The sequence below is a fragment of the Cynocephalus volans genome, chromosome 1 (assembly GCF_027409185.1).
Source record: "Cynocephalus volans isolate mCynVol1 chromosome 1, mCynVol1.pri, whole genome shotgun sequence".
NCBI lineage: Eukaryota > Metazoa > Chordata > Mammalia > Dermoptera > Cynocephalidae > Cynocephalus > Cynocephalus volans.
In genome coordinates, this window is record NC_084460.1 from 44,874,360 (window position 1) to 45,017,027 (window position 142,668).

General features: G+C 50.7%; 1 protein-coding gene and 2 long non-coding RNA genes across 4 annotated transcripts; all 3 read left to right on the forward strand.

The window, feature by feature from the left end:
* Window positions 1–7,494: 7,494 nt before the first annotated feature.
* CEBPB (CCAAT enhancer binding protein beta) lies at window positions 7,495–9,363 on the forward strand. The gene has a single exon (XM_063115013.1). It carries the CDS (start codon window positions 7,719–7,721, stop codon window positions 8,748–8,750), a length of 1,032 nt encoding a protein of 343 aa, XP_062971083.1. The 5' UTR covers window positions 7,495–7,718; the 3' UTR covers window positions 8,751–9,363.
* Window positions 9,364–9,711: 348 nt separating this feature from the next.
* LOC134388018 (uncharacterized) lies at window positions 9,712–26,071 on the forward strand. The gene is made up of 2 exons (XR_010024612.1): window positions 9,712–9,853; window positions 24,575–26,071. It is a non-coding gene; the product is annotated as an uncharacterized LOC134388018 (long non-coding RNA).
* Window positions 26,072–27,262: 1,191 nt separating this feature from the next.
* On the forward strand, window positions 27,263–74,113 carry LOC134388022 (uncharacterized). Of its 2 annotated transcripts, none has more exons than XR_010024614.1 (3): window positions 27,263–27,392; window positions 38,466–38,596; window positions 73,667–74,113. It is a non-coding gene; the product is annotated as an uncharacterized LOC134388022 (long non-coding RNA). The 2 variants fall into 2 exon arrangements; XR_010024613.1 differs by lacking the exon at window positions 27,263–27,392 and adding an exon at window positions 38,084–38,192.
* Window positions 74,114–142,668: the final 68,555 nt, after the last annotated feature.

Genomic DNA, 142,668 nt, shown 5'->3' on the forward strand with positions numbered 1-142,668 from the left:
GAAGGGGAGAGCAATTTGACCTGGGCGTTCAGTAAGTTTCCCTGGGCATCTCTGCATCTGGAGGTGGAAAGGAAGGGTGTGAGAGGCAGGGGGAACAGCATGAGCGAGGTGTGGAGGCAGCACCACACAACCTGTGGCTTTCCAGACTCTACAAGTCATGCCTATCCATGATGAACATTTATTTTTTTCAGTGGCTGGCTGGTACAGGGATCGAACCCTGGACCTTGGTTTTATCAGCATCACGCTCTAACCAAAAGAGCTAACTGGCCAGCCCCCTGGTGAACATTTTAAAGTCACAAAAGGGTGTAGGTCTTCTCCCACTTCAACCTTCAGCTCCCCAGTCCCCCTTCTGTGGCAGAGTTACTTTAGTGGCTCCCGAGGAACCAGCCTCCTGGGGGGCATGCTCTGTGTGGTCCCTTCCCTTGAACCTGGGCTGACCACCAGGGTGTGAGAAAGTGCTGCTATGCCAGTTTCCGGCTTACGCTTCCACTTCTGTGCTCTGGGGGGAGCCGGCTGCTACACAAGCATGCACTGGGAGACCATGTGGAAAGGCACATGGAGAGTCCACTTGGAGAGATGACTTGGGCCATGTGCAGAGGTCATGTGGAAAGACTATGTGAAGAGCCCACCTGTGCAGAGGCCATGTGGGGAGTAAGAAACTGCCTGAGGGAGAACCAAGGAGCTGAGAACTAAGGTTGTAGATGTATGATCCAGCTGACCATCAGCCACTCAGGCCATCCTAGCTGAAGCCGCACATGGGAATAAAGAAGCCACCCTGGACGGTCCACCAGCAGCCAGCTCTGGAGCAGACAAGCCGTCCCCTCGTGCCCTGTCCAAATTCCTGACCCACACAATCGTGAGCAAACAAAATGGTGGTTATTTTAAGCCACTAAGTTTTGGGGGTTCGTTGTTATAGAACAACATCCAGAGCCCCCTGGCCACCGTTGCCAGTTTCTTATGTCCCATCCAAGGGAGTCTCTACATCCTCAAATACAGATGTCAATTCCCACATCTTCTCTCCTTCGCACACCACACACTGGCCTGCATTTGGCTTTTTTCAATTAACCATAGATCTTGGAAATCGTTCTAGATGTGTGCTGTTCAATACAGGAGTCACTAGCCATAGGAGGCAATTTAAATTTAATTAAAATTCAGTAAAATAGGGTCTGGTGCTGATAACACCAAGGTCAAGGGTTCAGATCCCCATACCAGCCAGCTGCCAAAAAAAAAAAAAAAAAAAAAAAAATTCAATAAAATAAAATAATTCAGTTCCTTAATTGCACTAGCCACATTTCAAGTGCCCAATAGCCACAGGTAGCTGGTAGCACAGATAAAGAATAATTCCATCATTCCAGAAAGTTCTACTGGACAGCACTGGTCTAGATCCTCTCCCATAGCCCATTCTTTTTCGCTGCTGTGTAGTGTTCTCTGGTAACGACAGCCACCAGTGTTATCTCACAAGCATTTGCTCTTGTCCATTTGTCTCCGGGCAGGCGTGAGTGTCTTTGTCAGATCAATGCCTAGAATTTCTGGGCCCAGTGATATTTCCCATTTTGACAGCAACGGCCAAGTCACAGTGGGATGCTGTACCACTTTGCACAGCCAATAGAAGTGTAAGAGTGCCTGTCTTCCCACACCTCCATCAAGACTGTGTGTTATGCATATTTTTAAAAAGTTTTAACTAATGGCAAAGGTTTTCTGGACAAACGTGACTCTACCAGGATCCTGCTCTGCCACACCCTCCTTTCACATCGCAATGCCACTGGGCATCTTTCTATGTTGACATATGAAGATGCACCTTGTTCGTTTTTTAAAAATTGTGGTAAGATACCTAGAACGTAAAATTGACCATATTAGCTATTTTAAGCATACAGTTCAGTGGCATTACATACATTCATATTACTGTGCAACCATCATCCCGTCCACCTCCATAACTCTTTGTCTTCCCAAACTGAAACTCTGTGCCCACTGAACAACAGCTCCCTATTTCCCTCTCCTCCCAGCCCCTGGCAACCTCCATTCTACTTTCTGTCTGATTTTGACTCTTCCAGGTACCTCATATAAGTGGAATCATAAAGTAATTGGCCTTTTGTGATTAGCTTATTTCACTTAGTATGATGTCTTCAAGGTTCAACGGTGTTGTAGCAAGTGTCCAAATTTCCTTCCCTTTTAGGCTTGAATAATATTCCGTTGCATGTATATACCACATTGTGTTTATCCATTCATCCATCAATAGATCCTTGGGTTGCTTCCACCTTTTGGCTATTGTGAATAATGCTGCTATGAGAAAAAAAAAATCAAATATCTGTTTAAGACCCTCCTATAATTCTTTCGCTACATACTCAGAAGTGGAATTGCTGGGTAATTCTTCTTTTAATTTTTTGAGGAATCACTATACAGTTTCCTACAGCAGCTGCACAAAAGTTCCATTTTTTCCACATTCGCACCAACACTTGTTATTTTCTGCTTTGTTTGTTTGACAGTAGCCATCCTAATGGGTACGAGGTGATCTCACTATGGTTTTCATCTGCATTTCCCTAATGATTGTAGTGCTGAACATCTTTGCACATGCTCATTGGCCATTCATATACCTTCTTTGGAGAAGTGTTTATTCAAGTACTTTGCCCATTTTTAACAGCGTTGTTTATTTATTTATTTATTTTGCTATTGGGTTGTACAAGTTCTTCATATATTCTGGATATTAACCCCTTATCAGATATACAACTTGCAAATATTTTCTCCCATTTCATGGTTTTCCTTTTCACTCTCTTTGATGCACAGAACTTTTAAATTTTGATGTAGTCCAATTTATCTGTTTCTTCACCTATGCTTTTGGTGTCATATACCTTGTCCTTTTAAGTGCCTGTTGAGTGATCCATTGTGTAGCTGTTCTATAATCTGATCCATCAGCAAATCCTGGTTTCCGCCTTCAAAACAGATTCAGGTTCTGACCACTTCTTACCACCTCCCTGGCCAACACCCTGCTCTAGTCTACCATCATGTTTGGCCTGCACAGCTACAGTTTCCTCCTCACGGGTCTCCCTGCTCCTGACCTTCCCTTCACTACGGTCCATCCCTCCATGTGGCCAGAGGGATCCTGGTAGAATTGAAGTCAGATCCTTCCCCTCCTCTGCCCAGAACTCTCCATGGTACCTACTTACGCAGAGAAAAGGCCAAAGCCTTTACAATGGCCCACAAAGCCTGGTGTGCGATGGCCCCCACTCTTTCTATGACATAATTTCCTGCTATTTTCCTTTACTCCACCCACAATAACTAGGTGGGCCAGGCATGCTCCTGCCTCAGGCCCTTTGTACTTGCTGTTCCCCCACCTGGTGGTGCACTCTTCCCATGGATATCTGCATGGCCCCTCCCTCCCTGCACTCAGGTTTTTGCTCAAATATCACCTCAGTGAGGCCTTCCCTGACCACTCTAAAGTTAAAATCAAACCCCCAGCACCCTCTATCCACTTTCCCTGCCGTATTTTTCTCCATAGTACTTACCAGAAGCTAACACAACACGTACTTTACTCACTTATCTTGCTGATTGTTTGTCTTCCCCCGGGAGAATTTCAACTCCATCAGAACAGGAATCCCTCCTGTCTTGTTCATTAGTATGTCTCTGAGATCTGAACCACAGTAGGTGCCAAAAATATTTGATGAATGATTACATTTACCAAATAGGTTGAGCACCTTTTGTCTGTTTGCTGGCCATTTTTGTTCCTTTCAGCGGCCTGCTTACGTCCTGTGAGCATCTATCATATCCACAGTGCTGGCCTCTCTGTATCCCAGAGCAAGGTGCCCAGTCGGTCCTCAATCCAGAGGATTCATTTAAACTACTTCTACCGTTCCAGAGTTGGCCACGTGGTGGCAGCATATGCTCAGGCAAGTTTCACTAGCCAGCCTGACCATCTCTGAGGATTCCAAAATCCCAGATCCCAGAGTATCCAGGAGAGGCTGTCCTCAGGGATCTAATCTCCACCAGCCCCATTTGGCAGATAGGGAAACTGAGGCCTCAGAGAGGAGGTGTGGTGGGGAAAATTTTGGACATCTGAATCAGGCTTCTTAAGTCTAGCTGTTTGAACAATTCACTATGATCTTGGGGGAAGTTCTGACCCTTTCTAGGCCTCAGTTTCCCCATGTGTCTGCTTTATGAGGTTTTCATGGCTTGCCTAAGTCAAGCCCTTTCTGGGGTTAAAGGGAACTCTGATTCACTCCACGGTTCAGGAAGGGGCAGCTGTGAGGGGAACAGCAGGCCCAGAACCCCTGAGGGAGAGGGGTTATTGTCACCCCAACTCTACAGACCAGGGACTGAGGTCCAGAGGGGACATCAGAAGTGGCCGGAGTGCCACAGCAAGGAGGGTACAGAGCAGGGATGAAAGTCCAACGCCTGCACCCTCCCGTCCCACATTTACTAGAGACAACCCCATTAATGGTCTGCTGGCTCGCCTTTCCACTTATTTTCCCATCTGCTGGCTGATTTCCAAGCCCCTCTCCATCAAAGAAGCAACAACAGGTCTCCCCTGGGGCAAGTCGCCTCAGTTTTCTCCTCCTGAAAATGGGGCTAAGGCAAAGCTGCACAAAGCGGGAGGAGGAATTCTGAGAAGCAGTTTGGGAGCAGAGGAAGATGTGTGTCCCAGGTAGGACAGTGCCTGTCCCCTCCATAGCCCCCGCCTGGCTCCTACCCACCACCGTGTGACCACATGGGCCCAGCTCATGGCTTCAGGTATTAAAAGAGAAGCCAGAAATTTAAATTTTGATGTGAAGTGTCTTGATTTTTAAATGTAGGCAATAAATTTACTTAAAAAACAAACAAAAAACCAGGCAAAACACTATGGGGTCAGACTGAACAGTCTGTGGGTTGGATTTGGCCATTGCCTGCCAGTCCGAGATCCACCCCAGCCCTAAGTTCCGAAGGTCTGTAACTGAGACAGGTGATGCCAGGTGGATCCTGGTTTCCTGGGCCTTCACTGTCTGTCGGGCAGAAGTGGCTGGGCCTGCACACCCCCTCAGCCATGCTCTGGGCCTCTGGGTTCGAGCTCCCATCACCCCCCCTTCTTGGGGAAAGGCTGAGCGTTACTGGTGGGGCAGCAGGCACGGCCTGTTGAGCAATAAGTCTTGTAAAAACAAGAGCTTACATCACCCCAATGGTGCTAGCCACCTCCCTGCAGGACACCTGGGTTGCTACTGGGTTGGGAACTGCTACTGATTTCACCACAGGGGTGGGTGATCCCTGGCAGGGGACAGGAGAGTGTGGGAAGGAAGCAAGTTCCAACCCAGAGGGCAGAGAGCCAGGACCCCTAATGGGGCTGAGTCTGGTCCTTGGAGGCTGGTCCTCAAGGACTGAGTAACCCCTTGACTCACTGTGAGCCCAGGTCACCCTTCACTGGGACTCAGTTTTTCTATCCAGAAAATGGGGCTTACATTGGTGGAGGAAGTAACCTTTGGGTAGAATCCTGAAGAGCTGCTTTGGGCAGAGCTGGGGGACAGTGTCCTCGGTTAGGAGGGAACAGCAAATGCATTCATTCGCTGGTAAATTTTGAGCATGTTGGGCCCAGGAGTTCCAGTACTCAAGGGCCAGCCCTCAAGGAGGGGACAGTCTCATGGGGAGACCAAGGCAGACAAGACAGCTGGGATAATGGTGGCTGGAGATAGGGCTGGGAAGGAAGTTCACCAGTGGGAGGGACAGGGAGGGCCTCTTGGAGGCCATGGTTCTCCAGTTCAGCCCTGAGTGTCCCACTTTGCAGCTGGGAAGGAAGGCCTGGCTGGGTGGCCCTGGGGAAGTTGCCACACCCCTCTGGGCCTCCATCCCTCCCCAGCAAGCTAGTAGGCTGGGCCAGTGTGTTATCCCGTCCCTACATGCCCCCACCCCCCAAGGGCGCATGGAGATGTCATTTCTCCAGCTCTTGGGGGCGGAGGTCACCCCAGCTCAGCAGATAACCCAAAGGTTGAGCAATGCCTGCCCGCCCACTGGGGCCAGGGCTGGGGTCAGTGGGCCGGGGGTCAGGCTTAGGCAGGCTGTGAGCTCCTGCCTGGGCGGCCTGGGCTGGGAGCAGCAGAGGGGTGGGCCTAGGGAGCTGCCCCAGTTGCCTAGGAATGGGGCTGGAGAAGGCACAGGGCCGTCTGATCTGAGCCCACTCAGTAGAGGAGGGCAGTGGTCAGAGGGCCTCAGATCAGAGGCCCAGGGGAGGCTGGTGCCTGTTTTCCCATCTGTGAAACAGAGACAGCAAAAGCATCTTCCTGGCAGGGTGGAAAAAGTGAACCCGAGGGCCCGGCCCACCCTGAGCACGGAGTAAGGACTAGGTAAAAATGGGGAGAATCCCTTCTCTTTCCTGCATGGCCCTCTGTGGCGTTTGGCTTGACAGCTGCCTCAGCAGCCTCAGAAACAGGCTTTTTGGCCTCTGGGGTTGGCAAATAGGTCTTAGGGTACCCAGACAATGGCTTTCTTTGGATGAATGGGGGGACACGAGGCCATGTGACCTTGGGTGTGCCCCGCCCTCTCTGGGCCTCCATTTGTATCCTGTGTGGTCGTCCTTTTCTCTCTGATGTACGGCCCACAGTGGTCTTAAAATTTAAGCCTTAGGTATGGGAGTCAGTGGCGAGGACAATATTACTACTACCACCAATGAGGACACCCTTCATGGACCGGAGCTAGGAGAGCTGAAGTGACTCACCCAAGGTCACAAAGTGTAGCAGAACCCAGCAGCTCCCACCCCTTCCACCACACCAGGGGCCCGGGTCAGGGCGGAGTGGGGAGGGAGAAAGCCTGGGTGTGGTCTAAATAGGGCAGGTACAATGGGCGGGGCCAGGGGAGGGGCGCGGTCGATCTGGCGAAGCCCCGGTGGAGTGCGCCCCTGTCCTGACCCCAGCTCCCGAGGGTCCTCATATTTGCAGCGGCTTTAAGAGGGGAGACGCCCCAGGAATGGAGTCCCCTCTTTCCAAGAGGTGGCAATGGGGTGGGTGAGAGCTTAGGGGCTGGTATGCGTCAGAGGAAGGGCCACGGAGATGGATCATTTCTCCAGGAGCCAGAGCTGGGAGACTGGGTCTCCAGGGTCCAGCCTGGAGAGCTCCCCGCTCTGTAGGACGTCGGGTCTGGGCTCGGGCATCCTGAAACCACCTCCTCCTCCAGCAGGGGGCGGGCCGCGGCCGTGTTTGGGGTGGGGAAGGCGATCACGTCGCCCCCTCCCCGGAGTCCCCCCCTTCCAGTGCAGCCTCCAGTCCAGAGGGGGCGGTCCAGGGGCGGGGTCGCACCTCCCCTTCTCGCTCCCAATCCCGGAGCCTCCGGGTGGGGGTGGGCAGGGGGCGCGAGGCCGCCCCCAGCGGCCCGGGGAACCCCTCCGAGGGCGCGCTCCTGGTCCTCGGTCTGGCCGTCGCATCCCGCCGCTGCCCACCCGGGGGTCTTGGGCGGTCGCGGCCGTGTCCTCCGTGTCCCGGCGGCGGCGGCGGGAGGGGCCGGGGCGGCCGCCAGGCGTGACGCACCGTTGCCATGGGCCGCTTATAAATAACCGGGCTCAGGAGAAACTTTAGCGAGTCAGAGCCGCGCACGGGACCGGGAAGGGGACCCACTCCAGGGTCCAGCAACCAGCCCCCGCACTAATAGCGGCCACCCCGGCAGCGGCAGCAACAGCGACACAGCGGCGACAGCTCGGAGCAGGAGGCCGCGCCACCTGCGGGCCGGCCGGAGCGGGCAGTCCCAGGCCCCCTCCCCGGGCACCCGCGTTCATGCAACGCCTGGTGGCCTGGGACCCAGCATGTCTCCCCCTGCCGCCGCCGCCGCCTGCCTTTAAATCCATGGAAGTGGCCAACTTCTACTACGAGGCGGACTGCTTGGCTGCTGCGTACGGCGGCAAGGCGGCCCCCGCGGCCAGAGCCGGGCCGCGCCCCCCCGCCGGCGAGCTGGGTAGCATCGGCGACCACGAGCGCGCCATCGACTTCAGCCCGTACCTGGAGCCGCTGGGCGCGCCGCAGGCCCCGGCGCCGGCCACGGCTACGGACACCTTCGAGGCGGCTCCGCCCGCGCCCGCCCCCGCGCCCGCCTCCTCCGGGCAGCACCACGACTTCCTCTCCGACCTCTTCTCCGACGACTACGGGGGCAAGAACTGCAAGAAGGCGGCCGAGTACGGCTACGTGAGCCTGGGGCGCCTGGGGGCCGCCAAGGGCGCGCTGCACCCCGGCTGCTTCGCGCCCCTGCACCCGCCGCCCCCGCCGCCGCCGCCGCCCGCCGAGCTCAAGGCGGAGCCGGGCTTCGAGCCCGCGGACTGCAAGCGGAAGGAGGAGGCCGGAGCTTCGGGCGGCGGTGCCGCCGCAGGCATGGCGGCGGGCTTCCCGTACGCGCTGCGCGCCTACCTCGGCTACCAGGCGGTGCCGAGCGGCAGCAGCGGGAGCCTCTCCACGTCCTCGTCGTCCAGCCCGCCCGGCACGCCGAGCCCCGCCGACGCCAAGGCGCCCGCGGCCGCCTGCTACGCGGGGGCCGCGCCGGCGCCCTCGCAGGTCAAGAGCAAGGCCAAGAAGACGGTGGACAAGCACAGCGACGAGTACAAGATCCGGCGCGAGCGCAACAACATCGCCGTGCGCAAGAGCCGCGACAAGGCCAAGATGCGCAACCTGGAAACGCAGCACAAGGTCCTGGAGCTCACGGCCGAGAACGAGCGGCTCCAGAAGAAGGTGGAGCAGCTGTCGCGCGAGCTCAGCACCCTGCGGAACTTGTTCAAGCAGCTGCCCGAGCCCCTGCTCGCCTCCTCCGGCCACTGCTAGCGCGGCCCCCGCGCGCGTCCCCCTGCCGGCCGGCTTCCGCGCTGCCGGGACTCCGGGGAGCGCCCGCGCCCCCGCCCCCGGTGGCGCCGGCAAAACTTTGGCACTGGGGCACTTGGCAGCGCGGGGAGCCCGTCGGTAATTTTAATATTTTGTTTTATATATATATATATATATATCTATATTTTTGTCCAAACCAGCGGCACATGCAAATGAGGCGCCCGCCCGTCGTGGTATTTAAAGAAGAACCGTTTGTGTGTACAGATGAATGATAAACGCTCTGCCTGTCCCCCTGTCCCCTCTCCAGGCGCCGGCGGGCGGGCCGGTTTCGAAGTTGATGCAATCGGTTTAAACATGGCTGAGCGCGTGTGTACACGGGACTGACGCAACCCACGTGTAACTGTCAGCCGGGCCCTGAGTAATCGCTTAGAGATGTTCCTACGGGGTTGTTGCTGTTGATGTTTGTTTTTTTGGCCCCCCCACCCTTTTTTTTTGTATTATAAAAAAATAATCTATTTCTATGAGAAAAGAGGCGTCTGTATATTTTGGGAATCTTCCGTTTCAAGCATTAAGTAAGAACACTTTTAATAAACTTTTTTTTGAGAATGGTTAAAAAGCCTTTTGGGGGCAGTAGTTGGCTTTTGATTTTTTTCCTTTGTTTTGGATTTAGAAGATTTTGGGTTTTTTTTTTTTTTTTTTTTTTTTGCGTTTCTGGTGTGTAGGGGGATGTTGTGTGTGTGTGGGGGGCTGCTGTTATTTTTGGGTGTTTTGGTGGTTGGGTGGGGGAGTTGCAGCTGTTTTTTCTCCTCCTCTGCTACTCCCTCCAGGGTCTGCCGGGAGATGGGGGCGCCAGCCCTGGGGGAAAGGGGAGAAGAGTGCTGGGTCAGGCTTTCAGAGTGACTCAGCGCCCCTGGGTGCAGGGTGACGGGTGGCTGGGAACCCTGCTTAGGGAGGAGGTCCGGGGCCTCTGGCTTGTCCCTAGTGTCAGGCTTGGGATTGGAGGGTTTGCACTGTGTTCGGGGACCAGGCAGTAGGCCTTTGATTCTGTACAAAGAGAGAGTTCAGATCTTGGTCCTGCTGAGCCAAAGTCAGGGCAGATTCTTATGGTAAGTGTGGTGGGGTGGGCTGTTTAAAAAATACTTTGTGTGTATGTATATATTTTAAGAGGGGAGCCTGGGTGTGTGGGCGAATGAGTCTGTGTTTGTGTGTCTCTGGCCAGCAGGAGGAGGGGAGAAGCCGGGCCAGGTCGAGGAGGTGGGGGAAGGGTTCCTGCACTTTGACTCCCTTTCCTTGGAATGGGAGACTTACCACTTGCCTTCTTTGCTCAGGTGTGGACACTGAGGTCCAGCCTCACCTACTTGCTCAAGGTGACTGAGCCCAGGCTTGAACGTGGGTAGGCATCCCTGATTCCCAGGGACAGGCTCCTCTTCCCTGATTCCCCTGCCCCCTCCTTCCCCTCCTCACTGCAACCCCCACCTCTGTTCCAGCCCCGGACGGCATTCCTGAGAGTTGAGGCTGTGGTGGATGGAGGGGTTAGTGGATACACATACGGCGTCCCACGGTGCCTGGCACGCAGGAGGTGTTATATAAGCATGTGCTCTTGTTATTATTCGCTGGGAGGCTCCTGGCATCTGGCACCCCAGTCTCCAGTGCAGCGCGATTGTGGCCAGCGCTTGCCAGAGGCCAGAGGCCTGCGTCCGGTAAACCCTGGACCTGTCCCATCTCATTTAAACCTCATGGCAACCTTTGGGAATGTGGGTACTAGTGTGAGGCCTGTGTTTAGAGCTGTGGAGCAGCTTTTGGCTGTCAGATCCCTATGGGCAAGAAACTGGTTTGGGTCACCCTGCCCTGAGAAATTCCAGGGCAGTGGGATTCAGAGATTGGCTTGCCAAGAGCCTGGGGTAGCCTGGTATCTTGGGTGCAGCCACTGATATTGTGCTTTGAGAATGGGGACTGCTTTTCCTCTCCTTTTCCCTTTGGGGGCCTGGATGTGCTTTCCCTGTGGGAGCCCAAGGTGTGTGGGGGACAGAGACGGTGACTCTTGGCCCCCACCATTAGGGAGCTGAGGATCTAGGCAAACGCCACCTCCTCAATGCTAGTGTCTCCCGTTGGTGGCTGTGCAGACTACTGGACATATAACCTCACTTGTGCCTCAAAGTCCGTCCAGTCCCATGTCCCATCAGTTTCGATGGCTCCATCAGTACTGGCAACAGCACACTGGCTCTCAGATTTACTTGCTGAAGGGCAAAGCCTGGGGGGCTGGACCTAGGGCTGAAGGTGGCTCAGTCCCCAGGGGCGGTGAAGAGGGTTGCAATTTAGAAACTAGTCTTGCTGATCCCCACTCTCCCCTTTGTCACTGAGAGTTGGCTGGTGGCTGCTGCTTACGCAAAGGAGGTGAGAGGGGAGCAGCCTGGCCAAACAGTGACCCCCCCATCTTCCTGACGCTGTCTTGGAGCCAGCATTGAACGCAGCTTTTTACACACTGACTTCTTGCTTTAATCTACATAAGCAACCCACACAAGGTATTACACTCATTTCTAAAAACGCAGATCGAGGCCCACAGTAGTGAGGTTAGTGCTCAAGGTGGGATGGGTAGAGCCGTTTATAAAACTCCATCTAACTCCCAATCTCGGGAAAGTTTGGGGCCAAGATCTTGACTTGTAATCCTAGTCCCTACCCTGAATCCTGGGTCCTTCTTGGAGGGCTCCTTGCCCAGTTTCAAGTTCAGGCCCCCCAAGACCCAAAGTTAACTGACTTGCATGTAGTTTCACAGTTTGGAAGCAACAGAAAGGGAAGTTGGACCAAGACTATCTGACTGCCTCTGAAGAGGGCTGGGAAAAATAGTAGGCTGAGGGCTTTGATGGTGGTGTGGGTGGCCAGTTGTGGGAACACTACCCAAACGACCTGAGGAGGTGTTATAGGTGGGGTGACATCCATGCCATGGATCACCAGCTACAAGGCTAGGGGCTTGCAAGGAGGAACCAGTCCATTTACAAGTCTGGACATGAGAAAGAGAGTGGGATGGGGCGAGGGGCCCGGGAGGCCAGGGACAAGCCTCCAGGAATAACAGTGGAGGTAAGTCAAGTGCAGATGGCGTGCAGAGCACCATTCCAAGTCCTTGGCTCAGATGTAGTCACTGGATGCTTCACCGCCGGAGAAGGACAGTCATGGTAACTACAGGCCCATTTAGTGGGTTTGACCACTGAGGATAGCTAGGAGCCTGGCACTCCACTCAGGATAGGAGGGTTGACAAAATTCACTCACACTTATAATCTCAGGCAGTTGTCCCCCCAGCCTGGTGATCTTACCAAGGTGAAAAGTGAGTGTCGGAAATGAAAGCTGGAGACAAAGCCTGGTGCTGGGCCTCACGTTGAGGCTGTACTCACCAGTTTAACAGGCTCGCTCATCAGCTGCTTGGAGCCCACAGGTTTTTTTTTTTTTTTTTTGGCAGCTGGTTGGCACAGGGATCGAACCCTGGACCTTGTTATCAGCACCACACTCCAACCAACTGAGCTAATCGGCCAGTCCCTTAGGGCACAACTTTTGGTATCAGTGTTTTCCTGCCAACCAAACAGTCTCAGAGAGGGGAAGGGACCTGTCCAAGGTTACACATCTAAAAATGGCAGAAGTAGGAACAAGGAGAATTCTTCCTTCTAGACACCTAAAGAATGTTCCTCCAGCCTCCAAGTCCTGTCTAGACCTCCCTGAGTCTTTTGTCCTTATGTCTGAGATGTTTATTTGCCCAGTTATTTTTTTAATTTATGCGACATTTATTGAGCGCCTGCTGTGTGCCAAATCCTTTGCTTGGGTGCTGGGGACATGTGGTGACCAAGATGGAGGTGACAATTTACAGGGAGAGACAGACACTAAGTATCCAGTAACTGGAACAAGGTAATGACTGGGGGCAAGAACTCTGAAGAGACAGAAAGGGGGGCTGGGAGGGAGTAAGGAGGTCCCTGCAGGCTCCTCCTAGGAGGTGGCAGCTGAACAGACACCCGAGCCAGGTGAGGCAGCAGTGGGGACAAGCCGCAGTTTATTGAGCACTCACTCTGCTATTCCGTGTGTGTTATGTTCCTTTTATCCTTACAAAACCCCAATAATGTAGGTGTTATTTATCAGTCCCCTTCTGGAGATGGGGAAACTGAGGCACCAAGAGGTGAAGTCACTGGCCTAAGAGCTGGTGAGTGGCTAATGCAAGATTTGAGTTCCTGCCTCACATTTGAACCTGATGGGCACTCCCCACCTGCCCATGGCCCCAAACCTCTCATTTGTTCTGTTTCCCTGTCCTGTCCTCCCACCCTGACCCCGAGTTCTTTTTTGACCTGGCTGATCTCTTGGATGACCCACATGGTGTCCCAGTGGCACCAGCTGGCCAGCCACTCCTCCCTGTGGGATTTTTGACCATACATTGGTTGTTGCCACATGCAGGGTAATGAGGATAAGGGCTGGGAAACCCAGGGGAGGCCAGAGTGGGATGGGGAAGTGAGCCCTGGACTGTCAGTGTTTGAGCCCCTTTTGGGTGTCCCCAAGACCAAAATGTAGGAGTACCATTTTACAGAGGGGAGGTCTGAGGCTCTGAGAGGGAACATCCCTTGCCCTGAGAGAAGCAATGTTGGGATAAGAATCCAGGTGTGCCACACCCCAAGCTCAGCTACTTGCTGTCCTGCCTGCTGTGGGGCAAACAGATGGCAAACCATGATTTTACATCCTCTGATGGGTAAGATGCCAGGGCAAAAAAAAAAAATTAAAAAGCTCTGAGCTTTGTTCCTTGTTTGCTGAGTGACCTTGGGCAAGGCACTCGGCCTCTCTGGGCCCGAGCTTCTCACTTATGAACAAAAAGTACATACATTCAACCAGTATCAAGTGAGTACCCACTGTGGGCCCAAGGTGGTCTCCACCCTCTGGAGGTGACATTCTGGTCAGGGAGACAGCCAATGTGCAGCTAGCAAATTGGCCAGTGCATTCCACACTGTGACAAAGGCCTCAAAGAAAAGCAGGTGGGGGAAGCGGTAGGCAGAGGGTGCCTGGGGAGGTGTGCTGAGAGGGCATTCCAGGCAGAAGGGACAGCAGGTGCAAAGGCCCTGAGACAGGCCTGAACTTGGTTGTGAGGGGAAGAGCCAGGAGCCAGTGTGGCTGCAAGAGAGGGGTGGAGTGGGAAGAGGACAGGGGAGTGGCAGGGTCCTTCATGTAGGGCCTTGGTGGCTGGGATGAGGTTGTTATAAGGATGAGTGAGAGGGTGTCCCTGCCAGGTCCTGGCACCCAGAAAGCCCTTGACAGGTCTGTTGACAGAATGAAACAGGCCCCTTGGCCCTTGGGAAGAGGCAGAGTGCAGTGGGTGAAGGGCACAGGGAGACTGCCTCTGTGGGCCCGAGGGGCCTTGTGGGCGAGGAGCCTCTGACCCAGGGCCTGGAGCCACGGGGAGCTGTTCAGCAGGCAGGCACGAGGGGAAGGGCTCACCAGGAGAGGGTACTGGAGGAGCAAAGGCTGGCAGCCAAGGGAGGGAGAGTTCTTTGGGAAGCTGTGAGTGCAGGGGAGAGGGCACCAGCCCTGAGCAGGGGGAGAGGTGAGGCAGGGGAGAGGGGTGGGGCCAGGCCTCCTTGTTGCCTTCGGGATGGGGGTGGTGGGGGGTTGGGGACAGGGCCCTCGGAAGAGTGTTTTCTTTTTATTTGATTTCCCAAGTAATGTATGATTGTGGTGGGAAGGTAAAAGGAAATTAAAAACACTCGTAATTCCACTACAAAAGCAAGCCCGTTAACACTTTCTGTGCGGCCTTGGGCAAGTGACTTCACGTCTCTGTGCCTCAGTTTCTTTGTTTATTAAATGGGACAATAATACTACCTGCCTCATAAGATTGTTGTGAGGATTAAGTGAGTTAATCCACACAACGTGATCACAGCAGTGTCAGCACACAGTACATATTAGGCACCATCATTATTAACATCATTATTTTGGTGGATTAAGAGCTCAGATACTAGAATTAGGCTGCCTGAATTCTAGTTCTGTATCCACCATTCCCTGGCTATGTCATTTGGGGCAAGTGAATGCATCTTCCTGGGTCTTAGTTTCCCCATCTGCAACAAGATAATAAAATTCCTCATAGTGTTTTCGTAAAGATTTGGCAGGTTAATTCATACAGGGTGATTGCAGAGAGAACTCTGTATGAGTCTATGGCAGTTGCTAACTTCCCTCCAGAGTTTTCCTTCTATGTGTATTTTTTCCTTGTTGTAGCTAAAGTTGCCCATTCGATGTTTGCCCCCCTCCTTCCTCAGCACTGAGACTCCTCTGTTGTTGGGGGCAGGAGCCCTACAAAGAGACTACATTTCCCAGCTTCTCCTGCAGCTAGGGATGATCAGTGAGATATAAAAAGAAGTTGTAGGTGGGGCTTCCAGGAAAGCTCTTTAAAGGGGGCTGACTCAGCTGTGAGGCACATTTTCTTTTGCCTTCCTTTTCTGGCACCGTCCCCCATCCCCCGTTCCCTGCTTCTTCCTGCTCCTGCTGGAACTCAGATGTGATGGCCAGAGCTTCAGGGGCCATCATGAACCACGAGGCATACACTGAGTCATGGAAGCCACATGCTGAGGGGGATGGAACCAAAAGACAAAAAACATTTGGGTTCTTGATGGCAGTGGAGTAGCCACACCAGTCCTTGCCTGCCTTGCTCTGGGCTTGTTTACATAAGAGAAAAATAAATCTCTGCTTATTGAGGTCTCCGTCATTTTGGCTTCCTGTTCCTGGCAGCTGAATCTATTTCTAACTGATACATTCGCCAAAACGGAATCAACCTGTACGAGCTGTTTTGTGACCTGAATTTCTTAGTGATGCCGCAGAGTTTCCTTGTCTGAGAATGTTCTACTGACACTATGGCACCTGGGTCTAGAAATGAGCTCTTTGCTTAGGAAAAATGATTTCCATTGAATGTGGTGTAAAGATTTTTTAAAAATTCATTTTAATTGCTGAAGTAATGCACGAAGACATCCTGCCGTGAAAATATGCTGCTTGCCCTCAGGTGTCTCCCCCATGACTCTGAAATCTCAGTGTGCATCAGGTCAAGCCCTTGGAATGTACAGAAACTTCTTTGCTAACCTCAGTAAGCTCCGAATCCTGCCCCCCAGACCCAAGGGGGCCCTCAATTAGGAAACAGAGAGGGTCAGGCCCTGCTTCAGCTCACAGAGTGTGTTGGCAGCTGTGCTGGGACCAGATTCCGTGTGCCACCCTGAATAACCCCTCTGCCTCACGCTGCCACCGCCACCACCTGCTCCACTGAGGCCTTGGCCTGCCAGGACTCAGAGGCATCTTTGCCAGCCTGCCTGGGGCCAGCCCAGCTGAGATCTCTGGGAGGTGAGTCTGGAGGCCAGGCAACCTGGCCGGGTGAGCTTTTATTTTTATAGCTGTCACCAGATCCCTGCCCCAGCCCCTAGAGCTCTGGAGGGGACGGAGGAGGCCAGGGAGGAGGAAGACTCCTCAGAAAGCCTGGTGGGCGGGGGTCAGCAGGCTGTGGAGGAGAGAGAAGTGGGGCAGGGGTCAGGGCCTCCTGGATTGCCTGACTCAAGCTAGGGCTCAGTCCTCTTGCGCCAAATGGAGCCAGTCATTGACTTTGCCTGGCTGACCCTCTGGGGGTGGAGTGAGGGACAAATGGACAATAGGGACTCTTTCCTGCCTTTATTCTTAGTCTCAGGTGCAGAGCTAATCATCCTTTCCAGTTCTTAAGACAGGGTACGACTGTCATTGGCCCTTATCAGGCCCGCACCACATTTTATCTCCCCTCTTTGTCCTGGCTCCCACATCCGTCTCTCCTGTTTCTCATAGCCCCGCCCCAATGAGGGCAATATCTGTCCTTATGCATAGATCAAGTTGTTCTATGTCTCTTTCTTAGTGAAATACACACATGCACGGAAAGTGTACACAACATAGGCATCCACTCTGAATTTTCGTGGCACGGACACACTAGCATCCAGATCAAGAAGCAGATCGTTCCAGCACCCCAAAATTCCCTTGTGCCCCCCTCGTGCCCTCTTCTAGTCACACATCCTCCACACCCAGGGGTAATCATTATCCTTATTTCTAACAGCAAACATTAATATTGCCTGTTTCTGCACTTTATAGGAATGAAATCACACAATAAGAACTCTTGTGTCAGGCTTCTTTTATTCAATACAGTTACAGTGGTAATTGCAACATTCATCCAAGTTACGGTGCATATCAGTATTCCTTCCTTTTTATTACTGAGTAGATTTCCATTGCGTGAATAAACCTCAATTTGTTTACCCGTTTCATTGCTCTTGGACGTTTAGGTTGTTTCTGGTTTTCAGTTCTTTAGAACTGAGCTGAGATGAACACTCTAGGGGACATGTCTTTGATGAACATAGGCACATATCTCAGTTGGGTTTATACCTACGGGTGCCTTGTTGTGAGTAGGGGTTTTAATTTCTGTATCCAACCGTAGATCTCATCCTGTTTCTTACTTTTTTTCTGTGTGTGTGTTTTAAAAACTTTTTATTTTAAAAAAAGATCTCACATTGATAGGAAAGTTACAAATACAGTACAAAGAACATTTTTTTCTGAATTATTTGAGAATGAATTGCTGATCTATTGCCTTATCACACCTTAATGTTTTGATATATAGTTCCAACAAGTGAGGACATTTTTCTACATAACCACAATATAACCATCAAAATCAGGAAACTAACACGATACAGTATGACCATCTACTCAGACCCATTCAAGTTTTACCAGTTGCCTTAATATCGTCCAGTAAGAGGATCCAGTTTGGAATTGCATGTTGCATTTAGATGTACATCTCTTTAGTTTCCATTAAGCTGGAACAGTTCCTCAGTCTTCCCTTGAATTTCATGACTGTGACACTTTTGAGGATACAGGCCAACTATTTCGTAGCATGTCCCTCACTGTGGGTTTGTCTTGTGTTTCCTTGTGGTTAGACTTAGGTCTGTATCTCTGGCGGGAAAATCATAGAAGTGGTGCTGTGTTCTTCTCTCTGTCCTGTCGCTGATGGTGTCCACTTGGATCACTTGATCGAGGCGATATCTGCCAGGCTTCACATCTGTGAGGTTACTTTTTTCCTATTTGCAATTACTAAGTGTTTGAGGGGAGGTACTTTGAAACTATGTAAATATCTTGAACAGTCATCAAACTTTCAATTATTCATTTATTTTTATCATTGTTTTTATGGATTCATGGTTTTCTATTTTATTCAGTGGGTATATGATCATCATCATCATCATCATTACTGTTAATTTGTTTACAAGCTCAGATTGTCCCAGATTTGGCCACTGGGAGCCCCCTGACATGTCACCATCATTCTTTGAGTACTTCCTTACTTTCTGGCACGATGAGGTTCTCTAAGCTCATCAAGTGCTTTCTCTGCCCCAGCCCTGGAATCAGTCATTTCTCTTAGGAGCCTTACTCCTGTTAGTGGCGAGTGCTATTTAGAAACCAAGATCTCAGGAGCAATTGTGCTCATTGCTGCTGGGTTGTCTCTATTTCCAGGCCCTCTCAGCAGACAGAGCTAAGGACTGTATATGTGTATGTACACAGACACACATTTACATCTGTATTATTTCTATATCTATCATATATCAATCAATCAATTATCCTTTTAGAAAATTATGAGTTTATGCTAACTCCAGTTCTAATCCAGCACCATAGAGTTTATTTTAATTTTCTCTCTGTATTTGTAACTGTCTTCTAACAGTGACAAAATTGGCTTCTATTAATCTCAATATATTTACTTATTTGACCAGTCCCCTGTATGTAACCAATTAGCTGTTGCTCCGTCTTGCCTTCTTTTTCCCGATTGAACACCCTCCGCACCCTCTCAGGCTCTGGCCCACACAACATGCCTCTCTTCTTGTTGATAATAATCTCAGATCAACTCTGCCATGGCCTCTATATATTTTTCTTTTTCATTTTTCATTTAATTTGAATACCTAATATATGCTCAAAATTGTTCAAAATCCAAAAGGTATCAATGAATTTGCAATGAAAAGTCAGTCTCCTTCTCAATCCTGTCCTCAAACCCTCAGGTCCCTTCCCCAGAGGTCACTGCAGTTTTCAGCAGATTTTTCTTGTGTTAGATGGTCTGTGTGAGCACACACACACACACACACATGCACACACATATTATATTTATGTACACTGTGGCACACTTTCCACACTGGTGTGTACTTTGCTTTTTTTCTCACTCAACAACGTGTCTTGGAGCTTGTTTGTATCAGTACTGTAGAGCTGCCACATTCCCGTTAATGATCACATTCTATTGCATGGATGTACCATACTTATTTAACCAGTCCCTTTCTGATGGACATTTAGGTTGTTTTCAGTCTTTTCCTATTCCGAACAATGATACAATGGACAACTGTATCGAATAGGTCACGTCTAGCCTGAGTGCAGCATACGTTCCTGGAATACTACGCTATTGAGATGTCTCCATGCCTCTCTGTGTCCCTATAATCCACTGCTTTTTATGCTGATGCGTAATGTTCCTCTGTATGTATCTGCCACATTTTAATGAACTACTCCCCTTGTGATGGACACTGATGTTGCCTCCAAGTCCCCACAGCCACAAACACTGTTATGATAAACATCATTGAATGTGCCTCTGTCACATTTTACGTTGTGTGGACACAGAGATGGAGTTTGAGGTGCAAGATGTTTATTGGGGGTCAACACCTGTGAAATGGAGGGGGAGGAAGCAGGACTGGGCAGATGGAGAGATTCAACCATAATGCAGCCCTGCAGAGCCTCGGGCAGCCTGGTGGGAGCACTGAAGACAGACTCCCCTCTCAGGGTGTCCCCTGTTGGGCCGAATGGCCAGACCATTATACCCTACCTTGCTCTGTCCAGCTTACAAGATACCCTGGGAAGGATGACTGGGGGAGATGGCTCCCTGCAGCTGAGGCAGCTGCTGGCAGCTGGAGGCCGTCTGCTGACCGTGCTCCCCTGCAGCTGCTCCTCTCTTGTAGGGGTCCTGAGTGGCACATATTGTGTTTACCAGCTTCCTAATGGACTTCTCAGAGTTTCTCTTGGGAATTCACCCAGGAGCAGGATTGCAGGGTCTAAATGTCACCAATAGAGTCAGATCTCTCTGGTCTCAGCCACCCACAAAGATCAGAGCTTTGCACTTTTGAGGTGGGGAGATTGTAATTGAAGCATGAACTGAGGCTGACTCCCTAAGGTCCCCCTGCCTTTGCCAGACAGTTCCTCCTCCTTGTCCTTTGTTCTTTCACTGTCTCCTTGTAGGGTTCATGAGTCAGATGGATGTGGGTTCAAATCCCAGCTTTGTCACTTAGATGTTTGACCTGGAGTAAGTGACCTCCCTTTTCTGAGCCTCAGTTTCCTTATCTGTGCAATGGGTCATGTGACATTCCTGATTGTTGTGCAGTGTGGGGCTTGGTAGAAAATAAGCTCTTGATAAATGAAAGGGTCCTCAACACTTTAGGCTCCTCAGGTCTTTGCGTCATAAGGCTTTATCTTGGGCTCAGGTTTGGAGACACAGTACCCCTTAGGCAATGAGAGGAAGAGGGACTGACCTGGAGAGAACCAGAAAGTCAGAGGGCTTGGGCTGGAGTTTTTATTCCCCAAGAAGAGTTGTAACTGAATGTTTGATTCAGTAATACTTGAAGGAAAAATGCTAATTTAGATGGGGACTGGTATGAATTAATTAATTAATTAATTAATTAATTTATGTTCCTCTAAACAGCTTGTGACTTTGGGCAACTTCTCTGTGCCTCAGTTTCCTATTCTGTAAAATGGAAATGGTAATAATAATACCTATCTCATAAGATGTGGCGAGGATAAGTACTAAGAACAGTGACTGGCATATAGTAAAAGCTAAATAAATATCAGTTATTATCAGAACTCATTTATTCAGCAAAGCATTTACTAAGAATCTGCAATGTGCCAGGGTTAGTCAACTCTCTCTGCCTAGAACAAAAAACACCTGGAACTTCAGATTCTATAAAATTAGAGCCTAGAAAAGATGACAGGATCTTGGGGTGTAAGTGCCTTGCCTAGCAATCTGGCTGCCAAAAATGGTTTAAGATCCTCTGCCCCCTGCATTTCTAGGACAGGGCTCCTGACACCTCTGAAGTCCCCCACCCCTTAGTTCCCCACAGGTGGTGTCATGCTCAAATGGTATTTTCCAATGGTGCTGATTTAACCTCTTGTGACCTCAGAAAAGCACAGACTTGGGCAGCAAAACCCCGTTTGTACAATGTGGACTCCTCAAGTCCTGGATGCTGCTGAAGGGTCCTAATCTGCCTTTTCTTTGCAGCCAGTTGGGCTGTGGTAGGAAATGGGCAGCAGCAGATGGCCAGAGGGTTACCCTGTTGCCTGCTGCCATGAGTTCAGTGTGCACTGGGGCTTCTCAACCTTGGTACTAGTGGCATTTGGGGTAGGATCAGTCTTTGTCGTGGGGGCACTGATCTCCATCCACTAGATGTCAGTAGCAAACCCCACCCCCATAGCCAAGTTGTGACAACTAAAAATGTCTCCAGACATTGCCAAGTGTCCCCTGGGGGGCAAGATTGCTCTTGGTTGAAAAGCAGTGGTGTGGAGGTTGCCACAGCCTGGGCTGAGACCCCACAGGCTGAGTGGCTCATTGTGTGGCCTTGGGGAAGCCCCCTGCCCTCTCTAGGCCTCAGTTCCCTGTCACTCAATTAGGGAATCAGGCTGAACCAGCATCAGTCGGCCTCCACCTGGTCTGACTAGAATCCCAGGTTCCCGTGCATCTGTGTCTCTCATCACATGCTGGGTGTAAGTTCTAGGTCGCAGGGCGAGGACTGGGCCCAGGAGACAGGTCTGGGCGGGGGCAGCTCTGTGTTTGTTCTTCCTCCCTGTGCCTGGCCCTCCCTACAAGTACAGGGGAGATAATAATTACAAAAACAGGCCTTGGGCTGTGTCTCATCTAATCCTTGTAACAGCTCTATGAGGTGGGATCTTTTATTATCCCCATTTTCCAGCAATGGGAGAAATCAGTTTTGTGCCATCTGATTGCACACACAAGAAGAATGCAGTGTCACTTCTATGATATCCTTGCAAAGATACAGAATCTGAATCTAATCACAAGGAAACATCCGACAAACCCAGAGTAAGGGACATACTACAAAATAGCTGGCCTGTAATCCTCAAAAGTGGTAAGGTCTTGAAAGCCAAAGAGAGACTGAGGAAGGACTTTTTCAGGCCTAAATACAACAAAAGGAACCCACCTGTAATCCTGGATCAGAAAAAAATCATGAAGACCTTTATGGGGGCAACTGTGGAATGTTGAATATGGCATGCAGATTCAGTAACAGTACTGCGTCAATCAGTGATAAAAACCCTGAATTTGATAACAGTATTGTATGTGTGTAACGGAGGGTCAGGAGATACACGCTGGAGTGTTTAGGGACAAAGTGACATCATGCCTACAACTTACTCTCAAATAATTCAGGCAAAGGAAAAAATACAAATAGAAGGAAAATGGTGAAGAAAGTGGGGAAAATAAGAACAACTTGGCTGAAGGATTCCTGGAGTTTGTTGTAATTTTTCTGTAAATTCAAAATTATGCCAGAATAAGTACCTGACCTTCAATATACCCCCAAATAAATAAAAACATAGACTACAAAAGGACCTGTAGGCATATTCATAGCAGTTTTATTTATAATAGTCCCCAGCTGGAGACAACCCAAATGTCTTTTAGCAAGAGAGGAGATAAGTTGTGGTACATCTATGTGGTGGAATAGTATTCAGCAGTAACATGGAGTGAACCACTGATTTATGCACACTGTGGATGAATCCTAAAGGCATTTTGTGGGGTGAAAGAAGCCAGATGCAAAAGACCATTTGCTATGTGACCCCTCACATAGGAAGTTCCAGAATGGGCAAGGTGAATTTACAAGTCTGTGGGGTAGGAGAGTCACTGCCTGGAAAGGGAGACAAGGAAGGCTTCTGGGCTGCGGCAAACTTTCTACATCTTGCCCCAGGTGGTGGTCCCATGGGTTTGTATGTATATAAAATGTCCTTGAGCTGCATGCTTCAGATAAGCTGCCTTGTTGCACTTTACTGTGCACATGTTAAACCACAATATCAAAGTAAAAACATAAAGAAATTAGCTAACAATACACATCGCACACAGGAGAATGAGCTGGGCAGGGAGTAGAGAGGGGGGTTAAAGAGAATAAAGAAAACCAGAGAGGAGACTTGTGTAGACAATCATGATGACATGTTGTGAGTTGAGGAGTTGGATAACCCCATGCTTGGCATCTGAGGTTCAAAAGGAAAAGCCAAAAAGGACTCAGGAGTTCAGAGAGAGAGTGTACCTTGCCTGAGTTCACAGAGCTGGTGGGTGGCAGAGGTAGGATTTGAACCTGGGTCTGAGAAACCCAGAGTGTGCTCCTTACCCAGTGCTCTGGCCTGGACAGCCCCGTTGTGCACCCAGGGGCTCCGCAGGGCCTGGTGGGGGATGGTGAAACCACCAGTGGCAAAGACCATTGCAGCCCTGAGCTCGCAGCTCCCAGTGGGGAGGGGAGTCAGTGTGGCAGAGGGCAGCTTCAATTCCCGGAGTCACACTCTCTGCCCTGAGGCGGCCTTGCCAACCTCTGCCTGCCTCCCGCCTGGCCTTTGCCTTCCTTCCTGGGCCAGCATGTGGGCTCTGGAGCCCCACAGGCTTGAGTGCAAATCCCAGCTCTGCTTCTATCTGGCTGTACAACCTGGGGTGAGTGGCCTACTCTGTGCCTCAGTTTCCACTTCCAGAGCCTTCCCATGAGAGCATTGACCTCATAACCTTGGTGAGCAGAGTCGAGGAGTCAAATGTGTCTAAAACTCAACACAATGCCTGCACTTAATAAGTGTTTTATAATGGTAGCTCCTGTTGTTGTTATTATTTCTAGTAGTGGGAAGGGGGGAGCCCCTGTTGCCCTAAGGCCTCAATATACCAGCATGTTAAAACAGCTGGCATGGAATGGGAAGTTCTGGAGAAAGGAGCTTTCTGACTGCCTGAAGTTTATCAGAAAACTCTTACTTTCCACCCTGTTTTTTGTGAAAGTTCTTGCTAAGCAAAGGTGGGACTAGGTGGGCTTCAAGGGTGTACAACGTCAGTCCCACAGGGCCCCTTGCTCAGAAGGGCCCCCACTTGGTTTGAAACTCTGCTGTTGTCATCTTAATATTCTTAATGATTTTAGAATGAGGGGCCCTGCACCTTCATGTGTCCAGTCCTGGGCAGGACTGTGGCATCCAGCGAGGTCACGTAGCACTTTCACCTGAGTTGTCTCCTTTGATGTTCAGAAACACTCTTTGAGGGCAGGTGGCCCCATCACTAACCTCACCAACCTCAGTTTACTCACCTGGGAAGTGGGAAGAAGTGCCCTGTGCAAGGTGAACCCGGTCTTCTGGCCCCAGATTCCATCAGTGGCTGAACTAATGTGCGACTGGGGAAAATAAGGAGATGGTGGGTTTAGACCCGTGGCCTGGAGCACATAGTAGGTGCACAATTGATACAAGTTGCTCTTTGATTTCCCCGGCTGGCCTATCTTTTTGCCTTTTTACTATTAAATTTCTATTTAAAATGATGTTAGTAATACATGCTTCCAATCTCTTAAAACATGAACACATTTCTGGTTAACCGAAGTTGATCTTGGACAACCCACTCCTGGGCCAGCCCCTTCTTCACCTTCCCAGCATGGTTTTGTGATTTTCGGGTGCAAACTTCCAGATCTTCATCTACGCATTTCTTTTGTCTCTATGCAAATATGTCTTTTCCTTCCTTCATTTCTTTTTTTCCTGTTATACCTTTTAAAATGTAAACTTTTTTTTTTTTTTCTTTTTGAGAATAGTCAAGTGCAGTAGTGAGAAGAAGGGGGAAAGAGCAGAACAAGGTCGATCTGTCACTGACCGTGAACCATCAATCAATTTGACTCACTACCTTTGGACCAGCCAACATGGAAACTTTTTACGGAAGTATAACCTGAGTACAGAAGAGCTGGAGACATTTTCAACAACCGAACACATAGTGTAACTGGCACTTGGATCAAGAAACAGAAGCTTTCTAATCACTCAAAAATCTCTCCATCTAGTCTCTGGGACAACTGCTCTCCCGACTTCTAACAGATTCGATTATTTTGCCTGTTCTGCAACTTTGTATCAGGGGAATCCTTCAGGATATCTGCTTTTGCGTCCGGTTTCTTTTGCTCAGCAAAACTTTCGAGGTTCATCTGTGTTCTGTGCAGCTTCATTTTGAATACTGTGTTGTGTTCCATTGTGTGAATGTAACCCAATCTAGGTACTGTTGGTGGACATTCGGGTTACTTCCAGGTTTTGGTTGTTGTGAATAGAGCTGCCATGGACATTCTTGTTGGTGTCCTTTGGTGGACTCATCTTTGTTGGGTTTATACCTGAGGCATCATTGCTGGCCACGGAATTCGTGTGTGCCGAGCTTCTGTTGACACTACCAGTTTCCAAAGCATTTGTATACCTGGGGTGGTCAGTCTTTTGAATTTGAGCTGTTTGGGCACACAGGTAGTAGTAGCTCATTGTGGTTTTCATTTGCATTTCCAGACGAGTGTTCTTTTGAACACCTTTGGTGGCCTCACACCAGCCATCTCATTGGGACTTGTTTCTGAGTCCCTGTGTATCAGTCCTGTCTGGGGACTCCATGATATCAATGTGCTTGGTGCCTGGTAAATAAATGGCTGGTAAATGAACTCATGGAAGCAAAAGGGAAAAAACCCCCAAACCCACACACCCCCATCCAACCGAAACTCTGGTTCTGGTTAACTGAGAGTTCTGTTGAGGTGTGGTTTGGTCGATTGGAGTTTTTTTGTGAAACCTGTAAAGCATGGACCATCGGCCATATGGTATCAACAATCACTGAGCCCAGCACTTTCTGGTAAAGAATAATAATACTGTGGATGTAACAGGGACCTTGGAGGAGCCAGCAGGGTGGCCCTGGAAGAATGCTGGTCTACGGGATCAGCTACCCCTCAGGCCTCTGTCATTTTCCTGAAGTCCTACAACCGAGAAGAAGTTAAACAAAGTCCTAGATCCTGGGCCTCCAATGCCACTTGCCACAATGTTTTCCTTTTATTCTCTGTTGTATCTGCAACCCAGAGCATGCACATGTAAGACTCACACAGAAGACTCATTCCTATGCTCCAGGAATGGCTTAATTGAGCATTGCCATGTGCTGGGCACTGTGCTAAGCTTGGGGATACAGCAGAAAATAAGACAGCTCCAAACCCCTGTCTTCATGCAGTTTACTTGATTTTGGTGGGGGATATGGTTGGTCAGATGACGAATGCTATGGAGAAAAATAAAGAAGGGGAGGAAGAGGACTGCTGGTGTGTGTGTACATGCGTGTGTGTGTGTGTGTGTGTGTGTGTGTGTGTGTGTGAGAGAGAGAGAGAGAGAGAGAGAGAGAGAGAGAGAAAGACAGAGAGAGAGATGTTGCTTTTAACTACAGAGGTCAGGAAAGGCCTCGCTGAGAGAATGTGATATTTGGGCAAAAACCTGAGGGAGGTGAGGGGGAGAGCCACGAGGATATCTGGGGAGCGAGGGAACAGCAAGTGCAAAGGTCCTGGGGTGGGCTCATGCTTTCTATGTTCAAGGAGCAGCAAGAAGGCCAGTGTGGGGGGCCTGTTGCAGCTGAGCGGGGGAGAACTGGGAAAGGGAGTCTGGAAGGTAGTGTGTGGATGTGGTGGTGGGTGGATGAGGTTCTGAGCAGAGGAGGGATATGATCTGACTTCTTCCTCCCAGGTTTATGGGGTAGGTGGTGTTCGCTGGGGGCAGGACGTGAGGACAAAATGGGAGAATTGGTGGAAAGTAGTCAGCCCACAGTCTGGTACACAGGAGGCACTCAGTAAACAGCAGAGGGTACATGGGGGCTTTGGACAGAGTGACCCGGTAAGCTTTAATAGGTTTCCTGATGGGCTGATGATGGCAGAGGGGATCTATCTACCCTGGTCCCCGCCATGGAGAGCTTGGTTCTCCAGGATGAGCTGGGGGCAGGGAAGGGGAAGACCCCCCTGCAATGGGGCAGGAAGGGCAGGTGAGTGGGAGGAGGAGCTGGTGGGGGGCCAGGGAGACAGTGTTCTGACCAGGAGGGCAGGCCTGGGTGGGTTCTCCTAGGCAGCAGGGCAGGAGGTGGGACCTGGTCCCGAGTGGAGCTTCCCAGCCTCCAGCACCTCTCTCTTCCCTGGGGGAGTCTGATTCCTGGCCTGGTGGTCTCTTTGCTCTGTGGTTACCCCAGGCCCCTCTGATCCTCTATCTGTGGCAGCTGGGGCTCCAATCAGACCCTGTCCTTACTGTGGCCAGCATGTCACTGCATGATCGTCCCTGCTTACACCTATACTCAGTCTCCTCCTCACCTCCCAGCCCACCCTCCTCTCCAGGTGCAGTGACTTCCCCCATCCCTCCAACTTGCTATTCCTCTTCCCACCCTTAGGACTTTGCCCATGCTGTTCCCTCCTTGGTGAATGCCTTTCCTCTCCCTTTTTACTAGGTACCTGCGCACTCACTGCCTAGTCTCAGAGGAGAGGGCCTCACCCAAAGAGACCTTCCCTGGCTGCCCCCCAACTGACTCCCGTCCATTCCTGTGCATGGTCCAAGCCATGACCCCTGTTTGGGGGTCTATACGTGTGTGATCATCAATCTATGGTCAGTCTCTCCCGTAAGTGCTGAGCTCCTGGGGTGGAAACAGGTCTGCTGTGTTGATGGCTATGTCCCCAGCACTGAGAATGGGACCTAGCTCATAGCAGCTCAGTGAATACTGGAGGGAGGATGGGGGATGGGTTGTTGTGTCTGTGAACAGATGGATGGTTGGATGGCTGGGGGATGGCGTGAGCAGTGGGCAGGTAGAGGAGGGATGGGTGGGTGGGAAGGTAGGTGGATGGGTGGGTGGATGAGTGGACTGATAGCTGACAAGGGACTGGACCAGGGTGGGGTGGCATAGCCACAGGAAAGGCCTGCCCAAGAATCAGGAGATCCAGGGTCAAGTCCAGTCTTGCTACATATTAACACCAAGGCCTGTGGAGTCTTGGGCTGGACTGTTTGCATCACTTTGCCTCTGGTTCCCCATCTATTGGTTTTTCAACTTCATTATTTCTTTTATTTTAATGGGTAGATCCCATTTTACTTACCCCCAAGGTTTTCCAGAGCCTCACCACATGAATGGAGTGAAAGGGAGCTATGGAAGAGGTGTGGGGCAGGGGCCCAGCCCTGCGTGTCCCTGGGAGCCCTGTGGGCCAGGAACACAGCTTGAAAACCCAGACTGCCTGTTCACCATTTGCCACAGCCCCCCTCTCTAAGTCTCCTCATTCCCTGGTGCTTGCTAAAAATACAGATTCCAAGGTTCCTCACACAAAGATTGTGCTTCAGGTGGTTTGGAGCAGGTGCAGAAATCTGTATTTTTAACAAGTCTGCCCTGTGATTCTGAGCTCGTCTTGGTTAAGACTCACTGCCACCTTCCAGGACTATTTGATCCTACAGTTTGGCAGCCCCGTGTGAACATGTATGTGCGTGTTGCGGATACATGGCGATTGCTATGACATTTTCTGTAGCAAAGAAAAGACTGGAAACAACTGGGATGTCCATGAGCGGGGCTGGTTAAGTACATTAATGCTGGTCTCCTCCCTGGAGGACACAGCAAGGGGTTAAAAATAAGCAAGAAGGTTCTGATAAGACAAGATCTGCAAGATACAGTCAAGTGAAGAAGCAGGTGCAGAACAGTGCCTGTTGTTTCACCACGTGTGTAAAAAGATACAAACAGGAAGAGGGAGATGGGTCTGCATGGACGATTCTGGAAGGACACACAAGAAACACACCAGGGTGGCCCCTGGGGAAGGAAACTGGGGTCTGGGAGTGGGAGGGAGACCAACGCACTGAAGCCCTTGGTTATGTCTGAATCCTTGCCCAGTCCTGGGTTCGAATTCTGACCCTGATAACAGTGTGACCCTAAGTCTGTGGTGGGCACTGTCCGAGCCTCGGTTTCCCCATATGTAAATGGGGCCATAATGTTTCCAGCTTGGGGCTGGGCCAGTGTGGAGGGCCCAGGAAACCTGCTCCTTCGGCTTCCAGTTCCCAGGAGGTTCCTGGTCAAGCCTCACCTTCTAGCAACCCCACTTGGCCCAAGGAGGGTGGGGTCCTGGGGAGGGGGCTGCCCAGGTCAGGGTGGGACTGAGATGGAAAACCCAGCAGGTTTGGAACAGTTTGTGCAGGCACCATCCTCACTCCCTTGCCTGGAGGCTGCTCAGGGACACTTGCCATCACTTTATGCCCCTGAGGGGCTGGGAACAGAAAAGCATCCCCTGCCCCCTGCCCATGCTTCCAGTTGGGGATGAGGGGGAATGGCTGGGCATTGAGCCCAGGTGGGGGCATAGAGACAGAGAGATGGTGAGAGATAGACGGAGTCAGAGAGGGGGTAAGAGAGAGGAAGAGAGAGGGAGAGAGAGCTAGAGAGAGGCAGGAGGAGAAAGTGATAGAAAAAGACAGGAAAAGAGAGATACAGAAAAAGAGAGACAGAAAAGGAAAGGAGAGGGAAAGAGAGATAGAGACAGAGACACAAAGAGGCAGTCATTCGGGCTGAGAGAGAGAAAGAATCAGAGCAAGGAGGAAGGACATGGAGTGGGGTGAGGCTGTGGGCTGGGTCAACTCTGACCGGCTTCAGGAGTGTTGGGGGAGGAAAGTGAGGGTCTATGCACAGGGCAGGGTGCGGGTTCTAGAGGCATCCTGGCAGGACAAACTTCCACACCTCTGGATTCCAGCTGCAGGTCCTAGGAGTCCTAGGACCCAGTGCAGGGCCGCTCACTTCTGGCCCCTCCAGTCCTCCCTGGGGATGTGTACCTGGCAGCCGCCTCCCCAGGGGGCCCTCTCAGAGCAGACCCAGGAAGGCTTGAAGTGAAACCTAGCTAATTAGTGCTCAGAACTGAGATAATCGCAGCCTGGAATGTTCCCTAGGAGGTCCAGGTGAGGGCATGCAGCCAGGGGGCCATGAGAAGGGTTGAGATTACTCCAGTTAGGCCTGTTGGCTCTTGGAATCCTGCATATTGGAATGGGGGAGCCCCAGAGGCCTGGACCCTCAGGTCTTCAAACCTGCAGTACTTCCGGCCACTCTAGGCCATTTTGTGTAACAGCTGAAGTGAGCCACTGGACTCCGTCCTTATCATCCACCCCTATCACTGCCTAAAGCCCTCTGTGGCTCCCCATGGCCCCTTCAACTAAAATCTGACATTCTCACCTCAGCCGAGGGGAGTCTTGTTATCTGCTCCTGCTCCGGCCTCACATCACTCTGGCCCTTCCTTTCCCCCTTCCCACCTGTGGCTTATTTCTATTCCTTGAACACTTGACACGTGGCCCAACTCAGGACCTTTGCACATGTTGTGTCCCCTCCTAGCACGTTCTGCCTCCACCTCTTCCCAGTGCTCTCCCCTATGCATCTTCCAGGCTTTAGCTCAAAGTGACCTCATTGGGGAGGCCCCTGATTGCCTCCCTGGACATGCTGTGCAGTCCCCTGTCCCTCTCCGGGCCAGTGCTGGCCACTCTGTTCTCTTCATGGCACTCCTCATTAGATGCCTGCCTTCCCTGTGGGACTGTCGCTCCATGAGGGCAGGCACCCAGTCTGCTTGGTACTGCCATGTCCCTAGGACCTGACACACAGCAGGTGCTTCACCAACGAGCCAGTGGCCATCAAGGAAGCTTCTGGGACATTTTTCACAGTGTGGATTACTCTTAGGAAGGGACCCTGCTAAGCCCTGGGTTCACCCCCTTCACTGTCCCTCCCCCAGCCCCAGCCCCACAAAAGCCTGCTTCCCTGTCTTCAGACTCCACGGGGTGGCCCTGGCTGGGATGTTGTAATGAATCACTGGCCAGAATCGCGTTTATCTCCTGGCTGGGCATGGCCTGTCAGTCCTTGCAGGGGCTGGGACCACAGGTCACCGTATCAGGGAGTGCCAGGTGTCCCATTGTACTTTTCCCTCCAGCTGCAGATAATAGCTCAGGACAGAGGTGGCCTTCCCTCAGCTGTAGGCACCCGTGCCAGGGACGTGCTGACCTCAGGCAAGTCCCTGTCTCTCTCTGGGTCTCTGGGTCACACAGGATGGGGTCCCACCCTGCAAGAGAGAGCAAAACACTGGATAGAAATGGGGTCCTTGGCTGGGAGACCTTGGGGTAATAGTAACACCAACCTCTCAAGAAGAATGAAAGGAGAAAGTGGTTGGTGACCTGTGATGGGATTCCCATGAGTCCCCAGCTGGGGAGGGTTGGATCCAGGGTGACTGACCTCCTAGGTCCCTGAATGCCTGAGGTTTACAACCATCCTGGGGCCCACTGAGGTGGGGGTGGAGGTATTCTCTGAAGATGGCAGAAAGTGCTGGCAAGTGAGGGCTTCAGCTATTTCTAGGTTACCAATCTCATTGTGCCTCAGTTTCCTCATTATGAAGCAGGGATAATAAGGGTTTCCACTTCATGGGAATGTGCTTAAATGGGATGCTGTTGTGGGCTCATGGGAAGTGATTGATAACTACTACTATTATCACCCCCTAAAGCCTTGCCTTGCCCAGTATCCACCTCCCTGTGCATCCTGCCCCACAACCATCCAGGCTTGGGTGACTCACCTGAATGAGTACAATGACCTCTGGCCTGTCTCCTGCACCCAGTCTCAGCCCTACATCTATTCTCCACATGCTGCCAGACAGAGCCTTAAAAAACCCGAGCTTGACCGTAATCTAGGCTCCACAGCCTCCCATGATTCCTCCTGCCTTCAGAATAGAGTTTAACCTCATCATACCCTGCAGGTCTGGCATAACAGCCGACCCCTCCACCTCATCTCCTGCCACACACTCTCTCTCACTCACTCTGCTTCAGTGTCCCCTGCTTCTGCCTGCCTCAGGACCTTTGCATATGCTGCTTCCTCTACCAGAATGCTTTCCTTTCTTTTCTTCACTTAGTTACTGCCCGGATCTCAGGTCAGGGGAGCTCCTGTAGTGCATGCTGTGGTGACCCACCCAGATTCTCTTCTCTGGGTTCCGCTCTTGTCTCCCACTGCCATGCAATGCTGGCTGCTATGGGATCCCAGCTAGTGGCTATATCCAGAGAACGGCCTCACTGAGCAGGAGCTGCCTCATCTGGGAGGTCCTCCCATCTACATCAGAAGTAGATGCAATCGATGATGGAATCAGGGGTCCAAAATCTCAGCCCTCTTTCTTCAACATGAGATCAACTCTACAGTGCGATTCATGCTCCAAAGCTCTCCGTGAGATCAGATCAGCTGAGACAACATCTGAGCGTAGCCCTTCCTTGTCCTGTCCTGCTCAGTCCCCTGCTCCCAGAAGCATGTCTGTAATGAATCATGTGCATTCCAGTCCCGGTTTCAGGCTCTGCTTCTGGGCAACCTGACCTGAGACATGTCCCCAGGCACACCTTCCCTGACACCCCGCCGTGTCCCCCTTCCCCACTTCTGATCTAATCTCCATGGTCTCCCCTTGCAGTCCTCATTAGGGCCATAGTTTTACACTTGTTCAGATGATTGTTTGATTAAAGTCTATCTCCTACCCCAGAGTGTAAGGCAGAAATCATGTCAACTTTGCTCCCTACTATGTTCCCAGTACCCATCATAGGGTATGGCACACAGTAGGTGCTCAATAAATATTTGTTGAATGACTGAATGAATAGATAGCTGAGCAAGTTGGAGGTTGGGGGGCTGGATATCATCAAAGCCCCTAGTTCTTCCATCTCATGGTTCTGCCATCTCCACTCAGCCCAGCTCCTCATAGCTCTATGACAGCTGCCAAAGCTCCTGCCATTTTTTCCTGATACAGCCAAGGCAGGACAAGGCCCCCACATGTCCTATTAAGAATGAGGAAACCCTTCCTAGAGCTGGTTGGCAGACTTCCCCACCTCACCGGCCACAGATGCATCCCTCGTCCAGCCTCAGCCAATCACCGTAGGGAGGGAGAGGGCTGCACTTGACTCGGGCCAATCAGCAGCATTTGCCCCCAGGGCTGTGGGCAGAGCCCAGTGAAGGGGAACCCAGCTGCGGCCAGGTCTGGCCACGAGCAGTAAACCCCAGAACTGGGGGCATTTCCAGTGTCATGGGGCTGGGGGTCTCCCACCGGCCCTCCCTCCCTGGGGAGCGCTTGGGTGGTGGATGTAAGAGGGAGGTGGGGCTGGGTGAGGGTTTCAAGCAAATTAGGTGGCCAGACATCTTAACCTCTGTAAATATTTATAGAGCTGGGAATGAGGAGGAGGTGGGTGGGCCCAGAGGACGAGTGTGTGGGAAGAGGCAGCCTGGGCCAGAGATGCCGACGGTGATCCAAAGAGACACAAAGGGGAGAGGGAGAGATATTTGAAGGAGAGACAGAGAGACATGGAAGAGAGATGGAGGGACAAGACATGAAGGAGAGACAGGAAAACACGGGAGAGAGAGAGACAAGCAAGAGACAGAGACATGAGGGAGAGACAGAGACATAGAGGAGAGACAAAGAGATATAGGGAGAGACAGAGAGACATGGAAGAGAGATGGAGGGACAAGACATGAAGGAGAGACAGGAAAACACGGGAGAGAGACAGAGAGACAGGGAAGAGACAGAGACATGAGGGAGAGACAGACAGACATAGAGGAGAGACAAAGAGATATGGGGGAGAGACAGAGAGAGACACATGAGAGATCTGGTCTGAGAGATACAGAGGGAAATAGAGAGCTGGAGAGACACAGAGGGGGATAGAGACAGAAAAACAGACTTTGCCAGGAGGGCTTTCGTATCAGGGCCTCGAGCATTTGGAGGTCCCCTTCCAGTGGGAACTGCATCCCCACCCCATTTTCTTTGGCCAAATGTCCTGGGCGAGTCACTCTGCCAGCCTGGCCTTGGTGTCCTCTGCTCAAATGGGAGCTAATGAGCCACTTTCATGGGACCTTCCTGAGGTGCCTGATGCACTGGGATTATCATGGCCCCAGAGGCTTCCTCTGACCTGGAGGCAGTTTTGTCTGGTGGGTGGGAATTATTGCCCCCAGTGGACAGGGGACCCTGGGGTCACAGCAAGAAGGTGGAGGAGAGATATGGACAGAGGAATGTGTGATTCTAAAGCCTGTGTCCTGTCTGTGCCCCACAGGGCTGGGGACAGGGGCCGGGACCCCAAGGGGTGGTGGTGACCACAAACTCTGTGTGCCCTAAAAACAGTCCTGGTAATAATAATGGCCATTGGGTTCAAGGGCTCCCCCGGTGCCTGGCACCAATCCCATCAGGGAGGTGCTGCTTAATTCCCATTTCGCTTATAAATTCCCACTTTAAAGATGAGGAAACAGCCTCAGAGAGTGGCAGTGACTTCCTAACAACAGAGTGTAGGGCTTGGGGTTGGAAAGGCCTGGGTCTGAGTCCCTGCTCCACCCCGAAGGCTGGGTGACCTGGGCAGTCACTTCCTTTCCTGAGCCTCAGTTCCCCCATCTGTAAAATGGGAAAATAACAGTTTAAGCATTGAAATGGGGATTATGCGATGATGCCCAATGATGTACAAAGGGTACTCAGTACAGGGCCGGCCACACAGTAAGCACTCATTACATGTTAACGGTGCATCGGTTTTTTTTTTTTTTTTTTTTTTTTTTGGTGGCTGGCCACTGTGGGGATCTGAACCCTTGACCTTGGTGTTATCTCTAACCTAGTGAGCTAACCGGCCAGCCCCATTTAAATAATTCTTGTAGTTGCTCCCCTTTTTTTCAGAGAAAGAGCTGAGGTCCAGGGAGGGGAAGTGACTTGCCCAAGGTCACTAGCCAAGTGGGAGAGCTGAAATTTGAACCTGTGGGTCTGAAGCCCTCCATGCCACCCATGATGGCTCAGCCCTGGATGGCCTGTTTGGGACTCAATCCTCATGGGTCAAGAAGATCCCCTTGGCCTGGCCTGATATCCTCTGGCCTGGCATCAGCCACAATCACCCGTTGGGGCAGTTGCAAAATCCTTCTCCCTTTGCCTGTCGATAAAGGATGCCCATTGCAAAACTCAGCGGAGAAATTATTAAGTGTTGTGTCATCCTGTGGCTAGGCCCTGAGTGCCCCTTTCCTGCCCAGAGGCCTGGGTGGGGCCTGCTCCTTACTCTCCCTCCATGGCCTTGACCTGAGAGGCTGGGCTGGGGGGCAGCAGGGAGCTTTCAGGGGGTGGACAGAGGACAGGCCCTGGTGCTGGGGCTACCACAGCCCTCCGCTCTCAGAAAATGGCAGCTCCATCCTTCCAGGTGCTCAGGACCAAACCGTGGGTTGCCCTTTGATTCATCTCTTGCTCTACATCCAGTAATTGGTCAGGAAATCCTGCCAGTTCTACCTTTAAATTACAACCAGAATCAGCCAGATTCTCCGTGCGGCTCCTGCCCTCCCCCCCACTGCTTCTGCATCTGGATTCAAGGCCCACCATCCTCTCCTGCCTGGACTATTGCAGTAGTCTGCCTGCGGGCCTTGCTGTTTCCACCCTCACTCCCCGCTCTCCCCACACAGCCAAAGGCATCCTGTTAGAACTTCAGACTGATCCTGTCCTTCCTCTGTTTAGAACCTACCATGACTCCCACCTCAGATCAAAACCCAAAGTCTTCTCAGGGGCAACAGGACCCTGCCTGATCTGTTCCCCATGGCCTTTCTGACCTCACCCGCCATTCTTTCTTCCTCGCTCTTTGCTGCAGCCACACTGGGCTCCTTAATATTCATCCAATACTCCAGGCATGATCCTGCTGCCTGGAATGCTCTTCCCCCAGCCCTTTCACACAGCTGGATTTGTCTCTTTATTCAGATCTCATGTCAGTGTCACGTCCTCAGGAAAGCCTTCCCTGGCTACTGCTAAAGTGTCACCTCCACCTTTGATCTTTCTTTCCTATTTGCCCTCATATTATACACTTGTTCATCTATTTGCTTGATGTCTGTCCCCCTCCTTAGAATGTTGCTTCCTCAGTGCAGGGACTGTTGTCTGCTTTGTTCCTGATGCTCCCTGGGAACTCAGCAAAGATTTGTTGACTCAAAAATGGGTGGTCAGGAGTGGGGGCTGCTGGGCCCAGATCATTCCTCGGCAAACATCACGAGGCCCCTTTCTCCAGCTGATGGCTTGAGGATGGTGCCCAGAGCAGAATCCACTCTCCTTTGGTTTGTGTTTGGTCACGGCTTCCCTGACCGCCCTGTCCAGTGGCCCCTGACCGCCCAACCCCACCCATGTCCTCTACCCTGATCCTCCCTCACTTCCCAAATCTTGACTTGTTTTGTCTGTTTCCATATTTATTATGGGCCTCTCCTCCTCCAGACTGTGTGCTGTCTGGGGACAGAGCCGCCTTGGCTCCCCTGCTGTCCCCTCAAACCCCAACACAGGGCCCAGCACCCTGTGGGATGTGTTCAACAGCAGCTTGATCAAGGTATGCTTCGGATGCCCCATTGCAGGGCCAATCCTGGCCAGGAAGGAGTTAGGAGGAGACGCTGTGCCTAGACCTGCAAAGTCAGGGAGAGGAGGGGGCCCACTCAGGCCTTAATTATAACACGTCCCATAATGACATGGTGTTATAATAGGCACACAAAGTGTACTAATCTGATATCATATCTGGGCTTTTTACAATAGATACAATCAGCTGGCCACAGTTTGCTAACTCATTCTCGACCTATCTCCACACTCCACCTAGATTATCATCAGATCTTTAATTAAGGGAAGGCAGAGCTCTGCAGGCGACGCTCAGAGCCCCAGCACTGACGAGTCCGTCCCAGCCCTCCCATAAGCTGGGATAATAGCTACGCCCACATGGGGTGAGGCTGGTGCTGCCTTCTCCATCCAGGCCGCTGTCCCAGGCTTGGGCATGACGGGCCTGCTCCAAGGCCTGGTGAGCCACAAACACCAACCACCGAAGGCTCAAGCCAGTGGCCCGTGGGCTGGGCCAGCCTTGAGAAGCATTGGGTTTGGCCTGTATGGTGCTTTTGCTGAAAATTAAGATGAGTTACCAACACTTGAAAAATTAGGACATTGTGCACAAACATCCAGATTTCTGGCTTCTCTTGCGCATGGGCAAATGCAAGAACTCTGGGCTCGTAGTCCTGGGTGCTGGGGCTGAGGAGTGGCTGTCCCCACTAGACAGGACATGACCGCAGTTGCCTCCCACCCATTTCAATTTTATGTCCCTGCCTGGGGCCTGCAGGCAGTTGAGTTTGTAACCTCTGCTCTAGGGTTTAGAGAACAGTTGCCCAATTGCAAGATGGGACACTGAGGATCAGAAAAGGCAAGTGATATTGAAGAGTGAGCCTGGAACTCAGGTCACAGTCATCCAAGAAGTCTTATTGAGCACCCCCTGTAGGCTAAGCACTGGGAACACAGAGGGACCATGACAGACATAGTCCCTGCCCTCTGGGGGTGATAGTCTCTTGCTTCACAGCCATATTGTCACCTTTATTGCTGGGTAACAGTACCTGTTAGAGACAGGTCCTTTCTGATCCCCTTGAGGTAGCTAGAAGCAGGTTCCCCATAGCTGCTGGGCCCCATTAAAGTTGGAGAACAGGTTCTGAAAGGTCCAAGCAGCCATCTTGGAAGGAAGCTTCTGGAAAGAGTTCCCACGACAAGGATGCCCTTATTCCCCATTCTGAGGTCCCGAGAGCAGGAAGCGTGAGTGGATGGGCTGATGGGTGGAGGTGGCAGGGAAAGCAAGAGGCCTTTCTCATCCTGGATGAACCAAAGGTGAACCAACTAGGCTAAAGACAAGAAGTGGAAGGTCAAGACACTGAAATACATAAGCTGCCCACTTGCTAGTCTGGGAAAAGCCTTTGCTCAGCCAGCCTGGGAGAAATTGCTCCTCCTTTTGCCTCTCCACTCCACAGTGCTGCCCCTGGCCTGGAGGAGAAACTGCAGCCTAGGATCTCTAACCCTAGTCCCTCAGCTCTGGACCCACCTTGGGTCCCACTGATCCCAACGGGCCATTGCAGACCAGCTGGCCTCCCAGGAGCCACATCTGAAGAGCATAAAGCAGACTGCACACTCCATGGCCAGCTCCCCACTGATGTTGGGGGGGGGGAGGGAGATGAATAACAGTCCTAGCCATCATGTGCATTTGCTAAAAATAAACTTGACATACTTTTGCATTGGGAAACAATGTGGATTCCAAACATTCTCAAAGGGCAGAGAGGGGAAAAAAAGAAAGAATGGAAATCAAGTTTCTGAGCTTAGTAATTAATTAGTGCCTGTAAACAAATGACTCATGCTCTTTCCTGGCTATTTTTCTTTCCATTTTGCGTGGATTTTTGCAGGGACCAGGGAAAGAGGCCAAGTGAGCAAAGTTGATAGGCGAGACAGGACCCAGATGTGACTGTCTTGGGGAGGAGCTGACCAGTTGGAGAGTGAGAGGAAGAGCTTCAGGTGGAGGGAGCACCATGTGCCGTGGCCCCAAGAACAGAAAGATCTTGGCATGTCCAGGGAACAGTGAGGAGGCCCATGTGGCTGGAGCAGAATGCAGAGTGGGCAAAGGGTGAGGTCAGATAGGTCTGCAGGACCAGACCACACAGAGACTTAGTGGCTGTGTTAAGGCATTGTGATTTGATCCTGAAGACAGTGGGAGCCATAGATGGTTCTGAGATGGGAAGGAACATCATCTTGTTTATGCAATGGAGGATCAGAAAAATACATTCTAGATGTTCTCTATTATTTGGATGCCTCTGGTATTGGTTTCTCAAACAAATGATTGTCTAGTGGTTACATTTTTTAGGGGTTTACATGTTTAATGTCTGTTTCCTCTCCATAGAACATCAGCCCTATGATATCAAGGACCTTGTCGAATTGTTTACTTCTGTGTCCCCAGTGCCTAGACCACTATCTGGCACACAGTAGGAGCTCAGTAAATGTTTGTCAAGTGAAATGAACCATCTCCACAAGGTAAGCAGCCTCATTCCATTTTACAAAGCATGGAAGTCCAAGGCCAGCTGGATTCTCCCTGGGACAGACAGGTTTTATTTAGTTCAAAATAAAGAGATGTTTTATGGTTGGAAAATCTATTCTGCAAGGGACTTAGCTCCCTGCAGTGAGGGCCCTCAAGCAGGGCCCACACTGCAAGCCACACAATACCCCTTTCTGATTTGAGATAGTCTCTGTGCTGGCTCATAGACTCCACCCGACAATCTATGAGGTTGGCATGTTGTTATGCCCATTGTGCAGATAGCAAAACCGAGGCCCAGGGAGAAGTCACGTGCTCAAGGCCCATGTTTACAAGTGAGGGAACCAGGACTGGAATCCAGGTTTGACTATAAAGACTATAAAGTCTGTGGTTTTAACCCCTTCTCTGAGCCATAAACATTGGCTTGAATGCCAGCTCCACCACTTAGATCCTGTGTGACCAGGGGCAAGTCACTTTGCTTTTCTGAGCCTCAGTATCTTGTCCCATTAAGCGGGGATGTGGATTGCAGGGCTGCTGGTGGAGTCGAGGAGGTCTGAGCTGGTACACAGGTGTTCAAAATATGTGTATCCCTTCTTTCTCTGCTGAGGTCTTTTCTAGGTCCTTCTGCCATTGGCTCCCCTCCTGGGCTGTTGACCCCTCTCTTAGGTCAGCAGCTCCTAAGAGTCTACTTTGCAGGCCTCCTCCCATCCACTTGGTGTTGATTCACCCACACCATGAGCTTCTTGCCCTTTGCCTGTGTTTTCTTCCTCCTTTTCTTGGTAAAACCACTGCCTTCTCTGATTGCCAAATCTCCTCCCAGGGAGCAGGAGGGAAGTGTGTGTGTGTGTGTGTGGGGGGCTGTCCCATCATCCCACAGAACTGTCTCCACTGCTTCCCCATCCCTCCCACTCTCACCACAACAGGCTGAGGTCACCAGACACGAGGCCTGGACTGGGGACATGGTCATCATGGTGCATGCAGGGCTCTGGCTGATCCAGGGTCCTCTGTGGAGGGCTAGGCTGATGGGTGGACTAGGGGAGGTCAAAGTAAAAATCCTGGAAAAGATGGCATTGGCAGCCCACGGCAAATGAATGTGTGGACAAGCCCAAAGAGTGTTAAGGGGCTGTGCATAATAGGGGCAGAGGCATGAGTCTTGGGAGCTTCGTGGAGGAGGTGTGAATACAGCCAGGTATGCGGATGGGAGATGAAGGGCTGAATCTCAGCTTTGCCTCTTTCCCATTGTGTGAACTTGGTCAAGTTCACATACCTCTCTGAGTCTCAGTTTCCCCATCTGGAAAATGGAGATGGTGGTATTAGCACCCCCCTCACAGGGTGTAGTGAGGACTAAGTGAGATGATGCAGATCCAGTGTCTAGAGCAAGGCCAGGTGTACAGCCAGCCCTCAATACATGAGAGCTATTATTTTCATTCTTGCTGTCAACATAGTGGAAAGTACTGGAATTTTAGCTTTATATAGGCCTGGGTGCAAATTTCAGTTTTCCACATCTCTTGTCCTCAAGTGAGCCCCTCACCTCTCTGAGCCTTGGCCTCCTCACCTCGACATGGAGCTGGTTTTATTTCATGAAGTTAGTTTTGAGGATAAAGCAGGTTAAGTGCTCAGCACAATGCTTGGCATACAGTAGGTGCTCAATGAGTGGTGGCTGGCACTCACTGGCCTTATAGCCTAGTGGTTAAGAGCAGGGTTCAAGTGATAGGCAGATTGAAGTCCTTTCTCTCTTAGACTGAGTCCTTTCTCTGCCCCCTGGCTGCTATGGGTTTACACACGGCCCTACGTTATCATGTGCCCAGTTTGGTGCCTGACACATAGTAGGTACATGGTCAGCATGAGAAAAATCTGGATCTTTGTGTCCCTGATGACCAGCCTAAGGCCACCCTGATATCCTGGGTGGAAAGGTGACTTCTCTTGTGAGGTGGGGATGGTTCCACCCCTTTCATGGTGAGGAAACTGAGGCTCAGAGAAGTGACATCACTAGCCTGAGATGGGTGCCTGGGTCTGCTGGCTCTGGAACCTGTCTTTCTGAAAGGGTGGAATCTCTGGGTGCATGCATTGGGTTGGGAGTATCCCACGGGACCCCTTGAGAGCCACCATGGATGCTTCTGGAACAGCCTCTAATGGTTAAAGAAAGCGGGCAACACGTGCAGTGAAAACAGCAGCTCTTGGCAGGAGTTTCCAGAACCCAGCTGTGTGTTCAGGGCTCCCCATCCCACCTGGGGACTGGGGAGTGGCTTTGCATGTATGGGGGCTGGGTGGGAGTCTTGGGGTGAAGGCAGCCCCCATCAGACCCAGCCTGGGCCTTTCTCCCTTCACCCGCCAGCCCCCTAGCACTCTGCCTAATTTTCTGTTGTTGTTACTATTGGGCTCTTTGAGGCATTTTCTCCATCCATCCAGAATCTGAGCTCCTTCCTATGCATGGAGAACTCCCTGCTCTAGGTGGCAGATATTCTCTTAGAGACTCATGTTCTGCCTCCCTTGCAGCTAGAGCATGGACACATGACTTGGCTCAGTCAGTCAGATGCATCGTCCTGGACCTGTCCGTTCAGGCTCCATCCAAGGGCCTCCATCCATGCAGGTCTTGTCCCTCCCTTACTCAGAATCCTCCCATGGCTCCCCATTGCCCTTAGGATAAAGCTCAAACTCCTCCCACGTCCCACAAGTTCAACATGATGGTGCCCTGCTGACCTCACCTTCTCTTATCCCCCTTTTCCTCATTCCTCCAGCGAAACTCCACACACTGAGCTCGTACCCACTTCAGGGCCTGTGGGTTTGTTGTTCCTTCTGTTACTATATTTCATTTCACAGGTGGGGGCTGGCGCTGGGGGAGGGGCTGAAGGGACTGTTCATGGTGGAGGGAGAGTTTGAACTGAGGTTGGCCTGGCCTCTGCCTCAGCCTCTCTGTGGCCACAGTCCACGCTAGAGACCCCCTCCTCCAGGAAGACAAGATGGATCCCCTTCTCATAGGAGCAACTCTACTGGCCTCTGCTCAGCTTAGTTTATGAATTTTCAGTGGCAATCAGGGGATATTGCCCCCCATGGGGGTGGAAATTGATTCTTGTGGGGTGGAAAAAAAGGAATGTTTTTATGTCTAAAGCAAAGATATACATACCAAAGGTAAACAGATACACAGTGTATTTGTGGTACTAAAATTTCACAGGGTGGTGATTAGGGAAAAAATGTCTAAAGTTGCTCCGTAGGGAGGAATCAAAAAAAGTTGAGAAACACTGGTTTAAGTCAACTCAACTCAGCTTAACTTGATATAACTCGACTCTCCAACTCAACAAAACTCAACTCACTTATATTCAGTTTAACTCAACTCAGGTTAATTGATCTCGACTCAACTTACCTTGACTCCGTTTACAACTTAACTCATCTTGGCTCATTTTAAGTCCACTGATCTTGGACATTTTAAGTCCACTGACCTCAGTTCAACAGAACTCAATCAGCTGAAAAATCACCTCGACTTGATTGAACTCGACTCAGCCTGATTTGCCTCAGCTTAACTCCACCTAATCCCCTCAATTCACCTCATCTAAACTCCGTCGAACTCAACTCATCTCAGCTTGCCTCAAGTCAACCACTTCAACTACCTTAAATGCTTATTCCTCTTGGCAAACCTCCCTACTACCTTGAGGCCTTGCAGAAAACAGACGCTTCAGATCTGGCCTCAAGTGTTCCCAGTCTAGCTGGGGACTCTGACATGTCCTTCTGACAGGTGCTATAATTGGGGAAGCATGGGGCTCTGAGTGAGCAGCATATGGCAGCCCTGGGGAGCTCTAGATGATTCCACACAGAAGGAGGAGTGGGCTCAGGCAGAAGAGTGGGAGGAAGGGCATTCTGGGCAAAAGCACAGCATGTGCACAGGGGCCAAGGCGGGATGGACAGAGCACTCCGAGGCCCCAAAGTTGCTCAGGCTGGAGGGCGGAGTGGGAGAATGGGGCTGGCACCCAAGGTGGGTGGGGGACATACTCTGTCCTCTTTGAGGACTCTGGCCTGGAGACAGTGGGGACCCACTGCAGTGCTGAGCAGAGGAGAAATGTGATTTAAAACATCCCCCTGGCTGCCTGGTAGGTGAGAGCTGATAGGTGAGACTGGACTTGTTGGGTGGTAAGTGAGGAATCCAGCACTGGGGTGTTGGTGGGAGGCAGACAGGTGGGAGCTGAAGGAGAGAATTTAGAAAATTAATACTAAAAAATGACCAGAAATTGAGCACTTACTCTGGATCGGGTCTTGTTTACTTGCTGTACATGTATTAACTGAGTTAATCCTCACGACATCCTCTAGAGGTAGGATTATTATTGATCCTATTTTATATGTGAGGAAACTAAGGTCCAGAGAGGTCAAAGATATTTGCCCAAGGCACACAGCTTCTAAGGGATAGAGCTGGGATCTGAACCCAGGAACTGACGCTCCAAAGACCTTAGTTGCAGCTGGGTGTCCTTTTCAAAATCCCCATGGCAGGTGGGCAGGTGCTTCCTTCCTGTAGGCACCCCTCACCCCAAACATGCAGTAGGTGCCCAGGAAATTTTTTCTCTGTGAGTTTGTGGGGATTTAAGTCATCATCACCATATGGGTTGGGAATGCCCATCCCCTTTTCAAAGGAAGAATCTGTTATCGTTGTCATTTCATAGGAGAGGAAACTGAGGCCGAAGGTCATGCAGTGGTGAGTCCAGGATTTGAATCTCAAGTAGGAAAGTGTTCTACAAACAGGCAGCGTGGTCTTTATTAGGATTTTCAGCCACTGGAACTTTAATTCGGCCTGCATGTGTGCATTGAGCTGGCCCTGCACACTGTGCAGGGGAGAGGAGCCCCTCTTTCCCTACAATGCTCAAAATTCTCCCCTGGCTGCCCTCTTGTCCTGAGGATGCAGCCCAGGCTCTTCACTGCATCCCCAAAGACCTGCATGATCTGTTCCCCACCCCCCACCTATACGACCTCTCCTCCTACAACTCTCCCCTTCGTACCCTCTTCTCCAGCCACCTCCAACATACCAGTTTCCCACTCCAGGGCCCTTGCACATGCTATTCCCTCTGCCTGGGACACTCTTCTCACGCTGACTTCATCTCATCATTTGGTTGTCAGCCCTAATGTCACTCCCCCTCCTCAGAGTGGCCTTCCCTGAGCACGTGAGCTAAAGTCACCCCAGTTCTTCCCTATCTCATTGCCCATTTTTTGTTTTTTAATCTTCTGCTCCTTCTATTGATTTTTCATGTTTGTCTATTATCTGCCTCCTCCAGGAACTGAGTTCCTGTAGGCAGAAACCATGTCTGTCTTGCTCCCTGCTGTATCCTACTGCCTGGCACATAGTAGGTGCTCAATAAATGTTTGTGGAATGGATGAATGAATAAGTGAAGGAATGGATGGAAATAGTTTAAGAATTTAGGTGCTGAGAGGAGAAATAGAAGGCCCAGGGCCCAGGCTGGGCTCTGAGGCCTCCTCTCCCGGGTCTTCCTGCCCTGAGGAGGGGCCTCTGCCAGGGCAGGAGGGCGGGCATGGGGGGCAGTGGGCTGGGCGAGGCCTCCTTGTTCCTCACTGTTTTCATCCTCTCAGTAATTATGGGCTCAGGCACTCCTCGATGCCTTCCCAGAATAATAGCTGGGCCTGTTATCAGCGGCATCTCCAGGACCTTCTCACAAACAGTCATTAATCAAGTCTCATCGCCACCCGGCCCTCCCTCCCAGTGGAAACCAAGGCACAGAGAGGTGAGGCCACTTTCCCAGCGCCACACAGCTGATGTGGGGAGGATGGGTTGTTTTGCCTTGAATCTCTGGAGTGGGATGAGGGCCCCTTCTCCTCATCCCACAGGGGGGAAGCCTCTGCGCATGCCACGATGGGGGGGTCTACCCCCAATTTCAGGCCCCCAGCCCTCCTTGAAGCCCCGGGGGCCTTCCAAGGTGGCCTCTTAATCATAGCCGGTTAATTAAGGAGGTTAAACAACTCCATGGGGCCCAAGCAGACCTGCCCAGGGAGAGAGGTGGTGGGGCCTGTCCTGTGTCCCATGGCGAGGCCCCTGCTCCCCAGCCTGAGCCTGGCACTGGCACGGTGCCTCCTCGGTGCCCATCTTGGCCTCCGGGGGTCTCAGGGGATGGCGTGGGGCCTCGGATGGTGCCATAGGGCCCCATTGTTGGTGCGCATCCCCTCCCCTTCTTTGGGTGGTGTGTGGGAGGCTGGCATCACTTAATGAGGCCTCCACAGCTGCCAAGGGGAGCCGGAGGAGTTGAAACAGGTTCTGGGTGAGGTGAGTTTCGTGGGCTGGGCAGGATCTGTGGCTCTGTGCCATGTGGGCGCTCCCTGGGGCGGTGGGGGGTGGGTGTGGGACCCCTGCCTGCCCCCTGTGTCTGGTCCTCCACCCCATGAGGTTGGAGCAAAGGAAGTTTGGGAGGGGACAGCGGGAATGGCAGAGAATGACGGTCAGGAATGGAGGCTCACATCCCACCCTCCCATGCTCCCCACCACCAGCCTGTGGGAACCACACCAAATACGACCCCAATGGCAGAGTCTGGGGCTCCAGAGACATGGCTTGGGCCTTGGCCTTCCCACCTGAGAAATGAGCGTGGCTGGATGGGACCATCTCAGGCTGAGGCTTTGGTTTTAGAATGATCCATCCCAGAAGGGCTGCCTGACTTGCTGTGTGACCTCGGGCAAGCTGCTTTTCTCCTCTTGGCCTCTGTAGCTCTCTGGCTGTGACCTCGTGGTGATGGGGTGGACTGGGCGATGGCCAATGGCTCCTGCTGACCCTCTGTCTTTGCCAGAGTTGCCAGTGCCTCGTGAGGGGTGCCTAGACCTGCCTTCTCCAGCACACAGCAAGGAAGTCATTCAGTGCGTGTCTCTTGGCCCTGGGGAAACTTCGAGGCCCTGGATTTAGGCCAGGGAGGCTCAGGAGGAAGCTTCCCAAGGCCAGGCTGTGGGTCCCAGGACCTGGAGGGCAGCCCCGGTGTGTTGCTGAATCCCTGGGTCACTGTGGGACAGGCTCAGGGAAGGCTGGCTTGAGGCAGGGTCCCCATCTTCCCAGAGCCTGTGTGGTGTGCAGTGGGGTTCTACAAGGTCTTTGTCCTTATCTTTTTTGTTAAAGTCATCTTTATGGATATGCAATTTACACAAAGTAAAATTCACCTTTTTTTGGTGTACAGTTCCATGAATTTTGACAAACTTACGCAGTTGTGTAACCACCACCACGATCAAGATATGGAATATTTCCATCACTCCAGAAAGTTCCCCGGTGCCTCGCTGTAGTGAATCCTCCTCCCCACCTTCAGTCCCTGACAACCACCAATCTCCCCCAACTTTTTGTTTTGAAAAATTTCAAAGTTAGAGAAAAGTACAAAAACCTCACAACGAACCGCAGTAGCTCTCCTTCCCCCAGATCCCCGACTGCCAACACCAGCGTGCGTTCTTGCGCGCACTCTCTGCATGATTGCTGCTGAACTGTTTGAGAGTCATTTGCAGACATCCTTAACCTTCACCCTAAATGCTTCAGTGTGCATCTCTGAAGAACAACGGCGTCCTCAGCACAATTGCAAAGCCATTATCACACCTGAAAAGGTTAGCATTGATACAATGATGTTTCCTAATATTCAAATTACTGAGATTGCTCCAAAATGTCCTTTATAACTGTTTTTTTGTTGTTGTTGTTTGTTTTCTTTTCTTTACTTTTCTGATCTGGACTCCAATCAAGGACTGGGCCCTGCATTTGATGGCAAGTCTTTTTGGTGTCCTTTTATCTGGAACATTCTCCCTGTCCTTGCTTGACTATAGAACAAATCATTTTTAAAAAACCACCCTCATGGCTCTCTATATCAGCAGCTGCAAAGGGAAGCCCCAGGGGAATGTGAGCACCAGGGAAGGGGGCTCTGACTGGGGGGGCACGGGGTGTCATGAGGGTTTTTTTCTTAAAAGAGAGAAAAAGAAGGAGAGGGAAAGAAAGATTTTTTTTTTTTTTTTTGTCTTTTTGTGACCGGCGTACCCGGCTCAGCCAGTGAGCGCACTGGCCATCCTTATATAGGATCCGAACCTGCGGCGGGAGCACTGCTGCGCTCCCAGCACCACACTCTCCCAAGTGCGCCACGGGGTCGGCCCGGAAAGAAAGATTTGAGTTCATTGTTTCAACTTTCAATAATGCTGAAAATTTCAAAGCAAAAAGTAGAAATCACTCAATTTGCAATTGAGAGGGATCTCTAGCCTCGTGGTTGGAGTTCAAATCCCAGCTCTGCCTCCCCTGGCTGTGAGACCTTAGGCATTCAGTCCACCTATAGGGCCTCAGTTTCCCCTTCTGTGAAATGAGGATAATACCAGTCCTCCACCTTGCTCCATTATGTGAAGACTAAAAGAATTAATATATGTAAGTACATAAATAGTAGCAACTTCAGTTGTTAGCAATTTGGTAATATTTCCAGACATTTCTCTCTATACCTACATACATGGATATCTATGAATAATATATAAATTATGTCCTCCTTTTCCATCAATCATTTACCACAAGCATTTTCGCACATCCATAATGTAGCACTCATTCATCATGTAAAAATGTTAACTTTTATTAATTTGTGTCCATAGATAATATGTTCACATGGTACCAGACACCAAAGGTACAATGAGTGTTTGGTAAAAGGTCCGTCCCCTCCTGCCCTTGTCCTCACCCTTTCAGATCCTCAGAGACTGTTTCTTGCATTGCTCTCCAGAAGGGTTCTATGAACACATAATCAAAGACGTATATTTTCTTTCTTTTAGTGTTCTTACAGATGTGAGAAGACTACATACACTATTTAATACTGTGGCTTGTTATTTCCACTTAACAGTAGATCTGGGTGATATTCCACTTTGGTACATAGGGAGTGTTCTCCTCCCTTTTTAGGGCTATGTGTTACTCCGTTGTGGAAATGGGTCATAATTTAACAAACCAGTTCTTTACTGATGGACATTTAGGCGGCTTGTAGGCTTTTGCCACTACAAATTGCATCAGAGAGCGTTGCGTAAACATCTTTGTGGCCATGTGCAAGTACATCCATAGGATATATTCCTAGAAGTGGAATTTCTGGGTGAAAAGTCATGTTCATTTTGAATTTTGCTCTGCCATCATTTTTCATGGCTTTGCGGATCCCAGTGTATTTAATGTTCCTTTATTGGTAGACATTTAGGTGGTTCCAAAGTGTCTTTCCTATAAACAATGCCACAATGAACATCTTTGTGCGGCTGTCTTTGTGCAGGACAGTCACCTTACGGGGAATTCCCAGGATCATCAGGAAGTACTGAGAAGAGAAAACTGAACCAAAGGGGCCCACATGGCCCCAAGGCCTGTGGGTATGGATGATGGTTAGTTGGAGTGGCTGCTGGCTCTGAGCTCTCTCTGTCCCTTGTGTGGCCATAGGGTCCTCAGAGTGACAGACTCCTCTAGACCTGACTACTTAGAGTGTGGTCTGGGACCCACAGCATTGACCCCACCTGAGAGTCTATTGGAAATGCAGAGTCCTGCACCCCACCCCCCACTGCAGCCCAGCCCTGTCAAATCAGCTTTTAACAAGTCCTTATGAATTTATAGACACAGCCAAATTTGAGAAGAGCTGCCCTCAGACAAACCCAGAACCCCCAAGACTGGAGATTATGGTTCAACCTTGGGTGTAGGGCAAGCCTGAGGCCACTCCTGGCTTCCCTACCAGCTGGCTGTGTGACTGAGGGTGAGTTGGGTAACCTCTCTGTGCCTCAGCTTCCTCGTCTTTGAAACAAGAAGAGGAGCACTGACATCACAGGGTGGTTGTGAGAATCAAACATGATCATTCACATAAACGTGTTTAGCACGGTGCTCGCACATAGTAAAAGTGCTCAGTAAATACTGCTCTTATTATTGTTATTGAGGTTCATGTTATGTAAGGAGATGTGGGAGTCAGATCTCTCTGTCTTTTGGTTTCTTCTCTCTGTCTCTGTCAACATCATCACCTCTGTCTCTCTCTAATCCATCTGTCTCTCCACGTCCACCAGTTTCTCTCTGTTCTGTCTGTGTTGCTCCTTCTGTCTTGGTCTCTTGGTCTCTTTCTCTCTGACCCTGTCTGTTTTTATCTCTACCCTATGGGCCCATATGAGCTTTATAAGCGTCTGTGAAAATGCTACAAACCTGGAAAAAGGGAGCTAAAATACAAAGATAAAACTGCATACTAAAAAAAATAATAATGCAAGGTCATCATACAATATTGAAAATACTAACAGCAAAAATGTTATGTTTTCAGTGGAACCTGGGGCCCTTTCAACCTATCTGATGGGCTGCACAGTCTCGCCTAGTGTTGCCTATCTTTCCTGTTACTTTAGATCCAATGCAGCCTTGGACCTGGATAGAGCTGAGTGATTAGGAGCAAAGATCTGGCCCCAGCTGGTCACTGAATCCCTTCTCTGTCCTGTCCTCGCTGCATGGTCCTGAGCAGGCACAATCACTGATTTGTGTTCTTCCAGGTCATTTACTGAGCATCTGCTATGCTAGGCCCTAGGACATAGCAGTCAACAAGACAGACAGAATCCTTGCCTCATTGAGCTTATATTCTAGTGTGTGTTGTGTGTGTGTGTGTATGTGTGTGTGTGTGTGTGTGTGAGAGAGAGAGAGAGAGAGAGAGAGAGAGATAGAGAGAGAGAGAGAGATAGAGAGAGAGAGAGAGAGGGAGAGAGACTGATAATATAGAAGTGAATAAATTAACATGCAGGACAATTTTAAATAGTGCTAAGTTATGTGAACAGAATAAAATATGGTTATGTGATAGAGAAGACTGGTGTAGGGCTACTTTACACTGGGAGTGGGAGTAGGGGTCTGGGAAGTCTACTCTGACTTGAATTTAGAGACCAGAATGATCTGGGCTTGGGGGTATCCAGGAGAAGGGTATACCAGGCAGAAGGAATGGCAAGTGCAAAGGCCCTGAGGCAGAAACAAGCTTGGGGGCCAGTCACGACTGGAAGCTCTCAGAGAAGGAAAAGATCTTGGGAGCAACACAGTCTTTGCTGAGTGCCTCGAGCAAATGACTGGCCCTCTCTCAGCCTTAGTTTCCCCCTATGGAAAATGGGAACGATAAAGACCCAACCCCTAAGGATGAATAAGGGTTAAATCCAGTGGTGGGCCACAATTTCTAAACTGGAGGGGCTCAGGGGATGGTTGGGGTATGGGGAGATTTGTCTTAGAAAGTGTGGGTGCAGCAGTACCACTGTTTATACTTGGGTTGTTTGGGGTGGCTTTGGGTGATGATGGAGATTATTTAGGGCTGAAAGCAATGCCCCAGCTTCCCCATGCTGAGCCCTTGGTTTCAGGAGTTAATAGCCTAAAGCTCTCGGCATAGCGCCTGGCACAGAGCGGGTAGACAGGAATGGGGAAGGCATCCAGGTGGGAGGAAAGGCGTGGAGATGGGAATGTTTAAGGCGTGTTAGGGGAAGAGTGCGGAGACCAGCTTGGCTGGTGGGGAGGGGTGAGAGAAGAGGCTGGAAAGACAGGTTGAGGCCCAGGAGGAGACTCTGAATGGCACGCCAAAGGAGGGTGGGCCTTAGCTTGGAGGCAGTAGGGAGCCATTGTGCGCCGTGGAGTAGGAGAAGCTGTGGAAATGGTTTTTGTTTGGTTTTCAGTGAAATATTTTAGACATCACAAAAGTTTAAAGGATAATAAAATAAGCTTCCATGAAGCTATCACTCAGCTTAAGAAAGGAAACATCCAGTATAGGTGACACCCCTGTGTGCTCCTGCCCAACTATATCTCTCTTAGAAGTTACTGGAACCCTGGATAGGTGTTAGTGATTCCCATGTGTCTTCACCCTTCTATTCTTTGTTTGATGGAGGTATAAATTGCACACAGTAAAATGCACAAACCTTAATTGTACAGTTGGATGGCCGTGGGATCACCACCAAATCATGACATAGAACATTTCTAGCTTCCAGAAGCTCCCCTCAAAGGTAACCACTGTTCTGATTTCTATCACCCTAGATCTGTTTTGCCTGTTCTTGAATTTCATACAAATGAAATCATTCTGGCACACTCTTTTGTACCTGATGCTTTCGCTTACTATTATCCCTGGAGATCTATCCATGTTTTGTGTCCCTTCACTGTTCTATAGTATTCCACTGTTTCAACAGGCCGTGGTTTGTTTAATCACCTGATTGACCATGGAGATGTGGATTATTTCTGGTTTCCGCTATCTTGAATAGTGCCGCTATAAACATTCTCATGCATATCCTTTGGCAAGCATAAGAAGGCATTTTTTAGTACATATTCAGGAGTGAAATTGCTAGATGATGGGGTATGTACATGTTTAGTTTTTGTAGCTATGGCCAATTTCCCAAAGTGTTTGTGCCACATACATACTTTTATACGTACATGCACACGCACATGCACACATGCATCCTTGAAGAATTGGGCGCTGCTCTAGCTGTGGGTGGGACTGTGCCATGGCATCCCTGTACATTTCCTTCTGCAAGTCACTTTTTCCCACTCCGTGACCTGCTCTGGAGGTCTGTGCTTGCTGGCAGGGCAGCCGAATGCATTGATTTATTCTTACTGTGGGCTCTGTTGTGTGAACAGAACACAGTGCTCTCCTCCAAGCTCCTGCACGTGGACATTTAGCTGATTCCCAACTGGGATTCTCTTTCTGGCTTTTCATGAGTGTCAGACATGTGTTGGGTGAGGCCAGACAGGACAGTGGGGAGGCTGTCGGGTCTGTCCAGGTGGGAGATGGGGATGAAGGTCTTGGTGATGCAGATGGGTTCAAGGGACACTTAGGGAACTTGGTTGTGGTGGGGGAGAAAGGAAACAAGATTTGGGCTCTGGTGGTCAGAAGCCCACATGTGAATTCCTGCTCCCACTTTCTAGCTGTGTGACCATGGGCATGTGACTTTGCTGTTCAGAGCCTCAGTTTCCTCATCTGTAATTAGGGACATTAAAACTGCCTGGCAGGGCCAGCCCGTGGCTCTCTTGGGAGAGTGTAGTGCTGATAACACCAAGGCCATGGGTTTGGATCCCATATAGGGATGGCCGGTTAGCTCACTTGGGAAAGCGTGGTGCTGACAACACCAAGTCAAGGGTTAAGATCCCCTTACCGGTCATCTTAAAACAAAAAAAATAAATAAATAAAAACTGCCTGGCAAGGTGGTTGTGAGAGTTGAGTGAGCAGGGATATCCAGTGGACTGGGGCAGGATCTGAATCCACTTATTAGCTGGCTGACCTTGGGCAGGTGGCCTTGCTTGAGCCTCAGTTTCCTCATCTGTAAAATGGGATAATAACAGTACCTGCCTTCAGTGATTTTGTGACAATGAAATGAGATTCTGCACATAAAGCACTTATTCAGTGCTCAATAACTGGCAGCCTCTTATTATTATTACTATTGTTGTTGACGTCTCTGTCCCACCAGAGGGTGGGTAGCAGAAGGGTGGGGACTGGTCTTTTGCCCGTCTTCCTCCTGTGGCACACACACAGGATGGAGTTGAGAGTCATGAGAAATCTTTGGAATCCAACCACTCAGGACCCTGCTGCACCCCAGGTGGGTGACCCTGGGTGAGCTCCTCCCCCCTCTCCTGTAACTGGGGCTCATGGTAGCGCCTACCTGACCAGGTGGCTTCCTGGGGCGCACGATCTTGTTGGGGGGAAGAGCTCTAGAGCCCATTAGGTGGGGCCCTGTGAGGGGGCAACGTTTTCCGAGCATGTTGCAGAGGATGCAATCTGGAGAGTTGTCCCAGAGATGGGGGCCTTGGGCTGAGCCCCTGAGGAAGGGGGACGTGGGGTGAGGGAGGCAAGAAGAGAGAAGGAGGGGGATTCTGGCTCTGCTGACCTCCTGAGGGCAAGTTTTAGCTGCAGGGATGCCCAAGCCCCTTGCTGCAGGGTGGGGACACGCAGGCCACAGCGAGAGAGAGGCTGGCGTCCCAGGTTCCCGACCTGTCTCTGAGGCCTGTGTGCTGTGTGTCTCTGGGTTCCTGTTGCACCTTCTCTGTACCTTGGTTTCCTTCACTGTGAGAGTCTCAGGGAGACCTTGCTCCCTCGTCTGCTGGATTTCCCGGCTCCTGAGGCCCCCTGGCCCGGCCCCCTGCCCTCATGGAGGCCAAGGCCAGGGATCAGGGCCAGGGCTGCGCACCTTGACAACCCGCCCACGCTGGGCACAAAGGCCCATTGTTTGGGCCCACGTTGGCGGGGAAGCGGGCGGGGAGCAGCCGCCTTTCACCCAACCCGCTTGTGGTCGGCAGGGACTGAGGAGCAATTCACAGAGGCCCCCGCCCCCTGCCCGGGCACCCAGCCAGGCTGCCTCCCAGGCAGGCACCTTGGCCAAGCCAGGCTAGCTCCTACCCTGAGCTGGGCCTCAGTTTCTCTGGCTGAGAAAAGGGAAGTGGAGCAGCTCTGATGGGGAGGGCAGTGATTGCTGTTTGGTCTGGATGCTCCAACACCCACCTGGCTGTGGCTCCCCCTGGCACAGACCAGCTGCCCCTGCCATGCCAGAGGAGTCTGCAGAACCTGGGGCGTTGGGGCCTGCCTGGCCTGGGTTTGAGTCCCTGCTGGGTGATTTTGGGTGAGTCCATTCACTGCATGAGCCTTAGTTTCCCTATCTGAAAAAGGAGACTGGGAATCCAAGACCCTCAGGGTAAAATGAGAGAAATGGCACCACAGAGCAGCATTCATTCATTCACTCAGTCATTCCAAAATACATATTGGGTGTCATCTATGCAGAAGACTGGCTGTAGAATTTTTAGGGCTCTGTTCAAAATTAAGAATTTCAAGATGGTGACAGCATTGAGCCAAGCATGGGCCCTTCTGAGCATGGGGCCCTGTGTGAAGGCATGGGTTGTGTACCTGTGAAGCCCACCATGACTGGTGCTGGCCACTACTCCAGGCACCAGACACACACTAATGAAACAGAGAAAAACTTCTGCTCTTGTGGAGCAGGTAATCTGGCAGGGGGACCTTGGAGTTGAATGGCAGAGCTTCTCAGAGCCCGGTGCCCTTGGAGGCCGGCTCCTCCTGGGCCTGCTGAGCAGGCCTTGCAGGGGAGGCTGAAGCGCTCAAGCTCCCTTTGAGGCTCTGATGTCGGTGGCCTCCACATCCAGCTGGGCACCCAGTTATGATGACTGACATTTGCTGAGCGCAGACTTGGTGCCAGGGGCTGATCCAGATGCTTTACTTGGATGAAATTTGAGCATCTTCATAACAACCCTTGGAGGGGGTAGCATGGCTGCCCCTTTGTACAGATGGAGAAACAGAAGCTCATTCAGCCAGTGAATGGCAGAGACAGGATTTGAACCCAGGCTCTCCGGCGCCAGAGACTTAATTTCCCCATCCTGCTCTCTGCCAATGGGGACAGCAGTTCACAAGGTGGTTTGTGCCTGCAGCAGAGGCCCTGCTGGTGCTCGAGGCTGGGAAGGTTGCGGGTGTGCTGGTGGCCCGCCAGCTGCCACCTGGGATGGCCTTGCTGTGTGGCCCTGAGTCACAGCCCTGTGTCCTGGGAAGCTGGCTGTGCCCCGGGCACCCGTAGGGCCTGAGTCACAGCAGAGCACACCCTGCCACCCTTCCCACCTCCTGTCTGGGCCCAGAGACAGGCAGACCCTCTAAGCGGGTCCCTAGACAGGAACTCACACCTTTGCCCACTGTCACGGGCAAGAGAGAGGCACCTGTGTGTGGGCCCAGAACACACTTCTGCCACTCTCCCAAACCCACCCTTCTGAGCTACCCTAGGATGGGTTAGCTGGCTGGTAAAGTACTGAGCTCCCCGTCACAGGATCATTCAAGGTAGGATAGCCTGTCAGTGTTTCTGCATCAGGTGGGGCCTGGTGATGGGGTCTGTGACTTCCAAAGCCTTATTCATGTGCTGATTTTTGAATAGCTACTGTGAGAAAATGCTACAAAATCCAAAAGTAGAAAAGGGTATGGAGTGAAAAGCAAGTCCCCACCCTCTCCTGTCCCCCAGGCTCTGAATTCCCCTCCCCGGAGATAGCCACTGTTAACCCGATTTTCCTGCAAAGCAAATTTATGTACATACAAGTATGTATCTTGTCCTCCCTCCCCTTCTAATCTCCCTCCCTCCCTTCCACAGAAGTTGTGGCCAACACTGTGTATTTCATACCCTGTTCTACTCCTCGATTTTTTTACTTGACAACTTGTTCCAGATCAGCACACACAGAGCTGCCCCAGTCTTCCTACCTTGCCCCATGGAATTTCTTTCTTTTTTTTTTTTTTTAAATCTATAACTCATTTGATCTACTTTTTGGGATTGGCACTGTTCTTTGCTCTGCAGGTGGCCTGAGAAAATTTTTTAAATTTGGCTGGAGACTGTAAACTCTTCCTACATCTGTGGGAATTTTTGTGGTCATTTTCTTGGTTGAAATTATAAAAGAAATGAGAGTGAGGGCGAGAGGAAGAGAGAAAGAGACAAAGAGAAATAGAAAGAGAGAGAGAGCAAGAAAGAGAGAGAGAGGGGTGGGGTGAGGGAGAGGAAGGCTTCCACCCTCATCTCTCCACACCAGGCTTGATAACCCAATGGTGAATCCCACAGGCACCATCTCATCTACCTGTAGTGTGGCCAGACTTTGGGAGGAGGTGCCCATATGGGGTGCCAGGGAGCCCAGAAGAGAGGACTTCCTCTGTGTGTGTGTGTGTGTGTGTGTGTGTGTGTGTGTGTGTGTGTGTGTGTGTGTGTGTGTGTGTGTGTGTGTGTGTGTGTATGTGTAAGTAAGGGGTTAGAGATGACTCCTCAGAGGACGGGCTACTTGGGCTGGGCCTTAAAGAATGCACAGGAGTTCATATAAGGAGAAGCATGAAGATGGGCCTGCCAGACAGAGGGAAGAGCGTGAAGAAGAAAATTACCTGGTGGATGCAGAAACTACGACCAGCATCCATGTACTGAGCACCTGCAATGTGCCAGGAACTGTGCTAAGTACTTTACAGGTCATTGTTGCATTTAAACTCCTGATGTTTTTAGGCTATCACACCCATTTTACAGATGGGTAAACTGATTTGCAGAAAAGCAGAGTAACTTGCTCACGGCCACACTAGCTACAGGTATTGGAGCCTGGGTTTGAATCCAGGCAGCTTGAGCTCTTGGCCATTCTAATATTCCACGAGGGTAAAGGGATAACTGGTGAGGCCCTGGATGCCAGACCTTGACCTTTTCACCTTCCCAGCTCTGGTCCTTCCCCGGCTCAGGGGCTGTCAGTAGTTCCCCATGGCCCCAGGAACTTGAGCCACCCTTTGTTCCTCCAGTCAGAGCGGGTGCCTGGGGAGCACCAGGCCTTTCTGGGTCTGGCTGGGTGTGCTGCATGCTGCAGGACTCCCTAACTGTCAGGGAGGAGCCACACATGGTAATTATGGCACCCGGGACTAATGGGGGGCACGTACCCACCAACTGGTTTTGGGTGTGGTTGAAAATGGGACTGGACCTTTAGGTTTTGGCCCCTTGAGACCTTGAGGCTCTGTCTTGGTGTAGCTCCAGTTGGCACTTTGGTATTTTGGAACCCTCTGGGTTCCTGAGAGGAAGGGGTGTGAGCAAACCCTGGTCCCAGAGAACTATCCCCCTGTGTGCCCCTGTTGGGCACTGGGCCGGGGGCTTTTTACATCCCATTGACTCTGCAATGTGTGAATTCATCACCCCATTTTGCAGGTGGGAAAATGGAGGTTCAGAGAGGTGAAGTGACTTGTCTAAAGTCACACAGATCGTCATGGACAGAGCCAGGACATGAATCTAGACCTTGAGTTTGACTCACAACCACCCACGTTCCTGCCCCATTTAGGAGGGCTTCCCACCCTGTCGGCCCCTTGGCAGGGGCTAATCAATCTCTCTCTCTCTCTTTCCTGGTCTTCAGGAAAGGGGTGATGAGTCCACTGCCCAAGGGAGTGTGAATGCTGCACCCAGGAACTTGGATTGAAGGGGGGACCTGTAGGCGGCCTGTTCTCCCCACCCAGCACCGAGACATGGGCCCACATTCCCGCCACACTTCTCACCACGGGAGAGAGAGAATAATAGTCGGTTCAAATGTCAGGCCTGCTCTGCTGCTGGTGGGGAGACTGGTTGAACAGGTCTGGGGGAGGGAGGACAGAGGGAGGAAATTATTAATAATTGCAAAGCAACCAGCCCTGCTCCTGGCCTTGAGATGTGCCTGCATGTGTCTTCGGAGGTGTGGAGTTGGGGTGCTAATCCTAGGGGCCCAGCCCAGAGGTGGCGGGCAGTCTGGGGACCAGCTGCAGCTTCCGGAGGCCTGTGTGGGTGGGGGAGGTGATGCGAGCGCAGAGTCAGCCTCCCTGATCCAAGCCATGTGAACCCAGAGGAGGTCTGCCAACATCAGGAGGAAGGAAAGAGCCTACTATGTGCCTTCAGGAGGCATCTCACTATGTGTTGGACTTAATCTTCACAACGACCGGATGAAGTTGGCATTGCTATTTATCGCCAGTTGACAGTTGGGGAAACTGAGGCACAGGGGGATTCAGTTGAGGATTTGAACCCAGGAGATCTGAGTGCAGCTGGACTGTCCTTAACCACCAGCCACTGGTATCTCCACTTTGCTGGGGGGTGGAGAGATCCCTGTTCCCTGGGAGAGCCACTTCCTGCCAACATCAGCACAATCCCTGGAGGATGAGAATTGATCTGATGCTTCTCTGAGCCTCAGTTTCCTCATCTGTAGAATGAGAATGAGTTCCTTCCTCCAGGGTCAGAGGCAGCTGACAAGGGGCGGAGGTAAGCAGGTCAAGGGTCGGTTTGCTCCCTGCCGTCCTCCACCTCCCTTCCAGAACCAATGTTCTCGCTTCCCTCCCTTCTCCAGCACCCACTGCGAGGTCTGACTGGCAGCCACGCCACAAGCAGAGCTCCACCGGGCCTTCCTTGCTCGCTTGGGGCAGCTCACACAGAGCTGGTCCCCTCACTGGGCTTTGGAAAATTTACTCTGAAATGTCTTGTGAGTGATCAGTTTACCCTTGGATGGGAAAATGGCTTGAATGGTGGAACTTGAGGCAGGGTTTTGGGGAATGGATAGTGGGAGTTCCTATGGGCTTGGGGCTAGTAGCTGCCACCTATGGCTGAGGCATGCCTGGATCGCGTGCCACCAAACCCCAGGACCAGCTGCATCTGTGGGGTACCTCTGGGGCGTCCCCCTCCTTGGCCTGCCCCGATGGGCTGATAAGACCCAGCCTCAGAGGAGGAGGCACCGTAATTACAGGCCTCGGTGGTGGCGGGCAGGCGAGTCATGAGGCGGGGGTGACTCACATGATTGCTCCATGGGCAGGGCGGGGGTGGGGACCGCCTGTCTGCCCCTTACCCGGCTGGCCCAAGATGGGCCTGAGCACTCTGGGGAGCAGCCAGGCCAGGGTCTCACCCTTGGGCCCATGACCCAGGCCCCTGTGGCACTTGGCATCTGCAGGGCTTGGCATCACGTTGGGACCTGGAACAGGCTGGGTTTTCCCCTTTCTCAGTCCCAGACATTGGCTTCTGGGAAGTGGGAATAGGGCTTAGAGGCACCCATGGCGGAATCACAATGCCCGGACTGAGAGAGTGGCAGACTTGTGGCCTTATGTGGGATTTACTGAACCACAGGAGCTTCGGGAATCCCAGGTTATGGAAAGCTGGAACCTCAGACATGTGCGGACTCTGAGAACAAGCAGATGATGTTTTCTGGAACGAAGTGTTTCTAGATTCAAGAATTCAGGGATTAGTACATCTGTAGAATTACAGATTTGTAAGATCTTTGAACTGATTTCAATTGGTTTGGAGAATTCATACATCCACTGAGTCAGAGATTTTAGGGATTTAAAATCAGCTGAAAAGTTTAGGGGTAAATTATCTTAGTATCTTCAACTTGCTCCTACGTAGATCAGGAGGAAAAAAAGACAAGAAAACAAAAGTATAAATATTCATCTCTCTCATTCTATCTGGTTAAAGGGAAAACACACAGGGTGAAAAGTTAACAACCAGTGAATTGAGGCGTTCACTGTACTATTCTTTCAACTTTCTATGGGTTTAAAGTTTGCCAAAACAAAAAGTTGGGAGAAAATAAAATAGAAAATAAAATATGAACATCAGCCACAGCATTAAAAAGTATGCAATTTGTAGATCTGTAGTATTGTGACATTCTAAACTTATGCACCTGTAATTCTGTCCATTCATTCACTGTAGTTTCTACTTACACACTTAGTGCAGGCACCTATGTGTTCATGAGCCAGGAAACTGTTCTAAGGCTTTATGAATATTAACTTATTTAATTCTTACAAGTGTTGGCTGGTTAGTTTAGGGCACAGTCTTATAACCCCAAGGTCATGGGTTTGGATCCTTGTGCTGGCCAGCCCCAGCCCCCAAATAATAATTCTTACAACATTTCTAAGGGCTTTACATATAGTAGCTCATTGAATTTTTACAACAACCCTATGAGGTGGGTGCTGTTATGATGCTCATTTTACAGATGAGGAAACTGAGGCACAGAGAGGTGGAATGACTTGTTCAAATTGTGCTTTATGTGTTGTTAAGCCTCTACTGCATGCCAGGCACTGTGTTAGACTCTGGGGACAGAACAGTGATCAGGACAGACACTGTCCCTGCTCTGGGGGAATGTGGCAGGGGAGATAAGTAATAACCAAGTAAGATTTTCACAAGTTCAAGGAGGAAAATGAACCCACTGCTTTGATGGAGGGCAGGGAGAGGGGGAACCTTAGATTGAGAGAGCAGGGGGACCCTCTGAGGAGGTGGCATTTGGGCTGAGACCTGAAGGGTGAGGAGGACTCAAGAGACATGCATGTCATTTGCCCAGGCTGTGCCCTCTGCCTGGAGCTCCTTCCCCTCTGTTTCTCTATGCCAAACTCCCACTCGCTGGTCCAGGCCTGGCTAGGCAGGCACCTCCTCTGGAGGCAGGAGGTAGACTGGGGCTTCCCCAGCCTGAGGGGGGAATCTGTCCTCTCTCCTGCCTTCTCTCTCCTCCCTGTTCCCAGAGCAGACCTTGACTATGGGAAGCCTCCATTCAAATTGGCGGCACCACCCATGTGCCAGGCACTGCACAGGGATCTCACCCCACCCCAAGTGGGAGGCACAATTATCTTCTGGGAAGGAGATGGAGGCCCAGAGAGGTTAGGAGACTTGCCCGAGGACACATAGCTAGCAGGTGTTCAAGGAGGGACTGCATTCAGGACTTCCAGGATGTCTTTTGGTTGTTGGTTTACTTTCCCCTCTCCCTGCCCACCCTGGAGGCCTCTTGAGGGCAGGCACTGGGGCCTGGGTTGCTTGAAGAAGGCTTGTGGAATGATTTTATCTTTGCCAGACTGAGAGCATGAAATGGAGTGAGGGGCTAGGCCAGGGCCCTGGGGGTTAGCTGTACTCCAAGGGGAAGGTGGGCATGGACCTGAGCCCCTAGGCTCCCTGAGGGACTCTGTGCCTGCTCCCACCCCCTGTCCCCTTCCTTCCCTGGTCCAAGTTCGCATGGTGCCCTGCCTGGCTCACTTGGTATGCTCTGCCCAGACTGGGGCTGGGGGAAATGCAGGGCCCAGATTCCTTTCCCCAGCAGACACCAATCTTTGGGGCCACTGAGCAGATGGGGAAACTGAGTCTAAGTTGAGTCAGGCCTGACACAGTGGGGATGGGGATAGGGTCCAGGAATCTTATGTGTTTGTGAGCACAGGCATGGAGGTGGAAGGCACGTGTGTGTAGACGCTTGCTTGTGGACATGAGGCTGAAGTGAGCCCATGAGGGCACAGCCTTGGGCGGCACAGCTTTGGGAACACAGCCATCCACGCATGTGCCTGTGTACACACATGTGCATACACAAGCAAATGCACACATGAGTACCACTGTGGTTCAAATCCCACTCTGCTATTTTCAGCCTTGCTGAGCTACTGCACTTCTCTGGGCCTCAGTGTTCAGATCTAGGAAATGGAGGCATAGATTAAAGCCTGGGGAGACTTAAGGCCTGGTTTAGCCTCTGCATAGGGCCCAGGGACCTGCCCTGGAAGGTTGAAAGGGGGGCTCAGCATGGTGGGTTTCCCTGTGCCCCACTGAACATCAGGAGCCCACATGGGGCAAATGGGCTGTGTCACCCACCAAGGACTGGTCCAGAGTCTTCATTCTCTGAGCCAGTTCCTGGAACCAACTGGTACAAGGCCAGGCTGCCCACACACCTGGCTCCCCTGCCGGCCCGAGGGGCTCCACCAGGTGGTAGGACAGGGAGGTGCCCAGGAGGTTCTGCCTTAGATACGGGGTGCATATATGTGTGCGGGGACTGTCCTCCCCGTGTCTCTCTCACTGGGGGAACTTAGTGGGGTAGAAGGAGCTCATACACCATTGTTCCCGGGCTAGATTCAAGGCCAGCTCCACCCTCTGAGGCTCTGAGGCTTGGGAACCTGGATCTTCTCATGTGCAAAATGGAGAACATAAAACCACCTGCCCCGGGGATGAAACAACAGCATAGTGGCTGGCACACAGTAGGTGCTCAGTAAATGCCAGCTGTCTAGCTGCAGACTAGGCCACCGCTGAGGATTTCTTTGATTCCAGTTTCATTCATTCATTCACTCATTTATTTAACCAGGATTTATTGAGACCCTACTATGTGTCTGGCCCTGACACATGGGGTCAGAAATCACATCACAGAACAATGTAGACAAAATCCCTGCCATCATGGAGCTGAAAGTCTAGTGGGAGAGACTCACACTTAGCAAGCAGACAGCATCAGTTCAGATCATGGTAAAGGCTAAGAAGGAAATACGGCAGGGAGGTGTGATGGGGAGTGACTAGGGACTTCTTAAATAGGGCAGCCAGGGAGGGCCTCTTGAGAAGCAGCTGTGACCTAAGAGAGGGGTGTTGAAGGTGGAGGGAATAGCGAAGGCAAAGGTCCTGAGGCAGGAACACATTAGTGTGTTCAGAGAACAGTAGGGTGGCCACTGTGGCTGGAACAGAGTGAGTGAGAAGGAGAGGGTTGGACAGAGAGGGAGGGGGTGGATCCTGCAGGGCTCCGAAGGCAGGGGTGAGGAATTTGAATTTCATTCCAAGGGTAATTATTATAAACAATGACCAAAGTTAGGAGTGACTACAATATGCCTCGTACAAACTCATTGCAATTCACTTCCAGCCCAGAACTTGGGCACTTTGGATCGGGAAACTTAAAGAAAAGCACCTGTATGCACCTGCTTTCTATTTATAAAGAAACAGAAAGGTAACAGGTCTTTGCAATCTGTTAGATGTAAATTCAATGTGTTAGATGCAGATGTGAGTATGTTAGTGGCAAATGCAGCCACAGTCTCTGGACCCCAGTGCTCACTGGGAGAGTGTGGTGGGCTGGGGAGGGGGCATGATAGCACAGGCCCTGGTTTCAACAGCACAGTGTCACTTGGAGAAGGCTTGGGAAATCAGCCAGTCCAACCCCCTGACTCCCTGATGAGGAACCTGAGGTCCAGACAAGGGGAAGTAAGTGGCCAAAGGTGACAGTGTGAGTCAGAGGCAGATACGGGACTTGAACCCACGTCTCCTGACTCCTAACCCAGACTTTCTTAGAAATGGGTGTCCTGCCATGTGCTTCCCCTTTGCTCTTCCATCCCAGACAGGGGCAGCTATCCTTGGGGCCAGGAAGGAGACACAGGGTGGGGGCCTAGAGGTTTGGGGTTCACCTCTTACCCTACCACAGGGTTTCTCACCCGAGGCACTATCGGCACATTGAACCCAATAATTCTTGGTTGTGGAGGCTGTTCTGTGTGGAGCCTTCAGACCATCTCTCAGACAGGATCCCTGACCTGGAAACAGAGGCACAGGGATACTCGAGGTGGCAGAATTGGAAAAAATGGAGCGAAGAAGGAAATATAACCCAGATTTAGTAATGATTCCTGAGGGTTTAACCCCACAATGGCAATTGCTGGATGTTGAGGTAAACAACAGGCTTCTGCAGGATGAATTAACCAAATGACTACTCCAATTGGCTCAAGACAATTCCACCACAGAGTTTCACAAAGGGCCACTTTCAGTCGACTTAGAGATGAAACCACCGTGTTCTGGAAAGCTGAGGTCGGGACTCACAGCACAGATGACAGAATCGAAGAGACTTTAATGTTGAAGATGTGGCAGCCGGTGTGAAAAAGTTGTTCCATGAACTATGGGAGATAAAAGCATATTGGAACAAGAATCCAGTTTTTAAAATACACTCTATTTTTAAAAACAGTTTTAGACGTACAGAAAAATTGAAAAGATAGTATCTTACACCCACTTTCCTCTGTTATTAACATCTTACATTAGTATGGTGCATTTGTTACAATCAATGCAACAATGTCGATACATTATTATTAAGTCCATAGTGTATTCAGATTTCCTTAGCTTTTACCTAATGCCCTTTTCTGTTCCAGGATCCCATCCAGAATATCACATTACACTTCGCTGTCATGTCCCTGTAGGCTTCTCTTGTCCGTGACGGTTTCTCAGACTTTGTTTTCGATGACCTTGACAGTTTTGAGGAGTGCTTTTCAGGTATTTTGTAGGATGCCCTCTATTGGAATCTGTCCGATGGTTTTCTCATGATTAGACTGGAGTTCTGGGTTCTTGGGAGGAAGAACTCAGAGGTAAAGTGCCATTTTTATCACAACCTATCAAGGGTACATATGCCAATGTGACTCATGCCTATTGATGTTGACCTTGACCATCTGGCTCAGGTAGCGTGTGTCAGGTTTCTCCACTCTACAGCTACTCTTTTTCCTCTTTCCATATTGCACTCTTTGGAAAGAAGTCACTGTGTGCAGCCTACACCTAATGGGCGAGGAGTTATGCTCCCCCTGCTTTAGCATGGACTATCTACGTAAATTATTTGGAATTCTTCTGCCTGAGAGATTTGTCTATTCTTCCCTATTTATTTATTTATTTATTTATTTATTTATTTATTCATTCAATCTTTTATTTATATTTATCTGGACTTGTGGATATTTACTTTATTTATACTTTGGGTTATAATCCAATGCTACTTTCTTTCTTTTGTTGCTCAAATTGTCCCAACTTTGGCCATTGGGAGTTCTTTCAATTGGCTCCTGTGACCCTTGACAGCCCCTATCAATGCAGTTTTCTTTGAGCACTTTCTTTCTGGCAGTACAAGTTGCTCCAGGTTCATCTTGTGTATTTCCTGCTGCAGTCCTAGAATCAGCCATTTCTCCAAGGAGAACTGATTCCTTTTATTAAAGGATGGAGTTAGACACCAAGATTTGGGTGCCAGATATACTCTTTGCTACTGGATTGTCATTTCTTTCAGGCCTTTTCAGCTGACAGAGCAAAGAAGTATATATGTGTGTATACTAACCTGTGTATATACACATATCTACAAATATCTCTATGCATAACCATCTATATCTATATTTAGCTAACATGAGTTCATATTGATGTCTCCAGAATTAAGTTTTATAATGTGATTTGAAATAGTGGTGGGTCACTAAATTGATAACCTTTATTATCAAATGCTCATTGTGTGCCACATGCTTTCTAAGTGCTTACCATGCATTGTGTCCTTTAGGCTGCAGGTCAGCCCTGGACACTAGACTCTCCTCAGTCCTATTTTATAGATAAGAAGTGGAGGCACAGAGAAGTTGATTATCTTGCTTATAGTCTCACCCCTAGTAAGGGTGAAATAGTATTCTAACCCAGGCTCAATCATGTCAAGCATTAATGTATCTACATCTTGCATTAAATAGAATTTATATACAACTAAGGAAAACACAGTCGCCTGATTGTTGACTGGTTGATGCAGTATTATATTTCATTCAGCTTAAATGTTGTGATTTCCTTTGAAGCCAATAAATACAATTTGTGTTTTGATTCTCAAACATTTTCTGTTTGAGACTGTGTTGTCTCTAATAACCAATGGATAAAAGAGCTCAGGCATGTGCTGCTACCAGTTCAGCCAGCCACCATGCGGGGCCATTCTCAGTACCTCCCTCTAGCCAGGACAAAGAGTCTTCTAGAGAAAATGTCCCAGGCAGCTCAGATCTCAGAGAGCCAAGAAGTGTGGGTAAAGGGAGGGGGGTGGGGGGGCATTCTGACCCCCAGGTGTTTCTGGTGTGAATCTGGTCTGACCTGCTGGGCCTCTTCAGCCTGGGAGTCTCGGACTGGGCCTGTCTTGACCCCCAGCGTGGCCTGGGGGCAACCCAACCCAAGGCCACTCCTGCTTCTCCTCCTGGAAGGCCTTCTCCTCTTAGGCCTGTAGGCCCAACCTATTCTACCCCCTCCAGGAAGCCTTCTCTGTCTGCCCTTCCCTTAATGATGTCCTTGTTCCTCAAAATCCCAAGCCTAGACCAAGGATCTCAAACTAGTGACCCTCAGATGTGTTTTCTTTGGCCTGCAGAGTGTTTTCTAAAATTTGGTTTGATTGACAGCATTGAATAGCAAGAGATTTTATGTAAAAAAGTTTATAACAAACTTCTCTTAAATCAGTCAGCTCAGCCCTGTGCCAGGCACACAGTAGGTGCTCGGCCAGTGCTGGCGGTGTAAACAGCCTGGACACACTCAGCTTGGAGCACTGGCTTTGGAGGCAGACAGGACTGATTTGCCCCTTCCTGGCCATGGGACTGGGAAAAAATGCTTCTGGCTCAGCCTCAGTTTTCTCATCTGGAGAATGGGCTTAAAATAAAACCTCCTTCCTGGGGTTGTTGGAAGGATTAAATGAGTTAATCTGTGGGGGTGGGTTTAGGAAAGGCTGTGCGCTCAGGGATCCTGGATCTATAATATTTCCTTTTCTTTCTTGTTTTCCTCCTTTGTTTTCTTTATTTGGTAACTCTCATTTCCTAATGGCCCTACCCTTCCTCACGATGTCTGTCCATTGTTTATCCATCCAACCATCTGTCCTGTCCACAAATCCCTAGTGTGTGCCAGACACACATAAGACCCCAAGAATGCCTCTGCCTGGTCTAGCTGAGCAGAGAGACATCTCATTCATGTGTGTCTATTCACTTGTGCAGCAAGTTTCCTGAACACCAACAGTGTGCCAGGAGTTGTTCAGAACATTGAGGACACAGCAGTGAACGAAACAGACAAAAGTGACTGCCATCATGGGGCTGGCATCCTGTTGGCGGCAGACAGATAATCCACCGGTACAATGTTTGGTGGCACTAAGTGTGGCGAGAAAAAATCGCAGGTGCGACAGAGCGGGGGCTGCTGCTGGTCAGGAAGGCCCATCTGTGTTCAGGCAGGGAGGAGCCATGTGGCCTCTCTGGGGGGTGAACATTCCTCACAGACGAAATGACAAGTGCAAAGGCCCTGAGGCAGGCACGGTCCTGGAGTGTTTGAAGCAGTGTGACCAGAGGGAGCAGAGTGAGTGACCTACTTCTGTAATGTTAGAATCCCTCTCCTCCCCTTCATCTTCTCCTCCTCTTCCCCTCTCACTTGCTCTCTCTCTTTTTTTTTTTTTTAAAAAAAACAATAAGTCTCTTAATTTTGTAACCCAAATACACAATGGCAATTCATAAAAATAGAAATAATATCTGGGAAGCCCTTGGCACACTGTTGGCACACAGGAGCCGTGATTGCTATTATGACCATTTGTCCTCACTTCTGGTAGGAATGAATCACTTACTTCTAAGTTTCCTAAAGAGGCAATGGGCCCTTTCCTCCCTGAGGAGAGCCTTCCCTCTACCCTGTCCTTCTGAGAGTTTCTGGAAGGTGAGTGTGTGGTGTGGGCAGGTGTGTGTCTGTGGCTGGAGGAAGATGCCTCCCCCCTCCTCTTTCTTTCCATCTGCAAACCCTGCAGGGGAAGGGAGCACCCAGGCAGGGAGTCTTGTTTCAGGGGCCATGGAGAATGTGTGGGTTCTCTGGAGTTTGTGAATCAGAGAGGCTGGCGGGGGCGGCTCATACTATCAGCAAGAAGGTTCCTGGAATGCCTGAGAATGAGTCTTAGAAACAGGGACTGTCGTCCCACTGGAAGTCTTCTCACTGTTTCCACAGCTCCAGGCTTCTTCGGGTCTCCCCACCCCCCAGGATGCCCCCTGGCCCAGCCTCACCATCCTACCTGGGCCATCGAAGTCACCTGCTCCCTGGGCTCCAGCTTCCACCTTGGGCCCACAGTTCATTTTCCTCACACAGCCCAAGGATCACACCAGAGCAAGTCAGACCTCATCCCTCCCCTGCTCAGAGCCCTCCAGGGCTCCCACCTTACTCAGAGGCCCTACTGGCGGGGGCTCGAGGTCCCGCATGATCGGACCTCCCTCCCCTTTCTAAGCTTGCCTCTCCCCTCACCCCCTTGGCTCCGGCTGTACTGGCCTCGCTTCCCCTGCTGTACCCTTCCTTTCACAGGGTCAGCAGGGCCCCTAGCAGCCCGCCCTGCCCGCCCTTGTGGAGAGGGGTTCCCTGTCTCCACCCTCCAAGCCCTTTATCACACATCTATGGGGCTGGTCACTGGGCAAGTGTCCCTTGGAGGGTCAGCCCCAGGAGTGCGGGCTGGGTGTGGGGGCAACTCTGTGCCCCAGTGCCTGGAACAAGGTTGGTGTGTGGTATACAGTAAGTGCTTAATTCATGCTTGGCAAATGAGTGAACATTAGCTTTTCAAAATCAGACCTTGGAACCTTTGCAAGGTTCTTAGAATTCTGGCTGTGGGGAATTTGAGACTGGGAAGCTCTGAGGCTCAGAGGGCTATGGGCCCACCTGCCCCACCTGTCCCACCCAGGCCGGCTCTGTGCATGTGTCTCCTCATGTCTCTTTTGTTCCTGTCTCCTTTTTTATCTCTCTCCTCCTCTCCTTGTCCCCTCCTCTCCCCTTCTCTTCTGTCTCTCTCTCCCTTTCCTCTTGGTTTCTTTCTCTCCCCTGTCTTTTTCTCTTTCTCTTCTTGGTACCTGTCTGTGTGTCTGTCTCTCTCATTTCTCTGTCTTCTATCTCTTCCCCTCTCTGTCATCCCCATGCCCCTGCCTCTGTGGGCACCCAGCCAGCTCATGCTGTAGAGCACCTTTCTGCCTTTCTAGTCACCATCTGCCCCACCGAGGGGCCCCATCCAACTGTGACAAAGTCCAGCATGTGGCTGGTCCTGCGCAGAGCAGGGAGGAAGGCAGGGAGGCGGGCGCTGGGTGTGGCGACTCTCCACAACCTCTCGCTCATGCTCATGGCATGACTTGTGAAGTTGATAACCTCTTTGCTCTCCAAGGCCTGGTTTCTCTTCAAAGAGAATAATGACTTCGGGGACTGACTTTATTTCTATTCCAAATATGTTTAGTATTTCATTGACTTGTGGTGAAGCTCAGAGAAGGTTATGGGTAGGGGAACCTCACCGACAAAACCTCCATGGCAGCAGAAGCGGTCCCTGCCGGGAGATAGCCACATGCGGGGCTGGGCTGGGCGAGTTCCCCAGCCTGGACACAGCTGCTGTCTGTCCTGGGCTTGGCACAGTAGGTTTCTCCTGCCCAGCCAGACCTCCTTTCAGAAACCTGAACTCAACAGGCTGCCTCCAGTCACAGGGCCTTTGCAGGGGCTATTCCTTCTGTCTTTGGCCTAAACTCCTACTTTACTTATTATTCTGATTTGGGCTCAAGCATTGCCTCATCCAGGAAGCCTTCTCTATGATCCCTCCCACTAGTCAGGTTACCCTGTTAACCACTTTCTATCACTTACCGCAGTTGTACTTTATTTATTTGCTGTCAGACCCCACAGGCCTCCCCACCCTGTCATCTGAGCTTAGGTCTCTCCAGGAGGGAAGTTGGTAGGCCCAGGCCCATGAGTCAGCAGAGTTCTGCTTCCCCTCTTGGCACTTTCTCTGGGGCAGTTGGGAGCTGGCTTCCTCCAAGGGGAACTAAATTTAGGGGTGCCTAGATGGTGGGGAGGGGGCAAGTCCTCTGCCCATCCCCCATCCCAGCTGTCCAGCGTCAGACAGGTTTTCTCCATCTCTGGTCCAACCCCTGCCTGAGCCACCATTCACATGCTCTCCTGTCCCACGCCAACCCGTCCCCTCCTGGAGAAGCCAGAGGGAGCTTTTCAAAACCCAGACCTGCTTTGCTCCACACCCTTCCCTGGCTCCCTATTGCTCGCAGGATGAAGCCCAGCCCCTTGGCCAGGCTGCAAGCCCTCTGTGGCCTGGCCTTGCCTCTTTCCCTTCATGTCCCAGCGACACCCAGCTCCTGTGGCTCTCTGCCTCCAGGTCTTTGCATTTGCTGCTCTCTGCTTTGAACACTGTTTCCCCAAATGGATGAAAGCCACACGGCTGGCTTCCTCACCTCCTTTGCCCAAATGTCACCTTCCCAGTGAGGCCTTCACTGACTGCCCTACTTAAAACTTTATCCTCCCCACCACCCCTTCTCCTTCTCTCCTTTTTTTTCCCCCTATAACCCCAATTTCTGGGAATAGAGCACACGGTTGACTGATTCATCTTGTTTCTTGTTTCTCATCTCTCTCCCCACCTAGAATGCCAGGTCCCCAAGGGCAGGTGCCTTTGTCAGTCTTGTTCCCTGCTGTGTCCCCAGCAAGGAGTGAGCCCAGGCCTGTTGACTTTGGGGTCAGATGAACCTGAATTCACATTCTGGCTCGGTCAGTCCTGGCTTTCTCTTCTTTGAGCCTCAGCTTTCTCATCTGAAAAATGGGGGAAAACAAAGGGTTGGGGTGAGGGCTGCATAAAACTTTGTGTGTAAAGTGTCTAGTGCCTACATATGTCCAGAGGGAGAAAGAAAGAGCCAAAGTGAAAACTCATCATTCATCTTTCTGCAGAAATGGGCGACTCCATTCTGGTTTATTCACCCATGGGGTATTCCATGACCACGAAAAGAGTAGTTCAGTTTTCCCAGGTGATGATTCTTTTTTTTGTTTGTTTTTAAGTATTTGCCATGCAAGTATACTTTTCTGCTAGAATTTATTTTTAATTGAAAAATTCAAAGGAATTTACAGTGTATATGAATTATGTTTTATTTGTATTATTTGTATGTTTTAAAAAGGAGGCGGAATAAACATTTGTATGTTTTACATATTTTTAAATTGAGATAAAATTCATATAACCTTAAAGTAACCATTTTAATTGACCCTTAATTAATTTACCATTTTACAGTGTACAATTCAGCGGTGTTTGGTCCCCTCACTGTTGTGTAGCCACCACTTCCATCTAGTTCCAAAACATTTTCAATACCCCAGAGGAGACCTCATACCAACTAAACAGTCACTCCTTGTTGCCTCCCCAGCCCCTGGCAACCACTAATCTGCTTTCCGTCTCTCTGGGTTTATCTACAATGGATACTTCAGGTAAATGGGATCATATAATATATGACCTTTGGTGTCTGGCTTCTTTCAATTAATGTAAAATTTTCAAGGTTCTTCCAAATTGTAGCATGTATCAGTATTTCATTCCCTTTTATGACTAAATAATGTTCTATTGTACAGATAGACCACATTTTGTTTAACCTTTCCCCATTGATGAACATCTCGGTTGTTTTCATCTTTTGGCTACTGTGAATAGTGCTGCTACAAACACTTGCATACAAGTACTTGTTTTGTGTGGGTGTTCTCCGGTGAGAAACATGAGATGCAGAAAAGGGTACACAATGTGATCCTGACTTGTAAAAGAAATGACAATAAAGAAATCCCTAGTCTGGGCAGACATGGTCTGTATAAGATTTTTACTCTTACAGAAAAACATGTGAGAACCCATTCTCAATTGTCAACATGGGGAAAAAGGAGGCTTTTGCAGAAAAGGAAAAGTGAAAAAAAGGCCATATGCCAAACCAAAACAGTACGCACGAAATTCCATTTAGGCACATGTGACGAATTACAGGTTGAGTAATTGTGTGTGTAGATGTGGAAAATAAATAAATGAATAAAAAATAACCCCCCAAAACTAAGTTTGGAAGAGACAAAGGAACTCCCAGGGGTGAATGTTCTTCAAAGGGTGCCCCCCACTCCCCCCCACTCCCCTCACTCCCCCCCCACTTCCCCCCCACTCTCCTCCCCCATCATTTGCGAGATCCCGTTGGAGCCACATTTCCTTAGCGTTGCTGAGTCTCTGGCTTGGACCTGCAGTCAGGAGACAGATCCTTCCTTGCGGGGTGCAGTGGTCCCACTACCCCCTTTATGATCCCCACCCCCCGCCCCCTGCAAGGATCTCCCCCCAACCACGTGGCTCTCATTTTCTGTAGGGAGGTGCCGAGGCAAAGGGAAGGGTAGGGAAGGCTGAAGGAACCAGGAGGAGAGAGGAGTGAGTGAGTGTGGCCAGAGGCTGGGGGATGGACACTATGACCTCCACTGTCCTCAGAGCCCTTGCCTGACACCTGAATTGTCTGGTCCTCCCTGACTGCTGAGCTGCCTTTCTCTCTGCTGTCTTGTTCTTTATGAAATATTTCAACCATGCAGAGCATCATGGGAGAGGGTGTCATGAGCCCCCAGCTCTCCATTGCCTGGCTTTGTCAATCTAACATTTTGCCAGTAAGGATCTGGCAGGAAACAGACCCCTCTCAAATGGGGTGCCTTAAGAGAGTTTAATAAGAAGACTCTTTTCAAAGGCAGGAGCAGGGTTAAGGGAACGAGGAATGATGTAGAGTGGGGCTGGCATCAGTGGGGAGCTGACATGTGTAGGGGTGGGGTGCTTAGACAAGCCACCAGGTGGGAGCTCCAGCCGAGGGACCCAGCAGGGAGGGAGCTGTTCTCAGAGAAAGCAGGCTTGGTGGCATCCTCTGCACAGGTCAGACTCCTGGGCACAGAGCTGGTGAGGAGGGTGGAGATCTGGAGGGAACTGGTCAGGGGCTATCTAGCATCCAGTTGCTTTCCAAGTGGCTGGACCAATCCACAGCCTGCTGCAGCGGCTGAAAGCAGCCACCACGGCCTGTTTTCAACTCTAGCCCCTTGGAGTGGAATGACATCTCAGGGTTACCTTAGTTCCCTTTTCCCAGCTGTTATTTGCCTGTTCATAACATTTGCCATTTTCAAGCTTTGGTTTTTAAGCTCCTGTAGATCAAGCGTTTGCTGTCCATTAAGTGTTTAACACCCCTGATGGCCTGAGTCCTCTTGCAGCCTGTGAAGAAGGAGCTGTTGCTATATAAAACATTTTATAGTTCAGGAAAAGAAAGTTCAGAGAGGAGCAGGTCTTTGTGCGAGGCATGGGGCAGAGCTGGACTTGAACCCGGGACTGAATCCTTAGCCATACCACCCTTGCCCCATGGTTCAGGTTTCCTCCGTCTCTACTCCCCTAGAAGCTCCCCGATGCCTGGCTCCTGCTGAGGGTCCAGGGTACTCAGGCCTCCCCCTGGGGAAGGCTCCTGATTCAGCCTGACCTGAGCTCTGCCACTTCCACCTGCATGAACTTGAGTGAGGATTTGACTCCCCAGGCCTCAGTATCTCCATTTGGAAAGTGGATACAGCAGGAGCCCCTCTGCACGGTCAGTTTGTAAAGGTGTGATAAGACGACCTGCAAGAAGCCACGAAGTGCAAGCCTAGGAGCTGGTACATAGGAGGCCCTGCTTGGTTTTTGATTTCTTCTGAGATGCCTCCTGGGGGCCGGATCCCCAGCTGGAGGAAGGATAAGGCCCGGGGGGCTTGGTCTCGGGACAATGCAGAGCATTGAGTTCATGCCAGCCTGGTTTGGGGTTGGATAAATAGAGTAATCTGGGCAGGACTCAGACAAAGGCTTGGGGGCTAGTGGGGTGAGGGGCGTCAGGTTACCCCCCAAGGGCTGCAGCCGTGCAGTCGGCTGGTGGGGACATTTTCCTTTCCCCAAGATTATAATTAAATGAATGATCAGGGCCCCTCGCTGAGGCCTTGGCAGGCAGGTTTCTTACAGGAAGAACTGCAGGAGTAGGGGTGGGCAGGTCTGATGGGGTGTGTCATTGTGACCGTCATAATGATATCAGTGACACCAACAGCCAGCCTTCACAAGTGCTTCCCCAAGGCCAGGCCTCCAACGAACAAGTCTTGTCTTTTCTTGATTCTCCCCACATCCCTGGGAGACAGGCCCTGCATTACCCCTATTTCATAATGGGCAAACTGAGGCTTGGAGACACTTTACAGCCCCAGCTTGTTCCCTTCATTTCTTCAGCAGAGTGGGGTTGAGGAGGTGCAGGCTCTGGAATCACGCAGGCCTCTTTGTCTCTGTTTCTTCCTCTGGAAAATGGGATAGCTCCTGTGCAGACCTCATCGAGTTGTGAGAATCAAGTGAGTGCATGTGCAGTGGGGACTCAGCAAACATTCACTCCCCTCCTTCCTTTTCACCAGAATGAGTAAGAGCCAGGTGCTGCCACTAAAGAGTGCATACTGGTGTCACCCTGTCCCCACCCCCCACCTCTTCCTCAGGGAGGGCGAAGCCTTCAGGGGCCCTAGGTGTAGGTCAGGGGAGGCTTCAGGGGAGGCTGTATTTGGGGCGATCTCTGCCGGGTTAGATGGTGAGAGATTGGTCTGGGCAGAAGGAACAGCCAGGGCAAAGGCCTGGAGGCTGGAGAGCACTGTCGGGGTGGGGGGTGGGGGGTGGGGGAGGCAGAATTACACTACAGGTTTTGAGTTTCAGCTCCACCTCATCTTTGCTGTGTGACCACAGGCAGTCTACTGGACCACTCTGATCTTAGACTCTCACCTCTAGAATGTGTGTGTGAGAAGAAACCTTCTGTAGAAGGCTGTTGTGAAGAGAACAGTGCCTGGCACCTAATAATAATGCTTAATAGGTGTTATTTTTATTCATAACTTCTTCCTCTAGGAAGCCCACCCTGACCTTCTCTGACTCCTGAGGCCATCTGGGCTTCCCCATCACAGCACTTGACAAGTTTCTCACCCCCACCTGAACCCTCTGACTGGGACCCCCATGAGGGTTGCATCCCCAGAGCCCAGGAAGAGTCTGGCACAGAGCAGCCATGGGGTCCAGGTGTAAGTGTTATCACTGAGCACCTACTATGTGCCAAGCTCTTCACACACAAGTCCTTCGTTTAACGTCTCTCTTCACCTAGAATCTCAGCTTCGCCACAACCTGTGTGTAGTAGGTGCTCAAGAAATAAGTGGTGAAATTGTTGAGATGAACTATTACTCAGAGGAAAGAAGGCTTTCTGAGGATGGGGGCCTTAGCAGGTTGAGCTCATGGGACAATAATGATAATAAAAGAGTCAATAATAATAATTGTTATTATTTACTATGCTCCAGGCTCCATGCTGAATCTTTGCAGTTCATCTTCCCAGCAGGTTAGTACTATTATTGTTTCCCTTTCACAGATGGGAAAACCAAGGCACAGAGAGGTGAAATGTCTTCCCCCAAGTCACACAGCCAGTGAGTAGCAGAGACAAGATCAAACCGAAGCCTGTTTGACTGAGGAAACTGCCCTGAGACTGTAACAAGACACCTACCCCTCCCTAGAAGGAAAGCGCTGTTACTGTACCCATTTCGCAGATGAAAACTGAAGCTCTGAAAGGCGAAATGGCTCGCCCGTGTCTGGACACAGAGTCTGTGGCTGAGCAGGGGATGCCTGAGGTGGGGCCCCTGTCTCCCAGGCCAGCACACTGAAGAAGTGGCCAGAGGAGCCCCCCATTCCCAGCCGTCCCCTGCCTGTTGGTTTCTCTGGCCAATGCCCTGGCCTCTGTATACCCAGCCCAACAACACCCAAGATGCTGCCTTTTCCTCCTGCCTGGAGCAAAGTCTTGGCATCTTCACAGTAGGATTCTCTGTCTCTGCAGCTGGTTTCCATTCAAGCCCTTTGTACTCAAAATAAAAAAATGAAAAGAAAACTTGGCTCCACCCCTCCCCTTTGCATGCAGGGGAGGAAGGAAGATCCCAGTAGTTTCTTTTCCTTACTCTGGGGCCCAGAGATACCCCCAGCCTGCTTGAGGTCACACAGCGGGGTTCGAGCCAGGACCCTGGCCTTGGACTCACCATGCAGTGCTCTGCCCCCTCCTGCCCCTGCTCTTGCTGTTCCAGGCTCTGTCCTCTAGGCTTGTGGGGAGCAGAGGGATTGAGACTAATGTTCCCATAGCCTTACTGCATGCTGCGTCCTCTGCCATCTCCAAACTCACAGAATCCTCACTACAGCCCTGTAAGGTCCTGTCACCCCATTTAACAATCGAGAAAACAGGCTCAGAGAGGCAAAGTGCCCAAAGCTACACTTCTGGGAAGTGGCCCAGCTGGGATTCGAGCTCCTGTCCCCACTGCTGGGTTACTGCCACATCTGGCACCTTCTTTAGGGCCCTGTGGGGAGTCCTGAGTCCTGGGGGTGGCGGTAGATCCTAGAGGAAAGTGGGAGGCGGGGCAGGACCAGGACCCTGGAGCTGAGCCAGGAGGGAACAATGGGTCCTCAGAGATGGTGGTGGCCCGGGTGGAGTGCCAGTTGAGCCAGGGGCCACAGGGTGAGGCGAAGAGGCGGGGCCCAGGAGGCTCAGTGCTCCTCCTCCATCCTCCAGCTCCTGGGTCAGGACCTGGGGACGCTCCAGGCACGTCGGCTCCCAGACCTGGACAGACTCAGAACTCCAGCAGGAGGCAGGGCCAGCCCAGTGTATAACAATAACCATAAAGGCTAATAATCATACTTCACGCTTATCGAGCACTGACTGAAGGCCAGGCACCATGCCAACAGCCTTCCCTGGGTCTTCACAGCCAGCCTAGGAGGTGGGGCTAGGATGAGTGCCCTTGCACAGATGTGGGAACTCAGGCTCAGAGAGGCCCTAAGCACCTGCCACACAGGGACAAGGGACTTTGAGAAGTGAGACCCTCGGGTGGTGAGCTCCCTGTCCCTGGAGGCATACAAGCAGAGGGGGAGGGGACTCAGTAGGGTCTCAGTGGGGGGCATGGTAAGAGCTAGTGGTCACTGGGGGTGGTTGAGAAGGACCTGAGGGGGCCCTTCTGTTCCTTCAGAATCTGCTTCACTGAAGACAGGGCTGGGGAAGAAGCTGAGAGTTGCAGAGCAGATGAAGCCTCCTCTGGGTTGTTGTAAGGATTAAACGTGTTAATGTAGGCCCAGGGCTTGGAGAAGCACCTGGTATGGAGCAGGACCTCAGTGAACACGTGTGCCCTTCATGGAGCATCTACCATCTGCAGAAGCAGTAACTCAGGCTCACAGGGTCTGCTACACACCCAGGCCCTGAGCCTGGCTGTCTTGGACCCCTTTTCAGCCTTCTTGTTCCTCCCCCTCTCTCTTTTCTCCCTTGCCCCAGGGTTCATTCCTGTTTTCCTCTTGCCCCTGTTAGGCCATCTTCTATGACTGGAACAGTAACGACAATTAAATCTCATAACAAGAAGGATCGGTTACCTGGGCTCTAAGTTGGCTTCCCTGAGCTTCTCTTTTCCTCGTGGGCCCCAGTGACTGCTGTGGTGCCAGACATCACATCTCACATGATCACATCCTAACCAGGGAGGGAAGTGGGTGGGCAGAAAAGGGAACTTTCTCCTTCAGGATCTTGCTCTTTCATCATGCAGGAAAAATATTTCTTGGATATCCCAGCAGACTTCCTCTAGTGTCCCATGAGATGATGGAGTCACATGACCACCTTTAAACCAGAAATAAATTCTCATCGCTGATTTATATCAATCAGCATTCAGCTTCTGTGTTGGTCCCAAAGGAATGCGGGCTCCAAAGGTGGGAGCACCGTAGGATCAGCCACCAGGTCGAGTCTCACTGACATCCCATCCCTGGTTTGCACGGGTGGCCCCAGATTTGCTGCGTCTTCTCTGGTTTGTCCTCTTGGCAGTGTTTGGCCCCCTGGGAGACTCCTCCCTCCTCAAGCACCTGCTCCCCAGCCTCCTGATGGTGGCCCTGTGGTTTTCAACCAACCTCCTGGCCCATTCCTCCTCGGGTCTCTCCAATGTTCCCCTCTCCTGCCTTCTGGCCCCGTGTCTAGTGAGCTTAGTCATTTAGGGTCCCTTGTGCCTTATAAGCGCTCCCAGTTTCCCAGCCTCTTCCTCCAAGACTTGCTCCTCCCAGGTCTCTGTCTTGCTCAGTTGTTCAAATCAGAGATGTGGGTGTCACGCCCCCTGCTTCCCCCCACTATGTCTTCCCTGGCTCAGAAGATGGCAGTGCCACCCACCTGGGGGATCAGGTCTCAGATGCTGGAACTGTGCTCAACTCCTTCTCTAAACCCCTACATCTAGTCCCTCAGCAAATCCCATAGGCTCTGCCTTCCTCCTGTATCCAGAACCTGACACGTCTCCTGCCTCTGCTGCGGTCACCTGGTCCGGCCAATTCTGGCTCACTCGTCTAGGCAGAATCCTCCTTTCCTGTCTCCCTCCTTCCTCATTGCCAGCCACAGTCCTTCTCCACACTCGGCCAGAGGGATCTGTTAGAACCTAGGTCGGTTTGCACCACTACCCTGCTCAGAGCCTTGCCATGGCTCCCATCTCCCTCAGAGAAAAAGCCACTCCAGCCCCAAAGCCCTGCAGGACGGGCCCTGCACACCCCTGCCTCTCCTCCCCTCTCCCCTCTGGCCATGTTGACTTCCTCACTCCCCCTTAAATAATGCATCAAACTTCCCTCCCAGCCCCTTGGCCCCTGCCCTTGTTGTTCCCTCTGCCTGGAACACTGTTCTTCTAGATCTTTCCATGACTTGCCCCTCCCTTCACTTAAGCCTGTGCTCCTCAGAGAGGCCCCCAGACCACCCACTAAAGGAGCTCCTCCATCATTCCCTATCCCCGATCCTGATGTATTTTTCTGCTGAGCACTAGTCAACCTATGTATATATATGTATATATACTTGTCCAGTCATTCAGTGTCTCATACCCATGCTGTCCCCACCCTGAAGGTGAGCTCCAGCAAATGGGGACCGTGTCTTATTCAGCACGGGTCGGGCACATGGGAGGTGCACAAAACACCGTGGTTGGCATGGTCTCTGGCTTCTCTCACAGATGCAGCCCGTGGAGATGTTGTCTGGGTCCCCAGGTAACCCCTGGCTGGAGCTGCTGGCTCTCCCCTCCCAGGGCTGCTACCTGGACCATGGTGGGGTGTCCCAGGCAGTGGGCAGAGGAGCTCTGAGCCTTTGTGCTGCATCAGGGAAACTTCAGAAATCTGGAAGGGGACACCTGGGAGGAATAGAATTTAAGAATGTTCACTCCATCATCAACATTCCCTTCGGAAACATCTTGTCTGGTGGCTTTTGTTTTTTTCTTTTTTTCCCCTGAGCTCTGATACCCATTGTTCAAACAGAAAATCCTGGTGCGGTGGCCTACATTACACGAGTACAAGGCCCAAGCTGCACTGTAAGGTGGAAATTGACCATGGCCAAGTTCCCCTTGGGGATTCCACAGGAAGGACCCAGCCCTTCCCAACCGAGGCGGATGTACAGTGTCTCCATAAATTCAACCCATCTGATCCCGCAGCTTCACAGCAGATCACAGTTGCTTCAGCTGGGTCCCATCAGGGGCCACATTGTGGGAACAGGGCTGCGTTTAGTGTTGAAGTCATACCCAGTGGTCCCAGACTTGCAGGGGAACCACTAATCTACATCTCCCCTCCCGATGTAGCCACCAGGCACTGGTTCTTCTCTTTCTAAGACTGCATTTTTATTTTTTGCTGAGCATGGGTGGTTGAATTCCTGTCAGTTAAAGTGCCTGAGCTGAGATGGGGCCCCCCAGCCTCGACCTCTTCTCCAGGGTGACCTCACAGCCTGTCCTTAGAATACCAGGCTCAGGGGAACCCAGTTCGAAAGCCCGTGGTTAAGGTGCATCCCTTTAGTCTCCATCCATGAAAGTGAGGCCTTGAGAGGTGAGGAGGTGGTGCTTTGGGGACCAGGCGTAGGGAGGCTGAGGCAGCCACTCCAGAGGAGGCGGTCTGAGCAGGGCAGGGATGGGCAGGACCCCAGGCTCAGGTGGGATGTAGGAGAGGGTGTCTGGGGGCGTGACTTGCCCTTCCCTTCATTCATTTTTCATTCATCATTCATTCATTCAGGAAACATTAATGAAGCATCTACTCTGAGTCAGGGGCTGGGGACACAGTGATCCCTGCCCATAAGAAGCTCACAGCCCCAGTGCAGGAGACAAACAGTAACCCAATTACCCTCAGAAATGTCAATCTGTCTCTTTTTTTTTTTTTTGGTGGCTGGACCACATGGGGATCCAAACCCTTGACCTTGGTGTTACCAACACCACACTCTAACCAACTGAGCTAACCAGCCAGCCCAGAAATGTCAATTTGTGACTGTGACAAGTACAAGGTAATTTGAGGGCCTGTAATCGGGGGAGGAGGTTGACGTGGTTAGGGTGGTCAGGAAGGCTTCTGGATGAACCTGAACTGAGAACAAAAGGGTGAGCAGAAGTCAAATAGATGAGAAAGAGAGGTAATAATGTTCCAGCAAGTGAGCACAGCATGTGCAAAGGTCATGTGGTGAAATGGAGCAGAGTGTGTAGGACAGTCTAAAAGGCCACGTGGCTAGAGCTTCTGGGTGAGGAGTGAGCGGGGACTGAGGAAGGTGAGAGATAGGATGGACGGGCTACCCAGGGAGAGCAGCCTGGTCTCTATGCTGAGCACGGGGGAGTCTTAGGGGGGGTCTGAGCAGGGAGATGGGCTGCAAGGCCCCTCTACCCTCTTTTGCCTTCCCAGCCTGAGTATACCAATCGTTTTCCTAGATTTCGAGTGCTGACCCCCTGTCACACCCTGGCTCAGCATCTTTCATGAATGATCTCATTGAACTTTCACCACAGACCAACCCTTGGAGGTGCCAGGTGTTGAGCCCACTTGTCAGATGAGGAAACTGAGTCTCTGAGATCTTCCCATGGCCCCTCCCACTTCCTCCTGCCCAGAAAAAAGAGGAACGGGAAACTGACACCCCATGGTCAGCTGGAAAGAGCCTCGGCTGGGAATGGGGGGGTGAGGCCTGGGATGGGCAGGGGCCCTGCTTCCGTTTAACCACAGCCCTGTGACATGCCCCAAAAGGGAAGCAGAGGCCTCCTGTCCTCATCCCCCGTACCCTAGGGAGGGAATTGGGGATGTCCGGGGTGGGGGGCAGGAGCCTGGAGAGGCCTCACCCTCTCACCCCAGACTGCGAGACTGGGTTCTTGGAGAACTTTGGGGTCAGCTGAACCCAGCTGGGTGATCTCTATCAAGTCCCATGAAGACCTCAACTTCCTCCTCTGTAAATAAAGGATCAGAATCTTTCCTCTGGAGTATTCTCAGGACTAGCACACAGTAGGTCCTCATGAAATGGCTTGCTGGCAGTTGGTTGAATAATCTAAAGGTGTTTTTCTTCCTGAGAGGAGGAGCCAGTTACATAAAGAACCCATGTACTGACATTCAACAAATATTTATTGAGCACCTGCTAGGTTTCAGGCATTGCCCTGGGTGCTTATGGAGACAGCAATGAACAAACCAGACAAAAGTGCCTGTAGATGCCCTACTGCCTTACCTGGACTGTGGCAGACATCACTAATCAATCATCTTTCCCTCTGAAATCACAATTCTCCCCAGAGCTGTGTGCTGGTTGGGAACTGGCACATGAGGGGGAACACCCTGTCATCCCCAGGGAGGGACAGCAAATGGGGACTTGGAAGGTCCCAGTGAGAACCTTCTAGGTGATTTAAGCTGTTCCTCTCAGTCTCTTGCAAGAAACATTTATTGAGCATCTACTCTGTGCCAGGTTCTGGGTACACAGCAATGACCAGGGTGAATACAGCCTTTGCCCTGTGGAGCTGACTGAGATGCCACATGGGACAGTATGGGGAAGGCTGTTAAAGGTGGAGGGAACAGCAAGGGCAAAGGCCCAGAGGGAGGATGAGGCTGATATGTTTCAGGAACATAAAGATGCTGGTGTTCCCAGGGAGGAGTGAGTGCTGGGGAGACAAGCAGGAGGTGGAGGTGGGGTCAGAGGCCAGGCTTGGGCATCTGGATCTGGTCCTCAGTGTGATGTGTGGTCACTGGAGTGTTGAAGCAGGGCAGCACCTTGGGTGGGGTTACATTTTTGATCCCTCCAGCTGTGTGGAGGGGACAGAGGTGAAGCAGGGAGACCAGGTTGGAGATGACTGCAGATGTCCAGGCCTGGCAAGTGATGACAGTGGCTTGGACTGGAGTGACAGCAGTGAATACAGGGATGGGCAGTCAGGGCTGGCAGGAGGCCCAGGGCTCTGCATTCGGTTTCATTTTTCCTTTACATAATCCACCCCGAGGCGCTGGGTCACTGGACTTTCCCTGCACTGCTGGTGGAGCCCCCAGCATGCTGGCTCATGATCTGGCCTCTTCTGCCCTGCCCTGGACCCCTCCTCACTAAGGGCCAGCCCAGCTCCAGTTAGAGTAATTGTTACTGTCTTTTCCCAAACCCCCACCCCAGCCCTGCCGGGGGCCCCCAACTTCTGCTGTTCCGGCACCCCCTCCTGCAGTCCTACAGGCTGTTCATGGGCTGTCCTGCAATGTGCTGGGCAGACGCTTACTGCAGGGCTGCCTTCTGCAGATCAGGTTTGCCTGCAAGGGGGGCGTACTGAGAGTCCTAGCCGCAGGGGTAGTTGTGTTTGAGGGGAGGCCTTGATTACAGGGAAGTACCCAAAGATAACCTGCCAGAGGGCAGCCTCTCTCTTGGGAAACTTTTTCCTCTGATGCAGTTTGTTGCTGGGATGGAGCAGGCAGATGCACCTTCCTCACTCACTCAGGTCTCAGGTGCTTGATTGGCAGTGGCTGCAGAGCTGTGTTGAGCAAGACTCTGAGCCTGCATCTGGGCTCCTACGAAGGAGCATTCTCATTGATTAGTCATGCCTGCTGTGAGCCCAGGACAGAAGATAGGGGTCACATTGGCCTCATCTTTGTGTCTCCAACACCCAGTAGATCCTCAGGCCCGCACGCCCCTAAATCTTCAAGTATATCAGGTGCTGTTTGAAAGCACCCTATTGCCTTGGTTTCATGATCTGTGGAATGGGGATAGTGACAATGCCCCAGGGGGCCTGGGAGGCTTGGAGGAGAAGCTTTCCTGCTCCCAGCAGTGACTGGACACAGAGGCCCTGAGAGCTGCATTGTCCAAAGTCATGCAGCTGGTAGCTGGCAGAGCTGGGATTTGAACCCAGGGCCCCTGAGACAGGGTGGGCAGGTGGAACAGTTGAGTCAGGGAGGGGAAGGTGCTGCCCAGATCACCCTGTGACCTCGGACCCCACTTCTCCTTTCTCCCCAATGTGCTCGGCACACAGGAAGCCTGGCTGGGGCCTCCCTTGCCCATCCTGTCTGCAGCCGGGTGGACATGGGGTCCTGGCGTCACTCGCCGCTGCCCCAGGCCTCCCCCTTCCTGTGTTGTGCAAGACGAGGCGTCCCCTGTGTGAAATGGGCAGGCGGCTCTGGCGGATGGGTGGATGGGTGAATGGGGGCCTCTCAGGCGGGGTCACTGCCCACAGTTACCGCTAGCAGCCCTGGCCTAGACCGCTCCCCCCCCGTTTCCCCAAAATTCAGGAGGCCTTGAGCAAAAGAACCCAGGAAATTGGAGAGGCTGTCCAGCCTCCATCTCATCCTGACAAAGCAGGCCCGGGCGTGGGCGATCATGGAGAGGTCCTAAGCGACAGCTATAATAATGATGGCCACTGATGAGTGGCTTCAAGCACCGACTCTGTGTCACGTGCTGTTCTAAGCCCTTTATCTCTAATGTTCCGATTGAATCCACCCCAAATTTTGTGAGACAGTTTTTAAAAATGATCCCTTTCTTCAGATGAAGACACTGAGGCTTCAAGAGGTGGATTGTCTTACCCAAGGTCATGCAGCATCTTACCAACGGTCACTGCATGTGCCCCAGGATGAGAGCTGCTCTGGCAATTGGGAGACTCAGAAGAGAGGTGCCTCAGCCACACTTGGGCTGGCAGCCCACGGCACGTCGTGCCACCGCAGGGACTCAGTTTTCCCATCTGTACCAGCTCTGGCTTCTCGGGCTTGTATTTTTGGGTCAGAAGGCCTGGTGCAGTGCCAGGGTGGGCGGCGTGGGGAATGGAGAGTGACAGAAGATACCTCCGGCCAAGGTCACATGCAAAGTCAATGCCGCTGTCCTGCATCCCTTCTTGAGGGCTTCAAGTGAGAGCCCCTTACCCACAGAGGTGGGGGTTGGTGGGTGAGTACCATGCATCCTCCCCCTGGTGGGGACAGTTTGAGGACATGTTCTGCTCTTCTCCCAGAAGCTCTGAGGGGACTGAGGCTGGTTGCCCACAGAGGTGACCCACTCGTCCCCTTTCCTTGTGTCACTTTCTCACTCCCTATTGGTGTCTCTGGGATCACCTCCCAGGTAAACTGCTTGTACCCAATCCTTTCTTGGGCCAGCTTCTGGGGAACTGGCAGCTGCAACACTGGGGACTGAGAGCTGTGGAATCAGACCTGAGTTTGAGTCCTGACAGTGCCACTAACTTTGCGTGTGATCTTGGGGACCTACCCTATCTCTCAGAACCTCTGTTCCTCCAGCTACAAAAAAGGAACTTGCAACCGGATAACCAAGTGATGACAGGAGGAATGGCGGAGTGTGAGGTGACAGGGACCAGAGTGGAATTCCTAGCTGTGGGGCCCATCCTGAAGGCTTCTGGGGTGAGACAAGGAGCAGTGGAGTGGTGAGGTGGGCAGGGGGAGGTGAAAGGGAATGGACAAAGGCCTAGAGGAAGTCCCCTTGGCCCTGTTTGCCAGGCCAGGAAGGGGGATGGGTGGGAAAGATGCACAGGCTGGTTCCATCCCCCACTTGCCACCCGAGATTCTGGATGAGTGTTGGGACCAACCCAGGGAGCACAGTGGGATGCTCAGGGCAAGGCAAAGAACAGATGCTGAATTTGCTTACAGGGAGTGAGACCAGGTGGGCCAGAGGAGCTGCATTTGCAGGACTCTCGCCAGGCAGATGGCAAGCACCTCATCCCTGCAGGTCACAGCTCCCAGGGCCACCGGTCCATGGGATCCCTTCACTGGTCGTGTGCTTGAGGCAGGGGTGTGGAGTACTAGGTGCCCTTCTTTTACCCTGGGTGGGGCCTTGTGTCCAGAGAGCTCTTCACCTCTCCTCCCCCTGCCCCCAAACCTGGGCTTGCCCAGCTGCAGGAATGGCAACCGCAGCTACCTGGCTGCCCAGGCCCCAAACTTGGCTTTCCCTCTCTTGCCCCATGGCTGGTCCACCAGAGAGCTCATCCAAGCCCAAGGGTCCACCTCCACTGCCCTGCTGTGGTCCACCTGGGATATATGCAGTCGCCTTCTTGTTGGTCTTCCTGCCTCCTCTCTTGCCCTCCTAAGCCAGGTAGATTCTGTTAGAACCCAAGTCAGATCTTGTCCCTCCTCTGCTCAGAACCCTCCGTGGCTTCCATCTTACTCAGAGCAGAAGCCAAAGTTCTTACAGTGGCCCAGCAGGCTCTGCAGGATTTGTTTTCCTCCCTCCCCCCCAAACATGCCAGTTATGCTGCTGCCTCAGGGCCTTTGCACTTGCTCTCCCCTCTGGAACAGAGAACACTGTCCCCTCAGCTCTCCCCATGGTGGCTCCTCCTCTGCAGTCAGGCCTCAGCTCCAAAGTCACCCCTCAAAGAGGCCCTCCTGATCAGCCACTCATTCCTGTCACCTCAGGCTGTTTTGTTTTCTTCCTAGGACTTATAGCCTCTCCTAGAAATTAACCTCCTTGTTTATCCCGATTCTTGTCTGTCTCCTTCCACTGGAATGTCACCATCACCCAGCTGGGGACTTTGGTCTGTTTTGTTCACTGCTGTACACCCAGCACAGTGCCTGTACAGAGCAGGTGCTCAGTTAACACTCGTGAAGGAATAAACGAATGAATGAATGAATACTTCTTTAACAGATGAGGGGATGGAGGCCCAGAGAAGGCCCTGGAGGTCTCGGACTCACAGTCCAGAGCTTTTTTTGCTGCTTCGCCCTGATCTCTCAAGCAGCCTGTTGCCTGTGCGGCCACAAAGAGGACATGCCAAATTTGGGGTGCTGGGTGCTAATCTCAGCCCCTGTAGGTCTTGGCTCGAGCCGTGGGACTGTAGGCAAGCAGCTTCCTCATGTGCAAGACGGTGGCATGGTGGTTGCAGCGGCACAGGGGGAGGTGCCAATGGGATGGGATGACATGGGGCACACGGTGGGCACACCCTAAATGGGAGTGGAGGTGGGAGGTGGTCCCCTTCTGCTCCAGGGCCTGTAATGACCACCTACACTGGTCAGTGGGTCCTAGAGATTCCACATGTGGGCAGGGCTGTGGCCAGGGTGCTGGCCTGGCCCCAGCAGGGCCCACAAGCACTGTCCTGCCAGGCCTCATGGCTGACATTCCAGGCACATTTCCCAGCCCTGGGGCTGCAGCTGGCCCATGTAGGGTGGGGGTGGGGGGTCGTAGACTTCAGGCTGGACAAACTAGTCAGGCTTCTGACCACCCACATCCTGCTGGGATCCTTGAGGCCCGGGAGGGGGCCCCTCCCTACTCTGCCTCGGCAGGTCTTGTCAGCAACTCATCCAAACAGATCCTGAGCCCTGCGTTCTGCCTCCACTGCCGCCACCCTGGCTCATCCCTGCTGCTGCAGAAGCCTCCTCCCCGGTCCTCCAGAAATCCCCTCTCCACACTTAGTCTGAGGGAGCCTTTGAAACTGTGGGGCAGCCCACATCACTCCCCTGCAAAGTCCTCTCTAAGGGATCTCCCTTGCTCCGGAGTAAATCCTCACGTTCTTCCCCTGGCTCACAAGGCCCTCCTCTCTGGCCTCCATCACCTTCCTCTCCCCATCACCCCACCCCCTTCCCGCCACACTGGCCTCCTCCTAGTTCCTGAAACAGCCCAAGCTCATGCTGCCCCAGGGCCTTTGCACAGGCTGTTCCTTCTTCCTGGAATGCTCTTCTCCCAGGTGCCCACAGGGCTCCTTCCCTCACCTTCTCAGGATCTCTGCTAAGTGTTACCTATATGTGAAGTCCTCTCCGACCTCCCCACTTTGAAACTATTACCCTCCTCCTTCCCCAGTGCTCCATGTTCCCTTCACTGCTTTATTTCCCCTGAGCACTCAGCACCGTTTGATGCACTGTAGGTTTTACTTACCCATGAGGACAGGGATTTTTGTCTGTTTAGTTCTCTTTTGTGTCCCCAGTGCCTGGCACATAGTAAGTGCTCAGCAAACATTTGTTGAATGGCCAAATGAATAACTCAATGAGTTGATAGCAGATAAGTACACTGAGGTCCTTGGGGTTGGTGACCAGCCAAAGGCCACACAGTTAGTCCAAGATTAAGCCAGAAAAGGAGCCTGGGTTTATCAGATCAGGAGAATAACAAAGATGGGACTGAGGCTCCGACACTTGGATCCTGAAGACTCTCCCGCCCCACCAGCCCCAGGGCAGGCAGTGCTTTGTCCCGCCGGCCTCGGGCCCTTCCAGGAGTCCTGGTCTGCCTGCCTGGGGCATTCCAGGCTCTGACCCAGGTTCCACGCTTTCTATTTTGAGCTTCCTAGTCCTGGGGACTGTGTGTTCCCAGCAGGCTGCGCGGGCCAGAGGCTGAGCCTGGGTGTGGCTGTCACCCTATCTTGGGCCCAAGAATCCAGATTCCCAGGTTCTTAACCTGTTGGCTGCTGAGGCCTCTGTCACAAGCTCTGTTCCCTGCCTAATTGTCCCCCATTTGAGCCCCTTTCCTGGTGTCTTCAGCAGTGGTATTGGCTCATCCTATCTTGGGTTATATATCTGTCCCATTCGAATCCTGGCTCTGCTGCTTTGCAGCTGTGTGATCTTGGGCAAGTCACTTCTCCTCTCTGGGTCTCACTTTCCTCATCTGGGTTAAGGGGACAATAAGAGTACCTGCCTGCCTTGATTGCTGAGGAGATTCAGTGTGATAAAATTGATGAGAGTTCCCTGCACAGAGCACGGAACTCAGGAAGCTCTCCATAACAGTCCTCCCTCATCATCAGCTGGTTCAAATATAAAAACTGTCATGGCCCTTGCAGAAGGAGCATTCCCCCCACCTGCCACCCTACATCCTTCCCCCCACTTGCCCTGATCTATTGCCTGCCATTGCCTTCCTCCACCTGCAGCATCCTGTGTTGACTTGCTTGTTGGCTGCTCGTCTGTCTTCCCTCTAGAATATCAGCTCCAGCAGGACAGATACTTGTCTGCCTTGATCATTGCTGCATCTCCTGCACCCAGCACAATGCCTGGCACACAGTAGATACTCAATATGTGTTTGTTAAAAGAACAAATACGTGAATAGTAACTCCTTGGGGGAGATGGGCCCAGGGCTCTCAGGGGTTGGCTAGTGTCAGGCCCTGCCTTGTCTCATCTGGCAGCCAGTGAAACTGCCCAGGCTGGCATCATTCCCATTTCACAGATGGCAAGACTGAGCCCAGAGAGGGAGAGTCAACTGTCTAATGTCACACAGCAGTCAGTACCCAAGCTGGGATTCCAGCCCAGGACTGTGTGGGGGATGGATCATTCTTTCCCTGGAGGGAGTTGGTGGTAATGGTGAGTGTGGGGATTGGGGATGGGGGAGTGGGGAGGTCCCAGGGCCCCCCAAGAGAGGGATGGGAGATGAGGCAGCCTTCCTGAGTTCTGTCTCTTTGTGTCTCTCCATTTCTACCTATTTCTGTGTCCCTGTGTCCCTGTATCTGTCTCTGTCTCTGTCTTTCTCTTCCTGGTATATTTGACCCACTGTACAAGAGGGGGTGCAGACATAGACCCCTGGCTTGGGGCTGGAGTTGGGGCCAATTCAGGAATTGACCTCAGGGGTTGAATTGAGGATCTGGAGCCAGACCCTGCAGCCAGACCCAACATGGGCCTCAGTTTCTGTCTCAGCTTCCCCACTTCAGAGACACCCTTGGGACCCCAGGCAGTTTAGAGAACCCAGGCTGGTCTCAGAAAGCCTGGGTTCAAATCCCAGCTTTGCCACATCCCAGCCCTGTGGCCTTGGGCACCTAGCCTCAGCTGCTGTGAGGGGACAATTGAGAGCCCTATTTCACAGCGTCAAGAGGAGGAATGATGTGCGAGCAGCGCTCGGCCTCCTGAAGCCCAGAGGAACATTGGAAGCACTTGATAAATTATTATAATTTCTTTGGGCAGATGGAGAAAGTGAAACCCAGAGATTTGGAATCATTTCATTCACTTGTCCACCAAACATTATTAAGCACCTACTTCCGTGCCTGGTGCCTTACTTTGCATTCATTAACTCAGGGGTCAGCAAACTGCAGCCTTTAGGCCAAATCTGGGCCACAGCCTGTTTTTGTAAGTAAAGTTTTATTAGCACAGAGATGCTCATTCATTTACATATTGTCTATAGCTGCCTTCACCCTACAACTACTGTGTTGAATCGTTGTGAAAGAGCCCATATGGCCAAAAAGCTGAACATATTTACTCTCTGGACATTTACAGCAAAGTTTGCCAGTCACTGTATTAACCCATTACAACGCTGGGAGGAAGGATGGATCATAACCCTGATTTTATGGATGAGAAACTGAGGTCTTAGCACCTGTCATAAGGTTGGGTCTTGATACATATGTGGGTACTTCCAAAAGTTCATGGAAAGATTCATATTATCTTTTAATTCTAGTTTCCCATGAACTTTTTGAAGTGCCCTAGTAGTATCTAGGTCTTATTCCTCCTCCCTTGCCCCTAGGGACCCCTAGCTCTTGTCCTGCCCCATCCAGCCTGAATGACAAGTGGACAGTTGGAGCCCACAGTGGAAAAAATGCTACTTGAGGGGCAGGTCAGGTCAGTGGAAAGAATCCTGTTGGAGGGTCAGTTTGAGTCTTGCCACAGCCCATCCCTTGCTGGCGACTTGGTGAGAGGTCTGCCATATAGTAGGTGCTTAATAAGCAGTTGCTGAGCAAGGACTGGGTGTCACATCCGTGCTGTGAGCCTTAGCTTGTTTGCAGCCTCCATCCAGGTCATGGCAAGAGACCCATGGCTGGCTGAATGGCTGAGCACGAGGCATCGGTGAGAAGGACTGTGGCCAAGGGAGGGGCTTTCTGCAGCTCCATGGAAGTGGGAGGAGGGATCTCATTGCCCCTCGAGCCTGCCCAGGGTCTTCTCCCCTGTCCCAAGTCCTTCCGAAGCTCTGCTCTCAGCCTCCCTCCTGCTGGCCACGAGGAACTCCAGGTTTGCTCTCGGCCCTTTTCCAGTTGTCCCAGAATCACCCAGAGGCAATCCTTCCTGCTGCCTGGAGGAGGTGACATTGGAGACTCAGGATCCTGGCGCGGCACCATGATCAGGAGCTGCTGAGAATGGAGGCGCCTTTCCCCTGCCAGCCTCGCCCATGGCCTGCCGTCCCTGCATTAGGGCAGCCTTTCCAAGTTAATGAATTCACCCGACTGCTGGGTGACACCCTGGGCAAGTCATGTCACCTCTTGGCTCTGTAAGCTGGGACTGTGGTGGTCTCTACCCCTTCAGGGTGTTGTGAGAATGAAATGAGTCAAGGAGAGGATGCGCTTGACGTGGCTTTAGCCATGGGGGGCGTTTGATACGCGTAATCACAGGTTCCCTCCAGGGTCCCCTGGATACCCCTGAGCTCCCCCCCAAGGCCAGGCCTGGTGTTAGGGTGAGGGGGAGGTGGGAGACGAAGGTGCTACAGATAACAGTTCTTGTCCTCATTGAAATGCTGGTGACTTCCAAATGTCTCTCTCCAACACGGGTCTCCACCACTCCCATCACCACTGGGTGACCAATAGGAGACTCAAACTCAGCACACCACGCCCCAACTCCTGATCCATCCCTGTTTTGGCTGATGGCTCCTCCAGGTGATCCCCCAGATCTGGAAGTCATTCTCGATTCCTAGTTCTCACTCACCCCCCATGCGTTCACTCCCCACTTCCTGTCGACTCCACCTTCAAAGTGCATCCAGAATCCACCTGTGTCTTCCCACCTCCTCGGCCCTCATCCCTGGGCCCGGCCACCAGCGTCATCTGCCTGGACTATTGCGGTCACCTCCTCCCTACTTCCCTGTTTCCTCCCTCGGACCCTTACAATATGTTCCCCCATACAGCCAGATGGATCCGCTTAGAATCTAAGGTCCTACCATGTCCCTTCCCTGCTCAGGCCCCTCCTGAGGCTCCCACCTCTCTCAGAGTAAAGGTAAAGGTCCCCTGTGGCCCACAAGGCCCTGTGTGATCCCCGCATCCCCTACAAACCCTCCACCTCTCTGATGACCGCGTCTCCCTCCACTCTCTGCCTCAAGTGAGCCATGGATCTTTCCACCTCAGGGCCTTTGCACCTGCTGTTCCCTTTGCCTGGAGCCTCACCCACCATGTATTCACAGACTCCCTCCCTTGCCTCCTTCAGGTTTCTGCTCTGATATCACCCCTGAGAGCCACTTTCTCTGAACCTTCCCCCTAGCTTACACAGCCCTGCTCCTCTCCTCCGTCTCTATCTATACCCCTGGCCCTCCTTCATTTTTCCATTATAGGGAGAGGAAATGGCACAGGGGAAAGGTACTACCAGGAGAGCAGACCGCTTGTGCAGAGGTCTGGAAGTAGGAACAGAGAGAAGGCTGCAGGGCGGTGGATGAGGGGGAGGTTGGAGAAGACAGCAGTGCAGGGCGAGCTTCACCCTGGCCAAGTCAGCTGAGTTTCAAGGTAAAGCATTGTCCAGGCAGGAGTGAGCAGGCAGTGGTCACCTTGGCTCTGCCACCTACTGGCTATGTGACCTCAGGAAGCTATGCCTCTCTTTGAACCCAAGAATCTGTAACTGCTGTTGGAGACCACCTAAGTGGACCCATTATTGAAAGATGGGGAAACTGAGGCTGTAAAACTGCTCCTGTGATCTGGCTAAAATGAGGTCAACCCAGGGATGGGATAAGCTGGGAACTGCTAACAGTCACTCACACCTCGGTTTGAAGGAGCTCCCAGGATTCTTGGCTACTGGTGGCCCCCAGACCCCACAGGGCCTGGGAGGCAGGACCAGGGCAGGGCTGAGCCTGGAGTTGGGCTAGGGCTGTGTCAGGTCCCAGCGGGGTCTCTGCCCCAGCTCCCTGCAGGGCTCTGGTGTGGGTTGCACAATCACACCACCCACGGCTTGACCAAGGCTGGTGACATATGCTCTCTGGGAGCCACCCTTGGGCCATGCTGCCTCCTTGCACACGCAGGACCGTAGTCAGCGTGGACACACCCCCGCACAGCCTGACTTGTGCTGTGCTCTCTGCACTGCCATTTCCCAGCTGTGTGACTCTGGGCAAGTCACTTCCCCTCTCTGAGCTTCAATTTCCTCTTCTGTAAGAAGTGATAATAACAGTTCTGGCTGTTGGCAGGATTTACTCTACCCCTGCCATACTGAACCTGTGGCTGTTCCTTAAACACTCCAGGCACATCCCACCTCAGGGCCTTTGCATATGCTGTTCCCCCCTGCCTGGAACATCTTTCCCAAAGCTCGCTTGCTCTCACACCTCCTTTGAGTGCTCAGTGTGGCCGTCCTGATCCCTGATACTTTCTCCTTGCTTAATTTGTCTCCACAGCTCTGCATCATGGGTTTTGTTTACTTGCCTGTCTACCCCCTGGAGGATGGCAGCTCCATTTTTGTCTCTCTTGGTCCTTGCTATGTCCCCAGCCCCCAACGAAGGCACCTGGTATGAGAACGTGCTCAGTAAAGAGTTGTAGAATGAATGATTGGATGAGTGAATATATGAATGAATGGAAAGCACTTAGCACTGTTCCCTGCCCTTAGTGAGCACTCACTACCCAGTGTGGGTAATGGTGTTCTTTTAGGCAGCACTTTCTAGCACCCCTTCACCCCTGGTCCCCTCCAACCCCCACCAGACCAGTGCCCCTGCCTTCTCTGCCAGCCAGCTCCCTGCCCAGCTCCTGGCTTCCCATGCAGTCTAGTCCCTGGGTCAGGACGACCTCTTGGGGAATGGTGGGGCTGTGGGGAGGGCTCCCTCAGGCTCTGCCTCCAGCTCCTCTTACACCTCCCAGGGGTGGGGGCAGAGGCTTCTGGGAAGTGGCAGAGCAGCGCTTGGAAGCTCTTCTGGGCCAGACCCACTGAGTTCCTGGGGCCTTCCTTGCACATGGCCTGATATGACCCCGTTATTGCACACATGGGAACAGGCCTGAACCCTGTTACCTGGAGCCAGGTTTGAATCTCAGTCCTTCCCTTTCCTGGCTGTGCGACCTGAGGCTCATCACTGGGTCCCTCTGAACCTCAGTTTCCTTGTTCGTAGAATGGCATGCCAATGGTACCCAGCTCATGGGGGTGTTTGGGAAGACAAACCCAGCCATTCTTCCCACTGGAGCCTGGGCTTCCATGGCTCCAAACGCCCCCAGGCCCCGGCCACTGCAGGGCTGGCATGGCTGCCTCCTTGTCGGGGTAATTTACAGTCCTGGGCAGCTGTAGCTGCTGCTTCCCCCACCCCCCCAACTACTTTCCTCCTCATCCTGGCCTCACTTCTCCAGAACCAGCTTGTTTTTGTTTTCTGTTTTTACGGCTCCATAAATGAGTCACGGGTCTGATTTGATTTAATTTCGTTGTAATTGTTATCTTTTCAAGCTTGTTTTTTTCCACTTGGTTACTCACGAGACCACAAAACCTAAACAGGACGGGGCCTTCCCCGGCCCAGCCTCTTGGTCCCCTGGGGCTCAGGGCCTGGGTCAGCAGCTCCTGCAGACTGAGGTGGGGTCTGTGGAGCTTCTGAGGAGGGACTCGATGTCCCTGTAGCCCTGTTGCTGTGTCACGTTGGGAGAATTACTCATGCTCCCCGAGCCTGATTCCCCCACATCCTCCTTGGCATGCTTTAGAACAGGGAGTCCAAAGCTCAGACACCTTGGGGCCAGGAGGTGACATGATGATGAGGTGGGCTGGGTGGTGACTTTGGTGAACTGGAGGGAACAGGCCCCTCTCAGGAGACAGCTGCCTCTTAGCCGGCATGCGGCCCAGATCTTTCCATTTATTAAGAGAAGCCAGAAATCTGAGGTTGCATGTGAAAAGTCCTGATTTTTAAATGTTGGCCAATGAATCAAGTTAAAAACAAATAAGCAAAACCCAACTCTGTGGATATATGTGGCCACCTCTGGTTTAGAAGGTTCTAGAAGAGCTGGCTCTGCCTATACTCCAGCTGTGGCTGCCACGTTCTCCTTCCCTCCACATCTTTGCCTGAGCAGTTCTGGAACTCTCCCTCTCCAACTCCTCACCTCAGTCACGCTTGTCATTCTTCAAACATCAATGTCTCCTGTTCCCCCAGATCCCCCTGAGCGTCCCTGTCACCAGTTAGGGGTCGCCTTTTCAGTCATTTCTCCCATGGACTCTGAACTCAGGAGGGAGCCATCAGCCTTGTTTACCTTGGTCTTCCCAGTGCTTGACACCTAATAGAAGATACCCAACCTACTTGTGTTTTTATGTTGTCTCTTCACGGAGTGTTCACCTTGTTTGAGACCACTTTTGTAACGGGAAGATTAGCACCACAGTTAAAAATCATAACGAATATTTTGCCTGTTTTGCTATTTGTTTCTAAAATGGGGCACAACAATTCTTCAGTCATTTAAAAACCAAAGATGCGAGGCTGGCACACGGGGAACGTGCTGAGGAGTGGGGGCTGGGGAGGAAGGCAGGATCCCAGCCGGGGGCTGAAGGCTGCTCCTTGGAGGCTTGGGCATGGTCATGTGACCAGGGCCCACCAATCAGATGCATCCATGCCAGATTTATGAATCAGAAGTTGGAGATGTTGGGGGTGGGTGACGATTGCTCTGTAGGCCATTCTGGGGTGGGTGGGGCTGCAGCCCAGCTACTTTAACAGAGGCTGCAACGAGGCCGTTCTGGAGGCAGTGACCAAGGCCCAGGGGTGGCCACAGTGCAGAATGAATCACTTTGCAGAAATGACCCTTTCGTGATCATGTTGGGAAGGTCAAACGCAATGAAAAGGGCATTGCATTGTGCTGTCACGCAATTTTGTTTAAATCTATTTAAATATATCCACACTCACGTCAGTGTGTTCCTTCTAACACTTTGAGTACACCACAGCAGTGATATGATAATTGGGTTAGGTCAGAGAGAAAATCAATTTATTTTCTCAATTTTTCCCCCCACTTTTCAGGACAGTGTCCTAGTCAAATCACTGTAAGTGTGTTCTTTATTCTAAAAGTTTTGGCTCTGCTTCTTGGTGAATAACTCAATTTATGTGGCTTTTTCCTGGGCCAGATTGTCCACCTTTATTTTCTGAGCTGCAGCCTGCGGTCTTCAGAGCCACCTCTCTCCACCCCTCCAGGGGCATCTCTCCTTCTTTGAGAAGCACAGCGACTGCCTCCCCTTCTCTCTTACCCTCCTGGTCTTTCCCTCTCCAAGCCAGGTCCTGGATGAGCCCCTTGGGCAATGTTCTAGGCCTGGCATGGAAGCTCTGTGGATGTGTTAGATTGTGGAGTCCTGGAACTGCAGAATTGTTCCCTCCCAGACAAAGGCATCACCGAATCTCAGTGGACTAAACCCCTGCAATTGTAAAACTCGAAAGCACAGGAGTATTGGTAAACCAAGTCATGCGCTCATTCAGTAAGTCTTTACTGAGCATCTATTATGTGCCAAGCATTGGGGGGACAACAGCAAACAAAAAGAACTAATGCCCTCTCTCCATGGTACTTGTGCTTCAGCATGAGAAGACGGTAAAGAAACAGCAAATAAGTGTAAGATGGAGTATGTCCAGCAGTGAGACCAATGGGGAAGGGGGGTGCAGAATGTTGGGACTGCTGTATGTTATGGGAAGTCAAGGAAGGGACATGAGGCCTGAGGAAAATAAAGGTGCTGGCCATGCAGATGTCTGGGACAGAGTTCTGGGTGGTGAGAATAGTAGATGCAAAGCCCTGAGGTAGGAATAAGCTTGCATTGTTGGGGAAGGATAAGGAGAGCAATTTGGATGAGGCCACAAGGGGGAGAGTAGGGGAGACGAGGTTGGAGAAGCCAGCAGATCCTTCAGGCCATGTGGGCTGTAGGAAGAGGAGGAGTTTAGATATTATTGCAAGTGAGGTGAGACCATTAAGGGCTCTGAGCACAGGAGGAAAATGGTCCGATGCAGGTTCTAACACGGGGTTCTACAGCCTCGGCCTCATGAACATTTGGGGCGGGATGATTGCTGTGGGGCTGTCTTGGGTGGTGGACTGTGTTGAGCAGCATCTCTGGCCTCTACCCACTAAATGCCAGTTGCACCCCCTCCCCCAACCCAGCTTGACAACTATCTCCAGACATTGCTAAATGTGCCCGGGGTGCAGAATGGCCTCCCGCTGGGAATCATTGGTCTAAAGGGATCCATCTGGCTGGGAATGGGGAGAATGAACTGTAGGGGGCAAGGATCCCACCGTGGGAGCAGGGAGACCAGCAAGGAGGTGACTGTTGTATTTCAGGGAGAGAGGACGGTGGTGGCAGCAGAGATGGGAAAAGTGGCCGGATTATGGATCTATTTTGGCAGGATTTGTTGGACTGGATGTGGGGAGGTGCTGAATTGGATGGATGGATGAAGGTGTTTTCTTTTACTGAGATGGGGAGCTGACTTGGGGGGCCACGTTAGGAGGTTTCTCCTTCCAGATGCCAATTTAGTAGATCTGGGGTGGGGCCCAGAACCTGGCATGGTTACAACCTGGCCACAGGTGATGCTGAGTTTTTCAAATTGTGCTTCAAAGAATTTAAGTGTCCAGAGAATGTATCTTGGGGGAGGGGTCTCTTCTAGGAGTGAGGATGGGGACAAGTGGGCAGGGGGGGCCCCTCACTTCAACCAGACTAGGAGATTCTGCCTGAAGGGCTGTTTCAAGAAGGGATTCTGAGATTGAAGGAAGCCTCAGGGCCCTGCTCCAGTAAGAGGACTGCAAACTCAGGTGCTGCAGGGCTAAGCCAACAGTGCACATGGGGCAGTGACCAGTGACAGGAGCAGGCAGCCTGTCTAAAGGATGGACACTATTCGGTTTCAGCCTTGTGTCACCATGCGAAAAGTCTAGGACTGTCCGTTTTTTTCACGAGAGGCTGTAAATGTAGATTGTTATATGAAACCTATTGATTTTTAAATGTTGAGACAAAAATACGAATATACAAGCCAGACTTGGCCCAAGGGCCATGATTTTTGAGACCTCTGCTCTACCGCAGCCCTTCTGTTTTGCAGATGAGCTGGCCCAGAGTGTTGAATTGCAGCTGCTCCAGAGCAGGCGGATTCTCCTGGGTTGGAGCTGGGCGGGGCAACTTGGGGGAGGCGGAGCTTGGACTCAGATCTGAAGAAGGGTCAGATTCGGACAGAAAAGACGAGAGGGCATTCCAGGAGTGAAGGAGTCTTGAGTTTGAGCTGGTGTGTCAGGGTGAAAACATTGAAGTGTTTTTGATGCGGGAAAGGAGAATGGAAGCATGATGGGGGATGATTGGGAGGGAAGGTCAGGTCAGACCGAAAGCAGGGTTGGAAAAAAATCACAAAAACATTTTAATAATATTAATAATTTCACTTCCAAAATTGTTTGGCAACAAGCAGCTCATTTATTTTACCGTTGACTTTCGGTTCTTGGCAATCCTTGGGTATGCCAGCAAATGTTTGCCCAACAAGAAACATTCTTGCTTGCAGACTGTTTTCAAATGACATGAAAATTTCTGTAAACATTAAATTAGACATGTAATACCAAGTTGTGAAGTTTGAGTGGGTTAATGAAAGATTTCTTAATTTCTTAGCTGGGTTCTTTAAGTATTTCAGAGGCAATAATTTTTTTTCCCCCCAAATCTCCCTTGTGCAAATTTTCCACCTCACAGCCACCAAAGTTTGAGGTGACATGTAAAAATAGTTGATGTGTAATGACAGAAAGGGGTTTAGAGAGAGAGTCCTAGGAGAATTAGCTTGTGCAAGGGAGGATCAGGGCAGGCTCCCTGGAGAAGATGGTTTCGAATCCACCTTTTGAAGAATGGGTGAAATATAGAGCAGGCAGGGGTGAGGCAAGTGAGGGCAAGCTGGGTGGAGGGGCTGTGTGTGCACAAGAGTGAAGGTGGGAATGATGGGGGTGAGAGTGTGGACCTGGGGCTAGGGCTGGGGTGTTCCAAGTGCAGGGCACTACTGTGTGGGGCACAGCCAGGCTGGAGAGCAGTGCATATGAGGAGGAGACGGAGCCCTGGAGGTTTTCACCAGGGGAAGGACGTGGAGTCCTTCAGCAGGGCAGGGGGCTGGGGAGTGGGAGGGTGCCATGGCCATCACTCACTGCAAGCCTCAGACCCAAGCCTTGGGAGTCAGGCTAGGTGGGCCTCCTCTGTTCAGATAGTTTGTGGGTGCAGAAGGACAGCAAAGACTGTGGATGCCTTGTCCTTCTATCCTCAGCCTACAGCCCTTTCCCTTTATCCCAGCAGAGCCACTTTAGGTGAAATAGAAGAACAAGTCGCCCGTGCTGGCGGCTACAGAATACCTGGCCCAGCATAGAGGTCTTCAGCTAATTCATTCTTCCTGTAGGTTATATGAGGGATGTGCTGTTAGGGGACACTGAGGCCCAAAGAAGTGAAGTGGAAGGGGCGAAGTCAAGATTTAAAACCCCAGGTCCAGCTGACTCTGGATCCCGCTCTCTTTCCACCAAGGGATACAACTGCTCGCCTTCCTGGGCCTCTGTTTCCTCATCTGATAGGTGGGGGTGATGACGATGGAGCCCATGTGAGGATCGCAGGTGGTACATGTCAGTCACCCAGCTCAGTGTCGGCTGTGATTATTTGTGTGAAGGAGGTTGCACGTTAAATGAGTGAATTTATGAAAGGTGCTTAGAGCGGTGCCCTGCACATAGTAGGCGCTCAAGAAATGCTATAAGCTGTTACCACGGGGGATAAACAGTGTCCCCCCAAACCTGCTACCCTCCCAAATTGCCTTCCACTCATTTCTCTCTTCATCCAAGAAACTGGCCTTAGGGTCTAGGTTAGGATTTTGAGGGGTGGGGGTGGGAGCAATTCGGAGACTCCCACCCATCAGTCAGAGCCATGCTGAGAGCACTGGATGAGACTGGAATTCTAGACTCGAACCCTGGGCCATCTGTATGGCCTCAGGCAAGAGTCCTGTCCTCTCGGAGCCTCAGTTTCCCCTTTTGTCTGCAAAGCTTGGGCCAGGCTGCCCTGGGAGGTACTAGCCCCGCACAGGACTAGGGTCGGTTCCTGTGTCCCTTTGGTGGCCAGCCCCCACCTCCTGTCTCTCGAGCTGCAGGCCCGCCCGGTTTAGCTGTGACGACGAACCAGCCAATCTGTTTACTGAACTGGCTGACCCCTTCCGGGAACTCGGCCCAAGCTTCCCAGAACTTGGGTATTAATGACCCGGAGCCACATGACAGAGCATGACACAGCACTTTTGGGCTTAAGACAGGGCCCAGAGGGGCGCGTGGGGGGCCGCAGCCCAGCTCCCCAGCCTGGCCAGTGGGTGAGTCACCCTTGCCTCCTGCAGCTTCCTGATCCTGGCCACTCTGCTGTCCTCCCCCATCCCCAGGACCTCCACACCTTGTCAGGGCCACCCTAGGACCCCTGGATCTCCGCCCCAGTGACCTAGCAGAGATCTTGGATGATCAGGGCTGCCCTCTGGGCTGGTGAGGTCCATAGGACCGGAGTCAACAACAGTGAGCACGTGTTAAACGAGGCACTGGACAAATGTCTCATCTTAGTCTCACAACAATTCAATGAAGTGGCATATTTTAACCCCTGTATGACAGATGGGGAAACTGAGGCTCAGAGGGGGGAGAATGAGTTCTCCCAAGGGCATGCCCTGCTTGTGGGACAGAACTGCATCTGAGCGGCTCTATTTGATCTGAGATGATCTCCTTTCATCACCTCAACAACTGGACAAGGGAGGTGCCATGTGGTCTGTTTCACAGCTGGGGAAACTGAGGCACAGAGAGGCTGAGTAACCTCCCTAAAGTATTGGCCAGTCTCGCTACAGGACCTGTGCTCTGAACCAGCAGCTGGTGTCATGCTCATGTGAAACCCATGGACTGATGTGGCTAAGAGGCCACGCTGGCTTTGGTGTCAGGCAGACCTGCACAGCCCGGGGCCTGTGGCCACACCCCACTGTGCCTCAGTCTCCTCACCTGTGATTGTGGCGTTCCTGACCTCGCTGTGATCCTGAGAGCTGCTGTGAGCGCTGTGAGTGTGGAGTGTCTACACTGAGCCTGGCCGCTCACGGGGCGAACTCGACTCTCATCATTTGCATCTTCTCCAGGCGCAGGTTGGGGTCAGCCTCTGGGCCCCACAGCCACCTCCTTCACCCTTTGCTGCCCCAGGGCAAGGTGAGGGCGGAGGTTTTTATGGGGCTGGGAACCAGACAGGCTCTGGGCCTCAGAGGGGGCACCCGCTGGCGGTGGGAGTGGTGCCTCCTGGTTCCCAGCCCCTGAGGTTTGGGCTGGGGGCCGGGGGCGGGCAGCACTCTGATGCTCTTCCCTTCATTCCACAACCATTGCTTGAGCACCCACTGTATACTAGACTCTAGGGGCTATAGCAGCGAGCAAGGTGTCTGCCCTCATTCTGGTGGAGAGGACGACAGGATAGACAAGTGGATTTAGCCAAGGAGAAGCACTGTAATGGAAATAAGCAGGAGCTGGGTGGGTCAGGGAGGGCTTCTCTGAGGAGGTGACATGAAGCAGACACCCGAAGGAGGAGAAGGACCAGATGCCCAGGGAAGAGGCTTCCAGCAAAAGAAACCATGCATAGCAAGTGCAAAGGCCTTGAGGTGGAAATGGGCTTGGAATATTCCAGGAAATTCAAGAAGTCCAGGTGGATGGAGGGGAGGAGGGGCTGGGGAAGGGGGAAGTGACAGGAGTCGATGTTGGAGAGGTCAGCAGGGGCCAACTTATGCAGGATTTTGTGGGCTGAGTGAGCAGCCACTGGTGGGATTTCAGCATTGAGGGGACTGACATGACCTGATTTTAGCAACAGGAAGACATGACCTACTACAGCATTCAAGTTTTCTACCAATTCCAATAGATGGGCCAAGGCCCAGGCCAAGTTCACCCAGAAGGTCAGTGGCAGGGCGGGGATGAGAATCGAGGTGGTTGGACTCCCAGTTCAGGACAGCTCCCCCTGAGAAGGGGGAAGTAAGAACGTGGGCCGAGGAGGAGATGGGGGCCCCGGGTTCACCCCTGCAGCCCCAGGAGTTGTGAGTAGTGGGGCAGTCTGGAGGGCTTCCCGGCAGACTAGGTGCCCTTGAGGCTGAGACTGGCACTGAAAGAGTGCTCTTGGGAGAGGAAACAGCATATAATGTGGCCCTGAGGTGACAGTGAAATTAGGGTTTGTTTGGGAAGTTCATCATTGCTCAGGAGTCAGGGGAAGGGAGAGGTGACAGAGTGATATTGTCAGGGTCCTGACCTCTCAAGGACTTGGAGCCAAGTGGAGGAGCGGAATTTCACTCTACTGTGTGCAGGCCGCACTCTGGATCCTGAGGACATCCCACAAACCAGGATAGGCACATGCCTGCCCTTGTGGGGCCCACAGTTCAGAGGCAGGGATGGTCTGGAGAGGGGTCAGGGCAGAGGGGCATGAAACTTGGTTCAACCTCACTTCTATGGCACTCTCACTGTACGACTGGGGCGAGTCACTTCACTTCTCTGAGCCTCAGTTTTGTCATTGGTAAATACTACTTGGAAAGATGTCATCAGAACTCGGTGAGATCATTGTTTGTTTATCCACTCATTCATTCATTCAATATTTTTTGAGCACCTACCATGTGCCATGCACTGGGCTGGGTGCTGGGGACACAGCAGTGATGAAAAGAGGGGCTGGGTTAGCTCCTGGCCCACCACTTATTGACTGTGTGACTTTGAGCAGGTGGCTTTACCTCTCTGAGCCTTATCTGTAAAATGGATCAATTATAGTACCCACCTCACAGGGTTGTTATAAAGACAAATGAGTGAATACGTGTAATGTGTTTAGCACAGAGCCTGGTAAACAGTAGGTGCTCAGTTGTGCTTGGATGGGGGAGATGCACAACAAACAAACAGAAGAGGGGTGAATGGAAGAGAAAGAGTCTGACAGTGGGAAGTGAAAACAGCTCTTAGCATCAAGGGGGCATACAGTAGATGCTCAATAAATGTTTCTCCTTTGTCTCCTTCTAAGCCCAGCTTGGAATAGGGGCCCGATGTTTGGAGTGTGTGTGGAAGACAGGAAGTTGTTTTTGCTGATCCGGAAACCCAGGGCTGAGCTTTGGGGTTTGAGGAAGGCAGAGAGGTCCCCACCATCCCCTCGCTCCCCATGCCCCCTGCACCCTGTCCCCAACCTCAGTTGCAGCCTGGGTGGCTGAAGTGAGCCAGAGCCTGCCCGGAGGGTCCCCAGTAATAACACTCATTACACAGGTGTCTGGCAGTGCGGGGGGAGGTGAGGCCCCAGGGGCCGCGTTCACATGGCGGCCCGCCAGCCCGCCGCGGGCCCTTCCTCGTCCTTATGAGTCTGGAGCCCAGGGCAGGCAGGCGGGGGGAGGGGAGCTGGCGTGGGGCCAGCTGGCATCCAGTGAAAGGAGGGAAAGTTGAGAAATTTGAGTGCCAAGGACTGGTGTAGAGGACAGGGCGGGAGGGCGCTAAGGGATGGTGTGTGCACAGACGTGTGTGTGTGTGTGTGTGTGTGTGTGTGTGTGCACGTATAGAAGGGTGTGGTAAGTCTGTGTACAGGTCTGTGCTTCCCCTGTCCGATCACATGGAAGTGAGGAGGTCTATGTAGATGAAGGGTTGATGGCCTCTAGCATGGGCTCAAAATCTCCAATATCCATTGCATTGGTTTTAATAGGTGGGTAACAGCCTGTGTCCAGCCTGGGCCTGGTGACATCAGACCCAGCACCAGCCCAGTCCTAGGCTCTGCTGTCTAAGAGCTCCAAATCCAGGGAGAAACATGCCAAGCCAGGAGAAGAGGACATCCCAAGGAAGATTTTGACAGAGAAAAATAAGGCAGGGGGGCAAAAGAGAGAGTTAGGGTGGCTTCAGGGAGGGCCTCCCTGAGAAGGTGACCTTGGAGTGGAGGCCTGAAGGATGAGCCACCATGGCCATGTCTGGAGGAAGAGAGTTCTGGGCAGGAGGAACAGCAAGTGCAAAGGTCCTGAGGCTGGACCCAGCTTGGCATGTTTAAGGAGCTTCAGGGAGCCCCCGTGTGCAGGAGAAGGTGTAGCAAGCCATCAGGGACAGACCTCATGGGCCAGGGTCAGGACTGTGGATCTTATTCTGAGTGTGATAGAAGCTTGGCACGTGGTAGGTGTACAGATGGGACTGTGCCGGGGTGAATGGGTCTGAGGAGAGTGGGGGCTGGGCCATGGGTGTGGGAACAATTGGCTTTCAGAACTACAGACAGAAACGTGGGCTGCTCAATTTGTGTCTGAACCTATTTTCCTGGGTTCAAACCCTCCTGGATCCTGGAGCCTGTTATTAAGCCGCCTGCACCTCAGGGCACCTGCCTTTATCCCTAGACAGGGCCTGGCCTGCCTGCCCTGAGGTTGACCCTGGTCCCCCAGATGGCAGCGAATGGGCAGGACTGGCTAACCCTGCCCCTCTGCCAGGCACCTCTACAGGGCCAAATCTGCTTCCGAAAGCTGGAAGGAGATTGTGGAGCAATGAACATCTCCCCTTCTACAGATGGGAAAACTGAAGCCCAGAAAAGGAGTGGATATGTCCCAGTGGCTCATGATAGGGCACTGGTGGAAGCACTCAGAAAGTCTCTGTCATAACTCAGATCTCTTGCTACTTCCTCCCCTGCACACAGCTGGCTCCTCCCAGTGTGACTCTGGCCAGGGTAGCAGTTGGTATCTGGGCAGGGCCAGAAGGAAGAGCTGGTTCAATTCAAGAGCCTCTCTTAATTGGGCTCTACAGGAAGAACTAAGTGTCCAACAGGTAAGATAGTGAGTTCCCCATCACTGGAGGCGTGCAAGTAGACCCAGGTAACAGCGCTTCATCTGCTTAAAGGATTATAGACAAGTTTGGGTAGATGAGAGACCAGTTCCCTTCTAGCTCTGTGATTCCACAGAACCTTGGTCCAATCCTTCCCTGCTCAAGCCTCAGTTTCCCCAACTGTAATTTTAAAAAATAATAGAGTGACCTTGTTAACAGGATAGCCTTGATGATGAAACTCTCTGCTTCCACCACTTCCTTGGCTCCCCAGTCCTCAGGAGATGGCTCCAACCCTCACCATGGCCCACACATCCTGCAGCGCTGGTCCCTGAGGCCTTCCCCTTAATGCCCCAACCCTCCCTTCCCTCTCTCTGCAGCAACCACAGGGACTTCCTCCCTGTCCTTCCTCTCTCGCCTCAGGACTTTTGCAGATGCTGTGACCACTGGATGACAGGCCAAGTGCTTTCCATAATTTAAATCTCCTACCAGTCCTAGGAGGTAAGGGCTATTATGGGATACATTTTACAAATGAGGAAACTGAGTCTCAGAGAGGTTAAGTCTCTTGCCCAAAGCCACACAGTGTTGTGTGAATCCAGAGGAGTCAGGATTTGAACTCAGGCCATCTGGAAATTAACACCATCTCTTTTCTTCTTCCCTTGGGTAACTCATTTCATCTTCAAAACTTTGCTCAGTTTTCACCTTCTGCAGGAAGCCTTCCCTGACTACCCTCTCAATCCCTTTCCCATCACCTTCCTCAGTTTCTCCATTATTGTGCTGCTCACACTGCCTCACAATTATCCCTCTTTTTTTCTTAACAGCTTATTGAAGTATAACAGACACACAATAAACTGCACATAATCCTGTGTACACTTTGATGATTTTTGACACATGTATGCACTCATGAAAGCACCAGCACAATCAAGATGGCAAACATATCCATCACTCCCAAAGGTGTCCTTCTGTCTTGTTGTAATTCATCCCTCCTGCCCCCCACCCCTACTATCCCATTGCCAGGCAACCGCTGATCTGCTTTCTGTTGCTGTAGATTAGTTTGCATTCTCTAGAATTTTCTTTTCTTTTCTTTTTTTTTTTAAAGATGACCGGTAAGGGGATCTTAACCCTTGACTTGGTGTTGTCAGTACCACATTCTCCCAAGTGAGCCATGGGCCAGCCCTGCATTCTCTAGAATTTTCTGTAAGTGGAATCCTAGAGTGTATTCTTTCTTGTTGGGCTTCTTTCCCTCAACATAATGATTGTGAGAGTCACCCGTGTTATTTCGACCATCATCTTTTTATGTCTCTTCCCCCCTCGCCCCATCAGACTGTGAGCACTGTGGGGCAGGGACTTTGTCTTTTCTATGTCCCCAGCACCCAGCACAGGGCTGGGCACACAGGAAGTGCCTAATATATGTTGACTGACTGACTGGAAGGAGGATGAGGATGTGCCCAAGGGGAGTAAGAGCAGGCATAGTTGCATGGCAGAGAGGAACCCAAATACTGATTAAGAAAAAACAGCCTCTGGAATTATCTGGAGCCCTCGTGGCCCCATCAGATAAGCATATCTGCTCATCCCTGTGGCTGTCTCCATGGAACGAAGATCTAGATTTCACAAGGGTTGGATCTGAGCTGAGGAGGTGCTGGTGGTCCCTTTATCTTGTGTGGGCATCTGGCTCCGTGTTCTAGAACTACACAGCACACACCTCCCAGCAGCCAAGAAGACTGGGCTCAGGCACAGCACGCAGGTGGCAGCGGGAAGGGGCAGTGGCCGCCCAGCCCTCCCCAAACCAGTCAGACTCCTTTGCGGAGATTTCTGGAGGCGCTTTGGGAGCTGAGTAAGGAAGAGCAGGAGGCCTCAGTAAAAGGGGGAGGAGGGGAGGAATCATTTAATAAGCGAATATTATAGGGAGTTTCCAGTTCATGCCCCATCAGGCTGGGCAGGAACACCGTGAGATTACTCAGGCTGTTTCCAGGTACCGGCTTCAGCCTCGAGGTTTCCGCACAGCCCAGGGGCCTTCAGGTCTCCGTTGCAAGCTGGAAAGCCAATTAGCCGAGAAGAGAAAGTGGCAGGGGTGGCCTGAGCTATATCCCATGACGGTCCCTCCTCCAACAAAAGCCAAGTCCATGCATCTGCTTCCTGAGTCAGTCTTTGCTGAGATGATCTTATGGTCCATTTCCCAGACAGAAAAACTGAGGCCAAGAGTTATGGAGTTGGCTGAGATCACATACGGGTCATGGGGGAGTGGAGAAAGCTTAAAAGCCAAAGTCATCTTGGAGCGACGCCTTCAACAATATCAGCATTCTTTTGATAAATACTTATTGAGCACCTGCTGTGTGTCATGCACTGTGCCCAGCTTTGGGACTAAAAAAAATGAGTCCTGGGCATATGTTGTGTGTCACTTCTTACCTCTAGATGGAAAAAAGTTTTGAGGGCAGACACTGTTTTGTGGGACTTTGTTTTTTCGTGGGTGGAAACAAGGAGTTTGGATCAGGCTATCATTTCCCAAATGGGGATCTGAAGGACACAGATTCTCTGGAATATTAATGGGAGTGATGTAGAGAAAAAAGCTCCGTGGTCCAATGAATTTGGGAATGACTGGGTTTAACAATGTTAACATTTGCTGCAGGTCTTCTCAGTCTTTAATGTCCCAACAAATTGCATGGACATCTAGGTGGATGGGGCTCTGTGAGTCACCCTCTAGTATATCAAAGGGAGCTTGTTTACCGTTTTTCTGTTTTACCTGTCCACTGTTCTCCTATCTTTATGAGTTCTGGTTGGATGCCACCTCCTCCAAGGAGCCTTCTCCAAATCCCCAGATGGACCGGAGACCCCTCTTATAAATGCACCTGCCTGAAGTGCTCTTTGACCTCTTAATATGTTCCACATTGGGTTCTAACTGTCTGTTCCCATCACTTGACTGTGAGCTTCTCAAGGGTGGTACCAGCTGTGATTCATTCCTTGGTTCTGGTATAGGGAACAGAATGGGTGGATGGAGCATTTAATGGGTAGAAGGATGAATGATGATTTGATGGATGGGTAGATGGTCGAATAGGTGATTTAATGGATGGGTACATGAACGAGGGGATGAGGTAACTGCTTAAGGATGGATAAAATGGATGAAGAGATAGATAAGTAAAAGAATCGATGAATCAATGAATCAAATGATGAACAATTGAACTAATGGGTGAATGGATGGATGGGTAAAGAAATTAGTGGATAAATGAACAGATGGATGATGGATGGTTGAATAAATAAGTGGATTATGAATGATAAATTGTGAGATAGATGGTGTGGATGAGTTCGTGGTTGAGTACTAATGGATAAATAAATAGGTAAACATATAATTAAGTGAGCAAATAAATTAATAAATGAAATGATGGATGAATTGATAGATGACTAGGTGAATAAACATATAAAGGGATAAATGGATAGATGGATTGGTATTTCCAATGTGGATAGATGGATGGATGGGTGGGTGAATGGATGGATGGATGGATGAATAGTTGTATGGATGGACAAATAGATGGGACAGGGGGTGGGGATAGATGAGTGAGTGGATGGATGGATGTAAAAATAATGAATTGATGGATGGGTGGGTGGGGAGTGGATGGATAGATGGATGGATAGATGTGTAAAAATGAATGAATGGATGGATGAATGGGAAAATGGATGGACGAATGAATGGCTGGGAGAATGAAGGAATGAATGAATGGGTAGGTGAGTGGATGGATGCATGAGTAAATGCATCTTATGTCATAAGGTCTGAACTCAGGTCAGGACAGAAGGAAGACCCCTTGTCATTCCTTGATGCTTCAGTTTATCAAGTTTTTGGCCACTGGGCCAGAGGTTGCAAACTGGAGGACTGAGGGGCCAAACCTGGCCCTTGGGTGGACTTTGGTCCACACAGAATTTCTTAAATGAATGGAGCCATCATTTAAAAATCTGCAGATAACACATAAAAACCTATGTTTCTGGCTCCCCCTGGAAAATCAGAGCATCTGAGGATCTGATTGCACTGGGCTCATTCCCAATTGGCCACACTCTGTTAGAGCTGAGAGGTGGCTACTCTTTACACAAGGCATGCACCCCAGTCCCCACCACTCCCTCTTGTCTCTCTGGAACTGAGGCCAAGGAATAGTAACCTTTTATCATGTTATTCCAGCCCATTCACTCATTTTAAATTCCTGCCTGGCCCCTGGTGGTGCTTTTTCAACCCCAGAGCCAGTCTCTTTTTCCTCCGTAACCACCTAGACCTTGGCCCTGGTTCCAGTCCTGAGTCTACACCCACTCCCCGCCTCCAATCTCAGCTCCACAGTGTCACTGTTTGCCTCTCCCTCTGCCCTGCAAGGCCCAGCACCGCGCCCTAGGGACAATGAAGGGCTGGACCCGTGGGAGGCAGGCTCACATCTGCTTGAGATGTGTCAGCTGGGCCTGGTCACACTCTCTGCAGCTCATCCCTGAGGCATGCGGGACCAGGCGCCGTGCTCGTGGCCCAGCCAGGATGGTAGGCGTGGCCAGGCCCAGACAGACATGGTGTGTGACAAAGCTGCACACAGCAGGCCCGATATTCCAGCTGCAAATGCATTGGCTAGAAAGAGGAAAGGAGGAGGGAGAGAGGCAGAGCTGCTTTAACAGAAAGTACCCAAAATACAGAGGCAGGAAGACCAGAATTCACATCCGAAATTGCTGTGTGACCTTGGGAAAGTCACCTCACCTCTCTGAGCCTCTAGTTTAAGATGGCAAGACCTCAGCTTGCAGTCTCGTGGGCGGATTCAGTGGTAATGTGGCTGATGTGGGGTGTAAATCCCAGAAGGGCAGCCTGGCATGGAGACAAAAATCACAGACTTTGGGGCCAGATCGACTTGTGATTTGGGTGATCATCTGCATCTGGGAGGGAAAGTCATCATAAGCCCCATCCCAGCTAAGACCTCACCAAATTATTCTGAGGGAAGAAATAATTCATCCATTGAACAAATATTTATTGAGTGCTTCCTGTGGGTCAGGCGCTAGGGACATGGCAGGACACGAGACGGACAAAGGTCTCTGCCCCGTGGTGTTCACGCTTTTGTAGAGTGAGCAGGCAATAAACAAGATAAATAAGTTGTATATTACATTGAGAGGATCAGTGTTATGGAGAGAAATAAAGCAGGGAAAAGAGATGGGTGTGTTGGAGATTTAAATAGGCAGGTCAGGGACAGCCTCACTCAGCAAGTGACATCTGGGCAATGATCTGTAGGAGGTGGGGGAGGGGAGTGTTCTAGGCAACAGGAACAGCAAGTGCAACGGCATTGAGGTTGGAGTGGGGCTGGCTTGTTTGAGGGACAGTGAGGAAGAGGCTGGTGTGGCTGGAGCAGAGTAAGTGAGGGCGAGAGTGGGAGCAGGCGAGGGCAGAGAGGGGATGGGGGACAGATCATGCAGGGCCTTGTGTACCGTTATGAGGACTTCGGTTTTCTCTCTGCATGAGGTGGGGGCCATGGAGGGTTCTGAGCAGAGGAGGGATGTGGTCTGACTTGGGTTTTCATGGGGTCCCTTTGGCTGCAAGTAGAGAATGAACTGTAGAAGCCAGGACAGAAGCAAGGAGAATGGAAGGGAGGGGACTGCAATAGTTGGCCCTTGTTTAGTGATCATGTTTCTCCCATTCTCTTTCTCCTCTAAAGCCTTCATGGCTCCCTATTGCCCCTGAACAAACTCCTTAGCATGACATTCAAGGCCCCCATTACCTGACCCCAGTGCTTTTCTCTCTTGACCCCAGCCTAACTAGATGTCCTTCCTTCTCTGATCCATGCGCTGTCCCTCCTTTGCTTATGCTGTTCCCTCTGCCAGGAATGCCCTTCCTGCCCTTCTTTGTGACCCAGCTCATGTGCAGCTCAGTCCCACTCAAGCTAGGAGTTAGAAAAGCAAGGGAGAGAGGAAGGCCTGTTCCCAAAGAGGGGCAAAGGAGGGCCAGGACCCATCTTCCTCCCTCCTCCTTGATTTCATCCCCCAGGGACTCCGCAACTGAATGCAATTTCGAGGGGTGAGAGCTGGCTGTAGCCCACACACAACTGCTCTGTGACCTTGGGCACATTATGCACCCTCTCTGGGCCTTGGTTTTTCTGCTCTGCAAAGTGGGGAAGATAACGGATCTCCTCTTGGTGGTTCTGTGCATTTGGGTGCTGTCACAACTGTGGGAGTGATAGCATCCTGGGGAAGATGTGACCGTACATCTTTGCATAGCTGTGCCAGGCCAGCACAGGGAGCCTCTGAACTGATGCCAAGAAGAGGTTAGGGGAGGCATGACCCTGGCAGCCCTGGGCATCTCCAGTTTAGTCACTCCTGAGTTTCCTGAACGCCTACTGTGTGTTCAGAGCTGGCTCTGTGCATTGGCAGGGACAGAGGTCAGACAGCCTGGGTTCAAATACCAATTCTGCCACTTACTAGCTGTACCATCTAGGCAAGTTTCTTTACCCTCCTGGGCCTCAGTTGCTCATCTGTGAAATGGGGAGAATGATAGTATTTGCCTCCTGAGATGGTGAGGGAAGCCAGTGAGGGAAGTCAATGCTGTACGGAGATATGGAGGAAATGGCTTATCAACACCAGCTATTGTTATTATTACTGTCATTTACCAGCTGTGTGGCGTAGGGTGCCACTTCCCTGCCCGTGCCTCAGTTTCCACATCTGTAAGATGAGATAATAATATTGCTGCCCTTGCTGAGCTGCTGTAAGGATTGAGTCTAATTCTTGTAAATGGGACCTGGAACAGGGTATATACACTCCGTGATATTTTAAAGATTTCAAATGCAGAATTTATGTAATTCAAGAATGTGAAGTCATCACTGAATAGTCTCTATGAAATCCTAAGTGAATCCCCATTTCATTTAATCTTACTTAATGAAATAAATGAGATGAGGAAGAAAATTCTAGGCCTGGGACATTCACTGCCACCCAACAGGACAATGAGAGACTCATGTCTTTCTAATGAAAGCTGAGGAAGAGCCACATGGTCATAATTAACATTTCAAGTAATTATGACCATGCAGCTGGGTAACCTTGGGAAAATCCCTTCTCCTCTCAGACCCTCGGTCTCTTTTTCCCTGAAATAAGTGTGTTATCTTCCTACCTGCCCTGTCTAGTTCACTGCATTATGGTTTGGCTCAAACTCATCACAGCTATAATTTATTAAGTGTCTCCTGTATGCAAAGTAATGTTTGTCTTCTTTCTGTCCCTGTCTGTTCCCTCTCTCCCAGGAGGGAAGCCTGGGTGCTGCCCCTTCTCAGGAGAAGACAGTGAGGCTGGGAGGTGGCGGGATGGGGCCAAGGGAGAGAAGGAAGTGGGGGGCTGGGACAGGCCGGGCTGACGGCAGCGGTGATGTCAGGGACAGGCCACAAGCAGCAGCGGCCAGCCCAGTGCTAATGGTGCTCTGTGCTGGCCTGGCACCTCCCCAAAGCCCCCCTCCCTGCCGCCCCCCTTAACCCCTTCCCGGCCTCCCTTTCCCACACAGCCATCCCCCGGGCTGGCCTTGCCCGCAAGATTCCCAGATTTCACAACTGGGGCTGGCGCTGAATCATGTACAGTAAGTCCGGGGAGAGAAACTCCCGGCTGCCTGGCGTCCCCAGGACAAGACAACCGCCAAGCCTGCCCTCCTGATGGGCCCAGTGGCAGCCAGGGATCATCCTTCTGGGCTGCTGACCAGCGGGGGAGGGGGTGGGGGCTTTGGGTGGGACAGACAACCTCTCTGGGCTATGCCAGGACTCAAGGGAGTGCATAGTTTCTAGGGGCCTTGAGGTTCTGGAGGGCTGGGGCAGGCTGTGCTGGTCCAGGTGGTCTTGTATTCATTCATGGCCTGCTACCAGATCTCTGGTGGCCTGGAGCAGTCTCTAACTGTAACTCTAAGCTACAGTTTCCTTATCTGGAGAATGGGAATAATCATAGGACTGACCTCATGGGGTCACTGCAAGGTCTAAGAGAAGTGATCTGTGCACAATGCTTAGCACTGGAAGTGTCTGATAAATATTGTTGTTATTGTTTTCATGTGGAGCTCCAGATGACATTCTTTAAGATCCTGGAGAAATCATCCAGTCCTTCGGTGACGTCTACCCTGGAACACCCCACCATTACCCTCCCTCCTGTGATATGGATTATTCTTGTCTTTTAACAACTTCATTACAGTTACAAACATTTATTGACTGCCTCTGTGTTCCAGGCACTCTATTGAGTCCTGCAGATACAACAGTGAACAAAACAGAAAAATGTTGAAAAAAAGAACCCACCTCTGTTCACACAGAGCCCGCATTCTAGTTGAGGGAATCAGAAGTTTGAGATCATTTCAGCAAGTGATCACACTCTGAAAGAAATAAAGCAGGGGTGAGATGGGGAGAGCTGGGAGGGCCTCTCGCAGAGGCGGTGACATTTGAACAGAAGCCTGAACAAAGAGGAGAAGCCATCGCGCCAAGGTGTGGAGGCTGGTGCTCCAGGCAGAGGGGACCGCAGGTGCGGAGGCCAGGCGGTGGGAATCCCAGCATGTTAGAGGCTCACGTAGGACTGTGCGGCTGGAGTGGAGGAAGGAGCAGGTGGCTGATGGGGAAAAGGCCAGGAGGTGAGCTTGGCAGAAGCCCCCAGCCTTGGAACAGCTCTCCAAACCAGGCTCTTCCTGAAAGTGGCCATCTGGTGCCTCCTGACCTGTACCTGCAGGGGCAGCCACCTAGCAAGGGTCTGGCCCCTTCCCACCCAGGGATCAGAGGCTCCAGAGCTGCCTGCCACAAAGCAAAAAGCCTCATTCCCAGGATCCCCAGAGAGGGCCAGGACCCTGGACTCTGATTCTCCTCCTGGAGGTGCGGGGATGCCCAGAGGGTTTTCGGTCAGATTGCTGTAGGCAAGCTGTGGGCCTGGGCCCAGCAGACCTGGGGGTGACCCCTCCTTGCCTCTCAGTAGCTCAGGGCCTTGGCATTTGAATTTCTGAACCTCAGTGTCCCCACCCATGAGATGGGCATGATGCTGCCTTGTGGAGAAATTAAAAGGAGGAAGGGAGGCTCTGGCCTCTCTATCTGCCCCCCTAACCCTGGAAGAGGGGAAACATCCAGGGGTCACCAGGGACCAGAGCTCTGATGTGTGTGTATGTGTGTGTTTATGTGTGTAGGGGGAGGCAGGTGGGGGGATTAAGACACAGGATCCAAAAGAGATGGGAAGAGGGAAGGGGTGGGCTTCCTGGTTCTGGGGACCAAGTGGAGGGTGGGGGGAAGAGAAGACGCCTAATCAATATCCCCAAGGGTGTTTAAAAAATCATTTATTTAATTCTAGAAAAGTCCTTTGCCGTTTCCCTTTAGGTTATGGGGGCCAAGACCATGGACACTGTGGGTGGCTGTGGCCTGACATGTCACTTTTGACCTCAAGCCAGGCAGCCGGGGTGATGGAGTGGTCAGACAAACCACATCTGTGTACATATGTGACAAATGACCACTGTGCCCTGTGGCATAGGCCAGCTCTTACCCCCATTGCTGTGGTTAGAATGTATTCCCCAAGTTCATGTGTTGGGAACTTGTTCCCCAATGTAATCGTGTTGAGAGGTGGGACTTTTAAGAGATGATCAGAGCCCTCATGAATGGATTAATGTCATTATTGCAGGAGTGACTCGTTATTGAGAGAGTAGATTTGTTGTAAGAGTAAGTTTGTCCCTCTCTTGCTCTCTTGCTGTCACTCCACCATGTTATGATGCAGCAAGAAGACCCTTGCCAGATGCAGCCCCTCAACATCGACTTCCCAGCCTCCAGAACCAAACAGAAATAAATTTCTGTTCTTTATAAACTACTCAGTCTGTGGTATTCTGTTATAACAACACACAAAGGAGAAAAAGAGGTCCCGAGAGGTCCAGGTCTCACAGCCAGGGGAGTGGCTGGGCTGAGATTTGAACATGGGCCTGAGCCCAGTCCTGCCTGGTGATGGGGGTTTTGGGGCCAGGATGCTGGTCAAAGCCAGATATTTATGGCATGTTGTGCCCATACCCATCTGGAAAGGAGCTGGCCTGGGGCTGAATCAGAACCAGAGGTGACTAAGGCAGGGACCCCTCTATACCCTCCCCCAGGTTGGAAGTAATTACCTGCCCTGGTTAATAGCGCCTACTTCCCGTCACCTTTCATCAAGGCTCCCGTAGCTGCCAGGCAGTAATTAACCTTCACAGCACCCTCTGAAGTTGGCACTGGAGGCAGACCTGTTATTAAATCCATTTTTTTTACAGGTAGGTAAACTGAGGCAGAGCCCATTGTGGTCTGGGAGCCTGTTGTTCCCCCATGACTCAGCAGCTAAATCAGTCTCTGCTTTCTTTCCACAGGAAGCAGCAGCTGGCCCAGATGTCCCTCACTTTTAGGGCCAAGTTACGGGCTAAAGACCCTGGTGGCTCCTGCTCTAGCCCTGTCATCTCAGAATCACAGGAGCATGGGCTCAGAGCCGATACAAAGGGCTGGAATCTGGCATTGCTGTGTGACCTTGGGCAAGTCACTGCCCTTCCCTGGGCTTTAGTTTTCTCTTTGGTAACAGGGGGAGGAGGATAGTATTCACCTCGCAGGTTTGTCCTGAGCCCAGCTCTGATTCAGCTCCTTTCACTCTCCTGGCTCTGGCCACACTGGCCTCCTCACTGTTCCTTGAACACACCAAGAGCCTTCCTACCTCAGGGCTTTTGCACATGCTGTGCCATCTGCCCAGAGTGTCCCTCCTTCCAATCTCCCCGTGGTTAGCTCCTTCTCATCTTTCTTGGCTCAAATGTCACCTCCTCAATCTAGAGATCACACCCCCTCCAACCCCTCGTCCTATTTTATTTTTCCTAAAGCACTTCTAGAGGCATCTCACTATCTCGTTTATGTCCTTTTCAGCTCCATGAGGTCAAGGAATTTTGTCTGCTTCATTCACAGTGTGTTCCCAGAGCTAAGCACAGTGTCAGGCACACAGTGGGTACTTAAATGATTGCTTCCTCTACCTCTTTCCTTGGTAGCTCTGAGGTCAGCCACTAACTGGTTGTGTGACCCTGGGAACAGCTTGTCACCTCTCTAGTCTCCCATTCCTCCTTGTGGACAAAGGACGGACTGGGGGCATAAACTTCTTGAAGGACTCAGGTAGCTTTGAGATCCCCAGGACCTCAGCCTCAGCCTCATTATCTCCCCAGGCAATGGGGTTGAGAGGGGGAAGGCAGATGGAAGGAGACCAGGCCCCCATCTGGTGTAGACACCCTCTCTCTGGCTGCCCTATGCCCTTCCCCCAGGCCTTGGGTTTGTGGACTCACTCAGGCAGATCTCCACAACTAACTAACCCTCCCTTGGCATGTCTGTCAGCACCCTTGGGGGAAAGAATTTGGAAAGGGGAGGAAGAAAAAGAAAAGACAGCAGGGTGCGAGGGGATGGTTCCCACACCTGTGTAAATAGTTTGTCATCTTAAAACGTGTCAAGTATGCTCACCTTTAATGCCCGGTTCTTGGGCTTGTTTTCTTTGGCAGGGCCCCCACGGGAGTGGAATTTCGGCCGACGGGAACCCAATTGTCATCTTCTAAGCATGTTCTCAGGCCAGGGGCCGGTGAAGGCTCTGGCCCATGCCTCACTTCCGTCCCCATAAGTACCGGAACGTTCCTGGGATTTAGGAAGCAGCCTCCAGTTCTGGAAGCTGTCCCAGAATTCTGGAATGTTGGAATTCAAACGGCCTCTTGCCCATTTTCCAGAGGAGGAACATGAGGCCCAGAGAGGGGAAGGGGTTGGCCTGAGGTTGTACAACATGCTGGATGAGCTAGTGTTTGCCAGGAGAAGGTGGGGAGTTTATGCCCAGGTCAGTCTCCATCTGCCATTTTCAGGTAACAGCACCCCAATTTCCTACTGAAGATCCTTCTCTTCTCCCATCTCCATCCATGAAGTTTGGGGAGGGGTGCCCTAGGGAACTTCTCCAGGGTGGACAAGTGACCTGGTCTTGCTCCAGTGATTGGTCCAGGAACAGCCATGTGACTAAGCCTGCCCAATGAAACTTGATCCTGGGACTTTAGTGCTGGGAATTATTGGGGAAGGGGATGCAATTTCCCGTGGGATTGAGAGTGAGCAAGTGAAAATCTACAGCAAAAGGGGACAAAACAAGGGAAGGAGAAGCCTGCCTGAGACAGACCAACACAGAGCTGGATCTGAGCTCCTGGATCAAGCCATACCTGAAGATAGACACTCTTGGACTTTCCAGTTATGTGAGCCTCTACATTTCCCATTTGCAGCTGAAAACAGTTTGGGCTGGTTTTCTGTCACTTGCACACAGAAGGTTCTGGCTGACCCATAGGAAGAGGGGAGGGGAAGAGATTCCAGGCAGAGGAAATAGCATGCATGAAGACCCCAAAGAGACAATGCCAAGGTTGGGGGGAGGGCATTCATGTAACAGGGAGAGGAAGGAGGAGGCACCGTCGAGGTGATCTTAAGAGTTTGTCAGGTGGTCCAGGTGGGAGAAAGGAATGTCTCCAGCAGAGGCAACAACCAATGCAAAAGCCTGGAGGGGTGACTAGCTAGTGAAGGCTGGCTATGTCTGGGGCTCATGGTGGCTGTCAAGGGACCCAGATGAAAGAGGCACCATTGAATCAGCAACCCCTTAACTGCCTGAGCTAAACACAGACGCCTCTGCTTTGGGAGCTGAGCCTTCACACCTCCACACCCTGACCACGGTGGAGCCCTGCTAGCATGCTGTCTCAGATGCTTAAGTGTTTTCCTCGTTTAGTGATGTGCACCATCGGGGTCACACAAAATTATTTTATAGAGTGCACAGACAGAGCATAAAATCACATGAAGTCACAAAGTGAGAGTTCTTCCTTCTGCAGATCTTTTCCGTTCCTTCCCTTACATTAAGGAGAGTCTCTGTTTGGTGCTAACCTGTCTCTAAGACTGAACACCTGCTAAGCTCCTTTTGTGAAAAAAAAACAGTAGGGCTCAGGCTCATACCGTTGGCACACAACTGTATCTAGCTAGACTTCTTAAAACACTGTTTTGAATTATAGCCTGCACGAGGGACTTCTGACTTCTATAACCGCAGATCAGTTTCACATGTTTTTGAACTATGTATCTGATCTGTTTTCTGTTCCTATAAATTTGCCTTTTGCAGAATGCCATATAAATAGAATCCTACAGTATGTCACCTTCTGAGTTCAGCTTCCCCCCCCCCTCAGCATGATGCTTTTAAGATGCATATATCCAGTTGTGGTTATCACTAGATTATTCTTTTCTTCATTGCTGAATTGTATTCCATTGTATGGATGTACCACAGCTTGTTTTTTCACTCATCAGTTAAGGGATATTTAGGCTGTTTTCAGTTTTTAGTGATTGTAAATAAAGCCACTAGAAACATTTGCAAACAGGTTTTTGTGTGAACATAAATTTTTGTTTGTCCTGGGTAAATTCCAAGGAGTGGAATTGCTGGTCATATGTCTATGTGTATGTTTCATTTTATCAGAAACTGCTGAACTGTTTTCCAAAGTGTCTATGCCATTTTGTATTCCCACCAGCAATGTCTGAAAGCTTCAGTTGCTTCTCATCCTCACCAACACTTGGTGTTGTCAGGTTTTTAAAAAAATTTTTAGCCATTCAAATAGGTGTATTATGGTATCTTGTTGTGTTTTTAATCTGCATTTTCCTAACGATTAAAGATGTTGAACATCTTTTTATGTGCTTATTTGCCATCTATATATTTTCTCTGGTGTAGTCTTTCAACTTTTTGTCCATTTAAAAAATGGATTTAAAAAAAAATTAATGGCAGTATTTCATTCATTTTTATAGCTGAGTAGTATTCCATTGTGTAGTTGTACCACATTTTCCGTATCCACTCATCCGATGATGGACATTTGGGCTGGTTCCAACTCTTGGCTATTGTAAAGAGTGCTGCGATGAACATTGGGGAACAGGTATACCTTCGACTTGATGATTTCCATTCCTCTGGGTATATTCCCAGCAGTGGGATAGCTGGATCGTATGGTAGATCTATCTGCAATTGTTTGAGGAACCTCCATACCATTTTCCATAGAGGCTGCACCATTTTGCAGTCCCACCAACAATGTATGAGAGTTCCTTTTTCTCCGCAACCTCGCCAGCATTTATCATTCAGAGTCTTTTGGATTTTAGCCATCCTAACTGGGGTTAGATGGTATCTCAGAGTGGTTTTGATTTGCATTTCCCGGATGCAACAACATGGATGGACGTTGAGAGAATTATATTAAGTGAAATGAGTCAGGCACAGAAAGAGAAATACCACATGTTCTCACTTATTGGTGGGAGCTAAAAATTAATATATAAATTCACACACACACACATACACACACACACACACACAAAAAAAAAAAAACGGGGGGGAGAAGATATAACAACCACAATTGAAGTTGACACGACAAGCAAACAGAGGGGACATTGGTGAGGGGGAGGGGGAGAGGGAGGGGGAGGGGGAGAGAGAGGAGGGAGGGAGGTTTTGGTGATGGGCAACAATAATCAGCCACAATGTATATCGACAAAATGAAATTTTAAAAAAAAATAATGGATTTGGAGAGTTCTTTCTGTATTCTTGATACTAGTCAGTCCCTTGTCAGGTATGTAATTTGCAAATATTTTCTCCCCGTCTGTGGCTTGTTGTTTTACTCTCTTAACAAGTAGACTTAATAACATTGTGTTGTTTTCACTGTAATTATTTTTCTGGTTATCTTTGATTAATGGCATGTGTTCTGTGTTTTTTCAATTCTAGTGATAACAGCAAGTGTTTCCTTTTAAAATAAATTTACTTAAGTGAGAAAGTAAGCCAATTTGAAGAAAAACATTAAGTAAGTAATAGTAGAAGTGGAAAGCAGACAGCATGGAACTTGTGAGGGCAGTTACTCAAAAAACAAATGTGTGATGGGTAGCTCCAATTCGTTCCATCTACAAATATTGATTGAATACCCACTCTCTCAATAGACCAGTCTCTGTGCTAGCTGCTAGGGACATAGCAACGAACAAGCCAGTTTCTGCTGTTTTATGATGGTTTCTCTCCAGCGAACTCCTCTTCATCCTTCAAAAGCCAATTCGAACGATCCTTTCTTTGTCCAGACCTTCCCTGGAACACTTATTGCCCCATATCTCATCTTCCTATTTTTGTAATTATCTCCCCGGGCAGGGGGTATGTCTGGCAGCTTCTGGTGGGGCTGCAGAGAGCCTGTGCATAGATTCTAAAGATCTACCATCTCATGGAGTAGAAGCTATTATGAGATGCCGAAGATGAGCTTGCTGATTTGATTGGTTAAAACCAGCCATGTCTATCCTGGAGAAGTGGCTCGAGATCCTCCCCTGCTGCAGTCTGGGCTGACCCCATAAAAGCCAAGGGCTCCCCTCCCACTGGCAAAGACACCAAGAGAAAAAGCCTCCCAAACCCATTGCCTTCAGTCCCCCTCTTTGCTGTCCATCCAGTGCCCATGGATGCCTTCCCTGAGTGACTCATTATTCCCACACATACTTACCAGGCACCTCTTGGCTCTGACCTTCCCTGGTGACCCTTCACCCTGGCCTCCCACCACCCTCCCCCAGCTCCTCCATTCCAGCACACCAGCCAACTTCCCTTCCTCCAACACGTCAAGCTCATTCCCACCCCTGGGCCTTTGCACTTGCTTTCCCTCAATATGGAACCCTCTTTCCCTAGCTCTTTGCATGACTGGCTCCTTCTCTGCATTCAGTTAAATGACCCTTCTTCAGAGGCCCTCCCCAGCCATGCTATCAAAAGCCTCCTTCTCACCAATCTATTTTTTGTTCCATCATTCTGTTTATTTTCTTTGTAGCACCAAACACTATCATTTCAGAAATTGTGTTTTCACCTGTTCCATGTCTATGTCCCCTACTAGAGTGTCAGCTCCATGAAGGACTTTGGTCTGTCACTCTGTCTCTCCAGTTCCAGCATAGTGCCCAGCACATAGTAGGTACTTAATAAACATTTGTTGAATGAATGAGTGAATGAGTGAGCACATGAATGAATGAGTGCATGAGCTCTCCCTTCTCAAGATGCACTCAAAGCAGAGCTGAGCCCACCCGCCTATGTGTCAAGCTGGTTGCTCTAGAGACTCGTCCAGGGTAGGACCACACGTGTCCTCTCTCCATCTCCCTTCTGGCCTCTGTGCCCGTACTGAGTGCTGCCCACTGGCTCTAGCGAGGTCTGTGTCTTGCTAGCTGCCCAGCCTGAGGGACTTTCTACTGTCCTTGGAGCTGGCCTGTGGAAAGTTCTCCCAGGACCTTGGGAGCCAGTGGCCACGGACAGGTTGGAGGTAGCTTTAAGGGATACAGGGACCCAGCATGAAATTTTTTCAGCTCCCTTTCTGTCCTCCCCATTACGCCAAGGGCAGGGAGAGACCCCACTTGGGGCTAGTGTGTCTTCAACACCTTCCCACCACCTGCTCTTTCTTCTGAAGAAATACAGAGCAGACCCCAACTCCAAGCCATTGGCGGCAATAGTATCTGGCTTTGTTTCACTTCTTTGTGTATTTGGCTGATGATCTTCAACTTGCAGCACATGCCTTAGATTGGACTCCCCTAGAAGCAGATCCATAAGAGAATAATTTGAAAGCAAGCAGCTTATTTGTGAGGGATCCTAGAAAACCCTGGTAGGGGACTGGGGAACTGAGACTGGGAAGACAGGGCAGCCACTCCCAAAAGAGTCATTCAAGTGAGTAACCACTGTGGGCACCTGGGACTGTCCCGCTGGGGCACTGGGGAGCCAGTGTAAAACACTTGCCCAGGGAGCTGAGGAATGTGCACATCAGTTCCTGCTGGTCCTTGTTGAGGGCTGATCCTTGGGGTGCTAATTGTCAGTGCTTCTAGCCTGCCACAGATGGGCAGAGCCCACAGGTAAAGAAGGGCAGGTGGAGAGTGGAGAAGGAGATGTGGGCGCAGTACTGACAGCCACCTCCCAATCAACACTGGGTTCTCATTTCAAACAGAGGTAAAAATGTTTCTTGAAAACTAAGATTAAGTAAAAGTAAAATTTAAAAAGTGAGTTGATTTAATGAAAAAGAGGATGTAACAGTCAAGAGGTGGAATGTGAGTGTGGCATGTGCTGCTATTTTTAAGGGCATCCACAGTCTTTAAATAGCAAACAGGTCTTCTTCATGACCCACCAGGATGGTGTTTTGGGGCAGTGAACACCCTTCCCACCCCCCAGCATGCTGGGCTTATACCCACCCCCAACATTGCCCTGAATTCCTGGGAGTCCTAGAAACAGGCCATGAGGCTTGAGGGCAGAGCCCTGTGTGACTTGGGGTTTGCCCCTTAACATCCTGGGCCTGTCTGTTAAAAGGGAATGCTCTCAAGTCACATGAGTAAATGTGCAAAAAATAGCCAAGGCAATTCTGAAAAAGCAGTAAGAGGGAAGACTTGTTCATCCAGACGTTAGAATGTATGATGGAGATATAGGAAACAAAACAGTTTGGTATTGGCAAGAAGTGGGCAATATATCAGAGAAACAGAATAGAGTCCAGAAATTAACCCACGTGTCACCTGTCCTAGCTACACTAACAGATGGGAAAGGGTTTGGAAAAGGGAAGACATCAATCAGCATGGAATTCTCTATATCATGGCTGGGCTGGGGTAGAAGCTTCCAGCAGGGTCCCCATCTGTGGCCTTTCCCCTTGAGTCCTCCTGCCAAGGCACTGGGGGGACTCCCTGCATGGACCAGGCTCACTCCATGTCTATCCTGGAAGTATCAGAAGCCTCCGATGCAAGATGAGTTATCATCACTCCTACTTTGGCAGTTCTCTTTTATTCTTCTGATTAACCTGAAGAGAAAGTCTCAGATGGGTGCTAGTTGGACTTTAACGTCTCTAACACTTGCTCATCTCCCTTCATGAGGTGGAACAGGCCTCAGGCTCAGAGCCTTCAGCAGACAACAGAATCCAGCTAGAATTTAATTATTCTTTTGTAATCATTGTTTTTTTTTTTTTTTTTGTCCTTTTTTGTGACCATGCTCAGCCAGTGAGCCAACCGGCCATCCCTAGATAGGATCTGAACCCGCGGCGGGAGCGCTGCTGTGCTCCCAGCGCCGCACTCTCCCGAGTGAGCCATGGGGTCGGCCCTGTAATCATTGTTTTTAAGGTTACTTTCCATTTACAGAAATGAATACTTGTTTTCTCTCTCTGGTTGTAATAAAAATTTTTCTTTAAAAATCAATTTATTGATACATGCTACAATAAGGATGAACCTCCAAAACTTTATTCTACATGATAGAAGCCAGATACAGAAGGTCATATATTATATGATCCCATTTCTATGAAATATCTAGAATAGATCTCTCCAGAGACAGAATGGAGATTGGTGGTTGCCAAGGGCTGAAAGGTGAGACAGGGAATGGGGAACAATTGCTTAAGGGGAACAGGGTCTCCTTTTGGGGTCATGAAAATATTTTGTAGCTAGTTAGAGGTGGTGATTGCACAACATAATTATAAAACGTCACTGAATTTTTCACTTTGAAATGGTTAATGTGATGTTATGTGAATTTCACCTCAGTAAATTAATTTTAAAAAACCAACCAAGAAAACAAAAAAATCAATTTACTTGAGAAAAATTATGAAAGCCTTTAAAGACAACTTTTAAGTGAGTTTTGGAGACACTGGCTAAGAGGATGAATCTCACCACCAGGCCTTGGCTCGTGCCTTGCCCAGGCCTGGAATGTCCTTTGCCTGCTGACAGAATCCTGTGCATCCCTGGAAACCCAGCTGAAGTGTTACTTCTGCAGGAAGCCCTCCCTGAATACACAGGTGGTCAGGTGGGGCCAGTCCTGCAGCCCTTCAGGTCCAGGTGTGAAGCAAGTCCTCACGTTCACTAACGCTCACTAACAGAGCGGAGTCTCTTAACTTTGGACACATTGCTTAACATCCCTAAGAGGACCTCAGTTTCCTCATCTGTGAAATGGGGGCTCATGATGGTTCTTACTGCATGGTTGGGTTACTACATGGAAAGTCTCAGGATAGGGCCTGCTTCGAGGTGCCCTTGCTGCGTGGTTCCGACCTAGCACTGATCACTTCCTCACCTCTTTCAGGCCTCTGTTCCAATATCACCTGTTGAGGGAAGCTTTCCCTGGTCTCCCAGATTATGCTGGACTCCAGAGATCTTTCTCTCCCCTAGATAAAGCCCTTGGCCAGGGTCCTGGGCCAAGCCCTGTGACTCAGGCAGAGGAGATTCTCCTAGGCCTCCCTCTGGATGTGGGGCTCGGGGTCAGCTGCGGGGGCAGGCAGTGTCCAGGCTGTACCTGGCACAGAGACCTCTGCCTGCTCACCGCCATGGGAGCCAGCCCTGCCCTGCTCACACAGGCTCCCACAGTGTAGCGGGAAAGCCCCACATCCTCCTCTGCTTACCTGTCGGGGCTGACTCAGACCCTCCCCGCTGGCCAGAGGGGAGCCCGCAGCTCCCCGCCCCTTGCTGGGAAGCCACGAGGTGGTGGCCGCGGAGGGCCAGGCGGGCCGGACCAGACGCAGACTCACTTCACCCCACCCAGCCGCGGGCAGTCCCACCTCCCTCTCACCAGGGAGGCTCCTGCCGCCTGCTCCCAGCGGAGATCTTCCTCTCTGAGCCTTTGCCCAAGCTCTGCCTTCTTCTTCTGCCTCTGGGAGACTTTCTGTTCTTCCAAAGCCCAGCTTGAGGGCCATCTCCTGCATTGAAACATCAGAGAGTCCCTCTGGCCAGAAGGGAAAAGGGATGATGGGAGAGGTAATAGTAATGATGATAATAATGAAAACAGCTACTGTGCGTTGACAGTAGCAGCCATGTGCCAGGCGCTGTGCCACACACTCTACGTGTATTAACTCATTTCATCCTCGCAGCAATCCCCGAGGTCAGGACTCTCATTTTCCCACGGCACAGACTGGTTAGTGACTAGCCCACGGCACCAGCTAGTCAGTGGGAAGAGGGGGTTTGAGTGCTGGCATCTGGATGTCCAGCCACCATTCTCACCCCCAGATCTGAGAATGGAATGGGGCCCTCCCCCCCGAGGCTGGGACTCAGGGGGCCAAGGAGGGCGGCGAGCCAGATCCCGGGTTCCGCTCCCATGCCCTGTCCTCACAGGTGGATTCTGAGGCTCCCCAGGCTGGAGCCAGCCGCTTTTCAGGGGGAAAAGGCCCTGCCTCCAGCACAGGCTCACCCTGCCTCCCCCTGTCAAGGTGGGTCCTCTGTACAGAGGGGCCTGGGTATCCACCAACATCACACAGCCCCAGAGATGCCGCCCCTGCTCCGGCAGCTCCTGAACGAGTATTTGTACATGTAGATCAGGGACCAACGTGTGGGCATTGAACACATTAACCCTCCCAGCAACCCTGTGAAGTGTGGACAGTTACTAACATCCATTTTACAGATGAGATTAAGGCTCAGAGAGTCCCAGGGTTTACTCAAGGCCACAGAGCTAGAACGAGACAGAGGTTGAATTCAAACCCAGGATTGTTCTGATACCACAAAGCTGGAGGAGAGCCTTCTATTGGGTGGTGAGATAGCATCTCAGTGAAGAACAGGGTGGGCCCAGACGCCAGAAAGAGCCTGGAGTTTCAGTTCACATCACCCTCTCCCTCTAGGCTTTCACTAACCTCCACCCACCCATCCACCCTTCTATTCATTTATGCATTCATTCACCCACCTGTGCGTACATCCATCTACCCCGTCACGTATCCATCCACCACTCAAACATCTATCTATCCGTCCTCCCATTATTCTATCTATCCTTTCTATTCACCCCTCCATCTACCCATCACCCTGTACCCATCCATCAGCTGTCCATCCGGTCATCCACACTTCTATCTACCTGTTCTTCTATTCATCCGCCCATCTATTCTTCCATCCCTCCCACCATCTATCCTCCTATCTATCCATCCTTCCACTCATTCATCTGTCCATCAATTTAAACATCATATGTCCATCCATCCAGTCACCCATCTTTCCAAACTTCAATCCATCTTTCCATTCATGTACCCACCCATCAGCCCATTCACCCACCTATCCATCTAACCATTTGCCCACCCACTAATCCACATATCCATCCATCCACTCACTCACCCTCTCATCCATCTATCCATCCACCCACCCACTCATCCATCCATCCATCCATCCATCCATCCACCTACAAATGTCTATTTAAATGATTGCTGCCATGCCCAAACTTTGGGATTGCTGTGCCTTGAGCCAGGAGAAACAAGCCTAATTAGGTTTCTATTTATTTGTTGTTCCAAGAAGGCTAATTGTGGGGTTTGTAAACAGCCCTTTGGTGGCTGGGGAGTTACTTAAGAGGACAGTTAAATAAACAACCACTGAGAGGAAAACAGTCAGTGCCCAGCAGGTTCCGAGTCATAGCCTGCCTTGCAGAGGGGGAGTGGGACTGAGTTCCAGATAGTGCAGAGGCTTCGGGGCAGAAAGAAGTCAGAATAACAGGAACTGTGGCAATAACAGGTCACGTGTGTTGAGTGCCAAGCACTGCCCTCATGGCAACTCCAAGTGATGGAAACCATTATGATCCCCATTTATGGCCAGGGGGACTGAGGCCTTGGAGAGGAAGCCATGTGCCAAAAGTCACACATCTGGGAAATAGCACAGCCACAACACCAATCTAGACCTGTCTCTGTGCAATAATAATGACAATAATTGCAAGGCACTCACTATGGGCCAGGCACTGTTCTGAGAGTTCCTGCCCTGACCCTATTAGGTTGGTACTATCATCATTCCCAGTTTACAGATGAGAAAACTGAGGTTGAGAGGCATGAAGTAACTTGCTAAGATCACCAAGCTAAGAAGCAGCAGACTTTTAAAAAATTAAATGGCAGCAGACTTTTAAAAAATTAAATGGCTGGACTCAAAGTCCTATCCTTATCCATGTTATTCAGTGGAATGCACCTTCTCTGCATTTAACTTAGAAAGATCCAGCTATACTATCAGCCAAACCTTTTTTTAAAATCATTTTTTCATGTCTTAATTTTATAGCTCTAAAAATACTGTAAAATTATAACGGTTATTATATTTTATATTACTTAGTGCAGAGGTTGGTAAACTTTTTCTGTAAAGGGCCAGGTAATAAATGTTTTAAGATGTGTGTGGGCCATATGGTTTCTGTTGCAATTACTTAACTCTGCTGTGGTAGCAGGAAAACAGTCACAGACTGTATGTCAGTGAATGGTTGTGGCTGTGTGCCAATAAAACTTTATTTATAAAAACAGGTTGTGGGCCAGTTCTGGCCCAAGGGCTGTAGTTTGCTGGTTCTTGACCTTGTGCAATACATATGTATTTGTATTCACCAAACCATGCTCTCTGCCCTTTTAGGAATGACATAAAGGATTTCCTTTTTCCTTTTTTTTTTTTTTTTTTTTTTGGCGGCTGGCTGGTACAGGGATCAAACCCTTGTCCTTGGTGTTATCAGCACATACTCTAACCAACTGAGCTAACCATCCAGCCCAACATAAAGGATTTTCAAGGGTGATTTCAATCAGGCCATTTGGTCACCACATGCCCTGTATATGTTTACCCATTTGCTCACAATTGACAATTTCTGCAGGAATTTGCAAATTACTTCTATTAACCTAATTACTTTATTCATAATGTTGAGAAATTAATGACACCCATGAGGGGTACTCAGCTTGATTGACCACCCTACCAGGGGCACTGAGGCTGCTAAGAGCCCTGGAAATTCCTCTTTTCCACTCCAAACTCTGTAAACTTAGAACTTGAAAAAAAAAAAAACTGTAAAATGAAAGTTGAGAAGTTCTGTGGCTGGGGCTCTGTTACTATTGTCTATTGGTGACAAGAAGAAGGAAATGAAAGGATGACATGGTAGGGGTATTACAAAATGTACTCAGGGCTAGTGGGAACAAAGCAGAGTAAGGTCAGAAAGATCCTCTTTCCCCTTTATCCCCACCCCCTTCCCCTCAGCACCTATTTCTCAGCCTCAGAGAAGTTGTGAGCCTGAGGGAAACAGCACGTGGCTATTCCAAAGTTAAAAGATAAATGACAACCTAGGTAAAAATATTTGAAACATAAACATAGACAAAACATTTATTTACACAATATGTAAAGAGTTCCTGAAGAACAATAAGAGAAAAAAGCCCCACTAGAATAATTTGGCAAATAAACATGCAAGATGTTCAAGCTTGCTGATAATCAGGAAATACAAATTAGAGCAATAATGAGATAACATTTTCCACTTCCCAGGCTGACCCAAATAAAAGATTGGGTCAATTTAATTGGGTTAATTTAATACTCCTTAAAGTGCTAAGAAGACTGTGGGGAAATGGTCACACTGATATACAGCTGATGTCAGTGTAAATTGGAATGGCTTCTCAGGAAGATAATTTTACAGTATCCAGTAAAACTATAACTTCACATTTTCTAGAACTCTGAAATTCCATTATTTGGTGTCTTCCTTTCAAAAAACATCCACAAACAGGCACAAGAAGTATGGGCCAAGATCATCACTGGAAGCAACCTAAATATCCATCGACTGGGGAAGGGTTAAACATCTTGCAGTGGTCTGAGGCTCCCCATCCTTTGAGGCGGAGCCTGCCAACCTCCAGCATAGACACTGAACTTGCTAGATGTTCAGTCTTCCAAGCATCCTTTGCAGCTAGGGGGTGGTCAGATGACCCAGGTTCCACCAATCAGTTGCACCTACCCAGACTTGGAAGCAGGGACAGTCCAGAGGTGGTTGAGATGGCTTACAGACCCAGTCTCACGGTGTGATTTAGGGCACTTTCACAACATACCTTAATTAATCCTGGTTCTCCAACCCTCCCAGTTTCTCCAAATCCCCTATTTTATTTTCAAATTTTCACTGAAATATAGCACACAAACAGCAAAGTTCACAAGTCATAAGTAATAACTTGACAAATTTTCATAAGTGAGCACACCTGTGTAACCAGCCTCTCATCAAGAAACAGAACATTCCAGTTCCCCAGAACTTCCCTTATGCCCTCTTCCAGTCATGACTTCTTCGAGGGCAACCAAGGGGAATCGTGTCAATTTTCAGTGCTTCATACAAATGTTTGTGTCTGGCCTCTTTCCCTTAATGTTAATGTCTTTGAAATTCATCCACACTGTTACATATGGGTGCAGATCATCCATTCTTATTGCTGGGCAATATCCCATTGTCTGAATGTGACTCCATTCACTCATTCATTCTCCTACTGATGGGCACTTGGGTACTTTCTAGTTTGGGGCTCGTTATGAATAGGGCTGCTATGAACATTCATATACATGTCTTTCGGTGAACATCTGTCTGCATTACTGTTTAGTATAGACCTATCGTTGGGTCATATGGCAAGTGCATGTTTCACTTTATTAGGAATTGCCAGAGTTTTCCAAAATGCTTACACCGTTTTGCTTTCTTACCAGTCACATGTGAGAGTTCTTTCTGCATACTCCACTTCCTCACCGACTCTTGGCATTTTCCATATTTTTCATTTTAGCCATTCTAGTGGGTGTATAGTGGTTATCTCATTGCGGTTTAATTTGCATTTCCCTAATGATCAAGGATGTTTAGCACCTTTGCATGTTTATCTATCCTTAGGGAAGCCCTTTTGTGAAATGCATGTTCAAGTCTTTGCCTTTTTTGTTTATTGGATTGATTGTCCTTTTTTCCCCAAAGTGCTTTTAATAGATTGCTTCTCTGTTTAGATTACTGTATCAGCCAGGGTTCTCTAATGAAATGAATCCAACAGAAAAAATTTTTTTTAAGTTTAATTTTCTAAAGGAATCGGCTCTTGCAATCATATAGGAAGGCAAATCTGAAATGTGTAAGGCAGGGCAGCAGACTGGAAACTCAGGCAGGATTTTTATGTTACAGTCTTGAGGCAGAATTCCTTCTTCCTCAGGAGACCTCAATTTTTGCTTTTAAGGCCTCCAGCCGATTGGACTAGGCCCACCCACATTATTGAGGGTAATTTCTTCTACTTAAAGTCAACTGGTTGTAGATGTTCATCACATCTACTGACTATCTGCACAGCAACATCTAAACTAGTCCTTGACCAAATAACTGAGCAACATAGCCTGGCCAAGTTGACACAAAATTTAACCATCACAACTTCCCAGAGCTGTTTATGTTGCTTGCAACTCTGATCTCTATCGGATACACACACACACACACACACACACACACACACACACACACACACACACACACACACACACACACACACACACACACACACACACACACACACACACACACACACACACACACACACACACACACACACACACACACACACACACACACACAAAATCAACAACAGTAGGCATCTCTATGTATTTAAGTGCACAGAAACAAGTCTGGAAGGATACAAGCCAAACTCATTACATTGTCACCTCAGGGAATATTCAGGATGGAAGTCAAAAGGAATTTTAACTATAGACTGTAGAGTGAAAAAAAGTTTAAAGAGTGCATTAATGTGTTAATTGTGTAATTAAAATTAATTTTAGGTGGAAATATTTTTAAAAGAAATACTAGGGATTCATTAAGTTCCATTATTTATTCAGCAGATATTTACTAAGTATCTACTATGTGCTAACTGTTGGAGATACAGTGTATAAGACAGTCTCTATCCTCATGGAGCTGACGTCATAGTGCAGGAGACAGGCAGTAAAGAAGTAAACGAAGAAATAGAAGATAATTTCTTAAAGTGTTAAGGAGTTTTTTGAAGATAAGTAAACGATGCATAGAGGCAGAGAATGAATGGGGACGTGGGATAAGTTGAATGGGGTGTTCAGCGAAGTCCTCTTTGAGGTGAAATTTGAGCTTAGCCCTGAGGGAGGAGCAGGAGCTGCCTTTGGAAAGAGCGCACCAGGCAGCCAGCCCAGCAAATGCAAAGGTCATGGGGCAGGAATGGATCAGATGAGCTGGGATGAAAACCTGAGCAATACTTCTGACTTGGAAACTGAGGCCCAGAGAGGGGAAAGGGCAGCCCAGGGCCACAGCACTAAACATAGTGCATCTGGGTGGGAACCAAGCTTTGAGCTGGTGGCTAGCTGCCTGGCCAGGGTGGAGACCTATGAGCTGCTTGAAGAACTCTATCTGCACTCCTCCCCAGAAATCCCCTTATGATTAGAGCAGAGCTTTGGAGACCCAGTCCCCCGGCTTGTGCCAGCCTTGCCCTGCAGGGGGGCCTCTGAGGTGGAGGGTCAGCAAAGCTGCCATCGCTCTCTTATCTAACTGTACTACAACAGCGGCTGGGGAGGAAGGTGCTTTCCCTGCACCATCCCTTCTAATTCCAGTAGGGAGTCCTGTGAGGTGCTATTGCTATTCCCATGTTGTGGCTGCATACACTGAAGCTCAGAGAAGTTAAATACTTTGATTCCAGAGCCTGCATTCTTCACCCTTACAGTCTAGACCCTGCTCCTCTAGACCCCCAGGCAAGAGCAAGACCATCTTTTTAAAGTGACAGAGACTCAGATAGGAAAGGATGATCACACTTTGGCCTTCACTAGACAGATGGGAAGACTGAGGACTGGAGAAGAAAGAAACCATCCCCTGACTATTCAGAGCCAGAGCTGGAGCTGGATCTGCCTGCTCCCAGGGCCCCTCCAGCTTTATTCCCTGTTTTCCATCCCTTCTCTACCTTCGCAATGGACTAACTGGCCTCTAGGCTGTTGCTGCAACACACCAGGCTCAGACCTACCTCAGGGCCTTTGCACATGTTGTCCTTCCACCAAATCTGGCCCATCACTTCTTTCTTGCCTTCCCTGACCACTCCATCTATAGTAGCCCTGCATGTCGCTTTCTTACCTTGGCTTATTTTTCTTCCTAGCACTTCTCACTTTTTGTCATTACAGTAAATACTTATATAGTTGCTTATTGTCCATCTCTCTGCATAGAATATCAGCCCCATGAGGTCAAAGATTTTATTCACAGCTGTATTCCCAGTGCCCAGCTCAGGGCCTGGCCCCTGTAATGCTCAATATGTATTTGTGGAATGGATAGATGGATAAATGGATGGGTGGATAAATGGAGGAATGGATAGATGGGTGGGTGGATGGATGGATGGATAAATGGATGAATGGATGGGTGGATGGTGGGTGGATAGGTGGGTGGATGGATGGATGGATAAATGGATGAATGGATGGGTGGATAGGTGGGTGGATGGGTAGGTGGATGGATGGATGGATGGGTGGGTGGATAGGTGGATAGATGGGTGGATGGATGGACGGGTGGGTAGATGGACATTCCTCCCAGCATCACTTCCCACCCCTGGATTCCAGTCGGCTGTCCTGATGTGCCTCCGCTAGCCCCAAGCCTGAGCAGGGAGCTCTGGGGCTTCCACAGGATCAGCAGGAGTCTGTTTCTCACCTTCCTCTGAGGCTGGGCAGACAAAGGCCTTTGTTCTCCCTCCCCTGCCTGGCCCTCTACAGCCCAGGATGAGAAGTTGTTGGCAAGTTGGCAAATTCCTCTGCTGCAACTTAACTTTGAGTTTTAACCTGTCAAGGAGCTCCCTGGGGGCCCCTGTAGCTCACAGGGGAGGGACATGATGGGGGTGTGATGGGGAGCACCATGGCCAAGGTACAGGAATGATCCCTACCCAGGCAGACCCCCGAGTCCCCCAGAGCAGATTGTTTTCTTGAAGCAGGGCAGGCAGGTGGGGGGGGAGGGGCGGGAGGAGCAGCTACATGATAAAGTGAGCTCTGGTTTCCCTATAGACAGCCTGGGACAGTGTTTCTTCTTGTCCTCCAGAGTTGACCCACAGGAAGAGGCCCTCAATTAAGGCTCACAGCAGTCCCATGAAGGTGGTGCCGTCATGATGCCCATTGCACAGATGAGAAAATGGAGACTCAGAGAGTGTAAGTAGCACACCAAGGGTCACCCATGCTGGGGTGTGGAAGGCAAGGTTTGGCTCAGGTACATCCCACATCTCCATCACACTCAGCCTGAAATCCACAGTGCTTCCCTGACACGTTTTTGCTGGGTGAACTCAGCTAAGCATCTTTCTCTCTCTCTGGGTCTTGGTTTTTCTCCTCTAATGGGACCACAGACCCACTAGACAGAGCTGCAAACCAAGGCCCAGACAGGCATGTCATTCTCCCCAGAGTCCCACAGTGTGATGCGGTCATTGCTGGATCTCCACCTGAGCCCTCTCTGGAGTTCCAGCTGTCGGCATGTCACCCAAGGCCGGGCGCTGTGCGGGCAGGGGGGTGAGGAAGAGCAGAATCTCGGGAAGGTGCTGCTGACTTCTTGGGGGAGGGGCATGTCTAGGAATCGAGGTGGGAGCCTCCTTTGGAAGCCTAACTGGATGGGCAGCTACTACCTGGCTGAGCTGTCTCTACCAGTCAATGACAGTGGTCATTTGCCAGTCTCCTGCCTTTGTCCAGGTCAGAATTGGATCTTGTTTAAAGAAACTGAAAGTCCAGGTGGATAACTAAAGTAATGATTGGAGAATTTGGCACCCTCATGCCCACCAGCCACACCAAAATACGTTTGAGGTATCTGCATAATCAACTCATTTCCCTGCTTGCTCTGAAGCCCTGTGCCTGCAGTCTGACCAGAGAATGCAGGAGGAAGTCCAGGACCTCGATGTGGCAGTTGAGACCTGCATGGCTGTTCCTGGCCTGTGTCTCTGGCCTCTTCAGCCTTTTCTCCAAATTTTCCTCTGTGCACCAAGCTGCCAGTCATTTTCCTGCACTCACCATCTGGCCTCCTACCTCTGTGCCTTGGCACATGCTGTCTCCTCCAGTCCACTCCACAGAGGATGCTGTCTGGGTCTGAGTTCTCCCAGGAACAGACCCTCAGACAAGGATTCGAGTGCAAGGAGTATATTTGAGAGACACTCCCCAGGATCCCGTAGCGGGTGGGTAATCAAGACAGGGAAGGATGCAAAAAAAGCACATGTTATCAAACCCATCATCACTGTGGGCAACTGGACTTCAGTCCCACCAGGGAACTCTGGGAGACTGTGTGGTACATACACCTTGGAGTTATCCCAAGCAAAGGGGGCAGGAAGTGGGCCATGGATCTTCCAACTTCCCATTTGTCATCAGCTGAGAGGTAATTCCAGGAATTGATTCCAACCTTCTGAAACTCATGTGCCCACAGCCAGACATCTGCAGTGAGCAAGAGTGAGCATCCGTCTAGGGGTTATGGGTGGGGTAGGAGCAGCCTCTGCTGTAAATGTTGACTGGCTCCTGACTTTTTCCAAGCAGACTCCTATTCAGTCTTCAAAACCCAGCTCAGATGTCACCTCCTCCAGGAAGCCTTCTCTGGCCCTCCCAAATCAGACACTCACTTCAGGGCACCCCATTCCTCACATGGACTTCTGATACTTCTAATGTCTGCATTAATCCTTTTATATCACCACCTGCCCCACCAGGAGTGAACAACTTAAGGTCGGGGCTACATCTTGGGGGTTAAGAACATACAGGTTGGTGTCATGAAGTCCTGGATTCTACTATCATGGCCTCTCTGAACTAACTCAAGTCATCATATCTGTGTCCCCACAGTCTAGCATTACTGGGCCCTCAGTAAATGTGTGGGCAATGGGATTAAATTGACATTTTCAGCTCATTGATATTTCTTCTGTCTCCTGAAGTTTCCTGGTATTTCTATTATGAACATTTTGGTTAAGCCAGTGGATCCCTTGGAATCATCTGGAGAACAATTTTAAAACATTGGGGTCTGGAGCCCCATCCCCAGAGATTCAGATTCAGTTGTTGGAACAACTGTGCTAAACTTTAATAATAATATGAAGTCTCAGAGAAATTCTCACCCGGTTAAGGGACTCTTGAGGAGAGAGTTCATCATGATGTCCTACATGGAAGGAGGCCAGAGAGACAGCCAACCTGGAGTACAGCTGGAAGAGGGGTCGAGAGAAACGTGGAGGATGCAGAAATCACAAGCTAAAAGCAACGAATTAGACGTACGTGCAGCCACGTGGTTAGAGCTTAAAAACAGAGTGCCGAGTGGGAAGAGGGGAAAAAGCAGAGCAGTGTTTTATCAGAACACGATGTAAATTTACTCAGATCCGCAGTGAGACTGCGCTGTGCCTAACGAGGTGGACTCAAACTCGGCTGCCCACCAAGACGACCTGGTAACCTTTCATGACCTCTGTGCTACCTCCTACCCTAAGGCCACTGCAGTGGAATCTCTGGGGTGGGACTCAGGAGCCAGTATTTTAAAAATGTGAAGCCTGGGCTGAGAATTGCAGAACAGAGGAGTATGATTATCTTCATTCTTTGTTCCCAAAGGGCAATTTTTCCTGTAATGATGTTACGAGGGCAAATATTAGTTGAGGATCTGCTGTGTGCCAGGCACTGTGCGAAGAACTTTGTGTGCATTGCTTCACTTGTCTCAATAGCTTACGTGGCAGGTACTTTTATAGTCCCTACTTCATAGATGGGGAAATTGAGGCATGGGGTGGTGAAGTCAGTGACTGAGGACTCACGGCTCCTCAGTGACAGAGCAGGCTTGTCCCTGGAACCTGGGGCTGCGAGTCTGACATAGGAGCCCTTGGCCATGCCTTCCCCTGTCCCCTCCAAAGTTGCTCTCTCTGACGCCCTTTGACTCAGTCAGTTCAGCAACCACAAGGAATTGTTGTTGTTGTTGTTTCCCATAAATCCCTCGTGGTCTCTCTCCTTTTTAAAACCTCAACACACAGACAAACCCCACATCATAAAGGCGGAGTGGCTTTTGGAGGCGAGAGCTTCATTCCAAAGGTCACAGCTGTATGAGCCGTGTTTATTAGAGCTTACTTTAAATTACCCCCCTAACCCCCATGAACGCGGGAAGTCTTAAAATTACTTCTCCCCAAAACTGGCGCCACCCTGCCCCGGAAGCTCTCTGACCTACCTCATAAGGAATTATTAATTATGATTTGTTTTTATAATGGTCCACTTGGAGTCTTGGATGACACATGCTCAGACTTGCCCACTCTTTAAAAGAAAGAATCAAAGGTTCAAGGAAATCAGTTATATTTATCTAGTGGAATTGCTTGGGCTCAGCCCTGGATTTGCTATGTGACCTTGGGTAAACCCCATCCCTCTCTGGGCCTATTTCTCTTGCTGTAGAAGGACAGTAGATTCACATCTACCATAAGATTTAGAGTATCTATTTCCCAAACCGTGACTATGCCAGGGGTATATAACTTAAAAGGTTTTAAGTTATACACGATGGACATTTTATAGGTTGTATTTTTTATTTCAACTTTTAAAATTTAACAGAGTTATAACATTTCGTTTGTAAGTGCAGATATTTCTGTTTGTTGAGATGGTCAGCGGGGAGGAGGAGCTCTCCTTCACAGTTGCTCAGGAATCCTGACCGATAGGGGCTCAGTCATCCTCAGCAGGTAGCTTCCGAGGTCACCCTTGGGATCAACATCCAGCCAGTTGCCAAACACATCCCTTCCTCTCACATTCCACTGGCCAGAACTAGTCCATGGTTCCACCCAGATGCAAAGACAGTTGGGAAATGTAGTCCCCTGGCTGGGCAGCTACTTACCTACAATACCTCAACACTTTGGAGGAGAAGTATGAATCTTTGGTGGACCCTTGTCCATCTCTGCCTTAGTATTCTCTTTTTAAATGAATAAGTTAAGGAGTAGGGGTTTGCCATCCCACTTATCAATGAATTAAAGTACAATATGAATTTTCTATATGTGAACGTTCATTCTATGCAACGTTGAGGTTTAGTCTATAGCTACAGTCATCAAGACATTCTGGTATTGGCAGAAGGACACACACACAGACCAGTAGAAAGAACAGACAACCCAGAAATGGACCCACCAAGATATGGCCAACCGATTTTTGACAAAGATGTGAAAGCAATTCAGTGAAATAAGGGTAGCGTTTAGAAAAAACAGTGCTGGTAATTGGACATCCCTATGGAAGAAAAAAAGGCACATTGACCCAAACTTCATACCTTATACAAAAATGTACTCAAAATGGATCACAGACAAATTAAAAAATAAAACTATAAACCATTCAGAAAACAAGTGGAAGAAAAATCAATCTTCGGGATCTAAGGCTAGGCAAAGAATTATTAGATGTGAGCACCAAAAACATGAATTAAAAAAGGAAAAAATTTGTAAAATGGACCTCATCAAAATTAAAAACTCTTGCTGTGTGAAAGGCCCTGTTAAGAAGATGAAAAGACAAACTACAGACAGGGAGAAAATATTTGCAAACCACATAGACAAAGAACTTGTACCTAGAATGTACCAAGAATTCTCAAAATTCAGCAGTAAAAAGAAAAAGCAGGTAAGAAATGAGCAAAAGACAGGAACAGACACTGATGCAAATAAGCACATGAAAAGAAGTTCAACATCATTAGTTATTAGGGAAATGCAAATTAAGGCCAAAATGAGATATTATTACACACCTATCGTAATGACTAAAATGAAAAACAGTGAGAACACTGAGCACTGGTGAGGACTGGAGGTCACTCATACCTTCCTGCTGGGAATGTGAAATAGTACAGTATTCTGGAAAACAGTTTTTTAAAAACTACTGTACAACCCGGAATTTTCACTCTTGGAGGTAGAAATGAAAACTTATGATCACACAAAAACCTATACATAGATGTTCATAGCAGCTCTCTTCATAGAAGGCAAAAACTGGAATCGACCCAGATGCCCTTCTATGGGTGAGTAGTTAAAGAAACTGTGGCACACCTGTGCCATGCACTGCCAGTCAGCAATAAAAAGGAGTAAAATATTGGTACATGCCAAAATTTGAATGAATCTTCAGAGAATTATGCTGAAGGAAAAAAGCCAATCCCAAGAGGTTACACACCAAGTGATTCTATTTGTGTAACATTCTTGAAATCACACAATTATACAAATGGAGAACAGATTAGTGGTTACTTTGTATCAGGGGCAGGGTTGGGTTGGGAAATGGATTTGGCTAGAAAAGGGCAGTGGGGATCCTGGTGGTGATGGGAATGTTCTGTATCTCGACTCTATCACCGCCAATATCCTTGTTGTGAGATAGCACTATTGTCTTGCCAGATGTTATCATTGAAGGTAACTGGGGAAAGGGTGCTTAAGATCTCTCTGTTTATTTCTTCCTACTGCATGTGACTCTATAATAATCTCAAAAGAAAAAAAAGCTTAGTAAAGACCATAGTATACAATTTTCTGTACCCAGACACTACCGAATTTAATTGTATCTTTGGTAGCATGGAGGCACCGTGAGAATGTCAAATGTCAGATGTAGTGCACTGACTCAACAATGGATGGCCTGGGTTCAAATCTCAGCCTACCAGTCCTCTCACCTCCTTGGGCTTCAGTTTCCACACCTGTGGGTGGCTGAGCAATGCGAGGACCTAACTCATAGGGCTGCTGTGTTGACACCATGAGATGATCCAGGAAATATGCAGAGCACTGTGCTCGCTTGCAGTCGCTGGTCAGGAAATGCAATGCTGCTTTTTGGAGCTGTGGCACAGGCTGTGGCAGGTGGAGGAAAGGACCTCAGGACATCCTCTAATAGCTCCAAATTGGAATCGAGACCTGCCATCCAGGGGTTTTTTTTTTGACTCCTTTGTCACAATGAAGTGTCCGCTGGATGGGCTGTTCCATTCCACTGAGGTTGGCCTGGTTGGTTCTCATCTGCCCTCTGCCTCTGGTTTGTGCTTTCTTAGACGTTTCTCAGTGAAGGACTGAGGCGGAACCTGTGGCTGGGGCTGCCCGGGTGGAGACACAGCCCAGGGGCTAACCACTGTAAGGCAGTAGAGAGAAGCAACGGAACTAATGGTTACTGCGCACCTACTGTGTGCCTCATGGTTTCCATGCTCCAACCCATTGAATTCTCCCAACAGTCTTGAGCAATAGGTATTATTATTATCCCTGCTTTATTTAGGAGAAAACAGAGACTCAGAGAAGTGAGTGGTCTTGTCCGAGGTCGTGGGCTTGTCTGAGGTCGTGTAACTAGTAGATGGCAGAGCCAAGATCTGAACGCTGGTCTGTTGAATTTAAATCCTGTGTCATTTTCACTATTAATAATAACCTTACCACTTATTAGTAAAGTATGTATTATTAATAAGTTATTATGCTTAGCTCTTTACACCGAGGAATTATCATCCTCCCTTTTTAGAGAGGAGGAAACAGGGATTAAGAGAGGTGAGTTGCTAAAATGGACACCAGCTCTCAAAAAACAGCCAAATGATGACAGCTCTCCCTGTGTCCCTGAACTCGCCGCCAGCGCCAGCTCAGCCAGCCGAGACCACTCACGCTTTAAGACATGCTGAGTCAGCAAACAGCGGGACCTTGAGATACGCTGCCTGGGCAGGCTGTGGGCACTTAAACTTCAGCTTCAGCCAAGACAGCCAGAGCTTCCTCTGGGGGCTGGATGGGGTCATTGGGGGGACCACTGAGGGACCCCTGCTACCCCCTCCGGCCTGGCAGACAGAGTGGCAGTTGGAAGAGGCTCGAGGTGGCAGTGGTGGTGACAACTTCCTTTTGAGTAATAACATTTACTGAAAAGCAATTCTGCTTTTAGCAGCAGAAGTTCACAACCCTTGCAAGCAGGCGCCTAAGAATACCTTCATAACCACAGTTCAGAGATTCACACAGACTTCCTTCTGCGCTACCTCCAGGAGAGTTTCACATTTGGTGAGGAGGGAAAACCAAATACCACAATTATTGGAGGGGGCGGGAGGGGTGTGGAGAGGGAGTTGAAGCTAGGGGGACCAGGTGGCACCAACCGCAGTCCCCAAGGCCTCGATAGGCAACCTCCGGGCGGTGGCCCAGCCCCTTGCCCTCAGTTACTGGAAAGACAGCGGACGGAGCTCAGAGTGAAACCAACGGGTTGACAATTTCTCTTCCTTTTACAAGAAAAAGAAAGTGATTGTCCTTGAAGCCAGCACTACTTTGGAGGCCAGGGACTTACCCTGGCCACCCTGCAAATTAGAGGCACGGCCACACTGTCCCAGAGGCTGCAGGCCCCTGTGTGTCGCCCCTTCATTAGTGCTGGAACCCTACAAATGGCTTGTTTTTTCTGTCACCAAAAATCCAATCTGCACTTGGGAGAGGATGGCCTTAAATGTTAAGAGCTCACCCAGGCCAGGGCAGTTGTGGGATGGCTGAGGCCAAGGGAGAAGACACAGGTTCAGAAGGGATGGGGTGTGCCAGGCAGAGCCAGGAGGCTCCAAAAAGCAGCTCTAAGAAGATCCTTGTCCCCACCCAATCTGGCCTCTGCACTCATGTGGACCCAGAGACAGCTGAAGTGGAAAGATTCTGGCTTTGGGGGTCACGGGGGTATGGGTTCAAATCCCAGCTCTGCCATTTGCTGGCTGTGTGACCTTGGGTGAGTGACCTTACCTCTCTGAGACTCAGTTTCCTCACCTTTAAGATGGTAATAGTAATAGGAAGTCAGGTCACAATGCTCTTCTGCTCAAAACCCTCCCATGTTTCCCACCTTACTTCGCAGAAAACCCAAAGTTCACTCCATGCCTTCCAGGCCCTACTTGATCTGTCCTCTGCTCCCCTTACAACCTTACCCCTTCCTATCCTCTCTCTCTCTCTCGTTCCCTCTCTTCCAGCCATGCTAGGATCCTCTATTTTCCTCCAGCATGCCAAGGTCACCCCTGCCTCAGGGACTTTGCACTTGCTGTTCCCTCTGCTTGGGGCGTCGTTTATCTCTTTGCCCTGCACTAATGGCTTCCCAAAGCACTTACCACTACCTGATGTTATAATTGTGGGGGGTTATTACTCCCCACCCTCCAGACTGTAAACTTCAAGGGGCAGAGTCCAATTCTACACTGTTCTCCATTAAATCTTCAGAGCCTGGCACATAGTAGGTGCTCATCCGATGTTTGCTGAGTGAGCAAATGCGGCGTTATGTGGTGAGGGTGGAAGAGGGCTGCGTGCCAACTGTTTAGCACCGGCACAGAGGACTTGCTCACCAAATCTTACTTCCTTTCCTCCCTGCCCAGCACCAACCGTGTGCCATGCACTTATTGAATTCCAGAGGCAGAAACAAGGCCAGAGAGCCCAACCTGCCATAGCTCCCAGTGGGGTGAGGTTTGAATTCTGGTCTGCAGGACTCTTGGCCTCCAGGATGATGGTGGCAGTGTCTGGTATGGCCTGAGCCCTGGCTGGTTGGGATCTGGCTGAGAGAAGTGGCTGGTTGTCCCGTCAGACCCTTGAGAGAGGGCTCTGGCTTTGAGGGACTCCAGCCGACATCAGGGCTTGGGAGTGCAGTTCACGTCCCTGCTTTCCTGTCCCTCAGTCCCATATTCTCTCCAAAAGCAGAATGCAAGTCCCGCAGCCCCATCAAGGAGGCCCAGGGTTCCCAGAATGGGGCTTCCTCAATTCTCTGTTTGTGGAAAGTTCTGTCCCAGAAAGGACAGATAACTTGAGGGGCTGCTGGATATGGCGGAAGCCTTTGAGACTGGGAAATCCTGGGAGTCCTCGGTCTCGGCACCCAGCCAGTTCTCGAAGAGGAGGGACTTTCCAGAGAAGTCAGCCTCCTGGCTTCCTCTGAGCCTGCTCAACGACTGCAGGCCCAGGACTGCATGCCTCAGTTTCCCTGTTTTTACTTCTTAGCGAGGCCACAGAGTCTGAGGGTGAGCAGCCCCACACAAGTGCTTATTTCCCCCAGGTTTGGTGTGTAGGAGTTGTGGAACCATAATCTAGCCTCTCCCAGACCCCAGGATGAGACTCCCCCAACTCCTATCCCCAACCCTGGACTCTGAGCCAAGCTGGGCATGGAGCCAGTCTGGGACGGGCTGGGCAGTTGCCTGTGGGTGTTGCCCAGAGCTGGGGGTACTGCCTCCGCCTATCTGTCCCCCATCAGAGCCGCCTCTGCTGTATGAGGACCCTTCCTACAACTACTACAAGAAAGGAATACGAGACACCAGGAAGGACTTTTTCCTGATGCTCTATCATACTCACAGGTGATTGTACCCATTAAACCCCTTAGAGCAGGCTTGCTCACCAGCTGCTCACAGGCCGGATCCAGTCTGGAGATTTGCTTGGTTTGCCCCTTGAAATATTTTTTAAAAATGTGAATCAGTTGCCAACATTTGAAAAACCAGAAGATTTCACATAAAATCCATTTCTGTGGCTTTTCTTGAAAAATGAGAAGATCTGGCCACATTAAGCCCACATTCCTGCTGGACACAGGAGTGTTAGAGTGGGGTCATGGGGACCCTTTCAGGGAGGCACATGGTAGCTGATCTCCTGTTCGCCCAGTCCCTGTGTGGTCCACCTTCCTCATATAAGTTGCCCACCAGGGCTCTGAAGTGTGAGTAGTTCACTAGACAAAGAGGGGTGGAAAAGCATTCCAGGAAAGGGGAACAGTACATGTCAGTGAGATTCATTGATTAAAATTCACTCAACAGGTATGTATTGATGCTTATTGTATGCATGGGGGCATATAGCAGGAAATGAAATAAATTGAAATCCCTGCCCTCCGTAGCTCATTGTCTCACCCCATGGTTCTCAACTGGTAGTGATTTTGTCCCCCATGGGACACTTGGCTATGTCCAGAGATATTTGTGTTTGTCACAACTGGGTGGAGGGAGAGTGCTAGTGGCATCTAGCAGGTAGGGGCCAGGGATGCTGGTAAACTAACCCTGCAATGCGCAGGATAGCCCCACGCAAGAAATGATCTGGCCCCAAATGTCGGTAGTGCCGAGGACGAGGAACCCTGTTCAAGGGGGAGACAGATGCTAAACAGGACAAGCCAATAAATGCATAATCTGAAGCCCGGGCTGCTGAGCGCTTTCTGATGAAACTACTCAGAATGCGGTGATGGGAATTAGGAGGGGGTGCAGCTGTCTGTTTGAGCGAGACTGGAGGATGGGAAGGAGCAGTTCCTGAAAAGATTGTGGCACCCCTGGCAGGGTGGCCCCTCGCATTGTGGTTGCCCACTGAGTGGCACTTTCCTTCTTCCTCCTTGCTTTGTCCTCACCATGGCCTTGCTTGCAGAGCAGGGCTCAGCGTTCCTGACCACACTTTACAGATGAGAGCCCTGGCCTGGTGTCACAAGCCCCTAAGAGGCTTACCCAGCACCCCTGATCACTCTTATTTGGTATCCTTGGACTGCCTGGAGATGGTGACAATTTCTGAATTGCCTTCTGTCATTCAGTCAGTCAACAAACATCTATCAGGAGCCCTCTGTGGCCTAGTGGCATGGAGCAACTTCAGATGAGCTGCTCAGCACAGTCACGGCACGTTGTAGGTACACAGATAAGATTAGTCAAAGGAACGAAAGGAAGGGATAAATCAATAAACAAGCCCCAGTCTGTTAGGATAATGATCATGGCCAGCATTGATGGTGCACCTGCTGTGTGCCAGGCACATCCTAAGCCCTGTGTGAGGGTCACACCTCTGGGAGAAAGGGACAACAACCATCCCCACTTCCAAGGTGTGAAGACCAAGCAAGGTGCAGAGAGGGGATTGCCAAGGCTTTGTGGCAAGGCAGTGGCAGGGCTGGGACTGGAGCCCAGGACTCCTGGGTCCCGGGCTCTCCCCACTGCCTTGGCATTTTGTGTGCTCTGACTCAATTGACTGTGCCACCAACCCTGTGAGGTAGTTGCTGGCATTATCCCATTTTACAGATGAGGAAGTGGAGGCTCAGAGAGGGAAAGTGACTTGCCCAAGGTCACACAGCATGTGTGTTTGAATCTAGATTCCACACTTTTAACCATCAAGCCCTGCCTCTCAAAAGCCCTGGCTGCCCCTTGAGAAGAGTTCATTAGTCCCAAGGGGTTGGGGAGGGAGAGTGGGCCAGGGAGTTAAGCCCTCCAGGGTCTGCAGGACCAGGCAGGAAGCTCTGGAGGAGGCAGGGTCCCCAGTGGGCAGATGGGAGCAGGTGGGCCTAGGGAGCCGCCAGCCTTCCGCCCCCACACGCAGGCACGCCCGCCAGGAGAGGCTGCCCCGTGGCGTGCTCCAGGCTGACAATGGCTCCTTGTGTCTGTGTGGACGGTGGGAGAGGGGAGGCATTGTTTTCTAGGACACCTTCCCGCCAAGGCTGGCTGCGGGCAGTCCCTGTCCTAGGATGCTTGGCATAGGGCTCTTCCGGGCACCAGAGGGAGGTGCGTGTGTGTATATATGTGTGTGACAAAGGAGTGTGTATGGCTGTTCTGGTCCACATCGGAGCCTTGCCTGTGGCTCCCTGTGTGGTGGGGGCTTGTGTGTCTGACTGTCTGAGAGTGCCCACGCATGTCTTGCACCCCTGTGGCCGTTGTGTCTGAGCAGGCTTGTGGCTTTGGGCATCTATTGTGCTATTGTGTCTGCGCCTGTGTGTCTCCCTGGGTGTGGCTGTGACTGTGTTTGTGCATCTGGCCTTGTGTGTGGCTCTATGTGCCTTTGGCTTGTGTGTCCGCATGTGTCTGAGCCTGCCCGTGTGTCTGTGTCTCCACCTCCCTGTGGTCTGTGTGTGGAGCATCTTGACACCATGGGAAGGTAGCATGGTTTCGGAGTGAGGGCTGCGTCCCACTTTCCAATGATGGCCAGTAGGTGGGGAGGGGGCAGAGGGGACCACAAGCACAAAGCTGGGAGGCAGGACCGAGCTGGGGGGTTTTTGCAGGAGCAGCCGGGAGGCCCAGCAGCTGCAGCAGAGTGAATGAAGGCAGCGCAGGGCAGAGGACATCAGGGGCCACTGCAGGCCAGAGTCCTAAGCGAGATGGAGCCACTGGAGGGTTTGGATCTGGCAGCGATGTGGTCTGACTGTTTTATGGTGGTGCCTGTGGCTGTGGGTGGTGAACGGATTGCAGGCAAGCGTGAAAGCTGCTGGGGGTTACGTTGGCCTACGAAGCACTTCCATGACACAGCCCCAGGGCGCCCTCCACCCTAGGGCAGGAACTGCAACTCCCCAGCTTGCAGAAGTAGAAACTGAGGCCCAGGGAGGAGAAATGCCTGCAAAGGCTGGAAGTCTGGGAGCGGGTTCAACAGTAAAACCAGATCTCATCCTCCTCCACCTTGGCTGCCTTCCCCTTCCCAAATCCCTTCCTGTCCTGAGGCTCTGGTGGCACCTGTGCTAAAGATGGAGAATCTGGAGTTCTTGTCAGGAACCAGAACTTTGGAGCCAGAGGGCTTGGATTCAAATCCTGCCTCTGCCACTGAACAGCTGTGTGATCTTGGACAAATCACTTAGCCTCTCTGTGCCCTAGTTTTCTCATCTGCAGAATGGAAATAATGATCCCAATGACCTTCAAAGTGCTGTGCCACTGATACCTATGCATAACACCATTCCCTCTCTGCCTTTTCTCCAATGAACTTATCTCCTTCTAACATACTACATGTTGTATTTACTTGCTGTGATGCTAGAGTGCCAGTTCCATAAAGACAGAACATTTTGGGTATTTCATTCACTGCTAAAGTCTAGAACAGTGTCCTGCACACAGCTGCTGCTCATTACACTTTTGTTGTGTGAACCAGGTAATGTGTAAAATATCAGAACACAGCCTGTCACATAGTGAGTTGGGCGGGAGTATTAACTATTATTATTAACTGGGGAGTGGGCTTGGGGCTGGGCATTTGGAAGCAGAAAAGCCCAGTCAGTCCCAACTGGGAATGGGGTTCTGGCCCCTTTTCTGCACTTCCTTCTCCCTTTTGGATCTGCTTGGCCCTCTCTGGGCTGGACATCTCCTGTCTTTCGTCTCTGTGGTCTGAAAATAGGTTGGCTCTGGAGGGTGCTATGAGTGGTGGTTTGATGCCACAATGAGGGATCTGTGACTTGGTTTCCACACCTGACCACAGCTGATCCAGAGGCTG

What these genes read in the sequence shown, in the direction of transcription:
- CEBPB (XM_063115013.1), top strand. Translation starts at nt 7,719, where the DNA reads ATGCAACGCCTGGTGGCCTGGGACCCAGCATGTCTCCCCCTGCCGCCG.